General features: G+C 39.9%; 1 protein-coding gene across 2 annotated transcripts; it reads right to left on the reverse strand.

Moving 5' to 3' along the window:
• Nucleotides 1-62,906: 62,906 nt before the first annotated feature.
• Nucleotides 62,907-121,062, reverse strand: LCA5 (lebercilin LCA5). 2 transcript variants are annotated; one of them, XM_069598949.1, is made up of 9 exons: nt 120,744-121,019; nt 117,825-117,902; nt 105,468-105,854; nt 100,231-100,760; nt 70,307-70,444; nt 69,311-69,404; nt 68,370-68,512; nt 66,028-66,160; nt 62,907-65,733 (listed from the first exon to the last, which is right to left on the reverse strand). In XM_069598949.1, the coding sequence occupies exons 3-9, from the start codon at nt 105,664-105,666 to the stop codon at nt 64,883-64,885; spliced, it is 2,088 nt and encodes a 695-aa protein (XP_069455050.1). In that variant the 5' UTR covers nt 105,667-105,854; nt 117,825-117,902; nt 120,744-121,019; the 3' UTR covers nt 62,907-64,882. The 2 variants fall into 2 exon arrangements, with proteins under 2 accessions (XP_069455050.1, XP_069455049.1); XM_069598948.1 differs by lacking the exon at nt 117,825-117,902 and having other exon boundaries at nt 120,744-121,062.
• Between the last annotated feature and the right edge of the window lie 834 nt (nt 121,063-121,896).

Raw genomic sequence — 121,896 nt, forward strand, 5'->3', positions numbered from 1 at the left:
TATGACACTTGTTAGACATGTTTTGCTTTTAGAGCTATTGCCACTCCCAGAACCAGGGAAGAGGAGTTCACTGTCATCGCCCAGTAGAAGGACTTTAGTAGAAGATTTGAGACCCTTAGTTTAGGAAATACTTAGATGAGACAGTGAAGCCCATGCAACACTCTGACAGCTACACTGTAAAATTAGCATAGAATAGGTTTATACTCATTTGTGGATTCCCGTATTGTAGACAGACGCTTTATTGTCTGAGCCACCAGGGAAGTCCTTTGTGGATTCAGTGACAGTATATATGACGATTGTCATGATAACAATCTAATATTTATTAAGTTCTTGTAAGGGGCCAAAGTATTGGTGCACCAGGATCCCAGCATCTGGAAAACTATGTCCTGCAAGCCAAATTCAGCTCACTGCCTGTTGTTACAAATAAAGTTTTATTGGAACACAGCCACACCAAATCATGCACATAATGCCTCTGGCTGCATTCACTCTTCAATGGCATGTTTGGGTAGTTACAAAGAGACTATGTGTCCTGTGAAATCTAACCTCTTTATCAACTGACTCTTCACAGAAGAAGTTTGCCAGCACCTGTATTTATGCATTTAATCCTCAAAGCAAGCTTATAAAGGACATTTTATTATTGACTTCATTTTACTGATGAGAAAGTTAAGGCATGAGCTCTAGAAACATACTAGAGCTCATCAATGAATTTGATAACATTGCAGGCTACAAAACTAATACACGGAAATCTGTTGCATTTTTTATACACTAACAGTGAAAGAGCAGAAGGAGAAAGTTCAAGAAAGAATGCAATTTACAATTGCATCAAAAAGAATAAAATACCGAGAAATAAAGCTACTAAGGAGACAAGAAACCTGTACTCTGAAAACTCTAAGATGCTGATGAAAGAAATCAAAGAAGACACAAACAGATGGAGAGGTTATTTAACTTACCCAAGGTCATAGAGCAAGTAAGTGGCAGAGCAGGGTTTGGAGTCCATTAGTCTGATTCCAAAATCTGTTATGTCTTAACTCGTTATTAGAGATCCTTCTATATAAGAAGAAACATACTCAAGATCATCTTTAAAAAAAAACCCAAACAGACCTTAAGTTGATAAAAAAATGAAAAAACCCTAGTAGGTGACACTAATATATACAGGCAGATTCTTTACCAACTGAGCTGTCCGGGAAGCCCATAATATATGTATCTATCACTGAAAAAGAAGGTGCCATGTCAGAAGACGATCAGCAAGAAACCTAGCACATAGCCACAGAGATGTCTCGGGTAATAGCGTGTCCATGTGGTGCTCGCTCCCTTCAGCCAGTGGACAGATCAGAGAACCTGAGTTGCCTAAACAAAGCCCAGTAGAAACCGCAGCTCTAGCCAAAAGCACTCTTCCTGAACTTAGCTCATAAATTTCAGTTCCACACCTGTGCATTCCCCAAGTTGTTCTTCTCTACATTATTGCCCTCCCAGTACCCACAGTGATGGAGACAGGGAGATCAGACATTATCTGGGAAAACGTTCATAGTGGTACGGAGTGTCAGATTTATGCTGTGGTGGTCATGACAATGGTGTTCTTGTCAACTTAACATTAAGGTTCCCTTAGGGCTAACCGTGAACTCCCTGATGTTCAAGCTGGTTTTAGAAAAGGCAGAGGAACCAGAGATCAAATTGCCAACATCTGCTGGATCATGGAAAAAGCAAGAGAGTTCCAGAAAAACATCTATTTCTGCTTTCTTGACTATGCCAAAGCCTTTGACTGTGTGGATCACAATAAACTGTGGAAAATTCTGAAAGAGATGGGAATACCAGACCACCTGACCTGCCTCTTGAGAAATCTGTATGCAGGCCAGGAAGCAACAGTTAGAACTGGATATGGAACAACAGACTGGTTCCAAATAGGAAAAGGAGTACGTCAAGGGTGTATATTGTCACCCTGCTTATTTAACTTCTATGCAGGGTACATCATGAGAAACGCTGGGCTGGAAGAAGCACAAGCTGGAATCAAGATTGCCAGGAGAAATATCAATCACCTCAGATACGCAGAGGACACCACCCTTATGGCAGAAAGTGAAGAGGAGCTAAAAAGCCTCTTGATGAAAGTGAAAGAGGAGAGTGAAAAAGTTGGCTTAAAGCTCAACATTCAGAAAACGAAGATCATGGCATCCGGTCCCATCACTTCATTGGAAATAGATGGGGAAACAATGGAAACAGTGTCAGACTTTATTTTGGGGGGCTCCAAAATCACTGCAGATGGTGATTGCAGCCATGAAATTAAAAGACGCTTACTCCTTGGAAGAAAAGTTATGACCAACCTGGATAGTATATTCAAAAGCAGAGACATTACTTTGCCGACTAAGGTCCGTCTAGTCAAGGCTATGGTTTTTCCTGTGGTCATGTATGGATGTGAGAGTTGGACTGTGAAGAAGGCTGAGCACCGAAGAATGGATGCTTTTGAACTGTGGTGTTGGAGAAGACTCTTGAGAGTCCCTTGGACTGCAAGGAGATCCAACCAGTCCATTCTGGAGGAGATCAACCCTGGGATTTCTTTGGAAGGAATGATGCTAAAGCTGAAACTCCAGTACCTTGGCCACCTCATACAAAGAGTTGACTCATTGGAAAAGACTCTGATGCTGGGGGGGATTGAGGGCAGGAGGAGAAGGGGACGACCGAGGATGAGATGGCTGGATGGCATCACGGACTCAATGGACGTGAGTCTGAGTGAACTCCGGGAGATGGTGATGGACAGGGAGGCCTGGCATGCCACGATTCATGGGGTCTCAAAGAGTCGGACACGACTGAGCGACTGAACTGAACTGAACTGAGGGCTAAGGTTGGAGAAGGAAATGGCAACCCACTCCAGTGTTCTTGCCTGGAGAAGCCCAGGGACGGGGGAGCCTGGTAGGCTGCCGTCTATGGGGTCGCACAGAGTCAGACACGACTGAAGCAACTTAGCAGCAGCAGCAGGGCTAAGGTGATGAAGACTTTATAAAATTCTTAAATCCTCAATGGCATGTGAATACATGTTAAGTAGAACAAATGATCTTGTAGTCAGGCTTCTATTCATTGAGATGCTCTGTTAATTGGGATTCCTGTGCTTCTAGAATGATCTCAGGAAGTGTTGAGAGTGCTTCTTAATTATTCAAAATCTATGTTCATCATAGTTTCAGTGTTAAAGGTATTTGATTCTGCCTGATTTCTTTTTAAATGTATAATGCATAGGGTATACAGTTTGATTTTTAAAATTATTTGTTTTTGGTTTCTCTGGATCTTCATTGCTGCACTTGGGCGTCTCTCTAGTTGTGGCGAGTTGGGGCTACTCTTCGTTGGGAAGCGTGGGCTTCTCATTTCAGTGGCTTCTCTCGCTGCATAACACAGGCCCTAGGGCACATGGGCTGCAGTAGCTGCAGCACGCAGGCCCCGTAGTTGGGGCTCACATGTTCTAGAATCTGGGCTTAGTGGTTGTGGTGCACACGTTTGTTGCTGTGGGGCATGTGAAATCTTTCCTGACCAGGAGGGATCAAACCCATGTCCCTTGCATTGGCAGGCAGACTCCCATCCACGTGTACCACTAAGGAAGCCCTGTTTGCTTTAAAAGTGGAAACAGTCTCCTTAAAAATTGTTGGTAATTTTCTGTTTCTAATGATGAAAATGTCAGCCTACCTTTGGAACTGGCTTCATTTTGGGGGAGAAAAAATTCCCAGATAGTCCCTTGTGTGATAAAAATGTAAAGGAAATAGCATCCAGGTGCTGAGGGAAGAGATAGCTGGGTGTTTGTGGGCTGGGGCCCCGGGCTCTGGCTCTGTAGGTAGATGGGGGTCTCGTAGCCTGTCGGCATCCAACTGACTCCTCCTCTCTTAGGGTCAGAGTTGTCAAAGTGGCCTGATAGGACTCAAAAGCCCTAGTAGAGGCCAGATGGCCAGCAAGGGCCATGAAGTTCTGAGATACAGTCTGCCATAAGCCTGGAGAGTTTGCAGTTGTGAGCTTGGTTCCATGCCAAGGCTTTAATCAGCTGAGCAGAACACTCATGCTGAATTCAGGGCACAGCCTATCTTAGAACCTCTTTGCACCAGTAACCCCAGCACTGTGGGTGTGTCCTGGGCGGAAATGGGTTGAGGGTGTGATTGGGCAGAGCTGATCCCTAAAGGCCTTGACATCTGGGTTGTGTCTGTGGTGGGACACCTGAGGCTGAATCTATGGAGGAAGAAGCATGGCTCGCTGCTCCCCAGGGAGCTCTGCACAGAAGAGAGATGGTGAGCGTGCCCCAGCGGGCCGCCCAACTTCGTACCGGGGCGGGAGGGGATGTCCAGTGTTCAGGTGTCATCTTACAGCTGGACACAGGTCTTGACAACCTCTGACTTGGAGCAGTGAGAAGATCCACTCACTATTAGTCTCTAAAGGATGTTATTTCCTCACCTCACTGAATTATGAATACTTCTGTGTACGTGAATTCATTGAGCCCATTGAGGACTATTCATGACTGGCCATCTCTGCTGCTCTATTTCTTCCAATAACCAGCTCTTTTAAAATGGTTCAGTCATGAGTCTTTAAAATGTAAAATTTATCTTAGAGTATGATGAAAATCATCCTTTTCCACTGATATGAGGTATATGTATATTTGGTAGACGTAGGGATCTTGCCGAAATAGGAAAGAGAAATCTTAAGCAGATAAAACTCTTCATGTATAAGCTACGAGCACTCTAAAATATTTGTCCCTCCACAAAAAAAATCATATATATATATATATATATAATATGTGTAGTTGAGTACCTAGCAGTGTAACTTAGTATTTTACTGATCATCTGATATCTCATTAGAATGAATATGTAACTACAACTTCATCTGGGTAGTTCTATTAACTGTCTTCGATCCTCTTCAAGGATTGCTGCCTAAGGCTATCATTTAGATAATAATGGCCCTTCTTCAACTCTAAAAAAAAAAAATGTTTTTAAGCACTAGCTATTTCTCTAGGAGTTAAGAAATATGTTTACCTTATAGTAACACACACAATCAGGAGTCTCTCCCCTAGCTTTTTCCCCTTACTTGCAAAAATCTTTATAAAAAGACATCTTGCTTGGAAAAAGAGATTTCACAATGGTCACTGGGAGGTTGGAAAAAAGTTCAAGTGTTCTGAAGCAGCATCCTTGTACAGCGAAGCCCTACCTTATTGATTTTTGAATGTCCCTGGGGACCAGCACAGTGTTTGGCACATAGAAGGTCCTCACATCTGATAAATTGCTCCATTTTTTAAAAATTGACATTCTGTTGATTTGTAATGTTGTGTTAGTTCCAGGTATATACAGCAAAGTGATCCAGTTACACACATATATATGTCTATTCTTTTCCAAATTCTTTTCCCATTTAGGTTATTACAGAATCTTGAGCAGAGTTTCTTGTGCTATAGAGTAGGTCCTTGTTGTTTATCTTTTGTGTGTATAGTAGAGTGTATATGTTCATCCCAAACTCTTAACTTATCCCTCCTCTCCTTCCCCCCTTGTAAGTTTGTTTTCTATATCTGTGGATCTATGTCAGTTTTGTATATAACTTCCTTTGTATCACGTTTTAAAGATTCCACATATAAGCAATAACATACGATGTTTGTCTTTGCTTACTTGGCTTAGTATGATAATCTCTAGGCGCATCTATCTTGCTGCAAAAGGCATTATTTCATTCTTTTCTATGGCTGAGTAATACTCCATCGTATAAGTACACCGCACCTTCTTTATCCGTTCCCCTGCTGATGGACCTTTAGGTTGCTTCTATGTCTCGCCTGCTGTGAATGGTGCTGCTGTGCACATTGGGATGCACATATCTTTTCGAATTATGGTTTTCTCCAGATACATGCCCAGGATGGGATTGCTGGATCTTATGGTAACTCTAATTTTAGTTGTTTAAGGGGTCTCCATACTGTTCTCCATAGTGGCTTCACCAATTTGCATTCCCACCAACAGTATAAGGATTCCCTTTCCTCCACACCCTCTCCAGCATTTGTAATTTGTAGACTTTTTGATGATGGCCATTCTGATTTATGTGAGGTGATAACTCGCTATAAACTGCCCCACTTGAACATGACTGTAACTGGATAGATTTTGTGTTAGAACTCATTCAGGTGCAAGTGACAGAGAAACACATACTGACTTAAGTGACGAATGAATTCTTGGTTCATGTGATTAAAATACCCCAAACCAGATCTTTCTCCGCTTTCTCTTCTTCTTCCCCGACTCTCCATTGCCCCATCTCCCTCTGCCATATCTCAGGTCAAGTTTCCTTTTGGGTGTTATCACCATGTAGTAATTCCAGCAGTTCCTGGTCAAGATAACTTTTTTCTTTTCCCAACTATTCTACAAAAGTCCCCAGATTTATTTCATTGACCCAGTTTGGAGCTTGTGCCCTTCCTGAACCAATCACAATGGCTGAGAAATTTGAATCTCTGATCAGCCAACCTGGATCTTAGGCTTAGCCCTGAAGTTACTACTCTCACTTGGATAAGATTGGAAAAGTGGTGGTTCTCCCCCCAAATATGAGTTATTTTACTAGAAAAAAAAATAAATGTATACCAGGCAAACAAAAACAACTATTTCTAGGTTGGGTTTGGTTTTTCCCTTTACAGCAGATAAACACGTCTGTGTCTTTCCCAAGTTTGGTAATGGTTGAACAGTAATCTTCCTCCATTTCCACAAGAAGGAGGCTGTTCACAGAATGACTGTAGAGAAAAGGGAAACGTAGGAGAGGTGAGAGGCGTAGCCACACTGACTTCCCGTGCACACCCAGCTGTCCTCTTAAAACTGCAAAGTCCTTGAAACACTCAAGGTTTTGATATTCTGGCTCATATTATACATTTCAACACCTTATTGTCTGTGTTTGATGTCTGGGTTAGTAATACTAATGAAAGAAGAACCATCTGGGACAACTTTTTTTCCCTTTCTCATGTGGCTTCTTTATGCAAAAAATGTTAATTATTTAAGCAAAAGTGTTTTTAATATGGAGCCATAATGGTGTTTTGAATAAGGAGTTTTATCACTGTACTATCCACTTCTAGTTCCAGAAAAACAAACAGATTGCTTTGTACTCATGAGGAGGTGTGGAAATCATCGCTAGAAATGCATTTTAGAATTTGCCCAAAATATTAATCTGCAAAATAATAATCCTTGTCATTAAGCTTTGTTACAGAATAAGAAAAAAACTCAGTAAACCTGTTTAAATGATCTCTCATAAAACTAAAATTTCTGAAACTATTCTTAAATTCAGAAACCCACAGACATGATATTCACAGGGAAAGGGGGATTTTTGAAATCAAATTCTTGAAAATAACAGATTGGCATCATTAAATCAGGTGAGTTCTGGTAATTACTGAGATATAAGACACCTGGATTCACAAAAAATGTACGTATTTAAGCACATAGGGATAGCACAGAGAGATGATGTAAAATGCGTAAATTTGAATTCTTATCCTATTGAAAGTCACAAAAATAAGAATCACATGAAATACTCTTGGCTTCCTGGGCAGAAATGAGTACATCAACACTTCAGGCTATGACAAAGCATATTAATCCATTATGGATAAACCACCTAAAAAGGGCTTGATTACCAAATGTAAGACGAAGAAAGGCAGTGCTCTTTAAGTAAACGTGAGTGGTTACTAGTGTACAGGACAGTGGCCCCAAGAGCCCTGCTGTGTGCAGCTTGAAAGGCCCCAGACCCTCACCCTCTGTGTGAACTGCATCCTAGCCCCATCTGCCTGCAGACACCCATCTCCCCTGGTCACTACCCTCTTTCTCTCTCTTCACCAAACAAGAACAAACTTCCTGTCTTTCTTCTTGACTCCAGCCATGTTGCATTCTTCCAGGGTGGAAAAACCTCTCATCCAAACTGTGGGACTGCTTAACATATAAAAAAATAATGGCACAGGAAAAAAAAAATCATCAGTAAGAAATATCTAAGGTCTAGATGCCTCATTTTATGCCGGTGACAGATTTAGGAAATGATTTTTTTTATCAAAGGTTTTATCTATTTTTCATGGAATTAGAATATTCAACTATGAAAAGCATGCCGGGAATTTACAATCAGCTAAGAAATGTGTTCTTTCTGCCTGTTGACGATTCACTGCGAGAATGAGTTTGGTGATTCGTGTTAACCTGTGTCTTGGCCTGTGTCTCAGTTGCATATTTTGCATGATTTTAAGGAAGATAAAATTTTAAGAGATAAAAATGTCCATGCTTACTTGCATAAAATTTTTAAAGATTATAAAAGAAATTTTTTAACAAAAGCATGAATTCCCTCCTCATTGACATTCATCATTCATTCCATTTATTTATGTGCTTCGCCTTGCGCTTCTATAGATAATGCACTTAACAACAACCATTTTATTCACTTTTTGTAAACTCTACAGTTACTAGAGACTAAATACTTTCTCTTTGCAGTTAATTCCCTGAAGAGTAAACTGCCCTCTTGTAAGTAGAGCATCTACTTAGGTATATGACAAAATATTATCAAAATGCAATCTACAATGTAATAACCTGAACTTTAGACAGTCATCTTTATTTAATAAGGATTGGTTCCTTCCACTCAGATGTTGATATTTTAATACTGTCGAGTGTGTAATCATAAACTTAGTAATTTTCACCCAGGAAATGAAATTCCTAAACAGTCCATATGTAATCATTCTCAACTGTCTGTCTTTAGAGCCATCTGTCATGCCTTTTTAAGGTCCTTCGAGTCAGCCTAGAATATTGAAATTGGCATAAAATAGGTCTTTGTTTGTGGGCAAAGAAAAAAATCATTTCAGTCTCCAGTTTCATAAGATTTGATTTTACCAGGTTTGGTTCAAATCCAGCTCCACAAATGAGACGCCCCTAAAGAGAGTGTAACAGGTGTAACTAACCGTCCATTGGTTAAAGTCTTGCTGCTGCTGCTAAGTCGCTTCAGTCGTGTCCGACTCTGTGCGACCCCATAGAAGGCAGCCCACTAGGCTCCTCTGTCCCTGGGATTCTCCAGGCAAGAATACTGGAGTAGGTTGCCATTGCCTTCTCCAGTTAAAGTCTTGATAGAGTATCAAAGTATATTTACTAAAAACTGAGACACTGAAGGCTGTTAGTTTGGCAGAATACTGGATGATGGCCTCAACATCCCATCTAGTTTAACATTTGTCCTGGATATTTTAATATTTAACTCAATATTATTACCAAGAGTTGAATGAAAGTCACCTGGAATGGGTTTGGTAGACCTCCACTTTGCATGTTCAACTTCTGACAGGTGTGTGCAGAGGAGAGCTGTTGCTTTGACATGGGTTAGATCTGAAGGGTGGCCAGCAACAGCCTATTCCCTCTGTTATTAACCTTTTCACATGGACATAACTAACACTCACCCATCAGAGACAGCACGCAGAGCTTTCCTGAGAAACCTGGTGGCAAATGTGGTATCTTAGTCCGCTTAGGCTGCCACAGTAAAACCACAGACTTCGGTTTAAACAACAGAAATTTATTTCTTGAAGTTCTAAAGGCTGGGATATCCAAGATCAAGGTGCCAGCTGGTTTGCTTCCTGGTGAGACCTCTCTTTCAGGCCACCTCCTCCCAACACCCTCACATAGCTTTTCTTCTGTGCTCACGTGGTGTCTCTTCTTAAAAGGATACTAATTATTTGGATAAGGGCCCACCCACATGACCTCATTAAACTTTAATTACCTCCTTAGAGGTCCTAGCTGCAAATATGGTCACACCAAGGGGTTAAGACTTCAACACATGAATTGAGGGAGTGGATGCAAACATCAGTCTGTAACACATGGGAAATAATAATCAAGTGCCTGTCAAATAAATGCAAAAAATAGAAACTGAGCGGTCTTGCGTAACAAATCTTCCCGATACTAATCGACTTAAAATAACTAATGGACTTTCCAGGTGGTGCCATGGTAAAGAATCCACCGGCCAGTGCAGGAAACACAGGAGATGCAGTTTCCATCCCTGGATTGGGAAGATGCCCTGGAGAAGGAAAGGGCAACCTACTCCAGTATTCTTCCTTAGAAAATTCCATGCACAGTGGAGCCCGGTGGCCAAGCTACAGTCCATGTGTCTGCAAAGAGTCAGACATGATTGAACACACACACACACACAACTATTTAATCCTCACAATTCTAGGTTCAGGAATTCAGATAGTACTCAGAAGGGAGAGTTCATTTCTGCATCATGTGGTGTTGGTTGCAGAATCTGTGATAGCCTTCCTCACATGTTTGGTGTTTTAACTGGTTGCTTGAAATGACTGGGGTCTGGCTAGGTCTCACTCTCTGGCTGTCTCTCTCTCTCTCTCATTTACTTCCTCCTTCCTCATAGACTCTTCTACTCCAAAGCCTCTGTTTCTCCACGTGGCCTCTCTTTACAAGGATTCTTTAAATGTCCTCTGGTTTCCCCTGTAATTGAAAACAGAAGCTATACAAAGTTTGAAGGCCTGGGCTCAGAAATCCCAAACTATCATTTCTGCTGCATTCAGCTTGTCACAGTGAATCACAAGTCCAGTGCAGAGCCAAGGTATGTGGAGACAGACCTGCCTTCTTGGTCAGAGAAGTGGTACAGGCATACAGGGGTGAGACGAGTTATCATTGGCTCCAGTTGCAGACAAACCCACCACAGTGTGCCCTCAGGGCACTAACATTTACATCACTTCCACATGTAAACCTTAGTCAGCTCCTGCAAAGACTCTCCAAGCCTTGTCCAATTTGATACTAGGTTCTGTTCCCAGAATTTCTTGATCTATGTTGATATGCATTATTATTTATTAATCTTCAGAAAATTTTTATTTTAAAAAATGTGTTTTGAGTTGAATGATTTTATAGGTCAATAAATATAAGAAAAATAATTTTTCATGTTATAAATGAATTTTTCTAGAAACTAAATGTCCCAGTATATATTTTTAGTTTTATAATCACCATTTCACAATTGTCTAGTATATTACTTTCTGCAATGATAGAAGCACTATCTGATGCTGTAGCAATCAGCCATATTTAAATATTGAGCACTTGAAATATGGTTTATATAACTGAGGAATTAAATTTTCAATGCTAATTTTAATTAATTTAAATTTCACCAGATGTGACTAGTGACGACTATACTGGACAGTTCAGATCTGACAAGTTCTTTTGCTGGTTAGTTCAGTTCAGTTCGGTCGCTCAGTCATGTCCGACTCTTTGCGACCCCATGAATCACAGCACGCCAGGCCCTCCCTGTCCATCACCAACTCCCGGAGTTCACTCAGACTCATGTCCATCGAGTCAGTGATGCCATCCAGCCACCTCATCCTCTGTCGTCCCCTTCTCCTCCTGCCCCCAATCCCTCCCAGCATCAGGGTCTTTTCCAATGAGTCAACTCTTCGCATGAGGTGGCCAAAGTACTGGAGTTTCAGCTTTAGCATCATTCCTTCCAAAGAAATCCCAGGGCTGATCTCCTTCAGAATGGACTGGTTGGATCTCCCTGCAGTCCAAGGGACTCTCAAGAGTCTTCTCCAACACCACAGTTCAAAACCATCAATTCTTCGGCGCTCAGCCTTCTTCACAGTCCAACTCGCAAATCCATACATGACCACTGGAAAAACCATAGCCTTGACTAGACGGACCTTTAGTCAGCAAAGTAATGTTTCTGCTTTTGAATATGCTATCTAGGTTGGTCATAACTTTTCTTCCAAGGAGTAAGCGTCTTTTAATTTCATGGCTGCAGTCACCATCTGCAGTGATTTTGGAGCCCAAAAAATAAAGTCTGACACTGTTTCCACTGGTTAAGTGGTATATCATTCTTTTCTTTCAAAAAAACGTAAAGAAGAACATAACCGTGTTGTCTGCTAATACTTTGGATGGGGCATCGCAACCACCCATGGTTACATGGCAAGGAATATATGGCGTATGGACATTAGGAGAATAATTCCAGGAAGATTTACTAAATGGGCTATTGATAAGTATGAGTAGGATATAGAGAAATGCCTTCAAATAGTACAATACCGTAGGGATAGTAACAGGAAAGTTGTTACTGTCTTTGGGCCCAAAGGAATAAGAGGATGGAGAGTTGCCCAGAACTCACAAGGAAATAATCACAAGTGTCACCTTGAAAGGAGAGAGAACTTAGCAGGGCAGGAGCCAGGAGAATAGATGTCCTTCTCTTCGCATCATCTCCTGCCAAAAGATCTTCACTGGCCAAACCCAGCTGGAAGCAAGAAGGAAAGAAAGCACGCTGATGTAGTCTGGACAGGTCAGCCTCCAGACACAAGGTGGAGTTGAAGAGGATGACTTGGTTTTAGAAAGATAAGTAGAAGATACACAGTATGTAAAACCATTAAAACAATACTGTGTTATAAATTACTATGTAGGTGCTTCCCTGTCAGTCCAGTGGTTAAGATTCTGTACTTCCAGTGCAGGAGAATGGGTCCAATCCCTTGCTGGGAAACTAGGATCCTGCGTGCCATGCAACATGGCCAAAAAATAAACAATAAAGATATATTGAAATAAATTACTCTGTTTTTGGCATGCAACTCCAAAGGAATTCAAGAAATTGAGTGACAGTGCTGTAACAGATTCTTTCTTTCTTACTTATGTGAACAAGATTTTTTCAATCTGAATTCTGTCTCATTTGAGCAGTAAGTAATTCATCCAAAGGTATACAAAAGTGAATGGAAGGAAAAGCCCCATTCAACTCACATTTTACAAAAATATTAGACTTAGCAAATGTTTAATGTATTTAGGTATTTGAATCAATGATGAGTTTTCTTACAATTAGCTTCAGGTGAGTGGTAGATGGAAGCGTCAGCAGTTTGTGATAAGAGGCAGCCATTGTGCTCTCAGCTTCTGGGCTGGGTCGCTTGGGTTCTAATCTGCCACCACTTGTTTGCTCGGGAGCATCGGGTAAGTTCATTAACTTCTGTGCCTCAGCTTCCTAACTGCAAATAGTGATGATACTAGTGCTTACCTCATAGGGTTCTTGTGAGGATTAAATACCTAATGAACACATGGCACTTTACAGTACTGTTTAAATATGTGTTGTATCAGTCAGCCATTGCTGCAATAACACTGTGTAACAACCAACCATAAAATTCCAATAGCATAAAGCAACAAGCGTTCATTTCTCACTCCACACCTGTGGATTGCTTAGAGTTGCCTCACACTACAGGTTGGGCTCAGGTCAGCTCCAAGAGCCTGTCATTGTCCCTAGACCAACAGCTAAACAAAGCGTGTTCTTCTCATGGCAAAAAAGCAGGAACATGAGATATTAGTCTTCTTTGAAATAAAGCTTTTTGCTGAAGTTTTCAATTTTCTTTTGCTTTATATGTCATTCTGAAATCTTGTATTTTTATTGGAAGTTCAATAGAGAATACATTATTATCTTAAAAATACCTTGATTGTAAGCCAACTTTATGCTTCAGTCAAAAGGCCAGTATATTCTGTTCTTTGCAAGAGTCTGCCTCTTGTCTGCACAAAACAAACTACATGAATCCTGAACAACGTGAAAGAAAATGGAGAGATACCATTTTACTTAGATTCTAAATTCATTTTGAAAATAATTTTTTTTTCCTCTCCTTCTTTTGATAAACCTGTCTTTTGGACTATCTGAGCAATTCCGTAGCATCTACTGAACATAAATAACTTGGGGAGTCCATCATATGTGCTAGCTAAGAGATTTATCTTGCACCTGAGCAGATGAGGCAGGGTTCAAGGGGAATTTATGGATCCTCCCATCGTTTGGCCTGTATGTTTTATTATCACAAGCCAACAAAGTTTTAATTTCACCTTCTTCTGTTTTCTGATGAGTAAACAAAGTAGAATTGTTTTGATAAAGAGACCTAACGGGGGAAGTTGATGTATTACACCTTTGCAGATAACTCAGATTTATGAGCTTAGGGGAACAATTTACCGATTCCTTCCTCCCAAATCGTCTGTTTAACTTGTGAGATTCTGATAATAAAGTTAATAAACACTTTTTTTCATCTAGTATTGCTGTAAATTGTCTGAGAGAGAATCTCATGCTCTTGGACAGGCTGAAAGCATCTATTGAGATCAAGTCTTTACTCCTAATGTGGAAGATGGTAGCGTCTACTGGCTAAAGAGCCAAAGAATTCCTTTCTTCAGAAGTGGTGTTCAAACGCTGGTGGATTATACTTGTTTCTAGAAAGAAAATTCTAATTGGCAATGACTGAGTGTGAATAATATCCTTGGTTTTTTAGCAGCTGTTCTTGTTCATTCCAGCTTAAATGTTTCATGGGGTGGTTGCTTCCTTAGAGTGAGATGCCAGAAGCCTCACCATAGAGATGGGAGGTGTCATGTCACAGGAAGTCCCGGCTACTCCTCTTTCCTCTCAAATTCAGACAGAAATATTTCTGCCCCACTTGACATGTTTGACTTCTCCATTTTCAGAAATGTGTGTATAAGGTCTACAGCCATTCACTATGATACTTCCTTAAAATCTTTAGTGACAGGAGAAAGTTCTCTTGGGAGGATCAGACAATTTCTACACAAAGAAGACTAGGATATAAAACTTTTAAAATAGTACAATTCTCATTGAGACAGAAATAAAGTTATCTGGAAGTAAATGTATTTAAATGTTAATAGTGGGCTCTGGGGCTACTATCATTCCTTCTCTTGCACTTTCCTGTATTTATGAATTATTTCCAGGGAGCGGGTGTTACTATAATAGCTCAAAAGTTCCTAAAAATCATGAGACACAGCTTTCTCCCTCCTCATTCTTAAACTATTCTGGAAGGATAACATTGTACACATTAAAAACTAGTTATTAAAGGGACATTTCTCTGTACTCAACATCTTGTAATGGAAAAGAAGCTGAAAAAACATAGATATGTATATGTGCAACTGAATCACTCTGCTGTACACTTGAAACTGGCATTGTAAATTGTAAATTGTAAATTTACTATTGTAAATTGACTATACTTCAATTAAGAAAGCTTTTTAAAAGGGGGAGGGAGAGACTTTTCTAAACTTTCCAAAATGTCTATCTTCACACTCTTCTTGGTGATCTCAGTCAATGTCACAACTTCAGACATGGATTCTGACACGTAAACACCTGTGGCCTGCGTCGGCAGCCCTGGCCTTGCTCTTTAGTTTCATTCCCGCAATGCTGTCCAGCTTCCGAACAGCTCCGTATGGATGTCTTGTCAGCACATTCAAGAAACCCCAAAACAAGCTCATGAATTTGAGTCCTCCAAGTTGGCTTATCCCACTTCTGGCTTTGTTCCTTTTAATGACACCACTTTCTCTAAGTCATTAAGAAGGGATTCCTCACTGTTATCTTGAGGCTACCGTATCTTTCACAGTCCTCATCATATTCCATCTTAACAATGTTGTTCACATTTAACTGCTCCCTTCCAGTCCCTCTAACAATATCCTAATTATATCTCTCACTTTGCTGATAGCAGTATACTTACTAAGTGCTTTGCATTCCTCAAATTTAATCCTCACAGCAGCCCTAGAAGGTAGGTCCTCTTCTTATCATCCCATTTTGCAGTAGCTTCCCTGAGGTCACAGAGTTTATATGCAGAGCTGGATTTACCCAGAGAACAAAGTCCAAGTTGTCTGGGTGGCTGCTTAGGGCTCCTCAGTTAACACCCACCCCCTTCAGCTTGACCTGCCACTTGTCACTCTGGCTGGATGGGTCTCCCACCTCACCCACCCCCAGCTGTGCTCCCAGGTCCTACCTCCACTCGTTTGAGTTCAAACTTCTATTTTCACATCTCGCTACTCATCCCAACTGCCATGCGTATATTCTCCCTTGCAAAGGAGTGTTTGGGTTTTTCACTGAACCAGAGCCATAGATCAGACATATTCTAGAGACAATCAAGACTTCTCTGTCGTGATACAGACCCTGGAGAGAGAAGCATTGTATTCAGTTTTCCAAAATCTAGACTTGCCAGAGCTATACTGTTACTTTCTCTTCTTCAGTGGTGTCCCACAGTACATGTTATGAGTTCAACAAAATATTCAGTTCAGTTCAGTCGCTCAGTCGTGTCCGACTCTTTGCGACCCCATGAACTGCAGCACGCCAGGCCTCCCTGTCCATCACCAACTCCCAGAATCCACCCAAACCCATGTCCATTAAGTTGGTGATGCCATCCAACCATCTCATCCTCTGTCGTCCCCTTCTCCTCCTGCCCTCAATCTTTCCCAGCATCAGGGTCTTTTCAAATGAGTCAGCTCTTTGCATCAGGTGGCCAAAGTATTGGAGTTTCAGCTTCAACATCAGTCCTTCCAATGAATATTCAGGACTGATCTCCTTTAGAATGGACTGGTTGGATCTCCTTGCAGTCCAAGGGACTCTCAAGAGTCTTCTCCAACACTACAGTTCAAAAGCATCAATCCTTTGGCACTCAGCTTTCTTTATAGTCCAACTCTCACACCCATGCATGACCACTGGGTAAACCATAGCCTTGACTAGACGGACCTTTGTTGACAAAGTAATGTCTCTGCAACAAAATATGTAGAAAGTAATAAAGTAAAAAAAAAAAAAAAAGGATTATTAGTGAGCAGAGAGCTGACTTATTTGAAAAAACCCTGATGCTGAGAAAGATTGAAAGTGGGAAGAGAAGGGGACAACAGAGGATGAGACGATTGGATGGCATCACTGACTCAATGGACATGAGTATGGGTAAACTCCAGGAGTTGGTGATGGACAGGAGGCCTGGTGTGCTGCAGTCCATGGGGTCGCAAAGAGTCAGACACGACTGAGCAACTGAACTGAAGTGAGCATAGTCGAAGCAAGAGGTGGACTGAATATCCTTTAGCTATTAACCCTGGGAATAAGGACTTGGACAGCCTCAGCCTGAGATTTCTTTTGCCCAGATGGCTTTCATATTGGTCTTCTCCTGGAGGCTGGAGCAGTGGTTATAACCTCTTCCCTTTCCTCCCCATTCCTCCCCTTCCTTCTTCTCCTCTTTCTTCCCTCCTTCTTATCCTTCTTCCTCATCGTCATCTTCCAGATGCTACTTCTTGCAAATGCTTTTGTCAAAGAAATTCTTACCAAAAGGCTCTGTGTGAATAGATTAAAAACAGGGCTGTTTTGCTGGAGGTGGAGTGGAGAGAACACCCCCCCTCCAACTTGTCCTCTTCCCTGCGTCGGAGGGATTCTGCACTGACCTGCTTTCAAGGGCTGTGCAGGGAGCACATATGTGTGCAGGCCTGTCTAGAGGTGTGTATGTGCATGCTAAGTCACCTCAGTTGTGACCAACTCTGTGACTCTATGGACTGTAGCCCACCAGGCTCCTCCGTCCATGGCATTTTCCAGGTGAGAATACTGGAGTGGGTTGCCATGCCCTTCTCTAGGGATCTTCCCAACCCAGGGATCAAACCTGTGACTCCTATGTCTCCTGCATTGGCAGGCAGGTTCTTTACCACTGGCACCACCTGGGAAGCCCTGTCTAGAGTCCAGTAGAGACGAAAGTGATTCTCTTGTTCATAAGAATGTAACACGCTCAACAGTAGCCCCTTCTTTTCTAAATTACTTGTGTTTTTATTCGGGGCTCCCTAGAACTTGGATTGACTGGTAATCAAGCACATATATGTTTAGTTTTTGCTGAGCTGTTCTCCTGATGTGAGGCTTCGGAGAAATATGTGGAGCAGTCCTGCCTCTGGAATGTATATAATCTCATTGGGAAGTCAAGATAGTCACCTTCCTAAGCACGGTTCGAAATGTTTGGGTTTTCTTTTCTGATCTCTTGCCTGAACTCCAGGTATAATACTTTGCCTGTCTCTCTGCCTCCCAGTCTGTCTGTCTTTTTTGGTTGCTCCACTCTCACCGGAACTCAAAATTTCTAAACGTGAAGCTATATTGTTTCTCAGAAAACCCAGAAGGTTTACAACATCAACATCAGAGCTGTCTGGTAAAAGAACAAAGACACTGGGGAGTAGGGAGAGGCAGGGAGGATCATCAAAGTGACAGAAGCAACACAAATAACTGGGGAGGCTTACCTTTAAGTATGTGAAGCTGGGGACTTCTCTGGCACCCCAGCTTCCACTGCAGAGGGTGTGGGTCCAATCCCTGGTCAGGGAAATAGGACCCCTCATGCCGGGTGGCATGGCCAAAAAGTTAAAAAAATTAAAGAAAGAAAAATTAAATATGTGTGTTTATGTGTTTGTATGTATGGAGCTTCCCTGGTGACTCAGATGGTAAAGAATCTGCCTGCAATGCAGGAGACTCTAGGTTGAATCCCCCTTGGGTCAGGAAGATCCCCTGGAGAAGAGAATGGCTACCCACTCCAGTATTCTTGCCTGGAGAATTCCATGGACAGAGGAGGCTGGCAGGCCACAGTCCATGGGGTCCCAAGGAGTCGGACGCAACTGAGCGACTAGCACTTCCATTTCCATCATATATGACGGAATAGATGTGTCCTGGAGGAAATGTATACTAGAATCATTTTGACTGGTCTCAGGTGTCTTGTCAGTCTCTCTTATCAATGTGATGGTAATTGTTTTTTTTAAGTGTTTTATATATATGACCTTTAATTGCAAGTCAACAACTGCAGCCTCTGTTCAGCCAAAAAAATTGAAATCTGTCCCCAGAATGGAGGGAAGACGGGCCATGATGGATTTTCTCAATGATGGTACTATGTACACTATCATTCAGAAATGATTTACTATCATTTATTTCTGAGTGATGACTGAGATTTTCAAGGGTCACACTGAACTCATCTGCTTACTTTAAAATAAAAACCCTGCCTGAAGTGTGACTTTGTTGAATTTGATTTTGCTGTAGGGGACAGACCGAGGCAGAAGGTAGCAGCCATTGCTCAGGGTAAGGGAACACTCCTAACGGGACAGCCAACCAGAGGCACACCAGCCGGCTGTGATTTCCTCCCAGTTCAGACACAGAGTGAGTTCTGCGTTCAGAGGGAGGCTGAATTGAAAAGCCTCCCAAGTCCCTTCCAACTAAACACTTTATGAGTGTGTGAGTATTTGAGTTCCTTTGGAGGTCAGAGAGGTGAGAAATTGATACTGGAAGGAGTCTTTGCAGAGAGGCCTTCCTGATGGAGGAGGCTACTGCGGCGCTAGGCTGGGGAGATGAGGCAAAGAGAAAACATTATCTGGGTGTCAAAGGTGTGAAAGAGGCTAGGCAGGTGCAGGGGGATGAAGAGGGCAACTGATGTCGACGGAGGAGGAAAGAAAGATGCTAGAAAGACTCCCCTTGAGAGAGAGGAGCAGCTGAACTGTGTTTGAGGCAGTGGTGAGCTTAGCAAAAAGCTGACAGCTATTCACACATTATCTGAGAAACCTGACAGTTGCCTAAGGACATGTGAACTTTGGAGCAGCTCCGAAATGAAAAGAGGTGGGAAACCTGTAAAGCCTCCTCCCCAAAGCAGAAGAACTGGGGTTTTCCTAAACACAAGGGCAGGGCTACCACCAGAACTCTCAGTGGGTCCAAGGCCAAGTAACCCGCTCTTTTCAGATGTCTCGCCCCCTCGTCTATATTGAGATAAATGGGCAGCAGGAAAAATCTGTAAACATCCCACTAAAGTCAGGACATGACATTTTAAGAACGTTATTTCCCCAGAGAGGTGAAAGAGGTTTTTTTTTTTTTTTTTTTAATGTCATAGAGATTCTTTGTTTGTGAACAAACAAGTGCAGAAATGGAACAAGGTCATTTACTACAGAATTGAAAGCAAGCCTGACATGGAATGTTTCAAAAGGACCTTTTTGAGTGATTATCCATTTTGTTACTCTACTATTATATTTATAACATAAATCACATAATAAAACCATTATAGATAACTTGTAGTAAGGTGTAGATTTAAGCGAGATGTATGTATCTTCTGTTCTTTAAATGACCAATCTCTGATGCCACCAGCCCCACCTGAGCCCTAGGGAAATGGCTGTGCATATTATACAGGTAACCAAAGAAATATCATAGCGGTCTTTTCAGCAACTCAAAAGCTGTGATGGTTCTAGGTCATTTGTGTCTCTATGTTTTGGTGCTGTTGGGTTAAAACTGTGTATGTTAGTTGCTGAGTTGTGTCCAACTCTGCGACCCCATACACTGTAGCCCGCCAGGCTCCTCTGTCCAGGGGGTTCTCCAGGCAAGAATACTGGAGAGGGTAGGCATTCCCCTTTCCAGGGGATCTTCCTGACCCAGGGATCAAACCCAGGTCTCCCGCATTGCAGGCAGATTCTTTACTGTCCGAGTCACCAGCAATGCAGTGTAACTGTATTTTTACTTTATTCCTTATATCTGCACAAAGAAAAAGAATACATTCAGAAAATTGGGAGTGGGACCAATAATGTTTCAATCAAACCCACAGAGAACCCTCAAATCAGAAATATCATCAACCTGGAACAGGTTGAATGTTCAAGTCCCAAACATTCCGCTGCTGCCTGGGTGTGAGGAAGACACTGGTGAGCACACAGCACTAATCGTGGCATTTTTCGCTGGGATAGCGAGGCTCCTTAGTAGACTAAAGTATCGGCACGTTACAGTCCCTCTGAGAAACAGATGAAGAATTTTGTGGCTCGGATTCTGGTGATACCCAGTATTGTTTCTATTTTCTTACCTTCCACTGTAGAATATCATCCCTCCTTGGGTTCTACTAGTTTATAATTGACCTTGATTTCAAGCAAGCTTTCCAAGACATCGTAGCTGTTCTCCCTCTCTTTTTGAATGTTCATCCGGGTAGGATTTGAATGAGGGGAAAAGGACAGTCAAGGAAGGGAAGCAGCCTGAGAAAAGATAGTATGTTCACCCAAATGGGTAACCAACAAGAACCTACTGTATAGCACAGGGAACTCTGCTCGTTATGTGACAGCCTGGCTGGGTGGGGATTTAGCGGGTAATGGATCCATGTATGTGTGTGGCTGAGTCCCTTTGCTGTCCACCTGAAGCTGTCACAACCTTGTTAATTAGCTATTCAGTTCAGTTCAGTCGCTCAGTTGTGTCCAACTCTTTGTGACCCCATGGACTGCAGCATGCCAGGCCTCCCTGTCCATCACCAACTCTCGGAGCTTACCCAATCTCATGTCCATTGAGTCAGCAATGCCATCCAACCATCTCATCCTCTATATGCCAATACAAAATAAAAAGATTTTTAAAATTACCCTGCCCCCCAAATTATACCAAGACAGTATATCCATGTGGGAGGGAAACTGGAGGGGGAACAGCCAGACTGGGACAGCTGGTTCCTCCTGGAGGGGGCGTAATGGAAGGTTGAGAAATATTTTGGTGGGCGATCTTATGTAGCAGTGGACGTGCTGGGGTATAGACTGGGAGGATGGGGGCCAAAGAGGGGATGACAGGTCACAGGTGGGGAGCTGTAGGGTTGCCAAGTGCAGAGCTAGGGAGCTGACCAAAAGACCACCCTCATACTGACCCCCAAGTGCAAGTTTGGGGGGACCCAAGGCCAGCTTCAGTTTCAATAATTTGCCAGAAAGTTTCACAGAACTTACTGAAAGCTATTGTCCGTGTTAAACCAGAGTGATAATGTATCACAGTGAAACGATACAGATGAAAGTGAGCCAAGGGAGGAGATGCATGGGGCAGAGTCCAGAAGAGGTCTGAACCCGGAGTTAACTGGGGTATGCAACGTGTTAACTTTCCCTGGAACGATGTGAAACAATGAGCACAAAGTATTGTTGTTCAGTTTCTCGGTCGTGTCCGACTCTTTGGGACCCCGTGGACCGCAGCACGCCAACCAGCAAAGCTCACCGAAAGCTTCGTGTCCAGAGTTTTTATTAGAGCTCAGTTATATAGACCTGAATGGCCCCCCACATTGCTGACTTCAGTATCTAGCCCCTCCGGAGGTCTCACTTGTACCACATGACCCAAAGCCTCCACCCTGAGAGCCACATTGTTGGACAGTGGCCATCAGACACTCTGAACATACACAACATTTCAAGGGTTCAGAGGTCCCCTCCCAAGGGGAAAAGCCAGACCTCCCTTTGGGTATGGTTAATTCTTTACCACACACTGAAGTCACACTCTCTTGCCCATTTTTTCCCTTCTACCTCATATTTCTGCCCCTTCCTTTCTCCTTTCCCCAAATCTTTTAAGGTTCAAAACAGTCTGGGTCCCGAACCCCCTCTTCATAGCTGCTGTCAGATCAGGCTACAGTCAGTAGTGACTGGACTGCAAGAAATGAGAACAGGGTCAGTGACATGTCTTTATCCTTGGCTTGATGAGCTCCATGGAGGGCACTGGGAAGATCTCACGGTGCCAGGTCCCTGGAGAATGGTATCTGCAAGTTCTACTAACTTGGGAAATTACAACAAAATTTACCTTGGGGGCCAAGGACTAAAAGTCTGATTTCCTTGGTAACATAGGGACCACCCCTCTCTCCAGGGATGGAGTGTTGAAGACTTATTCTGGGGCCATATATTCTCAATGAGATATCTTAAAAAAAAAAAAGTTACCGCAAAAAAAGTGACTGTGATTCAGGTCAGGCTGCCTCAAAGCCTTGAGACAGTTCCCTTTAAAATCCTCCCAGGGGTCTTTTTGTTTTACTTCTGATTCCTTTCTTGGTCATCCGTCAGTGAATGCTTGGCCCTGAGAAAGCCTTCTCCAGTAATGGGGAGCTGTTTCCTTCCTAGATCAGCCACCACTTTGAATCATAGCTCATCTTCAGGCTTGCCTAAACATCTCTAGAGATTTCCATGAGGGTTGCCTGCCTTAAATATTTCTTTTTAGTTCTTAGAAAAAAATAGATTTGGCTCAGCTTTGGGTTTAGGCCTACCTTATAAATGCTAAAGGGTTTTATTTGCAAATAAAATGTTTCCATAAGCACTTATCTAACAAAATCAAACAGCACAAAAATAAGAGGGCTTGAATTGAGAGAAATGATCATTATTTGCCAAAGGACGCCCTTTCAAATGTGCTCGTACCTACCCACATCTGCTTTTTGATCTTGGGGCAAAAAACCCTCTTGATTTAAGTGTGTTGCTTCCAGTGCTCTTATATCAGAATTGTGAAATGAAATAAATAGGGAATGTAAACAGCAGTATTTAAATATAATGCAATTTGTATCTAAGGCGGTCATGTGTGGTACTTTATCTTATTACTTGAAACTGTAATTTGAAATACTTCTTATCCTGTATTTTAAAAACTAACCTAGGGTTTTCTCTGATGTTCTCAAAAATCACTATTGTATTTTCATATTGTCATTAACATTGATTTTGCTACCATTCTGGTGTTCTGCTTTATATATTTTAATTAAATGTTTTGTAGTTTGTACTCGAACCCTGAGGCAATTTTAACATGAAGCGGACAATTTTATAAATGGAAAAATGTAAAATCATACAAAATGATTGGTGTGTTCCCTGCTGCACAGAACACTTAAGAGCCAGGATTCCTACCTCAAAATGTTCCCAGGCTAAGGAAAATTAGATGCTTTTAAAATGTCAAGCTGATGTGCTCAGTTGTGGCCGACTCTGTGACCCCATGGACAGTAGCCGCCACGTTCCTCTGTCCATGGAATTTTCCAGGAAAGAATACTGGAGTGGTTTCCATTTCCTTCTCCAGGGACAAGAGTAAGCTCTTTTATTTGGCTTGAATCTTGGTTTGTTTGATATAGTCATGAGACCTCTTCTCCTTAAAGATGAGTTCCTTCTCACTGAAGAGAACATAGAAAGAGTCATTACATGATTATTTATAATCATTTAAAAATTGGATACAATGTAAGCATTCCAGAATAGGGGGCTGATTGCATAGTTGTATAGCATCCACATCATGTAATAATGCAGAAAAATATTTAGTATAGGTTCAGAGAAAAAATCAGATTATAATCAGCATACACAGAACAGGTCTTATTTTATAAAGATAAAATACATAAAATATGAATAAATAATACATACAGGACTTCCCTGGTGGTCCAATGGTTAAGAATCTGCCTACCAACACAGGGGCGTGGGATTGATCCCTGGTCCAGGAAGATCCCGCACACCTTGAGGGCAGCTCAGCCCATACACCACAACTAGTGAGCCCACGCTCTCCAACAAGAGAAGCCACCGCAATGAGGAGCCGACACACGGCAACTGGAGAGCAGCCGGTGCACAGCAGTGAAGACCCAGTGCAGCTGAAAAGAAATAAATGAAAATTAAAAACAAAATACAGATAAACACGCCTTGAAAACCCTGAAAGGCTATTTACACCAGATTAGTAGTGATCTCTCTGCATGAACTAGACAAGATTTGAAAGATGATAAATCCTTAAATTTTAGAGTTGAAGGGACTTTGAGGTCATTGAGTTCAGTGACTCATTAAGTTACCGGATAACTCATTCTGTTTACAGACTGATCCAAATATTTGGGAATTCTCTCTTAACTGAAACTCCTACCTGCCTCCCTATAGGTTCCACTAGCTGGGGCCCCCTCTGCCCTCGGGAGACAGGTAGAGTAGATCCAATTCCTTACACATCACTGCTTTTTAGTTATTTAAAGACTCCTCCTTCTCCCTAAATCTTCTTTCCTTCAGTGTAACATCCCCAGTTTATTTGATCTTTTTTTTTTTTTTAGAGTTTCCTGACCTTTCCATGGCCCTGACACACTTATCTGGAGGTTGTTGAATTGTTGGCATGCCTCTTAAAACAGGTCATCCAGAGCAGACACGGCGTCCAAGCGCCCTCGTTGTTGTTGTTTGGCCATTCAGTCGTGTCCAACTTTTTGAGACCCCGTGGACTGTAGCCCGCCAGGCTCCCCTGTCCGTGGAATTTTCCAGGCAACAATACTGGCATGGGTAGCCATTTCCTCCTCCATGTCATGATTCATTCCGAATGGCTGCTGCAACCTTCCTGTACCATTTTACGGGTTCTGTGCCTCAAAATCTAACAGCTCTTCCGCAAATAAAGAAATCTAACAGCACTTCCCCTTGTCATTTCCTGCAACACGGATCTCCCCAGATCTTCACTTACTTCTTTCTCTTGTCTCTCCTCATCCTTTCTCTGGGCCTCCAATTGCATCAGGTCTTCATTCATAAGCTCCTCATGTTCACAGCAAGGACTTCAGTGATGTTGTCTTCTGGCAGATCTAGCTCCAGCTTCTCGCTGAGGGTCATGAAGTTGCTGAAGACCTCTTTGAACTCCTCCTCCACCTCCTCAATTCCATGAAAATTGTGAACAAACTCAGGCAAAAGTTCTTTGATGATAGCCATGACCTCACACCAAACAAAGTCAATGTCTTTTATGGCCTTGCAGATGTTTTAGTGCTTCCAAAATTGTCACAAGGTTGTTCCTGATTCATTACTCGCCTTTACTGCCTGACAAAAAGTGTGACGTAAATAATAATTTTTGAAAGTCGCTGTAATTCCCTGCTCCATAGCTTGGATAAGTGACGTGGTATTTAGTGTCAGATGCACTATTTTGACATTGGGATGAAAGTCATCTGTGGATGGAGGTGGCCCAGAGCACTGTCAAACAGCAAAAGAATGTTGAATGGGATGTCCTTCTCTAAGTAATATTTCTCTATCTCCAGGATAAAGTGGTAGAAAACCAGTCCTGGAAAATGGCCTGTGTAATCCAGGCTTGAGGCTTCCCTCGTGGCTCAGCAGTAAAGAATCCACCCGCCAATGCAGGAGACATGGGTTCCCTGGGTCAGGAAGATCCCCTGAGAAGGAAATGACAACCCACGCCAGTATTCTTGCCTGGGAAATCCCATGGACAGAAGAGCCTGGCGGGCTGCACTCCATGGGGTCACAAACAGGCACGATTTAGTGACTAAACAACAACTCAGGCTGTGGGGTTATGCTTCACACAACAGGAAGAGAGCACTTGGCTATGTTTCGAAGGGCTCTTGGGTTCTCTGAATGATAAACTAAGAGAGGCTTCAGCTTCCTATCACCAGAAGCATTGCCACCAAACAACAGAGTTAGCCTATCCTTTGCTGTTTTATAGCCTGGTATCAACTTTTCTTCCTTACTGATGTAACTTCAGTCTGACATCCTCTTCCAGTGCAGTCCTGTCTCATCTGTACTAAAACCTGCTCAGGTAAATAAATACATGCCTTCGTCAATAATTTCTTAAAGCAGTTCAGGAAATTCCCGGCATCTACCATATCAGCACTCATTACCTTGCCACTTACTTTTACATTGTGAAGGTTGACTCTAGCATTGAACCCATAAAACCTGCCACGATTGGCATTCAAGGATAAACCCTCTGATTCTTCTCCATGCCTCATCTTCAGATCTTCAGAGGCTTTTAGTTTTCTCTTGAATCAGCATTAATCTGAGCAAGACTCAACTCTGATGTTGATCCTGCCTCCACACATTGAGAAGTTTCTTCATCTCCTTGATTTTCCACGTTTCTTTGATATTATTGTCAACATTATCGGCACAGTGGACTTCACGTGTTCGATGATCTTGTCCTTGTTCCTTAGAATTGTGCTGCTGATGGTTGAATGATTCATGTTATAAGAATGAGAAATGTCTACCATCTTTTTGCCTTGCTCCATTCTCTCAATTTTTTTTTTTTTTACTTTTGTTTCCACTGTTACCACTTGGCGCTTCTTAGCAGTATAAGTTATATTGCCTTGCTTTTACGCTTGCTTCCAGACATCCTGGGCTTGATACTGTACTCTATACAGTTCTGTACAGTAAAGTACCCAGAAGTACAGCTACCTGTAGACGATGCGCCCCTGTGACATTGTACGCCAGACATGTGAACTAATTTACAGGATTGGATATGCCAACACATGTTTCTGTCTTTGAAAGTTCAAAACTTGAAGGTTAATGTGTAGGGAACTTACTGTAGTGAGTCTTTACCACATGTTGGACACTTAGTTTGATACAGATCCTGAAATGAACTCTGAAAAATTTGGAGTTTAGAAAAGTGATGAAATGACCACCTAAACCACTTAAATACAAAAAATTGATGAAAATTTCACATGGAAATGATACCCGACTAGCCAAGGAAATTCACAGGATGGGTAGACCACTTCTGAAGGGAGCTCGTTTGAACTGTTGTTCTTGTTCAGTCGCTTAAGTCACATCTGACTCTTTGCGACCCAATGGACTGTAGCCCAGCAGGCTCCTCTGTCCGTGAATTTCCCAGGCAAGAAAACTGGAGTGGGTTGCTGTTTCCTTCTCCAGAGGATCTTCCCGACCCAGCAATCGAACCCAGGGATTGAACTGCTTGCATTGCAAGCAGATTTCTTTACCACTGAGTCAGTTAGGCAACCTTTTGTTCAGTTGGGGGTATTCGAAGTGGCACTGGAAGGACTGGACTTCTGTTGGGTCTGGGGTGGCAGTTGAAAGACAGAATACATTTCTAGTGAAAGACTCTGGGTAAATAAAGGCAGCAATATGGAAAAGCATGCATGTCCAGGTAATAGTAGGTGGTGCATTTTGCTGGGAATTTAGGTTACTGGTAGGGAAAGCTGAGGCCGGGAAGACAGACTAGAGCCATCCTGGGAAGAGTCTTAAAGGCTGGTCTGATGAACTTACATTTAAATTTTGAAGATCTACCACTTTTTCTCTTATTTTTATTACATACATGAATGACATTTTTATTTATTTATTTTTTGCAAAACACTTGTGGAATTACTACCCATTACTATCCCAGAATATTGGTAAAGTAGTGAAAAATTACTATACAAGGCCCATGTGTTGAAACAGTATCTTAGGCTATGAAAGGTAAGTGAACTCTGGTAGACGGTGCCATGAATGTATTTTATAGTCTGAAAAATTGTGTTTCTGAGCTTTGAACTATTTTCAATTTCCTATTATTTTGAAATTATAGACTGCAATGAACTAGCTTACAAATTTCTATTTCTGTTCACTTTAAAGAATGAAAAAAGAAAAGGAAAATTTTCCCTGTGGCCTTTATCAAAAGTCTGTGAAGAGGCTATGAAACACAAGAAATTTGAAGAACAAATCTGAGTAAACTTATCTCCAGTCTTTAATAAATATCTGAATAAAAATACCATAAATATGGTTTCTTCCAAAAATGTTAATAACAATCCATTTCTAGAATGAAACATTAGTTTCCAAAATGGTGCTAATTTGTCTTCCTAAACAAAAGACTGAATTGATTGCTTCCCATCACCAGATAAAAGGAAATTTCCATTTAAAGGATTTTCAAAAGCAAATAGACCGGTTGATGTTTCCAAATATAGAACTATATGTGTTATATTGATGACTTCTCCTAACAACCAGTTTTCTGGTTTAGCTTCTGAAATGTTCTGTATATGGACAATCTTTTGAAAGTATATATTTGGTAATGAGTATCGTACTACTATTCTCTGCATGAGTAGATATGAAACCCAATATGATTTCAGAATTGGCCAACTTTACCAAGGAAATGTGAAGGTTTCCATGGTTCCAGAGAATCAATAGTGCCCTCTAAAGGAAATCCATGTGAGGTACATTCCATATCCAGGTTTAATTCAGCAGCCATTCTGCTAAAATGTTAGTCAATTGTAAATCCAAAACTGAATTCAAAATTATAAAAAAAAAATGCAGGCCAGCCCTTGTCATAAGTGTCTTAGGGAGCTGCCCACCCCAATTTGGGACTGTTGGAGCAGACAGACCATTCTTCTGCCCACCGTGATCTGTTGTCACCATCCTGGTGGAAGGTTCCCGGAAAGGGAAAAAGTGACAGTTTCTGCAGGGAATCCAGGTATGTGTCTTGGGTGGGAAGGTGTGCTACCTAAAAGGAAAAAGTATATAAGACTGAGTTCCAAGGAAGCCTCATCAGCTTTTTGCCCTGGGCCAACTCGTAGAACCTGTATATTGGAAAGGCAGCCGAATCAGCTGAATTCAAAGGGGACAGGCAGTCTTGTCTGGTTAAAACACACATAAATTAAAAGAAAATAGTGATACGAAACATTTATGGATTTGTATCTGTCCATCTAATTTTGTGATTTAATTTTTCATCTTTCCTCTATCTTGCATGATACACAGGGAATTAGTCACAAATGACTTGATAATGTTACAAGAAATATTGGGCACAATTTTGTATTGTTACTATTGATTAGGAGTGGGATAAGCTTTGGAGATTAATGTCTGCCCTAGAGACATTAAAAGTTGATAAGTACAGGAGATGTGAATCCCAGATATAAATTGCTGAAGCAGGTTATTGTCACTCTGAGATGGCTGAAGATAAAGTTCAAAACATTTCATTTCGTCTGTGGCCAAAACTACACATAGAGAGCGTTATGTGTGTTTTGAAAACTTTGCTTCAGTCTCTTTTTTAAATTTATTTTTTATTGAAGGATAATAGCTTTATAGAATTTTGTTGTTTTCTGTCAAACCTTAACTTGAATCAGCCATAGGTGTACCTATATCCCCTCCCTTTTGAGCTTCCCCCCATCTCCCTCCCTATCCCACCCCTCTAGATTGATACAGAGCCCGTTTGAGTTTCTTAGCCATACAGCAAATTCCCGTTGGCTGTCTGTTTTGCATATGGTGATGTAAGTTTCCATGTTACTCTTTCCATATGCTTCAACCTCTCCTCCCCTCTCCCCGTATCCACAAGTCTATTCGCTATGTCTTGTTTCTCCACTGTTGCCCTGAGAGTAAATCTTCAGTATCATTTTTCTAGATTCCATATAAATGCGTTAGAATACAATATTTATTTTTCTCTTTGTGACTCACTTCACTCTGTATAATAGGTTCTAGGTTCATCCACCTATTAGAACTGACTCAAAGGCGTTCCCTTTTATGGCTGAGTAATATTTCTTTGTGTATATGTACCAAAATTTCTTTATCCATTCATCTGTCTATGGATGTCTAGGTTGCTTCCATGTTCTAGCTATTGTAAATAGTGCTGCAGTGAACAATGGGATGCATGTGTCTCTTTCAATTTTGGTTTCCTCAGGGTGTATGCCTACAAGTGGGATTGCTGGGTCATATGATGGTTTTATTCCTAGTTTTTAAAGGAATCTCCATACCGTCTTCCATAGAGGCTGTATCAATTTACATTCCCACCAAGAGTGCAAGAGCATTCCCTTTTCTCCACACTCTCTCCAGCATTTATTGTTTGTAGACTTTTTGATGATGGCCATTCTGACCAGTGTGAGGTGATATCTCATTGTAGTTTTGATTTGCATTTCTCTAATAATGAGCGATATTGAGCATCTTTTCATGTGTTTGTTAGCCATCTGTATGTCTTCTTTGGAGAAATGTCTGTTTAGGTGTTTTTCCCACTATTTAGTTGGGTTGTTTGTTTTTCTGGTATTGAGTTGTATAAACTGCTTGTATATCTTGGAAATTAATCCTTTGTCCATTGTTTCATTTGCTATTATTTTCTCCCATTCTGACGGTTGTCATTTCACCTTGTTTATAGTTTCCTTTGCTGTGCAAAAGCTTTTAAGTTTAATCAGGTCCCGCTTGTATACTTTTATTTTTATTTCCGTTATTCTAGGAGGTGGGTCATAGAGGATCTTGCTTTGATTTATGTCATTAAGTATTCTGCCTATGCTTTCCTCTAAGAGTTTTATAGTTTCTGGTCTTACATTTAGGTCTTTAATACATTTTGAGTTTATCTTTGTGTACAAAGTGTTCTAATTTCATTCTTTTACATATAGCTGTCCAGTTTTCCGAGCACCATTTATTGAAGAGGCTGTCTCTGCCCCATTGTATATTCTTGCCTCCTATGTCAAAAATAAGGTACCCATAGGTGCATGGGTTTATTTCTGGACTTTCTATCTTGTTCCATTGGTCTATGTTTCTGTTTTTGTGCCAGTACCATACTGTCTTGACGACTGTAGCTTTGTAGTATAATCTGTAGTATAATCCCTCCAGCTCCATTCTTCTTGCTCAAGACTGCTTTGGTTCTTGGTGGTCTTTTGTGTTTCCATATGAATTGTGAAATTCTTTGTCCTAGTTCTGTGAAAAATGCCATTGGTAATTTGATAGGGATCGGGTGGAATCTGTAGATTGTGTTTGGTGGTATAGTCATTTTCACAATACTGATTCTTCCTACCCAGGAACATGGAATCTCTCTCCATCTGTTTATGTAGTCTTCGATTTCTTTCACTAGTGCCTTATAATTTTCTGTGTGTAGTTCTGTTGCCTCCTTAGGTAAGTTTATTCCTAGATATTTAATTCTTGTTGTTGCAGTGGTGAATGGGATTGATTCCTTAATTTCACTTTCTGAATTTTCATTGTTAGTATAGAGAAATGCAAGTGATTTCTGTGTATTGATTTTGTATCCTGCAACTTTGCTAAATTTGCTGATTAGCTCTAATTTTCTGATACTATCTTTAGGGTTTTCTATGTACAATAGTATCATGTCATCTGCAAATAGTGAGAGCTTTACTCCTTCTTTTCCAGTCTGGATTCCTTTGTTTCTTTTTCTTCTCTGATTGCTGTAGATAGGACTTCCAGAACTATATTGAATAATAGTGGGGAAAGTAGGCACCCCTGTCTTGTTCCTGATCTTAGGGGGAATGCTTTCAGGTTTTCACCATTGAGAAAATGTTTGCTGTAGGCTTATATATGGCCTTTACTATGTTGAGGTAGGTTCCTTCCATGCCCATTTTTTCAAGAGTTTTAATCATAAGTGGGTGCTGAATTTTATCAAAGGCTTTTTCTGCATCTATTGAGTGTATCATATGTTTTTTATCTTTCATGATTGATTGCTGTTTATTGAAGAATCCTTGCATCCCTGGAATAAACCCAACTTGATCATGGTGTACGAGCTTTTTGGTGTGTTGCTGAATTCTGTTTTTCTGAAATTTTGTTGAGGATTTTTGCATCTATGTTCATCAGGGATGTTGGTCTGTAGTTTTCTTTTTTTGTGTGTCTTTGTCTAGTTTTGGTATCAGGGTGATGGTGGCCTTGTAGAATGAGTTTGGAAGTGTTCCTTCCTCTGCAATTTTTGAAAGAGTTTTAGAAGGATAGGCATTAGCTCTTCTCCGAATGTTTGATAGAATTCTCCTGTGAAGCCGTCTGGTCCTGGGCTTTCGTTTTTGGGGAGATTTTTGATCATGGTTTCAATTTCAGTGCTTGTAATTGGGTTGTTCATAATTTCTATTTCTTCCTGGTTCAGTCTTAGAAGATTGAACTTTTCTAAGAACCTGTCCATTTCTTCTAGGTTATCCATTTCATTGCCATATAGTTGTTCATAATAATCTCTTATAATCCTTTTTATTTCTGCATTATCTTTTGTAACCTCTCCTTTTCCATTTCTAATTTTGTTGATTTCTTTTCTCTTTTTTTCTTGAGTCTGGCCAAAGGCTTGTCAATTTTGCTTATCATCTCAAAGAACCAGCTTTTAGTTTTATTAATCTTTACTATTGTTTCTTTCATTTCTTTTTCTTTTATTTCTGCTCAGATCTTTGTGATTTCTTTCCTTCTACTAATGTTGGGGTTTTTTTGTTGTTGTTGTTCTTTTTCCAATTGTTTTAGGTGTAAAGTGAAGTTGTCTATTCGATGTTTTTCTTGTTTCTTGAGGTAGGATTGTATTGATATAAACTTCCCTCTTAGAACTGCTTTTGCTGCATCCCGTAGGTTTTGAGTTGTCATGTTTTCATTGTCATTTCTTTCTAGACTTTTTTTAAAATTTCTCTTTTGATTTCTTCAGTAACCTGTTGGTTATTTAGAAATGTATTATTTAATCTCCATGTGTTTGTGTTTCTTACAGGTTTTTTCTTGCATTGTAGTCAGAGAAGATACTTGATATGATTTCAACTTTTTAAAATTTACTGAGGTTTGATTTGTGACCCAAGATGTGGTCTATCCTGGAGAATGTTCCATGTGCACTTGAGAAGAACATGTATTCTTTTGCATTTGGATGGAATGTCCTGAATATATCAATGAGATCCATCTCATCTAATGTATCATTTAAGACTTGTGTTTCCTTATTAATTTTCTGTTTTGATGATCTGTCCATTGGTGTGAGTGGATGTTAAAGTCTCCTATCTTTATTGTGTTACTGTCAATTTCTCCTTTTATGTCTCTTGGTGTTTGTCTTATGTATTGAGGAACTCCAGTGTTGGGTGCATAGATATTTACAATTGTTATGTCTTCCTCTTGGATTGATCCTTTGATCATTATGTAGTGTCCTTCCTTATCTCGTATAATCTTCTTCATTTTAAGTCTATTTTGTCTGATATGAGGATTGCTACTCCAGCTTTCTTTTGCTTCCCATTTGTATGGAATATATTTTTCCATCCTCTCACTTTCAGTCTATATGTGTCTTTAGATTTAAAGTGGATTTCTTGTAGACATATATTTTTTGTATCCATTCAGCCAGCCTGTGTCTTTTGGTTGGAGCATTGAATCTATTTACATTTAAAGTATTTATTGATATATATGTTCCTATTGCCATTTTCTTAATTGTTTGGGGTTGATTTTGTAGATCTTTTTCCTTCTCTTGTATTTCTTGACTATATAAGTCCTTTTAACATTAGTTGTAAAGCCGGTTTGGTGGTACTGAATTCTCTTAACTTTTGCTTGTCTGAAAAGCTTTTTATTTCTTCATCAGTTTTGAATGAGATCCTTGCCAGGTACAGTAATCTTGGTTGTAGATTTTTCCCTTTCAGTACTTTAAATATATCCTGCCATTCCCTTCTGGCTTGCAGAGCTTCTGTTGAAATATCGACTGTTAAGCATATGGGATTTCCCTTGTATGTTGTTGCTTTTCCCTTGCTGCTTTTAATATTCTTTCTTTGTGTTTAGTTTTTGTTAGTTTGATTAGTATGTGTCTTGGCATGTTTCTCTTGGCATGTTTCTCCTTGCGTTTATCCTGTATGGCACTCTTTGCACCTCTTGGACTTGAGTGACTATTTCCTTTTCCATGTTGGGGAAATTTTCAACTCTAATCTCTTCAAAAATTTTCTCCTACCTTTTCTTTTTCACTCTTCTTCTGGGACTCCTATAATTCAAATGTTGGTGCATTTGATATTGTCCCAGAGGTCTCTGAGCCTATCCTCAGTTCTTTTCATTCTTTTTCCTTTATTCTGCTCTTCAGAAGTTATTTCCACCATTTTATCTTCCAGCTCACTAATTCGTTCTTCTGCTTCAGATATTCTGTCCTTCCAGAGTATTTTTAATTTCAGTAATTGTGTTGTTTTTCTCTATGTGTCTATTCTTTAATTCTTCTAGATCTTTGTTAATTGATTCTTGCATTTTCTCCATTCTGTTTTCAAGGCTTTTGACCATCTTTACTATCATGATTCTGAATTCTTTTTCAGGTACTTTGCCTATTTGCTCTTCAGTCATTTGGATTTCTGTGTTTCTAATTTTTTCCTTCATTTATACAGTATTTCTCTGCCTTTTCATTATATATATATATATATATATATATATATTTTTTTTTTTTTAACTTGTTGTATTTGAGGTCTCCTTTTCCCAGGCTTCAAGGTTGAATTCTTTCTTCCTTTTGGTTTCTGCCCTCCTAAGGCTGGTCCAGTCATTTGTGTAAGCTTCATATAGGGTGAGATTTGTGCCGACTTTTTATTTTTGTTTGCTTGTTTGTTTTTCCTCTGATGGGCAAGGCTGAATGAGGTGGTAATCCTGTCTACTGATGATTGGGTTTGTATTTTTGTTTTGTTTGTTGTTTAGGTGAGGTGCCCTGTACAGGGTGCTGCTGGTGGTTAGGTGATGCCAGGTCTTGTATTCAGGTGGTTTCCTTAGTGTGAATTCTCATATTTGGTACTCCCTGGGGTCAGTTCTCTGGTAGTGTAGGGTCTTGGAGTCAGTGCTTCCACTCCAAAGGCTCAGGGCTTGATCTCTTCATTGTCTTCTTGTCATCATAGTGGGCAAGCAGACTGCACTCCTGTCCCCAGGCCACACCTCCCTCGTGCACCCACGAGTGGGTAGTGGGTCCTTGCTCTCTCGCTCACAAATGCACTCCACAACTTGCTGCTTCAGTCTTCATGTTCAGTTTTGTCAGCCAATAAAGATTGCGGTGAGGTTGGCACTCAGCACATCCAAGTATAAGACTGCATTGAGCCTCCCACTGACCTTGTGATGTGAGCAGGTCAACTATTACAATAACAGAGCCTATTATATGAAAGAAACCACATAAGCGTTTAATCTCTTATGATCCTTTTTGCTACTTATTGATTAGAATATTAAAACACCTGAAGATATGTGAGGTTAAAGATGAAAGGAAATTTAAAATCTGCTAAGATGATCCATCAGCCACAGCAGGGCTGTCCCCCACCTTTTGGGGCGGTTCAGGTGAGATGGCTGTGGTTAGTAGTAAGTGTGTATGCTTAGTCGCCCAGTCGTGTCTGACTCTTTGCAGCCCCGTGTATCGCAGCCCACCAGGCTCCTCTCTCCATCAGAATTCTCCAAACAAGAGTACTGGAGTGGGTTGCCATGCCCTCCTCCAGGGGATGTTCCCAACCCAGGGATCGAACCCAGGTTTCTCACATTGCAGGCAGATTCTTTACCAACCGAGCCACCTGGAAGCCCATGGTTAGTAGAGCAAGTACCATCTTAATTAGATGTGACTCATTTGACTGGAGAATTACAGCAATTAGAGTCATTCTTAGCAGGTTCCCCAAACTACAACTGAAGCTAAAAGGTATATCATCAAAGCAGCAGGTGTGTGGAAGCTACCAGGAGCCAGTGGCTCACTTACAGCACTGCATTGACTCATGGGCCTCCTAGAATGCATTTGAACTTCACAGGCTAGAGTTAAAAGGGGCTTTAAATGTTCATTTCTGTTTCCCTTCCAAATAGCTCTTGGAAAAGGCAGATTCTGGAAACTATAGATTTCTTTAAATCTCCAGGGCCGGAGGTTACACAAAAACCCCTCCTCCTATGACTTATCCTTTTCAACTTGGAGGCTATTTTAATGTAGGTGCTGAAGATGTACTTCTAAGGGTATATCACCACCACCACCCAACACAGTAGCTGGCAGGACTCAGATCACAGAGCTCCCTGATTCTGACTGCCCATCTCAGTGTGGGGTGGGATGTGGGCAGCCTTCTCCCAGCATTTTCAGAATTCTTTTCTGGAACCAAGCCTCCACTTAGGGGAAAACAAAATGATTCTTGATGGAGTTTCTGCTCATGGGGGTTTCTGGACGAGTGAGCAAGAATGCTTCTAACCAAAAAACAGTCTAAGTACAACTGAGGGTCGGAAGCTGTCTGCCTTCAGTGCCTTGGCTGGTGAACAGAAGCAGTCCTTTTCTTTTAATATTTATTTGTTTGGCTCTGCTGGGTCTTAGTTGCAGCATGAAGGCTCTTTTAGTTGTGGCATGTGGAATCAGTTTTTAGTTGCAACAAGTGGGAACTAGTTTTCTGACCAGATATTGAACCAGGCCCTGTGCATTGGGAGCATGGAGTCTTAGCCACTGGACCGCCAGGGAAGTACACAGTAATTTCTGTTTTATGCACTAAACTCTGTCTGAGCTCAGAGCCTGCAGCCCTGAGCAGGGAGGGTGAGAGAGGGGGCTGGTTAGTTACTATGTGTGTTACTTGCTCAGTTGTGTCTGACTGTGTGACCCCATGCACTTAGCCCATCAGGCTCCTCTGTCCCTGGAATTCTCCAGCTGAGAGTGCTGAAGTGGCTTGCTGTTCCATTCTCCAGGGGATCTTCCTGGCTCAGAGATAGAACCTGGGTCTCCTGAATTGCAGGTAAGCTCTCTACCGTCTGAGCAACCAGGGAATCCCCATGCTACTGACTCCATAACCACTGTGGGTGGTTCTTCTCACTGTCACAAACCAGCTCTGCCTTGTCTTGTGAATGATTATTATTATACTGCTTGGTATGGTTGTCCTGCTTGAACATGGCATGGACTGCAACTCCACAAAGTAGAAGAGCAAAGATTATTATCCTCACCGCGCTGCTAGGAAACCAAGGCAGAAATGAAATAATTGGGTCTGAGGACACTGGCTGGCTGACAACCCTTGGCTCCACTGTGTGAGCAGTGCTCTTTGCTTTCTGTTGTATACCCATCCACTTTCTTTCCTGCCCTTGATTTCCACAACGCAATCTGAAAAAGGAACTAACGCTAATGAGAAGAGATCAAAAGTAACTCCCCCTTGGTCTCCCCTCTCTAAGATCTTTCTGGAGACAGTATCTTGAAGTGTTCACTGTCTTGGTAAGAATTTGGGGCTGAAAAGGATAGCATTTTCTTGTGGCTTTTAGGGGTAGGTGATGAAAGCAGTGAGTAAATGTGCACCTTTTCAGATCTCCCGTAGGATGTTCAGGAATACATCACAGGTCTTTTAGCTGTTCAGGAAAACTGGCCCTGATTCTGCTAGGATTCTTCTCTGTGTTGGGCTGGGAGTACAGAGTGATGGGATATGGGTACTACATCAGCTAGATAAAGGATTGTGTCCTGTATATATGGGAACCTTCTGCCGGAACACCATAGTCATTCAATTATAGAGTCATCCATGATGTTTCTTGTGGATAATGGGGCAATTATTCTCACACACTTTACTTCTGTTTTGCTGGATTTATGCATTGCTTTGGTGATCAGAAGAGTAGGAACAGTTTGGGATAGATTGGAAGTGCAGTGAGATAGGATGGATATCCTTCCCAGGATAGCTCATTGTAAAGAATCCTGCCAATGCAGGAGACACAGGAGATGTGGGTTCAATCCCTGGGTCGGGAAGATCCCCTGGAGGAGGAAATGGCAACTTGTTCCATTCTTGCCTGGAGAATCCCATGGACAGAAGAGCCTGGCAGGATGCAGTCCATAGGGTCGCACAGAGTTGGACACAACTGAGCAACTGAGCACACGCATGCAAGACAGGATGAGGGAGGAAGAGCTGGTAGGGGTCAGTGGGCCCATTACCTAAATGAGCTTTGGTTCAGAATATGCACTGCAAACAGAATTGCTTTCTGAGCCTGCTGATAAAGAGAATGAAAATAAATCCTGAGGACATTTTCTGCAGTTGTACAGGTTACAGGGTCAATCCCTGGAGGCATTTGGCCTCCATTAGACTGGCTCACCCCAGTTGTCTAAGATTCCACAGGTCAGGACCCAGCAGTTTACTGAATTCCAAAGACTAGAAAGCTAAACATGACATTCCCTGACTTGCATGCACCTAGGGTTCTGGATGCAGTGAAGTGAAAGCTACCTTCTCTCAGTTTGGGGCACTTTGTTTTTTTCTGCTGGCAGCCAAGACTGTGGAAACCCTATGTGCGGCTTCTGGTTACTGCTGAGGCAGCAGGAACTGAACTCTGGGCTCCAGGGTCCAGCAATCAAGGTGACGGTATCCCAACACCAGCTTTTAATTCCCTGACTGCAGCAGCAATAACCCATTCCTTTCTTGTTGTTTTTTCTTTCTTTCTTTCTTTTTTTTTTTAAAATGTGGGCCGTCTTTAAAGTCTTTATGAATTTGTTACAGTACTGCTTCTGTTGTTTATGTTCTGATTTTTTGACTGTGAGGCCTGTGGGATCTTAGCTCCCAACCAGGGATCGAACCACACTTCCTGTATTGGAAGGCAGAGTCTTAACCCCTGGACCACCAGGGAAGTCCCTGATGATGCACTCTTGAAGTCAGAGGGAGCCCCTGACTGTGTGCAGTGATGAGTCAGGCAGTGTTTCCGGAGTGAGTTGTAGGCGTCCAGTCTCGACCTCACTCTTCCAGTTCTGTTTTCGCAAGCACTTCATATGCGCTGTGCTTTGTCACTCAGTCATGTCCGACTTCATGCCCCATGGACTGTATCCCTCCAGGCCCCTCTGTCTGTGGGATTCTGCAGGCAAGAATATTGGAGGGGGTTGCTACGTCCTCCTCCAGGGGATCTTCCCAACCCAGGAATCAAACCCAGCTCTCTTGCATTGCAGGAGATGAGACAGAGATTCTTTACAATCTGAGCCACCAGGGAAGCCCAAGCACTTCCTTCCCAGTATTAAATCCTTTCTGTTCAAAGTCTCTAGAGTGGTTTCTGTCTTATGCTAAACTCTGTCTGATACAGAGTACCAGGAAAAATAGGAGACACCGTCAGTTAACATGGCCTGTTGACATTTTTATTTCAGTAATAAAGAAAGAAAATCTAGGCAAAAAAAAGAAGTTACCAAGGGGAGGAGATTTGAATTACAATAATAGTTCTTCTCTCTAATACTAAACAGCAAGAAAATTGGAGTGGTATTCAGTTTTGGAAATGATGTGTGTTCCATGTAAAGATTCATAATATATAATTGCACAGTACAGACTCTGAGCAGCTTACAATAAAGAAGCATGCTTAATTTTGTTGACCCTGGTATTTCCCAAACTCATTCAGAATGACAGTCATTATTTGGGAAATGCTAGTGCACTTCAATTTGATGTAAAAAATAAAGTCCTAGTAACTATTCTTAAAACAACTTAGTATTTATAGTAACTTAGTAGGGAAATATTTGAGGCACCAAAAAAATCCGAATTTAAAAAGCAGAGACAGGATTTAGAAGAAAAGTCAGCAAACAATAAAACCAATAAAATAGTCTAAATAATTGTCAATATGGCTACTAAACTTAAAATGCATGTTAAGCAAAAGTCTTGAAAGATAAAGTAAGATAATAATAACAGTAGAAATTTAAAATCCTATAATACTTCAACAAAAAACTAAAAAGTGGGAAAGGAGGAATGAAGTTCAGTTCAGTCGCTCAGTTGTGTCCAACTCTAAGCGACCCCATGGACTGCAGCACGCCAGGCTTCCCTGTCTATCACTAACTCCCGATCCTTGCTCAAACTCATGTCCGTCCATCCATATCATCCTCTCTTGTCCTCTTCATACTTTGGCCACCTGATGGGAAGAACTGACTCATTGGAAAGACCCTGATGCTGGGAAAGATTGAAGGCAGGAAGTGAAGAGGAGGAATGAAGAAAGTATGCTAATTCTTATATTCTGCACTGATTAGATTCATTCTTGATGCTAAAACGAAAATTTACAAAATAAATATATTCATAGACATAAAAACATACATACATATTTAATGCTAAAGTAACAGCAAAGTATTAGGATGAATAGCTTTCAAATAAAGAGAGAAAGAAAGCATAATGGAGAAAAAGCACCAAGAAATTCTAGCATTACTTAACAGATGTAAAATAAAAGTGGATAATGACAATTGTAAGTGTAAAAACCGAAAACACACTGACTTTTAAAGAAATCCAGCTATATGCTTTTTATAAGCAATCTATCAAAAACAAAATCATACAGAATGCATAAACCAATTCAAGGGATAAACAAAGATCATGAGAAATACAAGCCATAAAGAAGCTGGAGATCTTGATATCAACACCCCATATTTTACTCAAAGTAAAAATAATTATCTGGAGAAAAGGGGAGATGTTAATGTTATTGAAAATTGCACAGTGATGACCAGAAGGAGAGATGCCATGTCTCCCTCCCTATAATAGAAGCAACCCGCCTCCCAGAAGGACTTTCTCCTTTGCTTTCTGATGTCCCTTCCAAGGGATGGCTTCTGTGATCTGTGAAATCAGACAAGGATCAGTGTATACTCATGAACTCCTCTCTGGGCACAATTTCTTAGAGCCACCTACCTAAAACTGTAATGGGTTCCACTTGGAAATCTCTCTGGACCATAGAATGATTCCATTAGTGAGTGGCTTTGGGGAAACCTTGCCATGTCCCCACTGAAGCCACTAGAATGAACAGTGAAACAGCATGCTTGCTCTGCAGACCCAGATTTGAGGTCTGCTCCCTGCCATGCTCTGCCAACTGCACTATACAAAATCACCCCAACAATATAGAAATCCTGGGGCTACTGCCTTTCACGTACTGGCTCCTCCATTCAGTTCAGTTCAGTTCAGTTGCTCAGTTATGTCTGACTCTTTGTGACCCTATGGACTGCAGCACGCCAGGCCTACCTGTCCATCACCAACTCCTGGAGTTCACTCAGACTCATCTCCATTGAGACGGTGATGTCATCCAACTATCTCATCCTCTGTTGTCCCCTTCTCCTCCTGCCTTCAATCTTTCCCGACATCTGGGTCTTTTCCAATGAGTCAGTTCTTTGCATCAGGTGGCCAAACTATTGGAGTTTCAGCTTCAACATCAGTCCTTCCAATGAACACTCAGGACTGATGTCTTTTAGGATGGACTGGTTGGATCTCCTTGCAGTCCAAGGGACTCTCAAGAGTCTTCTCCAACACCACAATTCAAAAGCATCAATTCTTCAGTGCTCAGCTTTCTTTTTAGTCCAACTCTCACGTCCATACATGACTACTGGAAAAACCATAGCCTTGACGAGATAGATCTTTGTTGGCAAAGTAATGTCTTTGCTTTTGAATATGCTGTCTAGGTTGGTCATAGCTTTTCTTCCAAGGAGTAAGCATCTTTTAATTTCATGGCTGCAATCACCATCTGCAGTGATTTTGGAGCCCCCCAAATATAAAGTCTGACACTGTTTCCATTGTTTCCCCATCTATTTCCCAAGAAGTGATGGGACCAGATGCCATGATCTTCGTTTTCTGAATGTTGAGCTTTAAGCCAACTTTTTCACTCTCCTCTTTCACTTTCATCAAGAGGCTTTTTAGCTCCTCTTCACTTTCTGCCATAAGGGTGGTGTCATCTGCATATCTGAGGTTATTGATATTTCTCCTGGCAATCTTGATTCCAGCTTTTGCTTCTTCCAGCCCAGGGTTTCTCATGATGTGCTCTGCATATAAGTTAAATAAGCAGGGTGACAATATACAGCCTTGACGCACTCCTTTTCCTATTTGGAACCAGTCTGTTGTATCATGTCCAGTTCTAACTGTTAATTCCTGACCTGCATACAGATTTCTCAAGAGGCAGGTCAGGTGGTCTGGTATTCCCATCTCTCTCAGAATTTTCCACAGTTTCTTGTGATCCACACAGTCAAAGGCTTTGGCATAGTCAAGAAAGCAGAAATAGATGTTTTTCTGGAACTCTCTTGCTTTTCTGATGATCCAGCGGATGTTGGCAATTTGATCTCTGGTTCCTCTGCCTTTTCTAAAACCAGCTTGAACATCAGGAAGTTCACGGTTCACGTATTGCTGAAGCCTGGCTTGGAGAATTTTGAGCATTACTTTACTAGCGTGTGAGATGAGTGCAATTGTGCAGTAGTTTGAGCATTCTTTGGCATTGCCTTTCTTTGGGATTGGAATGAAAACTGACCTTTTCCAGTCCTGTGGTCACTGCTGAGTTAATGACTAAATGAAGTCAGTAGTGGAAATAATTTGGCTAGAAGTGAAAGTGTTAGTTGCTCAGTCCTGTCCAACTGTTGTCAACCCCATGGACTTGTACCCTGCCAGGCTCCTCTGTCCATGGAATTCTCCAGGCAAGAATAGCAGAGTGCGTTGCCACTCCCTTCTCCAGGGGATCTTCCTGACCCAGGGATTGAACCCTTTGTCTTCTGCATTGCACGTGGATTCTTTACCATCTGAGCCACCAGGGAAGCCCAGTTTGGCAGAAATCCAAGCTAAATCTTCCAGTTCAGTTTAGTACACAACAAAGTTAATATTTCATTTCAATTTGATTTCTGAGTATCTTTCCCAATTAGTTTACAAACTAGAAAAGAGAGAGCTATGGGTAATTATACCCTTCAAACCTCCAAAATGGGGGCCATTAACTTTAATGAAAATGCATTAAAGCAATGTATAATCAGAAATTGAAAAAACCGCATTCTAGAAGGAGTACTTAAACATTGTTTCAATCCTTAATGCAAGGACAAAAAGTAGAACAGGAGATAGAGAATTTGAAGAAATAATAAGAATAGAAATGAAAAAGTATGTTGAAATTTGTGCTCTGAGAACAGAGAGGATACTCATTCTTTTTATGTATTCTTAGGAAAATTTACAAAATTTGTTCATATGCTAAGGCCCAAATAGAAACTCAATAAAATTCAACAAGTGACAATTCTACCTGCTATATCCTATGACTGTAAAAAATAAAACTGAAAATTACCATACAAATAATAGTAAACTAAACTTTTAAATAAATTTAAAATATTATGTAATCCTAGTTTCTGAGGGTGAAAGAGGAGAGTGAAAAAGTTGGCTTGAAACTCAACATTAAAAAACTAAGATCATGGCATCCAGTCCCATCACTTCATGGAAAATAGGAAGGGGAAAAGTGGAAACGGTGACATATTTTATTTTCTTGGGCTCCAAAATCACTGTGGAGATGACCGCAGCCATGAAATTAAAAGACACTTCCTCCTTGAAAGAAAAGCTGTGACAAACTTAGACAGCATATTAAAAAGCAGTGACGTCATTTTGCCAGCAAAGGTCTGTATAGTCAGTGCTATGGTTTTTCCAGTAGTCATGGATAGATGTGAGAGTTGGACCATAAAGAAGGCGGCTGCTGCTGCTAAGTCACTTCAGTCGTGTCCGACTCTGTGTGACCCCATAGACGGCAGTCCACCAGGCTCCCCCGTCCCTGGGATTCTCCAGGCAAGAACACTGGAGTGGGTTGCCATTTCCTTCTCCAATGCAGGAAAGTGGAAAGTGAAAGGGAAGTCGCTCAGTCGTGTCCAACTCTTTGCGACCCCATGGACTGCAGCCCACCAGGCTCCTCCATCCATGGGGTTTTCCAGCCAAGAGTACTGGAGTGGGGGCACCGAAGAATTAATGCTTTCAAATTGTGTCACTGGAGATTTCTCATGCAAATCCCTTGGACTGCAAGGAGATCAAACTATTCAACCCTAAAGGAAGTCAACCCTGAATATTTATTGGAAGGACTGGTGCTGAAGCTGAAGCTCCAGTACATTGGGTCACCTGATGTGAAGAGCTGACTGAGAGCTAAGACTCTGATGCTGGGAAAGATGGATGGCAAAAGTGAAGAGGGCAGCAGAGAATGAGGTAGTTAGATAGCATCACCAACTCAATGGACATGAATTTGAGCAAGCTCCATGAGACAGAGGAGAACAGAGGAGCCTGGCATGCTGCAGTGCACGGGGTTGCAAAGAGTCAGACGCAACTTAGCAATTGAACCACAGCAATAAAACCTGCTAGTGGAAGAGACAATTCAAGTCACAGTTTCAGAAAGTTAAGATGAATTACATCAGATGCTGCCTGTGCACCTTGCATCCCTCTTGGTTTCACCTCGAATTCCATCTGTATCTGAGCAAGTATTTTCCCACAGGCTTCAGCTTGTTTTGTGTGGACAGCCATGCCCCTCAAGGGTGGGTATACTCAGCGCTCATGGATTCTCAACCAGGACATGTGAGTAAGTTAAGACCTCAACCAATGGGGATGGCAGTCAGTGGAGAAGAAATTCTTACTCCTGTCCTTTGGGGAGACAATTCTATGACACATTCAATGCAGTCCTCAGAATATCTTTCTAAATCAAGGGCCATTTTCACATCAGTTCAGTTCAGTTCAGTCGCTCAATCGTGTCCGACTCTTTGTGACCCCATGAACTACAGCACGCCAGGCCTCCCTGTCCATCACCAACTCCCGGAGTCCACCCAAACCCATGTCCATCGAGTCGGTGTTGCCATCCAACCATCTCATCCTTTGTCGTCCCCTTCTCCTCCTGCCCTCAATCTTTCCCAGTGTCAGGGTCTTTTCAAATGAGTCAGCTCTTTGCATCAAGTGGCCAAAGTTTTGGAGTTTCAGCTTCAACATCAGTCCTACCAGTGAACACCCAGGACTGATCTCCTTTAGGATGGACTGGTTGAATCTCCTTGCAGTCCAAGGGACTTTTAAGAGTCTTCTCCAACACCATAGTTCAAAAGCATCAATTCTTCGGTGCTCAGCTTTCTTTTCACATAATGATCATCAATTCAGTAATGCACACGTGTGTTGAATGTCCCTTCTTTCCCTGGACTCTCACTCCTGCTCCTGGTGTGTGCATGCGTGCGTGCCTGCTCAGTCACTTCAGTCATGTCTGACTCTTTGCGACCCTTTGGACTGTAGCCCGTCAGGCTCCTCTGTCCATGGAATTCTCTAGGCAAGAATACTGGAGTAGATTGCCATGCTCTCTTGTAGGGGATCTTGCCAACCCAGTATTGAACCCACATCTCCTGCCTCTCCTGCACTCCTGGTGGATTATTTACTGTCTCACCAACCGGGGAAGTCCACTTGCTTCTGGTGTCACTTCCCAAAAAACTACTTGTACACAAACTCTTGTCTCAGGCTCACTTGTTCCTTTCCCAGGAATACAAGTTAGATCAAGCAAGGTTCTAGAAAGTTTACCCTCAGGATGGTATCTGAAACCCAATTCACCAGTCAGGTGGCGATAAGAACCCTACTGTGGAGGGATGAGCTTCAGATTGTTGAGATAGGACTGAAAATATTGCCAGGAAAGGATGGCTGCCTACGAGTGCTGAGTATATTTAACTTTAGAATTAAGACTAAAGCAAATGCAGGGTGTCAGAACAGAGTGTAAATGTTTTATGTCCTGGTATTAGGGAAATGATGAAACTAATAAAACTTGGAGAAAGAAGGGAGAATGAAATAGCTATTGTAAGAACATTAATTTCTTCATCTGTAATAGTTTAGAATTAAAAGATATCATTTAAGGCCAATGACCCAAGAAGCAGAAATATAATAACATTTAACAATATAACAAGAAGATAATATCAGCTAAAATTTGTTGGAGGAAAGAAGAGGGATGGGGGAAGAAACATGCTAATTTTTTTTTAACACTGCAGGGTAGGAAATTAGTAGATATTGTCCAAAGTAGTGGAAGATTAAGTAAGGGTACTAGGTAGCAGGGGGAAGAAAACCCACAAACCTCTCTTAATATCAGACAAAATACACACACAGAGGCATATTTACAAAGAAAGAAAGCCACATAATGTGCAAAGGAAACAAGCCACATAATGCAAGACATTTTAAAAACTGCTAAAATAGAATACATAAAATAATACAATGGAACAAATATTAAGCTCATCTGAATATCAATAAATGTAAATTTACTTTATGTATTGAAAGAAAGATTTTCAGATTAGATCACAAAATAATACCCAGCTGTATGTTTTATGCAAAAGACAGGTCTGAAACAAAATGATCTAGGACTTCCCTGTTGTCCAGTGGTTAAGAGCCCGCCTGCCAGTGCAGGGGACGTGGGTTCAATCCTTGGTCCAGGAAGAGTCCACAGGCTGCAGAGCAACCAAGCCTCGTGTGCCCTAGAGCCAGTGCTCTGCAACGAGCAGCCAGCACGCTGAGAGACGCACACGCTGCAACTATAAAGTAGCCCTCTGCTGCTGCTGCTGCTGCTGCTAAGTTGCTTCAGGCATGTCTGACTCTGTGCAACCCCATGGACGGCAGCCACCAGGCTTCCTCGTCCCCGGGATTCTCCAGGCATGAACACTAGAGTGGGTCATCATTTCCTTCTCCAGTGCATGAAAGTGAAAAGTGAAAGTGAAGTCGCTCAGTCATGTCTGACTCTTAGCAACCCCATGGACTGCAGCCTACCAGGCTCCTCTGTCCATAGGATTTTCCAGGCAGGAGTACTGGAGTGGAGTGCCATTGTAAAGTAGCCCTCACTTTCCGAAGTTAGAGAAAACTCACCCATAACAATGAAGACCCAGTGCAGCCAAAATAAATAAGTATAATGTTTGGAGTGTAAAAAAATTAAACAATCTGGAACATTTCAAAATAAATACGAAGGAAAGACTTCCCAAAAGAAAAATAGGGTCAGGATCTTAATATCAAAAAAGGTAGAATTCATACCAAAAAGCAGTGAACAATACACACAAAAAAAGACTTTCTTAACCCTAAATGGGCATAATTCTCAGTAAGCATGTAATTAAGAAACTTTCATGCACCAAAAAATGCTGCTGCAATTTTATAAACAAAAATTACAGAACCTATGAGGAGAAATAGAAACACAGTCTACTAATACTAATATAATTTACTGCATTACTAGACCTTAAGAGACAATCGTATAATCCTATCTATAGTCACCAAAAAAGCATTTGGGAAATAGCTGAACAATCATTCTTGATTACAAATACTCAAGAGAAATGGGAAAGGATGATTATTTGCTTAACATGACGAAATCTTTTTCAGCCCAGAAGTCAGCGTCATGCTTAAAGGGAAACCAATAGAAGTATTTCTATCAAAAATCGTATGCAAAACAAGTATGACTGCTATCACAACTATTATAGAAAACTGTGCTGGATAAAGGGGCCAGTGCAGTCACTAACAAAAAAGATGTGGAATGAAACCAAAGAGCTAAAACTACTGTTATCAAAGTAATCACAAACCAGGAAAACTCAAAAGAGCAGCTTTTACATACACAAATAATAATCAGATAAAATATATGATGAAAGTAAAGTTACTATTTACAGTAGCAGCAAAAATATTTAAAACCTAGGAATGCACTTAACAAGAAATGTGCAAGCCCATACGGAAACAGGACTCCCCTGGTGGCTCAGACAGTAAAGAATCCACCTGCAATGCAGGAGGCCTGGGTTCAGTCCCTGGGTGGGGAAGATCCCCTGGAGGAGGACACGGCAATCCACTCCAGTATTCTTGCCTGGAGAATCCCACGGACAGAGAAGCCTGGTGGGCTGCAGTCCATGGGGTCACAAAGAGTTGGACACGACTGAACGATTAAGCACATACAAAAACAATAACAAAACTGTAAAACGTTCTGAAAGATACGGAAAAATTGAACAAATGGAAACACATACTATATTCTTAGATAAGTCAGCTAAATATTATAAAAGCATTGATTTAATATAATTTTCATAAAAATACCAAAAAGTTTTTGAAGAACTAGACAAAATGATTCTGAATGTTAAAAGGCGGAAAGCAATGTATAGCAAGGAAAGCTCTGAAAACCATAAAATGAGTAATGCGGTGGAGGGTCTAGTACCACTAGATTTTAAAATATATTTTATGGTTTCAAAAGTTAAAGCAAAAAAAAAAAAGTTACAGCAATGTAATATTGGCAAGTGCATAGACAGAAAATCAGAGGAACAAAATAGAAATACCAGGAATACATCCAAATAGATAAAACAATTATTTAGTATATAATAAAGATGGAATTTCAAATCAAGGTCCAAAGATGAACTCTTAACAAATAGTGTCATGACAATTGGATAGTCATTTGGGAAAAGAATTAAGTTGAAGCCATATCTCACAGTATATACAAGCATTGTTATTGTTGTTGTTGCTAAGTCATGTCTGACTCTTTGCAACCCCATGGACTGTAACCTGCCAGGCTCCTCTGCCCATGGGATTTCCCAGTCAAGAATACTGGAATGGGTTGTCATTTCCTTCACCAGGGATCTTTCAGACCCTGGGATTGAACCTGTCTCTCTTGTGTTGGCAGACATATTGTTTACCACTGAGCCATCAGGGAAGCATATATGAGTATAAATTCTATAGAAAATGAGACTAAGAAATTGTTAGATGAACATAAGGAAGAATTCCATTATAACCCTATGTGCGTGTTACTTGCTTAGTCATGTCCAACTCTTTGCGACCCCATAGACTGTAGCCCTCCAGGCTCCTCTGTCCATGGAATTCTCCAGGCAAGAATACTGGAGTGGGTTGCCATTTCCTTCTCCAATTATAACCCTATAGTGATTCAAAATAAATGACCAGTGCATAGAAATGAATTATGTGAAAAGAGAAAACACATAAGCAAGTCAAAAGCAAAGGGATAATGTGGGGGAAAAGTTTCTAAGTCATATCACAGGTGAGGAGCTAATCTATCTAATATGTAAATAAATACTAGAAATAAAGATTAATAACCTACCATAAAATGGAAACAAATATGAAATGAGCATTTCAGAAATGTAAATGATTCTTAAACACAATCCCACACTTGGTAAGAGAAATGCAAATAAAAGCCATATTAGAGATCTTCAAAAAGGCAAAACAGGCACTTATATTGCTGACAAGAGTGCGAATTGGTTAAAACCGTGGACGGTAATACTGTAGTATCTGTCATAGTAGCAAATGATGTGTCTTCTGGCAAGAAGCTATTTTTTTAAAAATAAGGATGCTTTTTATGTAACGATGTAAAAAGATCATTGTGTTAGTTTCCCAGAGCTGCGGTAACAAATCAGCACACACTGAGTGTCTTTAAACAACAGAAATTCATTCCTTTACTGGAGATGAGAAGTCTGAGGTCAAGATGCTTTTAGGGGCACATTCCTTCTCAGGGCTTCCCAGGCAGCTCAGTGGTAAAGGGTCCACCTGTGCTTGCAGGAGATGCAGGTTCTATCCCTGGGCTGAGAAGACCACCTGTAAGAGGGAATGGCAACCCACGCCAGTATTCTTGCCTGGAGAACCCCAGGGACAGAGGAGCCTGGTGGGCTACAGTCTGTGGGGTCACACAGAGTCAGACAGGACTGAGCAACTGAGCATGTACACATCCCCTCTGAAGATCCTGGACAGTTCGCTCCATGCCTCTCTCCTAGATACTACTGGTTGCAGGCAACCCTTGGTGTTTCTTCACCTTGTAGACATTACTTTAATACCTGCCTGCCTCCTCAAGGGGTGTTCTCCTCTAGAGTAGTGTTTGATTGAATAACTAGGTACCACAGGTAGCCAAGTTGACACATAAAATGAGCTATCACAATTGCCAAGAATCTATTACGAATCTATTAATCTATTGCCAAGAATCTGTGGGAGAGGAAGAAGGTGGGATGATGTGGGAGAATGGCATTGAAACATGTATAATATCATATATGAAACGAATCGCCAGTCCAGGTTCAATGCAGGATACAGGATGCTTGGGGCTGGTGCACTGGGATGACCCAGAGTGATGGTATGGGGAGGGAGGAGGGAGGGGGTTCAGGATGGGGAACACATGTACACCCATGGCGGATTCATGTTGATCTATGGCAAAACCAATACAGTATTGTAAAGTAAAATAATAAAATTAAAAAAAATAAATATTAAAAAAAGAATAAGTCAAGGTTCACAACAGTGTAAAAAATATGTTCTGTTTTATTTACAAGAGTAAGAATAAGAATTCTTATTGTTTGTATTTGCATAAATTCTGGAAGAATTCTCATATATGTGCCTGTGTGTAACTGTTTAGAGACAAGGAAAGGAAACTTTTTCATATTTTAATTGTTGAACCATGGAATGTATTACCTAGGCAAAAATGTTTAATTTAAAAAAAAAAGATGCAACAGTAAGATCTGTGGTACTAGTGTAAGAAAAGGCAGTTCATTAGAACAAGTCACAAAGTCCAATAATAGACACACACACACACACCATTTTTTTCCCTGTCTGTACTGTCTATTTCCTCAATGAATTTGTTTCTTCTGAAGCACTAGAAAAATAATTAAATGTCCTTAATCACTCTTGGAAAGTTTAGCAGAGGCAAATGATTATGGATCAAAGCCTTCTGAGAATCAGAGAATTCATCTTCATAACAATGTTAAAAAACTGAGAGCCTCTCCAATTTTTTTTTGTTAAAGATACATTTCTTCCCTTGTAGGATTTGAAAGGCAAAAGAAAGGAGCAAAGTCCAGCAACTTCATTAATTGTACAACACAGGTATTCATGAAACTCAATTAAAAGTGAGAAATGATCTTTAGGGAAACTGACAGGATCATGTCTGCTATGACTGATGTTTCTATTTTCACCTTTTATATATATAGGAGGGCTTCCCTGGCGGCTCAGATGGTAGTGAATCCGCCCACATGGTGGGAGACCTGGGTTCAATCCCTGGGTCGGAAAACCCCCTGGAGACGGGAATGGCTACCCACTCCAGTATTCTGGCCTGGAGAATTCCATGGAGAGAGGAGCCTAGCAGGCTATGGTCCACGTGGTTGCAGAGAGTCAGACACGACTGAGCGACTTTCACTTTTTCACTTATATTTCGGAGACTTGTGCACACCCATGGCTACAAATTCCTTACATGTGTGATTGAATCCCAAATTAGTATCTCTGGTGTAGATCTTCCTTCAGTTTGCTGGATGTGTCCATGTGGACAACCCACAACAAGCTCAACACGCCCCTCCCACCTCCTGCCTCTCATGCTTGCTCTTTGGAGACCCCATGTCAGTCTCCTCACTTACGCGGCGCCTCTCCTCTCTCCCCGCTCCCACATCCAGTGGATTACCCAGTGCTGCCAGTTCTCTCAAAAATGACTCAGTTCATCTCTAGGGTATTTCCACTGATTCTGTCTCTCATTATTTCTGTTTTTTCAGTTTTCAGTTCAGTTCAGTCGCTCAGTTGTGTCCGACTCTTTGCAACCCCATGAATCGCAGCACGCCAGGCCTCCCTGTCCATCACCATCTCCCGGAGTTCACTCAGACTCACGTCCATCAAGTCAGTGATGCCATCCAGCCATCTCATCCTCGGTCGTCCCCTTCTCCTCCTGCCCCTAATCCCTCCCAGCATCAGAGTCTTTTCCAATGAGTCAACTCATGAGGTGGCCAAAGTACTGGAGTTTCAGCCTCAGCATCAGTCCTTCCAAAGAAATACCAGGGTTGATCTCCTTCCAAATGGACTGGTTGGATCTCCTTGCAGTCCAAGGGACTCTCAAGAGTCTTCTCCAACACCACAGTTCAAAAGCATCAATTCTTCAGCACTCAGCCTTCTTCACAGTCCAACTCTCACATCCATACATGACCACAGGAAAAACCATAGCCTTGACTAGATGGACCTTAGTCGGCAAAGTAATGTCTCTGCTTTTGAATATACTATCTAGGTTGGTCATAACTTTCTTCCAAGGAGTAAGCGTCTTTTAATTTCATGGCTTATTGAGATATAATTGACATATATCACTGTAAAAGTTTAAGGTATACAGCATAATGGTTTGACTTACATATATTATGAAATGATCACCACAATAGGTTTTGTTAACACCCATCATCTGACTATAGTGTAAGAAAATAAAAATTTAAAAAAATCCTTGTGATGAAAACTAAGGATTTACTCTTTTAACAACAGTTATGTATAACATATGTGTATGTGTTAATTGCTTAGTCGTGTCTGACTCTCACAATCGCATGGACTGTAGCCTGTCAGGCTCCTCTGTCCATGGGATTCTCCAGGCAAGTATACTGGAATGGGTTACCATGACCTTCTCCATGTGTATAAGATACAACAGAGTTAACTATAGTCATCATATTAAACCCCACATCCCTTATACTTAGGGTTCTTATAACTAGCAGTTTGTAGTTTTGACTACTTTCCTCTAATTCCTCTGCCCCTGCTTTACCCTGCCTTCTTTGTTAACCACATATCTTTTTCTATGAGCTTTTTTGTCCATTTTTAGGTTCCACATATAAATGAGATTGTATAGTATATGTCTTTCTCTGAGTTATTTCGCTTAATTTCGCCAAGGCTAATACCCTTGAGGTCCAGCCATGCTGTTGCAAACGGCAGAATTTCCTTGGCTTTTACGGCTGTTTTGATATATCTATATAGACACAGACGTGTGCGCGTGTGCGCCTGTGTTCAGTCATGTCCATCTCTTGCAACCCCATCGACTGTAGCCTGCCAGGCTCCTCTGTCCATGGAGTTCTCCAGGGAAGAATACTGGAGTGGGTCGCCTTGCCCTCCTCCAGGGGATCCTCCTGATCCAGGGATCGAACCCGCATCTCTTGGCTCTCTCGCATTGCCAGGCGGGTTCTTTACCACCTGAGCCACCAGGGAAGATGCAGACATAGATATAGATACAGATACAGCTTACAATGTCCGTATCTATTCGTCCATCAGTGGGCACTTAGTGCTTCCATGCCTTGGTGATTGTAAATAGAACTACTGTTGCATGGGGTGCAGATATTATTTTTGAGCCTATTCTCATCTCCTTGCCTCTGAAGCAGAATTGCCAAATCTTATGGTAGTTCTGTCTTCAATTTTTTGAAGATCTTCAATACTTTTTTCTATACTGGCTGTACCATTTACCAACCCCTCCAACAGTGTGCAAGGATTCCCTTTTCTCCACATCCTCACCAGCACTTGTCATCTCTCATCTTTTCGATGGTGCCATTTTAAAAGGTGTGAGGTAATCTCTCATTGTGGTTTTGATTTGTATTTCCCTAATGACTAGCGATGTTGAGCATTTTCATGTACCTGATGGCCTGACAAATATCGTCTTTGGAAGAATGCCTTTTGCCCATTTTTAAATGGGGTTATTTGAATTTTGCTATTGGGTTATATGAGTTCTTTAAATATTTTAGATGTTAACCTCTCATCAGATATACGGTTTGCAAATATTTTGTCCCATTCCGTAAGGTGTCTGTTTACACTGTTGATCTGTTGAGAAATCTACCCATAGTCTTACAGGGTTTCCCTTCTATGTAACTTCTCTCTCCCTTCCTTTTTCTGTTGCTTTTTATCAAAGTCTGACTTTTGACAATTTAATCACAATGTATCTCAGTCTAGCCTTCTTAGGGTTCAGCATATCTGGAGACTTTGGGGTCTCTAGATGAAGTCTGTTTCTTGCCATAAATTTGGAAAGTTTTCAACCATTACTGCTTGAAATACTTTGTGCCCCTTTTTCATTCTCTTCTCCTTCTGGAATTCATATAGCTCAAATATTGTTTCTTTTCGCTTTGTCCCGTTAAGTCCCACAGGCTTTCTTCACTCCTTTTCCTTCGTTTTTCTTTGGGTTCCTCTGACCGGATAATTTCAAGCATCCTACTTTCAGAGTGCTGATTCCTTCTTAACCACATGGTCAACTCTATTTTTGAAGCTCTCTGCTGAATTCTTCAGTTATTTTAGTGTTCAACTCTTGAATTTCTGTTTGCTTTTTTATTGTTTCTGGTATGAACTTCTTGTTTTGTTCATACATTGATTATTTTGAATCCTTTTGACTGAAAGTTCATAGATCTCCATTTCCTTAGGGTCAGTTATCAGAGCTTTAACAGTTTCCTTCAGTGGTGTCACATTTAGCTAATTTTTTTTTTTTTTGGATCCTTGATTCTGGGCATCGGTTATCTCTGTGTCTGAGTGGTGTGCTCTTCTGAACTTTCCAGGTTTGCTTGGGCAGAGATGTTTCTTCACCAGTTAGCTCAGTTTGGGTTTCTGGAAGTGTCTGTTGGTCACATCCTTGGATGGGTGGGGGGCCCTGATTTTAAGGTCTGTTTTTGGCTGAGACAACTACTTGAGCTCTGAGGTTAGGAGGGGTGGGTGTGTCTCTGGCTGAGCACAGCTGGGTGGACGGCTGGCTTGGTTCCCTGCATAGGTGAGGCTGCAGGATGGCCTCGCTTTTGCTTGGCTTCACTGGATGTCTCACCAGACAGTCCAGACCAGGTGCTATCCTCAGCAGGGGGCCAGGCTATGACTTAGCGTCCCTGCCCTCGTGGGGTTATGAGATTGGACCCAGGGCCTGGGAGGCTGCTAAATATCCTGGTCAGGTGAGGCCAGCAGCTTTGCCCTGCAGACAGGGAAAGACATGGGCTATATACTCTCTGTTTAGGTGCCACGTGAGCTGTAATGTCAGCAGGACTATGGGTCAGCTCCACAGCCCGCGGTGTGCTCTGCTGAGGCTGCCTGGTCAGGCAGGCTGAACACTGTCTTCAGCAACAAGTGAAGCTGTGAGTTCGTTTCCCGACCCGAGCTCATCAGCTAAGTATCTCCAAGGCCACTGGTGCTCTTTGTGGTCTTGACTCGAGTCAGCCTGCACCCCAAGTTCACTGGCTGAACAGGTGCTACTGACTTTGCTCTGGGGGCTAGCCATTCTGCCCACTCACCTGCCCATCAGCTCAAGAATTGCTGCGTTGTGCAGCTTCCGGGTGTTCTTTTTTTTTTTTCTTTCCGGGTGTTCTTGTCAGCCCTTCCCGTCAGATGGGGGCAGGCAGGGACCACACTCCATGGTGGGCAGGGCTGTGACCTGACTTCTGCCTGGGTGGAGCTGGGAGAGCCCACTTCAGGCAGCTCCCCAGTTTTCCTGAACAGTTTCTCTGGTAGGAGGGGCTGGGCGCAGTGATCCACGTGGTGGGGCAGGGGAGCTAAAACTCAGCTCCTCTGCTGGATGTGGGCAGACCAGGCTGCAGGGCTGGGAGACCTCCTCATTTGAAGGCCCGAATTAGGCAGACTTGCGCCCCACCCAAGTTCCCTGGCCAGACTGTGCCAGCCAGTTGGGCCGCAGCAGAGCAAGCTGCTGGCTGGGCTTCCTGTGTGTGCTCTGCAGGCAGGAGCTCTGTCCTCCAGGACCCCCGTGCTGCTGGCGCGAAGCCCCTCCTCCCGTTGTCTGTCACAGTCAGATTCCCAGTGCTTGAGCCCACAGATGCTCTGTGATTCCCATGGGGCGAAACCAGAGCAGGACTTCCCAGAGGTGACCCAGTGCTGGGGGTGCTGGATGTCACCCCTGTGCGCGCCTCTGCCCCTGGAGCAGCTGTAGGCAGGGTGCTACACTGGGGAGAGGGCCCTGCGGTCAGCGCCTGGCTGTTCCTCTCGCCCTTCCTTGCAGTGTGTCTCCTGTGTGGTGCAGGACGTGCTTCAGCCTCATTTCTGTGTTCTGAGATTCGCTCAGTGATGTCTTGTTCTTGCAGAGTTGTTGGTTGTTCTTTTTGGGAGGGGAGTCAAGTCAGGAATGGTCTGTGCCGCCATCTTGGTGGCGTCGCTCTTTTCTTCTGATCTGCAGTTCCTAAACAGGTGAACCCATTTTCCACACGGGTACAGAAGTTATTCTTCCACAATGAAACCCTTATGTCATCAAAAGTCCTCTTTGCCTTCTAGGAAGTTTCATTTTGTATAACAGAAGCTCCATAAACTCTTGGTAAAAAAACGAATAAGCGAACACCCGGATGATGAGCAGTGAGTAGATTTAGGCACGGTTATTTTCAGACTTATTAGCTATAAATCAATTGTTAGAATAAATACCAACCAATTAAAATGATTTGGTAGAATTTAACCTCTGAAACAGCTGTCCAATCACATCAAACCATTACAGATGAAATTGTTTTTCTTTGTAAGTTTCTTGATTTTATTTCATTTAATCAACCAGAGACGATGATGGCAATTTTAAGAAATTTTGTTGTTGAAAAGACTAGTAAATAATAATAATCACAAGAGGATTTTAGCAGTACTATAGACACAGTAGAGATGTCTTTCTTAAAGGTAATTTAAAATTCAGAATTCTTTTCAGTGCTAAATCCATATATGTTGTGCAACACAAAGGAATATTCTCCCTAAAAAAATAAAAGTGACTAATTTTCATCTACTAAATTATTAAGAATGTGTTATTAAAAACACAACCTTTGTAAATGTACCTACACACATTTCTATAAAATTAAAAGCATCCTGAGATATATAACACTCATCTTGCTATAAATTTAAATGTAATCCTGACCTGTATTTTTATGAATCAATAAAAATGCTACTTTGGGTAATCTGGGTTGTACAGTTAGTCAAGTGAATTGTACCTTTAAGAGAGTATCCCAGCAACCCCTCAGGAGCTAAGGAAAGACCCAGATGACAATATACACCAGTTTAATTACGCTGCTGGTCTCTAGCAAATTATGCAGTTAATCAAAAAGATACTTAAAAACCGAAACAGAAATTAAGCCCATAGCTGAAAATTAGAACTGTTGGTAAAAGGGCATAAGGGAAGAATTTCTTGACTATCAAGAGAAATTTTTACTCTGGAACATGTTTATCAAAAAGAGTAGCAATGAAATTGGTCAAGTTATGATAACTGTAGGGGTGTCAGAACCAATATATTAATTACTCTAAGAGCTTGCTAGTCCCAGGGTCAAAAATTACATGGCAATAACCATAGCTTGATAGATAAACTTGAAACCCCACTACATTTTCAAGGCACTTCCTACATGTATGTTTTCTAGTGGTGATGCACTGATGTATTTTAAGGAGACTAAGCCCTGGAGAAACACATTTCTCCAGCATCTGGAAATAGAGCTAATTCATCATCACTACCTCCTTCAACCACCAGTCCCCACACCCACTAATCACCCCCATTATTTTACATGGCTTGATGTTTGGCCCCATCTGGATCTGTTTATATCTATATCTGTTTATAACAGATTATATAGAAACAGTGCTGTTCTAGATGAGGTAGGGATTTTTTTTTTTTTTTTAAGAAGACAGATGGAGACTCTGTATAGCAAACAAAATCCACACTTGTGAAAACATGACCTACTTTATCTATAAATAAAAACTTCCTCCGGACATCTATAGGCATTCTTGTTTATTTACATCTGCCTTCACCAGCACTAAGGAATGGATTCAAGAAATCTGAATACTTAGGTCTCATTTTTATTTTATTTAACATAGTCCCTGTATACAGGCTAATTTCTTTTAGATAATTTTAATATTTCTTAAACCTCAGGTACAGAAGCTACTTGCCTAGGTCATTAAGTACACACACACACACACACACACACACACACCCCTTAAACTTTGAGAAAGATGAACTTTTAAATTTAAGAAACTTGCTACTAATTCCAGACTCCTAATTCATCCAATAAACTTGCCCTGCTGCTGCTGCTGCTAAGTCGCTTCAGTCGTGTCTGACTCTGTGCAACACCATAGACAACAGCCCACCAGGCTCTGCCATCCGTGGGATTCTCCAGGCAAGAACACTGGAGTGGGTTGCCATTTCCTTCTCCAGTGCATTAAAGTGAAAAGTGAAAGTGAAGTCGCTCAGTCGTGTCTGACTCTTAGCGACCCCATGGACTGCAGCCTATCAGGCTCCTCCGTCCATGGGATTTTCCAAGCAAGAGTACTGGAGTGGGGTGCCATTGCCTTCTCCGAAATTTGCCCTAGAAGTTTCTAAATGTTTACCCTTGATTGCAGTACTTATATCAGTAGCAAGGACAGGCCCGCAGATCATATTTTGAGTAGCCTGCTCCAAGATAGTTGGTCTTTTTCCTATTTTCTGAGGGTCTGAATAGGCAACCAGTCTCCTATTCTTTACATTTTCTCCATGACACCTATTTATTTACTGTTTGAAATTGACCATTTAATTTATTTACTGTAGAAATTGACTGGGTCTTGGAAGGGGAAAATAGGAGTTTGGGATTAACATATACATATTACTATATATAAAATAATAAGGACCTACTGTATAGCAGGGAGCTATATTCAAAACTCTTCAATAGCCTATATGGGAAAAGAATCTGAAAGAGTGTATGTGTAACTGAGTCACTTTGCATAACACAACATTGTAAATCAACTATGAAGTAAAAAAAGTGAAAGTGTTAGTTGCTCAGTCATGCTCTTTGCGACCCCATAGACTGCAGCACACCAGGCTCCTCTGTGTGCATGGAATTTTCCAGGCAAGAATAATGGAGTGGGTAGCTATTCCCTTCTCTAGGGGATTTTCCTGACCCAGGGGTGGAATCCAGGTCTCCTGCATTGAAGGCAGATTCATTACCGTCTGAGCCACCAGGGAAGCTCTTAGGAAACTGCTTTTAAATGTTAAAGGGTCCAGGCCAAGAATACTAGGGTGAGTTGTTATTTCCTACTCCAGGGGATCTTCCTGACCAGAGAACAAATTCGTGTCTCCTGCATTGGCAGACAGATTCACCATTGCACCACCTGGATCAACTATACTTGAATATAAAATAAAAATTAAATTTAAAAAATGTGTTTCTATGACAAAATGCATGTTTACAAAGAATTCAAATGTAAACCCCATTGATTAGTTTTCCTTCAGGGAGTGTGAGAGGATGTTTAAAAGGTTTTTCTGGAAGCTTGGGGTATTATAGGCTGTGACTGAGGAGTGACCCAATCTTTTTGGCGCTGGTTGTTTAAAGGCATTTTGCTTTCCTAGTTCAAATCTTCTGATAGAAGACTAGTTTGAACTAGAAGACTAGATCAAATCTTCTGATACATTATCCACAGAGAGCTGACAGACCATATCTGGTTATAGCCATAAAAAAATGGATTATTTCTAGTCTAGGTGGCAGGCAGTGTGATGGACAAAGGTGAGTCCATATCCTGAACCTGCACACTGTGACCCCAAGTCCTAAGTGCTGGATTCAAAGCTGCCAAATCCTGCATGCAGGCAGCCATGTCTGTCTGTATAGCAACATTCCCCCACCCGCACCGCCTCATGTTACCTTAGAGCAACGGTTCTCAAACTTGAGCTGTGTTGAAATTCCCTAGAGGGACTCTTCATATACAGACTGTCTCATCCCTCGGCATTTCTGGTTCCAGAGGTCTGGAGAGGAGCCCAAGAACTGGCATTTCTAACAAGTTCTCAGGGGACACTGCGGCAGCTCTGTGGGGTGTGTGGGGGGGGTGAGACTTTGAGAACTACCGCCTCAAGTATAAGGCAAATGTCTATTTAAATGATCCTGAGTTTGTTCTTCAAGAGGAAAACTGTGGTTATTGTCCAGGGAAATGCCATACTTTTTCCTGCTTGGGACCAAGGAGTATTTGTTATACAGTTTGACTTCAGAGTTACAGGCAGCATTGATTCTGATCCCTGGTGATAATGTTTGAGGTGATAACATGAACAGGTTTTCTTGTCTACTGAAAATATTTTAGGTAAAGAACAGATTTATGCTGATTACTTCAAGGAGCTCCTCTGTAAGTGCTTAGGGAGAATAAATGTTACAGATATCATTGAAACTAGAAGCAAATATTGAAGCTAAATTTAAGATTTAGAGGGGGAAGTTCTTAGAGAAGAAAAAGACTCCAATACCCCTTTGCTCCCAGATATACCCAGAAGTTTTCAGTATCCATGATTGCCTAGGTAGGTAACTCTTGGGTTCATCAGGATTAAAAAAAAAAAAATCTGAAATCTGTGATGTCCTGTTTTATATAGATCGGGTGAAAAGTATACCTAGCCAGGATCAATATCACATAACACATGGGACAGGAATTCTGAAATCTGATACTCAGGTCAGTTAGAGAGAGGCAAGGCGGCTGCATTTGGCCAGGCTATTCAGGGCGACCCTCGCTCCATGGCAAGGAGGCTTCACGCTGCATTTCAATGCCGTCTTCAGACCACAGTGTGGGCTCCTGATTCCCATCTATTCCTCCTCCATGGAAACGGTTGGTGAAGCAAAACTATGTGTGTAAAACCGCTCCTCCCAAGGGCTGCTGATTCCCAGAAGCAGCAAAGTGCCTCCTGCCAAAGACCATAACCTCCATGTGGGTCTGTAAAGACAAGAGCCACTTCCAAGATGGCAGATCACAGGGTAAAACAGCACGTTTTACTTTCTTTGGTTCCACATGAACAAGCGTCTCTTGTTAAAGAGAAGTTTGGGGTGTTGAGATAGAAGTAAAACACTGATGAGGTGGTGCTGTCCCTCAGCTGACATGCTACAGTTTTATTTTCTTGAGAATACATCATCTCATTCATCCTCACAATACCCTTGTAAGCTATGTTCTGTCCTATTTTGCATCTGAGGAACCTTAAGAAAAATTGTTTGACCAAAGTTGTAAGTAGTTTAAGTTACAAACTCCCAACCCCAAAACCTATGTTCTTTCTCCGCTACCCTGACCACTTATTTTTATTATTTTTGTTCTATTCTGGATTAAGATGGAATATCTTTGTTTTCTATCGATGTAGATTTCACAGATGTAGTATTTGTATGAGAAAATATGTATCTGGATGTCTAAACCTTTTCTATAAACTCTAAAGCACAGTTTAAATGTCTTGTGACTCATCTATTGCTGAAACTGCTCACCTTTAACAACAAAATGAACTTCATAGCAAGATCTTATCCGCAAAATGGCTTGTTCCTAGGAATAAGGCTTGTTGAGTAAATAACTAGTACTAGCCCACTAAGAACCTTCCAATATTTTTTTCTGTGAAAGTGTTAGTTACTTAGTTGTGTCCAACTCTTTGCAACCCCGTGGACTGTAGCCTACCAGGCTCCTCTGTCCAGGGAATTCTCTTGATATTCCCTTCTTCAGGGGATCTTCCCAACCCACCGATCAAACCTGAGTCTCCTGCATTGCAGGCAGATTCTTTACCATGTGAGCCACCAGGCAATAGCCATTAATTTTTAACAAACTGGGCAATGCAGGAAATATGGTTCTTTTTATGTGTCCAAAGTGTCATCAGAGAAAATGCCTTCCCCATTCCACAGCAATACTGATCATTCCATGAAGAGATGTAGTAGGGTGTCTACCTCCCCTCTGCCACCAGCCCTACAGGCCAGCACGTCACATCAACTAGCCAAGCAGACCTTTGCCAAAACTACAGGAAAGATTTTCTCTTTTTGAGGTATGTGCGAGCTGAAGAGATGCTGTGGCTTGATGCTGCTAATTCCAATACTATTAGCAAACGTAGAATTAAAACTGGAAATGATACCCAGCAAGGCTGAGAGGTGGACAGAGTAAGCACTCTTATTTTAACCTCCAGAGCAAACTACATTTTCTTGAGCCTTCCAGATTCAAGCCAAAATAATCTCCTGGTTCAGAAATTTAGGTATCTTTTACCATTTAAAAAGTACTAATGCAAAACTCTTCCTAAAATATTCTATTTCTCTGGATGTAAACTGAGACTAGTGAATGCAGTCTATTACCTGTGTATGATAGATTTAGCCCATATTGCAACCTGTTAGTCTCAACAATAAAAGGAGAGCAATAAGAACCTTCTTTAGAAAAAAACTGTGAGGATTCAATGAAATAGGGCATGTACATTAAAAATGCCAACCGCCACATATAGAATTCAACAATACCACATCATTCCCCCTTTCCTCCATTACCTTTCCAAAATATCAACAACTTGAGCATCAGAGAGTTCTAAGTGTTTTTCATGCATCAACTCATTTAATGTATGCAAGTACCATGAGCTAGAGACTATAATTAGCCCATCTTATAGAGGGAAAGGGCAGTATCCAGGGACACACACATTGAGGGAGCTCTGGGACACAAATTGTCACATTAAGTGATTGAAGTCCTGGGTTTTTTGGATTTCATTGTTGTTTTATGAAGCTAACTCTCACTCCTCCCTATGTCACTAAACCTGTCTTCAGAAAACCTTTCCAAAATGTAGCTATTCTACTCATTTGTAGATTAGGAAAGCAGCTCTTCAATCACGTTGCATGGTCAGTGCTGAATACAGTAAGGGATGTGCGAAGTGCAGGCCTAAGAGGCACGATCTATTTGGTGCAGATGTCTTCTCTTAATTCAGAGGTTTAGAAGCTCTTTTTGCTTAGATTGTACTCAAAGTATAGTGTCAGTCTATCACGTACACATCTGTGCTCTATTTCTTTCCAATTATTCCCTCAAGGAAACTCTCTAAACAGCTGTGGCGACAGTTGATGTTCACTGTTTGTCAGGTACCAGGCACCCTGCCAAACCTTAACCTAAGTATTTACTCCTCATAGCACGTCTGACTCTTTGTGGCCCCGTGGATTGTAGCCCACCAGGCTCCTCTGTCCATAGGATTCTCCAGGAAAGAATACTGGAGATGCCCTTTCTACTCAAGGGCATCTTCCCAACCCAAGGATTGAATCCGTATCTCTTGCATTAGCAGGCAGATTCTTTACCACTAGCACCACCTGGGAAGCCCAAGCAGGATTATAAAAGACCAGTGAGTGCTAAGGGACCCAAGGACACCTAGGGAGTGGACAAAGGGCAGGGGTGGCCTCGCTCCACGTCCACACTGAGGGTGGGGCAGGGCCTGACTCTTCCTGGCACCTAACGCTGAGCAGGGCACCCTCAGGAAGCAAACAGTTAATGAATGAAAACATGCCATGCTCTTCACAAAAGTAAAAAAGCACTTTCAAGTGATAGAAAAGGGGACTTCAATGTGAAAGGGGCACTTATTGTGCAGAAAGGAAAAACGCTGTAAGAGCAGATCCTTTCTTGACAAGTTATGGTAATTTCTTTAATCCGAGAAAGTCCACACTGCCACAGTAGTATGAATTTCCCAACCCTTTCTCACTAGGCAGGCTTGCGGGCTCTACCCAAGTAACACCCAGCCCAGGACAGCAGAAGTGAGGCATGTCTGAGAATGAGGTGGAGAGGAGGGTCAGATCAACAGCGAGTCAGCCATGAAATGGGTTTATGACTCAGTTTAGTCCTCCTTACCTTTGAATATTATAAGCAATATATGCCATTATGATAGCTGTTAAGGGTGGAATGAATAATTAAAACTAATTATCTGATAAGACTAAGCATACTGTCTAACCTGATTTAAGGCAAATTCATCTACTTCTACTAAAAATACTGAACAGGAAAATTAAAAAGGTGAATAAGGAAATAAAAACCCTTCAGGTCTTATTTCCACTATATATTTCCTAAGTGACCTAAGGAAAGTATCATTCAAACAGAGTCACAGTGTATTTTAAATTTTTATTAGTAAGAGTTTGGAGTACAAATAAAATTAGAATACTTTTGGCTGAAAAATTAGCAGCTATGAAAAAAATTAACATTATATAATATTGTATCAAGACCTGCATCACAAAAATATTGCAGTTTACATATATTAGAATGATTTACAACATAGTAAATGCTTATTTATATCAATCCAAAAATCTCTTTATAAAAAAATTTGATATAGTTTAGCACTTTTGAGAGATTCAGTTCCTAATAAGTAACAGGAACACAATTTAGAAGATGTAGGTAGTACATCTTGTAATTGGAGACCTAACCAGTAAGTCTTGTCAGATAATTATGAAATTATATTCAATAATCATTTATAAGAACTCAAGATAGAAACTGATTCCCTGATCAGTATGTATGCTTGGCATCAGAAATCCTACTATGAACAAATATGTAGCAAATTCTTGAAAACTACAGTTCACCTTAGAATAAGTGCCAGTCACCACCTGTTCTTTCCCTGACACACAGTTTCTACCACTCTTCATTCGCACTGCCTCTTCTCCTAGGCTGGTGGTATATTTCTGCTGCTTAAAGACCAATCATGCCCAGCATAATCCAAGGTCATCGACTCCTTTGCAGCTGAAGTGGGCTATGAAACAGCAAAAAAAGCCCAAACACTTTTCAACAGGAAAATCATCCACCCAACTCAGCAAGGGAGGAGCTCCATCTGTAAAACACTTTTCACCAAGGCTGCTTTAAAACTAGTCCTCTTAAGTCCAGTGGTATCACATGATCATTGTCTCTTTGGTTTGACAGTAAGTTCAAATCTTGAAGTACATGTTAAAATTTCCAAGTTATGTTACTCTGAGTTGAAAATCTTGCTCTAGTGGGATGAGATTTCTTCCATTCTGTGCATTTGGTATGACATCTCACAATCAATCACTGAGATACAAAGAGCGTTAGGAGTTCAAGGAGAGGAATTACTGATTACACTTCACCGGAGCCTCTAGAAGCCAAGACAGGGAGGGCGTCATTCCTGCGAACAGAAAGACGTCTTCTGAATTCAACCTGATGAGTTAGCACAGCTGTAGGTAAGTGATGTACTGGGACTCTGTCACTGCGAAATGAGTAGCATTTCCAACTGTGGTTACTTCCAGAAGAATGGGAAATTCCCACGTTGTCACCGTTTCCACTTAAGAGTAGCTCAGCCTTGGCATGTTAGAAAGGGACCCCCTTCACTCCTAGTCGCAGTGGAGAGGTTCCTAGTGGCACCAGCTCCCCACTTCTGGTAACTGCACTTCCCTACAGCACCTCTCGCTCTTCATTTCCACGCAACCATCAGCGGGAAAACTGTATTTAGCTCAGTGAGGACAGGACCAAAAATAATAGGGATAGAACAGAAAATGAATGTGTATGCCAATGGAGTAAAACTCCTCATAGAGCTGATTCAAGAGGTAAAACCTATTTGCAAAAAGGAAGCGAGATACATCTCTATTTGCACAAAGAAAGTAAGATACATCTCTATTTTCGGTTTCATTCAAAAGAGCCTCCTTCCGTATTGGCAAACTAGCTACGTGGTGTGGTGTGAGCTACTTTTCACTGTATTTATATACTAAAAATTATTCCTTAATAAGGACTTTTTAATACATTAATAAAAATATATTAATAAAATATAATACAAGAAAATATACATTAATAAAATATATTAATAAAAATATAATACATTAGTAAAAATATATTTAAAAGTCCTTGTTAAGGAATAATTTTTAGTCTATAAATACAGTGAAAAGTAGCTCATACCACACAGTATAGCTAGTTTGCCGATATGGAAGGAGGCTGTTTTGAATGAAACCGAAAATAGAGATGTATCTTACTTTCTTTGTGCAAATAGAGATGTATCTCACTTCCTTTTTGCAAATAGGTTTTACCTCTTGAATCAGCTAAATACGGTATTAAAATATCTTAATGATTACAATTGGAAAAAGACATTCTAGTCAGTCATCTCAGCACTACTTCTTCAATTTCATCTTCTACAGAATCAACTGCTTTTACCGCTGGTTTACTGTTTGCATGTCTCAGTCGGTGTCTGCTTGGATTGAAACTTCTTCCTTTGCTGAGGAAAGAGTCATCATCATCTCTATGCTCCCTATCCCAGCTGCTTTTATCCCCAGGGAGAAAGTTTAGAGAGTCACAGTCTTCTTTAGTGGCAGCCAGAGAACCTGGGTCACTGCTTTTGGAGGAAAGGCTGCTGCCGCCACTGGCACCAAACAGCAGTTCCATCAGGCTGGCTTTTCTTTCTCGTCGGGTAACTGAATCTATGCCGTCTTTACTAAATTTCTCTGTATTATTTCCTGAGAAACCCAAAAGGTCACTTTTTTGGCTAACTGGATTTGACCTCACTGGTGTTTTTGCAAATGAAGGCACATAGCTGCCAAACACAAGCTCAGCTGGAGAGGCTGGGCTTCGAGTACGGCCTGGATCCTGACCATCTTCTTTGGTCATTGAAAGACTGAGGTCTTGCAGATGATGCCCGTTAAGTAATCTCTCTGAGGATCCAGAGGACATGTGTGTTCTGGGGTTTCTCTCTGGGGAACGCAGTTTTGGTTTCAAGTCAGGAAGCGATGGCAGCAAAGGATATTTTACATTCTGAGAGTCTTGTTCTCTGTTGATTTCATTCAGTTTAGCAAGTAGCATTTCTCTCTTTAGCCTCCCTTCTTCCAGTTTATCAATTTTCTGAACTTGGTACATTTCCGCTTGGTACTGTCCAGTTTCCAACATTGGCTTTCCTTCTCTTTCCAACAAAGATGTCTTTTGCTTTGGCATTTTAGCAAGTTTTTCTCTTTCCCATCCTGTAAGAAATCAAATTTTTAAAATGGGATTTAATAGTAGTATTTTCAAATAAGAAAACAACTCTCATCTTAATTTACAAACCAGTTTCAGCTAATTTGTGTATGCTCAGTACACTGTAAATTTCATTTTTACACTTGATATTCTGGGTTTAAAAAACATACTTAAAGACTTAAAGTCTTCATTCTTTTTCTTTCCTTCAAAACTTCACTCAGATGTTTGCGACTCTTGATAAAGGGGATAGTAACCCTTTCTTTCCCAAGGGATGTTTACTTATCATTTGCTTAAACTCTTACCATTCTCCAGCTTCTCAACATCCTGTTTCACAACACGGAGTCCTTGATCTTTAGCAAATTTGTCTTCTCTTTCCACAGTTGGGTTTAGAATCCGAACTTCTCCAAGATTATCTCTCTCTTGAGATTCCATATCCTATTATGTGTTTAAAAAAAAAAATGCAAAGTTCACATGCCGGAAAAGGGGGAAAAGTAAGTATCATAAATTTATCTCCCATTAAGCATATCTCCCATTAAGCAACTAAGTTAGAAATTAAAGCAAATTTTCCATTTCCAAAGCAGCAAGCCACAAGTTACCATCTTTGAAAGATTTTCACAAGCACGCAAAATTCTTACTTTAGTTAAAATTTTTACAGAGGCATTTGGAAGACATATCAGAACCAATATCCTACATAAAATTCTAAAGTACCCTTACTTCATACATTTCACAACAAAATCTGATGAATTCAGTTAACAAGAAAAGGCCATTCATCAACTATTAAAGGCCCAAGTGACGCACTCAATCTTTCAAGTTCATACTATGCCCAAGGCCTCCAATTAGTAAATCTCATAACATTTAAAATCAATTAAAAATATAAACTTAAAATGTATTGTTTCTTATAGTCCCTTTCATATGTGTGTGTGATTTTTCTTAATAAAAGTAGAATATATAATTAGTGGACATGCAGAAGAAAGAACTGTCTCCTAGTACCCATTCCTTCCTTCTTCCTTTTAGTTACAGAATCCCTTGAGTTTCAGCAGAACATAGGGCTCCCTAACTGGAGGTCTTATTTGCTAGCCTTCTCCTGAAGCTAGACAGGACCAGTGGAAAGTGAGTGGAAGTACATATGCAACTTCTGACCACATTTATTTAAACAAAAACTGCTTGCCCTGCACTTCCTCATTCCTCCTTCTCCCAGGTGTGGTAAGCCAATTCCAACCACACAGATGAGGGTACATTCTTTATGACTGAAAAACAGGCCAAGAATGGCTACCATGGAACAAAGGTGTCCACCCATCCTGGACTATCCCCTGACCTTCAGTTTATTACAAGAGAAAGTGTCTTGAATCTTGCTTGCGCCACTGTATTCTGGGTCTCTTTCCAATAGTAACAGCTCCCATCTGCTGGGACCCCTTAAAGTTACAGGATAAGCTTCCTGATTAGTTACTACCACAGACCTGAAGGGTAACCCGCCCTTGTTTCATAGATTAGGAAACTGACGTTCCAAGAAGTCATACAAGTCACTAAAATGTTAGAAGCATAATTTAATTAAAAAGCAGTGCTAACTCCAAGGCCACATCCTCTCTTTCACCACACCAGACTGCTGCTGCTTGTGCTGACTCTTAAAAAAGAGCATTTTTTTTTTTTACCTTTCTAAGATTAAGAATTACTTTGGTATTCTACGCTTTACCTTTAAAAATAAATCAACATGATCTAGTCTTGATGGGCTTTCCGGGTGGCACTAGTTGTAAAGAACCAACTGCCAATGCAGAAGACATGAGAGACGGGAGTTTGGTCCCTGGGTTGGGGGGATCCCCCGGAGGAGCGCCTGGCAACCCACTCCTGTATTCCTGCCTGGAGAATCCCATGGACAGAGGAGCCTGGTGGGCTACAGTCCATGGGGTCGCTAAGTGGGACACGCTGACTTAGCACACACACACAGTTTCAATGATATTCAAACGTAGAAAGAAAAGAGATACCATCACTTATATTGTAAAACGAAATAAAGGAAAAAACTAGAGTACACACAGGAACCAATTTAGTCCATCCTTTTTATTTTATACCACAGGAGGAGATCTCAACTGTAAACACCGAAGATAAAACCCTATTAGAGAAAAGGACCTTTCGGTACTCAATGAATCCTTTTTAATGAAGATCCAACACAGAGCTCCTGAATGCCACTCTAATTTGAATGACATAAAGTCAGATTCTACTGCAATTACTTGGTTCAACATTCATCTAACCTATAAAAGTCTCTTATGCAGGAGGCCAAAAAAATAGTCAAATTCTAACAGATCATTTGAAAGCTACTGTAGTGTGCTATTAAACACAAAAGCAAGAAGGATTTTTGAGAGACTATCTGGTAAGAGACATAAAAGGTAAGACACTTAAAAACTTTTCTTCTTTCTCCAGCCCAGAAAGTACAACCTTTCTGAAGCACCTGAAAGATAGTGTTAACTGACAGTCAATCCAAAGGAGTTTAATAAAATGCACAGATGTTACCTTTTTCCTTATAAAAGGCTAGCTGCATATTTATACAGCTACAGCACTCACTCCATTGTTGAAATCTGTAAATGTTTGATATTGTGTATTTAGGAATACTTTACACCTAGACTTTAGTACCTAATCATATTTCTAAACTCACCAAAGAAAGACGTTCAGGTTCTTCCCTTTTGTTTTCATAACACATAACTGTCTGTGGTGTTATAGGATAGTCCTCCAGCTTGAAGTCGTCACTGGTTTGTATTCCTTTTGTACACTGGTTTGTAAAATCACTCTGGCATGCAGCTACCATGAAAATTATAAAAGAATTTTTCTAGTCGTACAGTGCTAAGATATATGGAATTCAGCTGGTATATGTTCATGCTCTACATGAGATAATGCATGTTTCTCAGCTCCATGACTACTCACTATTACTATTTTTTCTTTTATTTCTAGGATTTGCTGGCAATTTTGTGACTTAATCCCATGGATGGACGAGCCTGGTAGGCTGCAGTCCATGGGGTCGTGGAGAGTGGGACACGACTGAGCGACTTCACTTTCACTTTGTGACTTGAAGACAGTTCTGAGGAATAAATCCTATTAAACTTTTAGGAAGTTTATGTTTTTAACTCTTTGGAATTCAGAGAAAAAGGAAATTTACACTTTTGTTTTTTAAAAAAAGCATGGATATGCATAAAAACACCAAAGTATTTACGAGTGAAATGAACAACAGCTGGGATTTCCTCTAAGGTAGAAAAAAAGTAGACAAACTAGATGAAATAAAATTAGTAAAATGTATAACTGTTAAAAGGCAGGTAAGCCATAAAGGTTCATTATACTATAATCTCCCATTTAGGGTATGCTTATATTTTTTCATAAAAGATAAAAAAATAACATATTAAAATTTTTTTAAATTATGTAAAATAATTTTAATGACCTCAAGGGAAAAAGCTGAGAAAGTGAAAGATTTCTGAAAAGTACCTATAAGGGAATTTAAATTTATTTCAATAAAGTTTTTTCCCCTCAGCTTCCTTCTACTTAAAAATTAATTTATTTTATTAATAAGAAAAACTGCAATATGTCTTTCAACAATAACTACTATACCATTTTTTCTTGATGCAAATTCTTTTTCTTTCTTTGAAGTCTTTGGCAGACGATGAGAATATCTGTTTTTTATGTCCAGTTCTCTCTCCTTTTCCTAAAAACAAACCCAATATAATTAAGAATGTATAGAGTTTCAGTTTAAAATAAAAGTCCTCATCTTGTCCACTGGTATTTTCCTCATCAAATTGGAATACAGCTAGGTGCAGCTTCCCTTTGCAAATACCAACTATAGAAAGGAATGCTTTTAGGGCATTTAGGTTAGGGTAGACCAGTGATTCTCCATTAAAAATCCAATACACACTAGCAGTCAAGAAAATCAGAATAAGGCAAAAGTCTTTTTCTACCCACTCCTATTGTCTTCAACTGACTTCCAGGCCTAGCCTCAGAGATAAAGAATTTAATTAGCATCTCTCAAATTTGGGTTTCAAATTAATGATGAGTTAAAAATTAGACCATTTTTTAAAACACAAGTGTTCTTCACCATTTTGCAGCTAAGACTTTCTCTGAAAATTTGATGAACAAAATGACAATTCTATGAAAGATAACGCATAAATGCTTTAAGCTGCACAATGTGTCAACCCATCAGTGAACTTTGGGTAGAATTAAGAACATCTACTTCAACAAAATTAAATAATTCGAATGTTTCCTCTAAATACTATGAAAAGAAAGGGCATTATTTGAAACAACTTTAAAAATAATCAATCATGGGGTTATATGAGGAAGAACATTGGATTATTCAATCATGCAACACAGAAAGACTCTAGACCCATAATTTTTCTTCCAGGATTCTATAACATTTTTCAGTTGTAGCATTCCTATCTACATTAGTGAATCTAATGTCTCATTTTTAGTTACAGTGATTATATTAATAAATATTTTCTTTACAAGTGTCAAAATCAAAGTTCCAAATATAAATGATAACAGTGTTAAAATATTGAGTTTTCATCTAAGACATATCATGGGGAGAAATCATGCAATTTAAAATAAAATGTTTACCTTTAATTTGTCATATAGTCCTTGTAGCTCCTTTTGAAGAAGTTTATTTTCATCATGAGCCTCACATGCCCTTTTCCTTTCAGCAAGCAACTGTCGCTGCAAACTGTTAGTACTTAGCTCAAGGTTTCTTGATAGTTCCTATGATATGTATATAAACACATAGAAAAAAGTACTTAAAAAATAATTCAACAGTAAAATGCTGCACACAGTGTCAAAATGACATTTTCTGTGGTACCAAACAAGACACACAAATTAGACTGGGCTTCGTGTTCATAAATATACAATGAAATGGAACACAAATTTATCAACAATTTAGTAAGATATTTAGCCTATTATTTCACTTACTGTATTTCACAATGATTTATACATAAATGCTGCATGAACAATACATGGATAGTCATTTAAATTGGGAGAAAAAGACAGCTAAAAGATGTGATGAGAAACACGGGCTTTGGGAACCATTGTTTAGCAAACAGAAACTGAGACAGCTGTGTAAAATTACACAGCACTATTCAAGGTGCAGAGAGCATCATCCCAGTTTTTACTTATTTCAGCTCAAAAGACATACGAGATCAAAGTGAAAGGATGGAGTATGGTATTTTAAGCAAACAGAAATCAGAATAAAGTGGCACAGTTTTACTTATATCAGATAAAATAAACCTCAAGCCAAAAAAGGTAACAAAAAACAAAGGTCAATGATAAAGTAGTCAATACATTAAGAACATATCATAACATATACACTATCAACACCCAAACAATGAAACATATTAAGCAAATACTGATAGATATTAAGGGAGAAATCAACAACAATACTATAACAGTAGGAAACTTCAATACCACACTACCAGCAATGGAAAGACTGTCCAAACAGAAAATCAACAAGGAAATAAATGTTGGAACCACACTTTATATCCAACAGTAGCAGAATACTTATTCTTCTCGAGTACCATGCAACATTCTCCGAGATTGATCATGCTGATCACAAAACAAATCTTAGCAAATTTAAGAATGAAATCATACCAACTATCTTTTCTGATGACTTATGCTTGTGTGCTTGTGCTAAGTCACTTCACTCATTTCTGAATCTTTGCGACCCTATGGACTGTAGCCCACCAGGTTCCTCTGTCCATGGGATTCTCCAGGCAAGAATACTGGAGTGGGTTGCCAGGCCCTCCTCAGGGGATCTTCCCGACCCAGGGACTGAACTCTTGTCTCTGCACTGACAGGCAGGTTCTTTACCACTAGTGCTATCAATCACAAGAACAAAGTTAAAAGATTTAAAAACGTGGAAATAAAAGAACACAGTTCAGTTCAGTTCAGTCGCTCAGTCATGTCTGACTCTTTGCGACCCCATGAATTGCAACACGCCAGGCCTCCCTGTCCATCACCATCTCCCGGAGTTCACTCAGACTCACGTCCATTGAGTCAGTGATGCCATCCAGCCATCTCATCGTCTGTCGTCCCCTTCTCCTCCTGCCCCCAACCCCTCCCAGCATCAGAGTTTTTCCAGTGAGTCAACTCTTCGCATGAGGAGGCCAAAGTACTGGAGTTTCAGCTTTAGCATCATTCCGTGTTGGAGAAGACTCTTGAGAGTCCTCCAACAAGTCCATTCTGAGGTAGATCAGCCCTGGGATTTCTTTGGAAGGAATTATGCTAAAGCTAAAAGAACGCACTTCTACACAACCACTAGGTCAAAAAAGAAACCAAAAGGGAAATTTTAAAAATTATCTTAAAACCAACATACATGGAAATATTTAATACACACACCAAATCTTGTGTATTGCAGTGAAAACTCAAAGTTTAGAGCATTAATGCATATATTTAGAAATTAGAAAGATCTCAAATAAGCAACCTAACTCAGATGACCATTATATCTACTACTGTGGGCAGGAATCCCTTAGAAGAAATGGAGTAGCCATCATGGTCCACAAAAGAGTCCAAAATGCAGTACTTGGATGCAATCTCAAAAACAACAGAATGATCTCTGTTCGTTTCCAAGGCAAACCATTCAATATCACGGTGATTCAAGCCTATGCCCCAACCAGTAACGCTGAAGAAGCTGAAGTTGAATGGTTCTATGAAGATCTACAAGACCTTTTAGAACACCCAAAAAAGATGTCCTTTTCATTATAGGGGACTGGAATGCAAAAGTAGGAAGTCAAGAAACACCTGGAGTAACAGGAAAATTTGGCCTTGAAATATGGAATGAAGCAGAGCAAAGGCTAATAGAGTTTTGCCAAGAGAACGCTGGTCATAGCAAACACCCTCTTCCAACAACACAAGAGAAGACTCTACACATGGATATCACCAGATGGTCAACACCGAAATCAGATGGATATATATTCTTTGCAGCCGAAGATGGAGAACCTCTATACAGTCAGCAAAAACAAGGCGGGGTGCTGACTGTGGCTCCGATCATGACCTTCTTATTGCTAAATTCAGACTTAAATTGAAGAAAGTCGGGAAAACCACTAGACCATTCAGGTATGACCTAAATCAAATCCCTTATGATTATGCAGTGGAAGTGAGAAATAGGTTTAAGGGACTAGATCTGATAGAATACCTGATGAACTATGGACGGAGGTTCGTGACACTGTACAGGAGACAGGGATCAAGACCATCCCCATGGAAAAGAAATGCAAAAAGGCAAAATGGCTGTCTGGGGAGGCCTTACAAATAGCTGTGAACAGAAGAGAAGCAAAAATCAAAGGAGAAAAGGAAAGATATAAGCATCTGAATGCAGAGTTCCAGAGAATAGCAAGAAGAGATTAAAAAAAAGCCTTCCTCAGCAATCAATGCAAAGAAATAGAGGGAAATAACAGAATGGGAAAGACTAGAGATCTCTTCAAGAAAATTAGAGATACCAAGGGAACATTTCATGCAAAGATGGGCTCAATAAAGGACAGAAATGGTATGGGCCTAACAGAAGCAGAAGATATTAAGAAGAGGTGGCAAGAATATACAGAACTGTACAAAACAGATCTCCACGACCCAGATAATCACGATGGTGTGATCACTCACCTAGAGCCAGACATCCTGGAATGTGAAGTCAAGTGGGCCTTAGAAGGCATCACTACAAACAAAGCTAGTGGAGGTGATGGAATTCCAGTTGAGCTCTTTCAAATCCTGGAAGATGATGCTGTGAAAGTGCTGCACTGAATATGCCAGCAAATTTGGAAAACTCAGCAGTGGCCACAGGACTGGAAAAGTCAGTTTTCATTCGAATCCCAAAGAAAGGCAATGCCAAAGAATGTTCAAAAGTGAAAGTGAAGTCACTCAATCATGTCAGACTCTGCAACCCCACGGACTGTAGCCTACCACACTTCTCTGTCCATGGGATTTTCCCAGCAAGGGTGCTACAGTGAGTTGCCGTTTCCTTCTCCAGGGGATCTTCCCAGCCCAGGAATTGAACCCGGGTCTCCCACATTGTGGGCAGATGCTTTACCTGCTGAGCCACCAGGGAAGCCCCAAGAATGTTCAAACTACCGCACAATTGCACTCATCTCACACGCTAGTAAAGTAATGCTCAAAATTCTCTAAGCCAGGCTTCAGCAATATGTGAACTGTGAACTTCCTGATGTTCAAGCTGGTTTTAGAAAAGGCAGAGGAACCAGAGATCAAATTGCCAACATCTGCTGGATCATGGAAAAAGCAAGAGAGTTCCAGAAAAACATCTCTTTCTGCTTTATTGACTATGCCAAAGCCTTTGACTGTGTGGATCACAATAAACTGTGGAAAATTCTTCAAGAGATGGGAATACCAGACCACCTGACCTGCCGCTTGAGAAATCTGTATGCAGGTCAGGAAGCAACAGTTAGAACTGGACATGGAAAAACAGACTGGTTCCAAATAGGAAAAGGAGTGTGTCAAGGCTGTATATTGTCACCCTGCTTATTTAACTTCTATGCAGAGTACATCATGAGAAACGCTGGACTGGAAGAAATACAAGCTGGAATCAACATTGCTGGGAGAAATATCAATCACCTCAGATATGCAGATGACACCACCCTTATGGCAGAAAGTGAAAGGAACTAAAAAGCCTCTTGATGAAAGTGAAAGAGGAGAGTGAAAAAGTTGGCTTAAAGCTCAACATTCAGAAAACGAAGATCATGGCATCCGGTCCCATCACTTCATGGGAAATAGATGGGGAAACTGGAAACAGTGTCAGACTTTATATTTTGGGGCTTCAAAATCACTGCAGACGGTGACCGCAGCCATGAAATTAAAAGACACCTACTCCTTGGAAGGAAAGTTATGACCAACCTAGACAGCATATTAAAAAGCAGAGACGTTACTTTGCAAACAACGGTCCATCTAGTCAAGGCTATGGTTTTTCCAGTGGTCATGAATGGATGTGAAAGTTGGACTGGGAAGAAAGCTGAGCGCCAAGGAATTGATGCATTTGAACTGTGGTGTTGGAGAAGACACTTAAGAGTGCCTTGGACTGCAAGGAGATCCAACGAGTCCATTCTAAAGGAGATCAGTCCTGGGTGTTCTTTGGAAGGACTGATGCTAAAGCTGAAACTCCAATACTTTGGCCACCTCATGCGAAGAGTTGACTCATTGGAAAAGGCTCTGATGCTGGGAGAGATTGGGGGCAGGAGGGGAAGGGGACAACAGAAGATGAGATGGCTGGATGGCATCACCGACTCGATGACAAGAGTTTCGGTGAACTCTGGGAGTTGGTGATGGACAAGGAGGCCTGACGTGCCTGCGGTTCATGGGATCATAAAGAGTCGGACATGACTGAGTGACTGAACTGAAATGAACTGTACTTTACTTTGAGGAGCTCAAAGAAGAAGACCGAATTTAGCAAAAGGAAGGAAATAATAAAGATCAAAGTGAAAGTAAGTGAAATAGAGACCAGGAAAACAACAGAAAGGATCAATGAAACTAAGAGCTGGTTCTCTGAAAAGGTAAACAAAACTGACAAATCTTTACCTGGGACTAAGGAAAAAAGAACTGGAAATGAGAGGGGAGAGATTACAGCCAATACTACAGAAATGCTCTGTACCCTAAGTGACTAGTATGAACAATTATGTGCCAAAAATTTACATAACCTAGAAAAAATGAAATACACAACCTACCAAGAATGAATCAGGAAGAAACATAAAATGTGAATAGGCTAATAATGAGTAAAGAGACTGAATCCGCAATCAAATTCCCAACATGGAAGAAAGGAGATCAAGATGGTGGAGTTAAGGGGACATGGAGTTCACCTGCCCCAATGAACACATCAAAAATATGCCTACAGATTGAATAATTCTCATGGAAAACTAACTAGAAACTGAAAAAAGGGCTGTATAACCACAGCTGTAAGGAAGATAAACAGGTAAACAGGAATGAAAGAAAAGTGACTGGGTAAGGACTTGTGCTTCTGGGCAAGAACTCAGGAAATGAGAAATTGCATGGGGAGTAAGTATGTTTAGCCACAGACTGGGGTCCCAGTCCTGGGGTCTTAGCGGAGGAGAGAAGCACCCTGGATTGCTTGGACAGACGGAAAGGCTGGGGAACCCTGGACTCCACTGAAGAGGAGCACATGAACACTGGCCTGCCTCTGAGGCTGGCTGGAGGAAGGTCCACTCTAGCAGCTACCAGGTTTCCCACAACCATGTCACTCCATGACCCAGCTGAAGCCAAGCGAACAGTCAAGCCCCGCTCACTCCATGCCACCATGCAGCAATGAATCTGGGGTAGCCAGCATCAGGGGAAAGACTCAGCTTTGGGACACAGAGGCAGCAGAGTCCTGGGGCAGGGCCTGGTGCGTCTGCAGCAGCCATTTTCGGCACTTTTTAAAGCAGTGCCCAGAAGCAGGACATGTTTCTGGGAGCAGCCACTGTACCACACCTCAATATCCCCTGCCACACAAATGCAGAGAAACCACACAGGCTCCTCCTCCCCTGTGGAGCAAAGTGGGGACTGGGGACAGTGATCTGCTGTGAGGGGTCTTGCCAGGCCTCTGAGGAGAGGTCTGGCTGGTTTCTGAGTTTCCTGAAACTCCTTCACTGTGTGCCCCGGCCAAAGCCAAGCAGATGCTCTATCCCTACTCAGTCGCCGCCACAGCGTGGCTCTGGATGTGGGATGGCCACGGCCAGGGAAAAGGCTCTACCGTGGGCTGCATCTACAGGAGCCAGACACCTGCCCGAGCAGTGCGCTGAGCCTGTCTGTGCACAGCCCCACCTGCTTCAGCAACGCTGCTCGGGGGCGCAGGTCCTGGTGCTGAGAGAGAGAAACATACACACTTAAAGGGGACAGAGGCAGCTTGAGCCTGACAAGAAGAGCTGCTGTTTTGGCAATTTGGGATCAGACCCTGCCCCTGACAAAGAGGTGACAGCCACTGAACAGAGAGAAGTCCCATCTCATACCATGAAATTATGGCTGAACACTTCCCAAACCTGAAGAAGAAAACAGATATTCAGATAAAGCACAGAGGGTTCCAAACAAGATGAACCCAAATAGACCTACACCAAGACACACAACAAAACGGTAAAAGTTAAAGAGAGAATTCTAAAGGCAGCAAGAGAAAAAAGTCATATGCAAAGGATAAAGGTGTCCCCATAAGGCTATCAGCTGATTTCTCTGCAGAAACTCTGCAGGCCAGAAGTGAGTGACATGATATAGTCAAAGCCCTGAAAGGGAAAAACCTGTAACTTACAATATTCTGCTCTGAAAGATATTTATCATTTAGAATAGAAGTGATAAACGACTTGTCAGACAACCAAAAGTAAAAAAAAAATCAACATATGAAAACTACCCTAAGGAAATGTTGAAGGGTCTTGTGTAAATTGAAATGAAGTAAGAAAATCCCTGTAGGAAAGGCAGTATGTAGATTAAAAGATGAAAAAAGTAGAAAAGCAACTGTAACTAAAACAGTTAAAGAATAATCAGGAAGATGTAAAATGTGATATCAAATACACAAAATGTGGGTTATGCAGCTTAAAAATGTAGATCTTTCAGAATGTATTTGAACATTTAAGTTCAAACGTTTAAGATTACCCAGTTTAAACCAAGTAGATATGAGTCAACATATGTGAACCCCATGGTAGCCACAAGCAGAAAACAAGTAATAAAATGGCAGTAAGTACATACCTGTTAATACTGACTTTAAATGTCAACAGACTAAATGTTCTGGTCAAACAATGTAGGTGACTGACTGGATTTAAAAACAAAAACCAAGACCCTTAAATATGCTGTCTGTGTGAGACTCACTTCAGGGCTGAAGACACACACAGTGTGTAAGAGAATGGAAAAAGATGTTTCATGAAAATAAAAATGAAAAAGTGTGGGTAGCAATACTCACACAAAGTCTTATCAGCCTTTAAAATAAAAACTATAATGAAGGCAAGGAAGGCCTTGTATAATGATAAAAGGATCAATATAATAAGAGGGTATTACACTTGGAAGGAATGATGCTAAAGCTGAAGCTCCAGTACTTTGGCCACCTCATGAGAAGAGTTGACTCATTGGAAAAGACTCTGATGCTGGGAGGGATTGGGGACAGGAGGAGAAGGGGACGACAGAGGATGAGATGGCTGGATGGCATCACTGACTCGATGAATGCGAGTCTGAGTGAACTCGGAGAGTTGGTGATGGACAGGGAGGCCTGGCGTGCTGTGATTCATGGGGTCTCAAAGAGTCGGACACGACTGAGCGACTGCACTGAACTGAACTGAACTGAACACTTGTTAACGTATACACACCCAATACAGGAGCACCTAAACATAGAAAGCAAATACTAACAAACATAAAGAGAGAAACTGATAATAATACAACAACAGTATGAGATGTTAACATCCCACCGACGTCAATGGACAGAGAATCGAGACTGAAAACCAAAAAGGCACAGGGGCCTTAAATGACATAACAGGCCAGTTAATCTTGATACCTACATGAAGCTACATGCAAGAAAAAAGCAGAATACACATACATATCATATGCACGTGGAATGTCCTCCAGTATAGATCACATACCAAAATAACAAACAAGCCTCAACAAAGTTAAGACAGAAATTATTTCAAGCATCTTTTCCAGCCACAACAGTATGAAACTAGAAATCAACTACAGAAAGAAAAGTAGCTTAAGAACATATAGAGATTAAATAACATATTAATGCTAATTTAAAAAATGGCTCAATGATAAAATCAAAGAGGAAATCAGAAATACCTAGAGACTAATGAAAATGAAAACACAACTCTCCAAAATACATCAAAATGAAGCCTTAGAGGAAAGTTCATAGTGATAGGGGCCTTCCTCGAGAGAAAGAAGAAATCTCAAACAGCCTAACTTACCACCTTAATAAGAAAGAGAGTAAAGAATGAGAAAAAGAACAAAGGCCAAAGTCAGCAAAAGGAAGGAAATAATAAAAATCAGAGAGGAAATAAAGATTTAAAAGAAACAGAAGAAAAGATCAAATGAAAACAAGGGCTGTTTTGGTTTTTTTTTTGAAAGATAAAACTGATAAACCTATAACCGGGCTCACCAAGAAGAAAAGAAAGAGGACTCAAGTAAATAAGCAATGAAAAATGATAAATAGCAACCAATACAACAGAGATCCAATAAAATCGTAAGAAAATACTATGAATAGTCATATGTCAACAAACTGGACAATCTAGAAGAAATGGACAAATTTCTAGAAGCACACAGTCTGCCAAGTCTGAGTCAAGAAGAACAATAGACCAATCACTAGAAGTAACATAGAATCTTTAATTAAAAATTCATAATTAACAAAAAAAAACACCCAGAAAACAAAAGTCCAGGCCCAGATGGCTTCATGGGGGAAATCTACCAAACATGTAAAGCACTTATACCTATCTTTCTCAAACTATTCCAAAAACTGAAGAGGAGAGAACACTGCCAAATTTATTCTACAATAAATTACCATAATTTATGTAACCATATTCTGCTTCTCAACATCCAAGCGTTTTCAGTTTCTCCTATGGTGGACATCCTATTATATACACATTTCAACTTAGTTTTATATTATTTCCTCAGGGTAAATGTAAAGAAATGAAGTGTCTGGATTGATAGATATTTATATGATTTTAAAGCTTTTTGAAAAGCATTACCAAAATGCCCTCTGGGAAGACTGTAAACAATTACATTATCTTCAAAAGTCTAGTAGCCTTTATTTTACTATATTCTTGGAATGATTGGATACTGACATTTTAAAATCCGTGGACTAGCAAAAAACAGAATATTACTGTTTTAATTTCTATTTCCTAGATTAATAATCCTGAAGTTAATTTTTATGTTTATTGGCCATCCATATCCTTTATAAACAGTTTTATACAGTGTAATAGGAATTTAGAAGACAATGACAAAATGGGGAAAAACAATATTAAAAACAAAACAAAAAGGCTACAAAATTTCTAGAACTGAAGCTATAGAGAGAGAGATTAGAGCTGGAAAACCATCATGATAAAGACTGAATTACAAAAGAATCATCAGTGGATGTTAAATTTTAATAGGGAAAAAGATATATATACATCCCAAGTGGCTCACCACAGATTGCTTATTGGTTTCACTGAAGAAGGAAAATAGTAATTTTATCAAGCAATACATTGGCAAGGTGATCAAAATTAACATCAACAGTAAAGGAGAGGTGAGCGTCATGTACCTCCAGCTGTGATAGCTTAACAAGGAAATAACACATCACTTATTCAGTATTCTGGAGAAGAATACAAAAACCTCAGTCTAATAAGAAAACATCAAAGAAATACAAATTAACAATATTCTATTAAATGAAAAGGGATGGGGTACCATATTCTTCAAAAACATGAATGTTGAGACTTCCCTGGTGATCCAGTGGTTAAGACTGCCTTCCAATCAGGGGACATTAGTTCAATCCCTGGTCAGGGAACTAAAATTTTTTAAATGTGAATGGCATAAAAGAGACAACAAAAGTATGAGGCAATGTTCCAGATTAAAGGAGGCTAAAGATATCTGGACAACCAACACAATACTTGACTCTGGATTGAATCTCGTACTACAGCAGTAAAGTGGTATAAGAGACACTATTACACCAACTGAAAAAAACCAATATAGTGTGGAGGGATTCTAGCAAATTATTTTATAAATGTAAATTTATATCATAATAGTACTATGTTTATACAAGGACATATCCTTACTCTTAGGAAATAAAAGCAATACATTTAGAGGTGAAAACCATATGTATAGAACTTTCAGGAGCTTGCCAGGTGGTACAGTGGTAAAGAATCTGCCTGCCAATGCTGGAGACATAAGAGACACGGGTTTGATCCCTGGGGTTGGGAAGATCCCCTAAAGTAGGATGCAATCCACTTCAGTATTCTTGCCTGGAGAATGCCATGGACAGTGGAGCCCGGAAGTTTACAGTTCACAGGATTACCAAGGGTCGGACACAACTAATCAACTGAGGAAACACATAGAACTTTCTCTCAAATAGTTGAGAAAAAAGTTACATGTGTATGTATGCGCACATGTATGTTTGTGTTCACACAAGACAGAGAAAGAATATGTGTACATAAGACACATGGAGCAAATGTTAACAAAAGGTGAAGCTGGGTAAAGAGAATGAGAGTGTTGTTAGAACTACGTATTTATTTGCAACTCTCTATAACCTTAAAATTATCCCCATATAAAAACTTAATTTAAATAAGTGTACCTTTAGACACTAAGAGGCAAAACAAGAAACCGCTGAATTCAAACAAAATGTTTAAAAAGCTGCAGGAAGTTAAAAGAGAAAATCAAATTCTAAATGATAGTAACTGTCAACCTGCAATCCAAGACTCAGTAAAATTATCATTCATGAATGAAGATAAATTAAATAGAAAGACTAGAAAACTAACCACTCAAAAGCCCTCATTGAAAGGATGACCAAAAGGATCAGAAGGAAAGTGAACCCTGAAGGAAAGGTAAACACTAATGAAAAATAGTGACATGCAAGTAATAACAGTGTGCCAAGAAACTAATTGTAAACCTCAAAAAATGATTGAAGAATTGAGGAGTTTTAAAATAAGGTAAATTAAAAGACAACAATAATATGAGACTAGAGAAAATGCTTCACTGTCCTGATGGAATCTGAAAAAACACAAGTACTAAGATTTTCAGTTCAGTTGCTCAGTCGTGTCCGACTCCTTGCGACCCCATGAATCGCAGCACGCCAGGCCTCCCTGTCCATCACCATCTCCTGGAGTTCACTCAAACTCATGTCCATCAAGTCTGTGATGCCATCCAGCCACCTCATCCTCTGTTGTCCCCTTCTCTTCTGCCCCCAATCCCTCCCAGCATCAGAGTCTTTTCCAGTGATTCAACTCTTCGCATGAGGTGGCCAAAGTACTGGAGTTTCAGCCTCAGCATCAGTCCTTCCAAAGAACACCCAGGACTGATCTCCTTCAGAATGGACTGGTTGGATCTCCTTGCAGTCCAAGGGACTCTCAAGAGTCTTCTCCAACACCACAGTTCAAAAGTATCAATTCTTTGGCGCTCAGCCTTCTTCACAGTCCAACTCTCACAGCCATACATGACCACAGGAAAAACCATAGCCTTGACTAGACGGACCTTAGTCAGCAAAGTAATGTCTCTGCTTTTGAATATACTATCCAGGTTGGTCATAACTTTTCTTCCAAGGAGTAAGCATCTTTTAATTTCATGGCTGCAATCACCATCTGCAGTGATTTTGGAGCCCAAAAAAATAAAGTCTGACACTATTTCCACTGTTTCCCCATCTATCTCCCATGAAGTGATGGGACCGGATGCCATGATCTTCGTTTTCTGAATGTTGAGCTTCAAGCCAACTTTTTCACTCTCCTCTTTCACTTTCATCAAGAGGCTTTTTAGTTCCTCTTCACTTTCTGCCATAAGGGTGGTGTCATCTGCATATCTGAGGTTATTGGTATTTCTCCCGGCAATCTTGATTCCAGCTTGTGTTTCTTCCAGTCGAGGGTTTCTCATGATGTACTCTGCATATAAGTTAAATAAGCAGGGTGACAATATACAGCCCTGACATACTCCTTTTCCTATCTGGAACCAGTCTGTTGTTCCATGTCCAGTTCTAACTGTTGCTTCCTAACCTGCATATAGGTTTCTCAAGAGGCAGGTCAGGTGGTCTGGTATTCCCATCTCTTGAAGAATTTTCCACAGTTTATTGTGATCCACACAGTCAAAGGCTAAGACTTTAGACTCCCTAATTCAAATACAGATTATCTTAAAAATTCGAGGCTAAACTCTAAAAGAAGAGTTGTAGAATCTGTCATTCTGAAATCAATGCAAAGGCAGGGTAAAGAGTAAGAGGCAGGATGAAAAAAAAAAGAAGCAGAGAAAAGGTGACAATAACTTTGTTTTAAAAAAATAACCCACGTAGATCTACCTCAGTAATGCCAACAAATGTAGTAAATAAATATGGAACAAGATATTCTTATGCTGAATTTGTTTTAAAAATTAATTTAGTCAAATAATGTACAAGCACAGAGATAAAACATTAACACAAACAAGATGAAAGTAAAGGAAAAAATATATTAGGCAAAAGAAAAAAAGAAAAGTAGTGTCGATTAAATAGGCTTTAAGACAAAAGTATTAGAGAGGATTTTTCATTTAATGTAAAAGAAAACAAAACAATCACCAGAAAGGTAAAACAAACCTGAACCAGTTTTTACTTTTAATTCTGAATTTAAAATAATACAGCTTTCATACATGCTACATTTTTTGGCAAGCTTTATCAAGAAGAGGAGGAACATATTAACTGTATTAGGAATTAAAATGGGGCATATAACTATAGAAGTAATAGAAATTTTAAAATCATTTCTTGTTATTCAGTTGCTAAGTCATATCTGACTCTGTGGCCCCATGGACTGAGGCATACCAACTCTTCTGTCCTCTAGTATCTCCTGGAGTTTGCTCAAATTCATGTCCATTGACTCAGTGATGCTATCTCACCACCTCATCTTCTGCCATGCCCTTTTCTCCTTTTGCCTTCACTCTTTCCCAGCATCAGGGTCTTTTCTAATGAGTCAGCTCTTTGCATCAGGTGGCCAAAGTATTGGAATGTCAGCTTCCACAAAAAATCTTCTAATGAATTCAGGGTTGGCTTCCTTTAGGACTGACTAGCTTGATCTCCTTATAGTCCATGGGATCCTCAGGAGTCTTTTCCAGAACCATAATTCAAAAGCATTGTTCTTCGGTGCTCCACTTCCTTTACAGTCTATCTCTCACATCTGCACATGACTACTGGAAAAACCATAGCTTTGACTATAAAGACCTTTGTTGGCAAAGTGATGTCTCTGCCTTTTAATGCATTGCCTAGGTTTGTCATAGCTTTCCTTCCAAGAAGCAAACATCTTTTAATTTCATGACTGTGATCAGTGATTTTGGAGCCCCCCAAAATAAAATCTGCCACTGCTTCCACTTTTCCCCCTGCTATTTGCCACAAAGTGACGGGACCAGATGCCATGATCTCAGTTATTTTTTAATGCTGAATTTCCAGCCAGCTTTTTCACTGTCCTCTTTCACCCTCATCAAGAGGCTCTTTTTTAGTTCCTCTTCACTTTCTGCCATTAGAGTGGTATTATCTGCATATCTGAGGTCATTGATATTTCTCCCGGCAATCTTGACTCCAGCTTGTGATTCATCCAGCCCTGAATTTCACGTGATGTACTCTGCATATAAGTTAAATAAGCAGGATGACAACATACAGCCTTGTCATATTCCTTTACCAATTTTGAACCAATCTGTTCTTCCATATCTAACTACTGCTTCTTGACCTGCATACAGGTTTCTGAGAAGACCAGTAAGGTGGTCTGGTATTCTCAACTCTCTGAGAATTTTCCACTGTTTGTTGTGGTCCACACAGTCAAAGAAAAGTAGATGTTTTTCTGAAATTCCCTTGATTTCTCTGTGATCCAATGAATGCTGACAATTTGATCTCTGGTTCCTCTGCTTATTCTAAATCAAGAACATCTGAAAGTTCTTGGTTCACACACTACTGAAGCCTAGCTTGAAGGATTGTGAGCATTACCTCGCTAGCATGTGAAATGAGTGCAACTGTGCAGTAGTTTGAGCATTCTTTTGCATTGCCTTTCTTGGGACTGGAATAAAAACTGACCTTTTCCAGTCCTGTGGCCACTGCTGAGTTTTCCAAATTTGCTGGCATATTGAGTGCAGCACTTTCACAGCATCATCTTTCAAGACTTGAAATAGGTCAACTGGAATAGTTCACCTCCACTAGCTTTGTTTGTAGTGATGCTTTCTAAGGTCCACTTGACTTCACATTCCAGGATGTCTGGCTCTTGGTGAGTGATTACACCATCATGATTATCTGGGTCGGGAAGATATTATTTGTACAGTTCCTCTGTGTATTCTTCCACCTCTTAATATCTTCTGCTTCTGTTAGGTCCATACCATTTCTGTCCTTTATTGAGCCCATCTTTTCATGAAATGTTCCCTTGGTATCTCTAATTTTCTTGAAGAGATCTCTAGTCTTTTCCATTCTGTTTTTTTCCCCCTCTATTTCTTTGCATTGATTGCTGAGGAAGGCTTTCTTATCTCTCCTTGCTATTCTTTGGAACTCTGTATTCAGATGCTTATATCTTTCCTTTTCTCCTTTGTTTTTTGCTTCTCTTCTGTTCACAGCTATTTGTAAGGCCTCCTCAGACAGCCATTTTGCTTTTTTGCATTTCTTTTCCTTGGGGATGGTCTTGATCCCTGTCTCCTGTACAATGTCGTGGACCTCCATCCATAGATCATCAGGCATGCTATCTATCAGATCTAGTCCCTTAAATCTATTTCTCACTTCCACTGTACAATCATAAGGGATTTGATTTAGGTCATACCTGAATGGTCTAGTGGTTTTCCCTACTTTCTTAAGTCTGAATTTGGCAGTAAGGAGTTCATGATCTGAGCCACAGTCAGTTCCTGGTCTTGTTTTTGTTGACTGTATAGAGCTTCTCCATCTTTGGCTGCAAAGAATATAATCAATCTGATTTCGGTGTTGACCACCTGGTGATGTCCATGTGTAGAGTCTTCTCTTGTGTTGTTGGAAGAGGGTGTTTGCTATGACCAGTGTGGTCTCTTGGCAAAACTCTATTAGTCTTTTCCCTGCTTCATTCTGTACTCCAAGGCCACATGTGCCCGTTACTCCAGGTGTCTCTTGACCTCCTACTTTTGCATTCCAGTCCCCTGTAATGAAAAGGACATCTTTTTTGGGTGTTAGTTCTAAAAGGTCTTGTAGGTCTTCATAGAACCATTCAACTTCAGCTTCTTTAGCGTTACCGGTTGGGGCACAGGCTTGGATCACCGTGATATTGAACGGTTTGCCTTGTAAATGAACAGAGATCATTCTGTTGTTTTTGAGATTGCATCCAAGTACTGCATTTTGGACTCTTTTGTGGACCATGATGTCTACTCCATTTCTTCTAAGGGATTCCTGCCCACAGTAGTAGATATAATGGTCATCTGAGTTAAATTCACCCAACCCAGTCCATTTTAATTAGCTAATTCCTAGAATGTCAATGTTCACTCTTGCCAAGAGTGAACCCAAGTTCACAATGTAAGAGAAACACAAGCGGGACTGTAGGTGTTGTGAGAGGGAATCAGAGGGCAGACACACTGAAACCATAATCACAGAAAAGTAGCCAATCTTATCACATGGACCACAGCCTTGTCAAACTCAATGAAACGAAGCCATGCCGTGTGGGGCCACCAAAGATGGACGGGTCATGGTGGAGAGGTCTGACAGAATGTGGTCCACTGGAGAAGGGAATGGCAAGCCACTTCAGTATTCTTGCCTTGAGAACCCCATGAACAGTATGAAAAGGCAAAATGATAGGATTACTAAAAGAGGAACTCCCCAGGTTGGTAGGTGCCCAATATGCTACAGGAGATCAGTGGAGAAATAACTCCAGAAAGAATGAAGGGATGGAGCCAAAGCAAAAAACAATACCCAGCTGTGGATGTGACTGGTGATGGAAGCAAGGTCCGATGCTGTAAAGAGCAATATTGCATAGGAACCTGGAATGTTAGGTCCATGAATCAAGGCAAACTGGAAGTGGTCAAACAGATGGCAAGAGTGAATGTCGACATTCTAGGAATCAGTGAACTAAAATGGACTGGAATGGGTGAATTTAAAAACATGACCTAAGCAAAATTAGCAAAATATCAAATAGGTAGATGAATGTTTTAAATATTGTTGTCTTCTCTATATTCAATGTATTTCATAAGGAAAAATTTTAAATATTTTAAGAAACTGAAGATGTGGGATAGAAAAAGAAAAAAAATCTTTCATTGGAAGGATCATGGGTGTTTTTTCCCCTATTTCACTTTGAAAGTCAAAGTGAAGTCGCTCAGTCCTGTCCAACTCTTTGCGACCCTGTGGACTGTAGCCCACCAGGCTCCTCCATCCATGGGATTCTCCAGGCAAGAATAATGGAGTGGGTTGCCATTTCCTTCTCCAGAGGATCTTGCCAATCCAGGAATCAAACCCAGGTCTCCTGCATTGCAAGCAGACGCTTTAACCTCTGAGCCACCAGGGAAGCCCTTGTTTAAAACTGTAACAAACACTTTCATTACAGAAAAAAAAAAGTACATATCTGAAGAAATAAGATAGAATTCTAACTGTTTAGAGAGAGAAATAAAGCTTTACAGAATTGAATTTTTGCAAGTAAACCCAAGGAATAACGGAACTTCTTTTCAATTATTTTTCTATTAGTTAATAAAGCAATATATACTTTAATAACTGCATTTGTTAAAACAGGCCTATAAATGTCAGTTGTTTTGTGTATAGCTCAGTGTTACCGTAACTTAATTAGAAAGGCCTTAGACCCTTGTATAACCAAGGACCTTTGTGTACCCTATAGAAACAGTTTTTACATTCCTAGTTAGGTGGTCATTCAATCTCTGTACAAATTGGGAAAGGAATACATCAAGGCTGTATATCATCACCCTGTTTATGTAACTTATATGCAGAGTACATTGTGAGAAATGCCAGACCAGATGAAGCACAAGCTGGAATCAAGATTGCTGGGAGAAATATCAAAAACCTCAGATATGCAGATGACATCACCCTTACAGCAGAAAGTGAAGAAGAACTAAAGAGCCTCTTGATGAAAGTGAAAGAGGAGAGTGACAGTTGGCTTAAAGCTCAACATTCAGAAAGCTAAGATCACAGCACCTGGTCCCATCACTTCATGGCAAATAGATGGAGAAACAATGGAAACAGTGACAGACTTTATTTTCTCAGGCTCCAAAATCACTGCAGATGGTGACTGCAGCCATGAAATTAAAAGACACTTGCTCCTTGGAAGAAAAGCTATGACCAACCTAGACAGCATATTAAAAAGCAGAGATATTACTTTGCGAACAAAGGTCCATCTAGTCAAGGCTATGGTTTTTCCAGTGGTCATGTATGGATGCGAGAGCTGGACTATACAGAAAGCTGAGCACCGAAGAATTGATGCTTTTGAACTGCAGCGTTGGAGAAGACTCTTGGAGAGTCCCTTGGACTGCAAGGAGATCCAACCAGTCCATTCTAAAGGAAATCAGTCCTGAATATTCATTGGAAGGACGGATGCTGAAGCTGAAACTCCATACTTTGGCCACCTGATGCAAAGAACTGACTCATTTGAAAAGACCCTGATGCTGGGAGGGATTGGGGGCAGGAGGAGAAGGGGATGACAGAGGAGGAGATACATACAGTGGAGTAATACAGAGCCTTTAAAAAGAATGAGAAGGCAAGAATGGCATAACCAAGATGATGACACAGTTGTTCCTGACTTGGCTCCACTTTAAAAGAAAAACAAGTAACTCTGCAAGAGAAGACATCACTGAGCGAATCTCAGAACACAGAAATGAGGCTGAAGCACGTCCTGCACCACACAGGCCGAGACACACTGCAAGGAAGGGCGAGAGGAACAGCCAGGCGCTGACCGCAGGGCCCTCTCCCCAGTGTAGCACCCTGCCTACAGCTGCTCCAGGGGCAGAGGCGCGCACAGGGGTGACATCCAGCACCCCCAGCACTGGGTCACCTCTGGGAAGTCCTGCTCTGGTTTCGCCCCATGGGAATCACAGAGCATCTGTGGGCTCAAGCACTGGGAATCTGACTGTGACAGACAACGGGAGGAGGGGCTTCCCGCCAGCAGCACGGGGGTCCTGGAGGACAGAGCTCCTGCCTGCAGAGCACACACAGGAAGCCCAGCCAGCAGCTTGCTCTGCTGCGGCCCAACTGGCTGGCACAGTCTGGCCAGGGAACTTGGGTGGGGCGCAAGTCTGCCTAATTCGGGCCTTCAAATGAGGAGGTCTCCCAGCCCTGCAGCCTGGTCTGCCCACATCCAGCAGAGGAGCTGAGTTTTAGCTCCCCTGCCCCACCACGTGGATCACTGCGCCCAGCCCCTCCTACCAGAGAAATTGTTCAGGAAAACTGGGGAGCTGCCTGAAGTGGACTCTCCCAGCTCCACCCAGGCAGAAGTCAGGTCACAGCCCTGCCCACCATGGAGTGTGGTCCTTGCCTGCCCCCATCTGACGGGAAGGGCTGACAAGAACACCCGGAAGCTGCACAACGCAGCAATTCTTGAGCTGATGGGCAGGTGAGTGGGCAGAACGGGTGGCCCCCAGAGCAAAGTCAGTAGCACCTATTCAGCCAGTGAACCTGGGGCGCAGGCTGACTCGAGTCAAGATCACAAAGAGCACCAGTGGCCTTGGAGAAACTTAGCTGATGAGCTCAGGTCGGGAAACGAACTCACAACCTCACTTGCTGAAGACAGTGTTCAGCCTGCCTGACCAGGCAGCCTCAGCAGAGCACACCGCGGGCTGTGGAGCCGACCCAACAGCCCTGCTGACAGTGGCACTTGAATGGAGAACAAGGCCTGTGTCTCTCCCTGTCTGCAGATTCACATGTATAGAGAACAAAGTAGCGGTTACCAGTGGGGAGAGGGAAGGCGGAAGAACAATACAGGGGTAGGGGTTCCAACTACTAGGTATAAAATAAGCTACAACGATATATTATTGTTCAACAAGGGAAATACAGTCAATGTTTTACAATAACTATAAAGGGAGTATAACCTTTAACATTTTTGAATCACTATATTGTACACCTGTCACTTACATAATACTGTTCAGCCAACTATACTTCAACTACAAACATATATATATAAATATCAAGACTGGTTCAAGAAGAAACAAAGCCTGAATAGACCAATTGCTAGTAAGAACACTGAATCAGCAACCAAATGCAGTGAAGTAAAGCACAGGACCCAGATGGCTTCACCAGTAACTTTGCTGAACAACAAAAACAAAATCAAAGTAGAGGAAATGCTTCCAAATTCATTTTACAAGGCCAGCATCACCCTAACACTAAAGATAGAAAATATCAGTACCAGGAAATAGAAAACTACCAATCAATATCTCTGGTGAATAGAGATGCAAAAATTCTCAATAAAATACTGGCAGATCAAAGTCAGTAGCACAGTAAAAGGACGATCATGATTAGGCAGGACTTATAGCTGGGATGCAAGGATGGCTCAATACATGTAAGTCAATTAATGCAGTACATCACATTAACAGAACGAAAAGAAAAAAACTCATATCTCAATAAATGGAGGAAAAGTATGTGACAAATTCAACATTTGTTCTTGATAAAAATTCTTAACAAATTATAAGAATTATATCTCAGCATAATAAAGGCCATATATGACAAGCCCCACTACTAATATGATACTCAACTGTGATAGGTTGGAACCTTTCCTCTAAGATCAAGAATAAGACAGGTGCTCACTCTCACCACTCCTGTTCAATATAGCACGGAAAGTCCTTGCCAGAGCAATTAGGCAAGAAAAGAAAAGGCATCCAAATTAGAAAGGAAGAAGTAAAAACTGTCTATTTGCAGATGACATGATTTTATATACAGAAAATCCCAAAGACTTCAACCAAAAAACTGTTAGCTATCACTGAATTGGGTAGAGTTAGAGAACCTAACATTAACATACAAAAATTAGTAGCATTTCTATACACTAAAAAATTATCTGAGAAAGAAAGAAAACAATCATTTACAATAGCATCAAAACAATAATACACTTAGCAATAGAGTTAACCAAAGAAATTAAAAAACTTCTACTCTGAAAGATACAAGATACTAATAAAGAAATCAAAGAAGACATAAGTAAATGGAAGGTATACAGTGTTCATGGATTGGAAGAATATTGCTAAAATGTCCACATTTATCCAAAGCCATCTACAGATTCAATGCAATCACTATTAAGATTCCAATGGTATTTTTAAAATTATCTTTTTTATTTGAAGTATATTTGAGTTACAATGTTATATTCATTTTTGCTGTACCTAATGGCATTTTTTTCAAACAAAAGCAGAAAGAAACAATCTTAAATTTTATATTGAATGGCAAAAAAAAACCCTATTACCCAAAGCAATCCTCAAGAAGAACAACAAACAGCAGGAGGCATCACACATTCCTGACTTCAGGCTAATACTATACAGTAACTAAAGGGGCTTCTCAGGTGGCTCAGTGGTAAAGAATCTTCCAGACAATGCAGGAGCCACAAGAGACTTAGGTTCAATTCCTGGGTCAGGAAGATCCCCTAGAGAAGAACTGGCAACCCACTCCAACATTCTTGCCTGGGAAATCCCATGGACAGAGCAGGCTGGTGGGTTACAGTCCTAGTGGGTCATGAAGAGTCAGACATCACTGAGGATGCACATATTCACATAGTAATTAACACAGTATGGTCGTGGCATAGAAACAAAGAATCAGTGGGACAGTTTTGAGCCAGAAATAAATCCACGCATATAAAGTCAAAACTAATATTTGACAAGGGAGTCAAAAACATTCCATGGGAAAACACAGCCTCTTCAACAAATGGTCCTGAGATAACTAATCACATATAAAAGAATGAGACTAGACCCCTATCCTCACAAAAATCAATTTGAAATGGATTTAAAAATGTAAGATGTGAAACCATGAAACCCTTAAAAGAAAACACTGAAAGTGAGCTCCTCAATATAGGTCTTGGCAATGATTTTTTTGGATATGACACCTAAGCACAAGCAACAAAATAACAGATAAAATAAGGGACAGGACATCAAACTGCAAAGCTTCTGCACCGCAAAGGAAACAATCATCAAGTGGAAAGAACACCTACAGAATGGGAAAAAAAATTATTTGCACTAAGAGGTTAATATCCAAAATATATAGAGAACTCGTTCAACTTGTTAACAAAAGACACAAATAACCAAAGTAAAAAATGGGCAAAAGACCTGAATAGACATGTTTCCAAAGAAAATAAATGAAAGGCCAAAAGTACATGTTCAACATGACTAGTCACTAGAGAAATGCAAATCAAAACCTCAATGAGCTAACACCTCATACCCATTAGAATGATGGGTACTAGGACTGTAAACTGGTATAGCCACCATGGGATAAAGGATGGAGGATCACCAAAAAATTAAAAGTAGAACTATTATATGATACAGCAATTCCATTTCTGGGAATATATCTCAAGGAAATTAAAATACTAACTCAAAAAGATATCTGCATTCTCATGTTTATAGCAGCATGTATTTATAATATCCAAGACATGACAATAACCTCAGTGTCCAATGATGTCCATTATTCATCAATGGATAAAGAAGTTGTGAGGGGTGTGTATGTGTGTGTATGTAATAATCCTCAAAAAAAGAAACCCATAGAGAAAAGAGGTCAGATTTGTGGTTACTGGTGGTGGAGGTGGAGTTGGCGGGGGGTGGGGGTGGTGAGGAGAACTGGATTAAAGTAGTCAAAAGGTACAAACTTCTAGTTAAAAAGTACTAGGCATCTGATGTATATATAGGATGAGGACTAAAGGCAACACTGCTGTAGAATATATATGAAAGTTGTTTAACAGAGCAACCAAAGAGTTCTCATTACCAAAAAAAAAAATTCTTTTTCTGCTTTTTCTTTTCACTGTATCTCTATGAGGTGATGGAGATTTAAACTTGTTGCAGGAATATCTTCGCCATATTTATGTCAAATCTTTATGCTGCATACATTAAACTTATACATATGTTAAACTGTACCCCAATAAAACCAGAAAACCAGAAAAGAAAAATGAGGCAGATTTAATATATGTGTATGTGAGTGTACACACATATATATATTACGCATATATCCACAAGGATATGTAAAGAGCACCAAAATACATTTTCAGTGAAAAAAACATGAAGCGATGTGTATGGTACACCTTCACTTGTAGTTAGTAAAAAAATATACACATATATAACCATGTGCATGTAGAGATGATTTCTTAACAGAGATTACTTCTTGGGAAAAGGGTTACAAAAGATAGCATAGAAGGGATACTGGTGTTTCATTACATACCTCTCTGTATTATTTGAACTTTCAGGCCTTTTTTAGTGCTTCTATTATTTTTTCAGTAGAAAGTTATGATTTTAAATATTAACTTGAAATTCCTATAATAATTGTTCTATCTAAATGGGCAGTTTTTAAGAACACTACAAAATTTACTCTCTGCAATGGTTTAAACTTTGCCCTTCAATCACAGATCTTATAATTTCATTGTAAATCTTTGTCTACCAAAAATGATAAAAAAAAAGAAACTTGTAAATAACAAAATCTAGCCAATTTCTTAAATTATTTTGCAATAAAAAATTAACAGGATCTCAATAAATATTTATTTTACAATCAGTTCCTTTTTTCAACATTAGAAATCTTTCATTTCTGCAACATTCAGTAACAGACATAAGGATAATGTTTTAAATAAATATGGTTTACCATACTAAAACCTTTTGATACACAAAAAGTTTAAAAATATGATTTAGACTCATCAGCTTTCAGACCCGAGAGTGGCCTCAGAATCATTTCATTTAATTCCACAAATGAAGCAACCGAAGTCTGAGCATTAAGAGGACTCAGAGCAACAGAGCAGGGGAAGAATCGAGCTGAACTCCTGGTCTGACTTCTATTACTTTGTCTTAGTTAACTTCATTCTTTTATTAAGACACAAAGCAGGTAGGTGAGGCAAACATGCCTTCTGGATTTGAGTTTCGGGGGGGGGGCGGGGTGGGGAATGGGGAAATAAAAGAGCAGAAAAACATTTAGAGCAGAGACCTAGCCTCTAGAATAAGGTATGGCAGGAAAAGATTCAGAAAAAGGAATCTACCTGGCCAACACTGCACAGCTCAGTTCTCATTCTGAATAAACTAGGAAGGGTAGAGAAGACAAGGCTGAATCAATTCTTTCTTCTGAAACTGATTTCCAGTGGAGGACGATATTATTATTTTATCAACAAGAAACAAATACCTACTTGAAGGCAGCTTTCAGGTGAAAGGAATCTGAATGCCAGTTTCTCATAAGAAAAAATAACAAAAGAGAAAGAAGTCTATTCAAACTTTCTTTGAGAGCGCTATAATATTCAGGCTACTCAAATCATTTCCCCAAATCTTTAGAAATTTTTTAAAAGGGAGAGAAAGCAAACTTAATAGTTTCATTATGTTTTTCTGACAAGGTTATTCACTCTGCGCCAATTTAATGTTAAAACAGAGCTGGATTTAATGTATTAAAAATGTGTGCCCTACAATTTACTGGAGTACTTGTAATAATTATGTACATGCTATTACACTTATGATCTTTTCTTAAAGCTTAGTAGATAATTTCCCATTTAGTGATTCAGGATACTTACAATAGCTAGCAACACTTCGGTATCTGCTTTACGACAGAGTTGATTGTGGCTCTGACTCATCTCTACCACATACTTAGATCATGAAAGCAACCTCCACTGTAAGTCTTTCTTACAAGGGATGGGAGAGAACTGGTGTCTTCGGCCCCTCCTGGAGGCCAGTTCCAGGCCCAGTGAACAATGGTGCAGTTAGTTGGGCAGTCATTAATAGAAACTGCAAACTGGGGAAACTGCTAATGAAGCTGATAACAATGAACCACTGATATTCAGTCAGTGATTCTCAAAGAGTGGTTCAGGGACCCTAAAGATCTGAGACACTTTCAGGAGTCTGCAAGGTCAGAACTCCTTTATGATACAATATTGCTTGCTGTTTTCACTCACCACCATGAATGTATGGTGGAGTTTTCAAAAGGCTATGTAACAGGTAAAATTACGTAACGAATGAGACGTCAACACTTTTTGCTTAATGCAACAAATGAACACTTTCCAAATGAGTAATGTACGGCAATACAAAATCATTCACGGATAAAACATTCATTCAAAGGAGAAGATCAAGGGATTTTAATGTGATAGAGTATGAAAAGTTCTCTGATATGATTTTAGATTCCACATTGCAACAAACCTTTGAGAACAGCACTTACCAAGTTTTAATATAGTATCAAAGAATATCCAGTTAATCTGAAAAGCTTTTAAATATTCTTCTATTTCCTAACTCCTATAGACATCTGTGTGAGGCTGAATTTTCTTGTACTTATCGACCACAACAGCATATCGAAGCAGACTGAATGTGGAAGCGGCTATGAGGACCCAGCTGTCCTCTATTCAGCCTAACACTGAAGAAATTTGTCAACATATAAAATGATGCCACTCTTGACCCAATTTATTTTGGTTTAGAGAACAGATGTTTTTCATTCAAAGATTTTATGATACCATGTAGTAGGTTATTAATTTTTAATAAATTAAGAAATATTTTTAAATGTTCTCAATTTTAATTTCTAATATGGTAAATATCAATAGATATACCCACATAAACAAAACTCCTGTGGTACTGGGGGGTGTGCAATAATTTTTAAGAGTATAAAAGGGTCTTAAAAACAAAAACTTTGAGAATTGCTACATTATATAACTATTAATATTTTATAAATGTTAGCACCTTAACAGGTTTTTTTTGCAGCTTTTTACAGTTTGTTGCAGTTTTATTTAAATATTAATTATATGTATATAACTATTAATATGAAAATAAATATATTTAAATGGGGCTGATACTTTGACAGGACTCTATTCAACAATCTTTCTGAAGTAAAAGCCAAAATGAAGGTATAAAGCCAACTGTAAATAAAGAAAGAAACATGCAGCCTGATTTAGCTGTCTGCCCTTTTGGACAGAGTTCAAATTTAACCAGTTTTAAATTTAACAAATTTAACCCTGTCAAGCAGCTCTTTATCCCAAGCATACATATGGCCTAGGACCCAGCAGACCACATCACACAAGGTTGGCAAGAAGCAACTGCCATGGGTGACTGTCCCGACGCATACATTTTTTGGTTCTGTCTAACCATCTATCTACTTCTAAGCCACTGTACTCTTAAGTTACCTAAGACTATGCGTTCTATACTTACACTATGCATTCTGTCACTTTCATCAACTAACAAAATAAACCTGTAAACAACCTATAGAGGGTGCAGAGGTAAGTTTTTCACAGCTGATCTATTTAGAGGTAACCTTGAAGAATGCTTTCTTTTTCCTCCCCTAAAAAGAAAATATAACACAAGGGGAATAAGAATTGTGGCTTAAAATCCCTTCCGGGATGAGGCAGTCTACAAACAAACAAATCTGCCTGTCACAAATTCCAGTTTAAGGACTCTTAAAATGCTGTGTGTTAGTAGCTCAGTTATTTCTGATTCTTTGAGACTCCATGGACTGTGTAGCCTGCCAGGCTCCTCTGTCCTTGGAACTCTCCAGGCAAGAATACTGGAGTGGGTTGTCATTTCCTGCCAGAGGATCTTCCCGACGCAGGGATTGAACCCAGATTTCCTGCACTGCAGGTAATCTGCTTTACCATCTGAGCTACTAGGCTACACCAAACAAAAACAAAAAACACCAGTCATCCTTAGTAGAGAATAGCACAAAACTTAAAAGTCAGCACTACAAGGATTTTACTGCAATTTCAAGGGACACTCAGGACTTCGATTTTGGTTCATTTGCAAAATGAAACACCACAATAGTTCTTAGACTCCTCCCTTACCCTTACAGTCCAGTGGTACTGAGGTGGGAAGAAAAAAGATTAAATGAAATTTGAAAAACTGAATGAGGCATGAAACAAAAAAAACGAACAACTACCTGGTAGAGAATCTGCCTGCAGTGTAGGAGACCCCAGTTCAATTCCTGGGTTGGGAAGATCCCCTGGAGAAGGGAAAGGCTACCCACTCCAGTATTCTGGCCTAGAGAATTCCAACTGTATAGACCACGAGATCGCAAAGAGTTGGACACGACTGAGCAACTTTCACTTTAAAAACAAAGCATAAGATGAGCGGAATCACTCTACCATTATCACATATATAAGGTTTACGTCGTAGTCTATAATGAAAAGAATGTAGTGTCAGCAGAGGAAAAGACATATACATCAGAAGAAGAGACCAAAGAATCCAGAAATAGATCCACAAAAATATGCCCAACTGATTTTGGACAAAAGTGCCAAATTCAGTGAAGGAAGAATAGCCTTTTCAACAAATGGTACTAGAACAACTGGGCACTACATTGGCAGGGAAAAAAAAAATAGAAATGCATTTCAACCTAAACCTCACAACTTAAATAAAAACCAACTCAACATGAATCATGAACTTTAAAGTAAAACATAAAACTGTAAAGCTTTTGGATAAAATATAGTAGAAAATCTTTAGGTCTACAGGCAAAGGGTGACAGGGATAGGCAAAGAATTCTTAGACCTGACACCAAAAAGCACAATCCATAAAAGAAAAATCTGACAAATTTGACCACATCAAATTTTAAAAACTCTCTGGAAGACTCTGTAAGAGGATGAAAAGACAAGCTACACAGTGAGAAAATATCTGCAAACCATGTATCTGACAAAGAACCTGCATCTATTATATATAAAGAACTATCAAAAATCAACAGTAAAAGAACAAACAATTTGAAATATAGGCAAAAAACAAACAAATGAACAGGATCTATTAATGGCAATAAGCATTTAAAAAGATGTTCAACATCATAAGCCATTAGGAATAATATTAAGTTAACACTAAGAGATATTGCTACATACCTATAGGAATGGCTAGAATTTTAAAAAGCGGTTAACACCAAATGCTGACAAGGATGTGGAGAAAGTGAATCGCTTATACATTGCTGGTAAAAATGTAAAATGGTACTACTACTTTACAAAAGAAAATGGCAGTTTCTTACAAAACCAAATGTGCTTATCAAACAATTCATCAAGTGAACTTTCATTCATATAACCCAGAGAAATGAAAACTAATGTTCACACAAAAACCTGTTCATGAATGGCCATAGACCCAAGGACTGTAGCCTGCAAGGCTCCCCTGTCCATGGACTTCTCCAGACAAGAATACTGGATTGGGTTGCCATTCCCATCTCAAGGAGATGTCTTGAGACATGTCAGGTCTCCTGAATTGCACAGATTCTTTCCTGTCTGAGCCACTAGAGAAGCCAGTAGCTTCATTAGTTAATAACTAAAACTGGAAACAACCCAAATGTCCTTCAACAGGATATACCATAACACTCTTGATATCCATGTCATGGAATACTACTCGGGAATAAAAAACGAACAAACTATTGATACATGCAACAACTCTGATGGAGCTCAAGGGAAAAAAATGAAATCTGCCAACCTTGAAAGGTTAAATACTAGAAGATTCTGTTTATATTACATTCTTAAAATAACAAAATTATAGAAATGGTGAACAGATCAGTGGATGCCACAGGTCAGAGTGCTAGGGAAAGCAGGAAGGTAACTATTCCTATAAAAGTTGGAAACACACAGGAGCCTGTGATGGAACTGTTCTAGATCTTGACCACAGTGATGGGCATGTGAATTACGCACGTGATGAAACTGCACAGAACTAAATACACACACACATACACACTCAAACACAAATGAGTCCATGTAACACTGGTTAAGTCTGAGTAAGATGGATGAGCTGTATCACTGTATCACTGTATCACTCCCAACTTCCTGATTATAATATTATATTTGTCTATGTGCTTCCCTGGTGGTTCAACAGTAAAGAATCCACCTGCAATGCAGGAGACCCAGGTTCAGTCCCCAGACTAGGAAGATTCCTTGGAGAAGGAAATGACAATCGATTCCAACATTCTTGTCTGGGATAATCTCACGGACAGAGAAGCCTGGTGCACTACGGTCCACGGAGCTGCAAAAGTGACTAGACAACAACATACTGTAGTCCGCTTATGCTCTATGTTACTCCTGGGGAAAATGGATGGAGGGTATATGGGATCTATTTTTTTTTAACTGCATGTAAATCTACAATTAACACCATTTTTTAAAAAAATTTCTTATTCCAGTAAGAAAAACCTAAATATTGAGAACACTATACAGTAAGTATTTCAAAGACCTGAAGCTTCCCTGAGGGCTCAGCAGGTAAAGAATTTGCCTGCAAGGCAGGAGACACAGGAGATGCAGGTTCAATCCCTTGGTCAGGAAGATCCTCTGGAGGAGGAAATGGCAACCCACTCCAGTATTCCTGCCTGGAGAATCCCATGGACGGAAGACCTTGGAGGGCTACAGAGCACGGGGTCACAAAGAGTCGGACATGACTGAGTGACTAATACTTTCACTTTCACAGACTTATCACAGATGACTGATTTCCATGCGCTCAAGTGGGTAGCCACACAATTCAACTCCATCTACAACACAGAATCCACAGATTTGTTCACGTTTTCCTTTCTTCCTTCTCTTTCTTTCCTCCTCTATCATTCCTGCAACCCCCTTCATAACAGGCTATGAGAGAGAACTGCAGTATACGTGTGTGGGGTGTGTGTGTACATGTGTGTGCACTACAATTCCATGTTCTCTCTAGTTTTACAGAAATACACACAGAGGTGTGGGTTGTTTTTAACCATACTTAATAATCAACCTTCTGTGCTCTTGGTTCCTAATTTTAAAACCCATATGGTCACATTTTGTACTTCCCTTTAAAAGTAAACGTCAGCTATTCATGACAACAGATGCTTCTATCCCCTACCCTCACCCCACTACATAGGTAGGTAAATGGTCCTACAAAAAAAGTTTTCATATGTTTGCTCTGCAGTTTGACTTGATCACTGGTAGAACCTATGCAATAAGATATCTTCTGTATACTGAAGCAAAAGTTAATGATTGCTAATTTTGGAGAATAAGCTAAGTTCTTTTTCTGGCCACTGATATATACTCTATTTAATAAGCCACTCTCTTTGGGCAGGGCATTGGTATATAGAGTCTGATATATTATATAGACTAAAAAGTACTATTTATATACCAGGTACTAAAAACATCTAATTAATACATTGCAGAAAAGCTATTTTATAGTTCTGACTTTCCCTTGTTCAAAGAATTTTTACAGTAAACATTATTCTCATACTTTTCCCCAACCTTTGCTTTCTAAACAGATTATATATATATATATACACACACACACATATATGGTAGCATCTAATATATGTTCTCCATATAACAGTCATGGGCTAGTACTCTTTTTCTTTAATTTCAAGAAAAAAAATTTTTTTGTAAGATCTGCTGTATTCTCAGACTATTAACTCAGCATCATTCCACCCACTTTTCACATCAAGTCTTATTTGAGGGAGTAGAAGCACACCCTGCCCCAAAATATATCTTTCACAAATGTTCAAAGAAATAAAAACAGAAATTATTCATGTGGCATTTCTTACACAATGGCCTCAAATGTCAGTTTTATATACTATAGCTCTTATAGTATCATTTTCAATTTTAAAGAAACAATCACATAATCAAACAGTGTATCTCCCCCAAATAGCTAAGATTTTGGGAATTAAACATCTATTATCATGTGGCCCATTAATGTATACAGTCTTTCACATCTTGCTCTTAAAGATAAAATCTTAAATTTTTCCTAATCTCTTACTCAGAAAGATACTTAAAAAAAAAATCAGATTTCATTTCCAAGCAAATGCTGAACTGCAATAAGCAATCTTAAAAGCACACATCAAATGCCCAATGAAAAATAACACAAAACAGCACAATTAGAAACTGTGGGAATTTTACCTTAATTCTTCTCTCTGTGTCATCTAATTTTAACTCTGCAGAAGCGAGTTTCTTTGCTAAATCAACTCGTTCAGGTAGGTGTTTAGCTTCAGAGATCTTTTTCAGTTTCTGTAAGGAAATTTTTGTCCTAAGAAGTTCGCCTTCTGTCTCTTTCACCCTTTTTTCAGATACTCGTTCTTTCTCTTGAGATTTTCTTAAGCGGTCTTTGAGTGCTGTAATCTCATTGTTATGACGAGCAATAAGTTGTGAGATTTCGTTTTCTGTGTCTTCATACTTATTTAGGGCTTTCTCCTGCCTGTACTGAAGCCTTTTCAAAGCCTTATTTTCTTTCAGCAGCTCGGCCAACTTGACCTGGAGCTCAGTTACTTCGTTCTGCAGTTCATTGATTTTTAGCTGTCTTGCACAAAGAACCTGTTTTGTAACGCGATCAGGATCTTTTTGAAGTGGCTGCCTATTGAGGCTCTGGGAGCGAAATCCTGCTCGGACTCCCTTTCTGTTTGGTGGACCCTTAGGGCTTGGTTTCCTAGGGGCTGAAAAAGAAACAGTCATAACATAAAGTGAAAGCTGTATCAGATGTAGAATTATTGACTCATCCTAACACAAATGACTCCATAACATTCTTTAGTCATTTTGTTTCCTTTAAGGAAACATTTTTTAAAAAATGATTTTACAATATTTAAATATTTGGTTTTACCTAGAGCTTTTAATATATTGTTTTTATTAAGAAAGATCTGAAATCTTTTAAGACAGTTCAAGAAACATATTCTGATCCAGCAAAACAATATCCCATGGTTTACAAGGAATTATTTTACACTGTTTGAAAAGATGGCAACATCAGGCTCCAACATTTTTACCTTTGCAGATAAGATGGTCACTGTCAGCATTAGCACGGTGCCTAATAAATACAAAATGTCATGATAATCAAGTCATCTGTGCCAAGATATTTAGGATCATAATTTGAAATGTGGAAATGTATGGTTTTTTAAAATTAACTAGAAACCTTTATTTCAGGAAAGATGATGACAACATGACAGAGATTTGGGACTTGGAGTTACTACTTCACTGGTCCTTGGGCAATTTAACTTAAACCCTTTCCAGGTCTATTTTCCCTTTTGTTGTGAGGATTAACTGAACTATGCGTATAAGACAGAAAATTCTCCAAAAATATTCTCTGTCAGTGTTAAGAACTTAATCCCACGTATCAGTGAATGAAAATGGAAAACACTTTAGCAGTACAGATGTGATTCTAAACGCTTTCTCAGAGGCTTTCTTTTGTGTGATGTTCAAATCAAAAACATCTGGCATAATTTAAGAACAAGATAAACAACTCCAGCCTAAAAAAATAAAAGCACACAAAATCTTTAAAGTATACATATCACAACACAACATTTCACAAAAATTTTGAATATTATTTACTCAAAGTTCATTAAACCTTGGCCTCAGTATACAGAGCACCTGCCCTTTAAAAGAGGCATCTGGAAGTTTGCCATAGTTGAAAACAGCGAACTTTAATCTCCAAGGTTACTGCATTTTTTCTAGAAGGAAATGCATTCCAGAGGGGAAAAAATGAAGAAAAACTAGAAAATCCAATCTTTCCCTACCTACTTCAAGAGCCATGGATTTTATTATGTAAACAGGTAAAGAAAAACATGTTTACAATTTAACATTATAAAGTTTCATTTAAAGAGACAGAAATTTTGTAGAGGGTATATTAAATGTGTACTGGTTTGGGATTCCAGCTCTATACATGCCTAAATATTTGAAAAGAAGTAGTAATAAAAAGAAATGAAGGAAAGCCTATTAGTAACTTTGAAACTATGCTATCCAATATAGTAGTCACCAGCCACATGTGGCGGAGAAGGCAATGGCACCCCACTCCAGTACTCTTGCCTGGAAAATCCCATGGGTGGAAGAGCCTAGTGGGATCCTCAGTGGGGTCGCTAAGAGTCGGACACAACTCAACGACTTCACTTTCACTTTTCACTTTCATGCACTAGAGAAGGAAATAGCAACCCACTCCAGCGTTCTTGCCTGGAGAATCCCAGGGACGGGGGAGCCTCAAGGGCTGCCGTCTATGGGGTCGCACAGAGTCGGACACAACTGAAGTGACTTAGCAGCAGCAGCAGCCACATGTGGCTACTGAAAACTGAAACGTGGGTGATCCAAATTGAGTCCATAACTGAAATACACATGAGGTTTCAAACACCTAATTCAAAGAAAAAAAAAGGAATGCAGAATATTCCACACACTATGATTTATACTAACTATATTTAGAAATAATATTTTGGATATTCTGGGTTAAATAAAAATTATTAAAATTAATTCCACCTTTCTACCTGTTTTTCTTTTTAAATGTGGCAATAAAAAATTGTATTTGTGGCTTGCATTTGTGATTTGCATAATACTTCCATTGGAGAAACTGCTCCAATTTTAAATTGGAGCATCTATCATTTCAATTTTCTTTCTTTCCCAACATACTGAGTGAACAGAGTTTTAGTGTCTATATGCTATTATAGAGTATGCATTCAGCTCTTGGAATGACAGAAACTTTATACATAAAAATGGTTGCACATAAGAATAAATGTTAATCATCCCAAATCTCTGATTTTTATGTATAAAATTATATTGCTCAGCAAATAAGATTTCATGCACATGGAAACTTAATTTGAGAAGTGAAAGCCTAGATATTATACGAATCAGGTTACAAATTCTCCACTAATATTTTATTCTATGATATAGCCAGACAAAAAGGGCTTCTGCCACCAACATTTGACATCCTAAAAATCTGAACATTGTTTTCTACTATATTCTATTAACCAGAACTCAAAAAAATATCTCTCACCTTTCATCTATCTCTTTCATTTTCAAAACAATCAAGATGAAATACAGGGCTAGTAACACTCAGAAGAAAGATGACTGACTGTTGTATATATCATTCTTCATCTCCCCCTTGTTAAGTTACCACCAAAAAGAGGGCTGACAAATACTGTTTGCCTTCCATCAGGTGTTAAAATTACAGTATGACTCATTAAAAAAACATGTAACAAAGATAAACTATGCATCTACCAAAAACTTAGTATGTTTATATTACTGATAAAATGAGAAATGGAATATGTACATAATATGTAATATATAAATATGTATAACCTAAGTTATTAGTAAATTGTATTATACATGTAACTTCTGATAGAGCACAAATTTTATTTCTGAAATAATAAGCTGAAAATGTAAAAGGAAGAACGAAGACTATGTTACCAAGTGTGAAATTCTGCAAATTCAAGTGTTCAAGATGCTTTTTTAAATCACATTTGGTTTTTCTTTAGGTTAGTCTGAAGTGAAGTCGCTCAGTCGTGTCCGACTCTTTGCGACCTCATGAACTGTAGCCGAGGCTCCTCTGTCCATGGAATTTTCCAGGCAAGAATACTGTAGTAGGTTGCCATGCCCTTCTCCAGGGGATCTTCCAGACCCAGGGATCGAACCTGGGTTTCCCGCCTTGTAAGCAGATGCTTTTACCATCTGAACCACCAGGAAAGCTCAGTTTAGTCTACAACACTGATAATTGCCAACTTAAGCCAAAAGAAATCAGTGTTTAAGGACGTTATCAGTTTGGCCCTGTTGGCTTGCACTAAAGTGCACAGACTTTAATTCAAAAGACAATGCAAAGCAGAAAACAGTACAAGTCAGGCTGAAATTTTTCTGGGCGATACTCAAACTGTTTCTCACAGCTTGTTTTCAATTATCTTCTTAAATAAAACTGCTTCTAGGTAAGGAGTGAAAAATTAAAGTATTTCTACCAATAATTCCCAAGGTATGTGAATGATTTCTTGGGAATAAAGTCATTTTCTAAGATTCAACCCTAAGGTCTGTTTATTCTTAATTATGCAGCAAAGTTTAGTATCAGATCATGCTCTCAACCACAAAATCAAAACAAGAAAATGACACTGGGATGGATTTGGAGGAAGAGACTATGAAACCTGCAGCACTGTACTTGTAGCAAAAACAAACAACATACCAGCAAAAACCATATAGAAAAAAAAAAAAACTTGTTAAAGTATTTTAAAGTTGTTAAAAGTGTCAACGTCCCTGGGAAGCCTGATCGAGGAATCACGAAAAGGTTGCTTTCAAAAGGAACACACATTCTTTGTAGATTGTAAAAAGCCAAAAGTTACTTTTCAAAGTAAAAATTTATAAAGGCAAATGTAATCAAACCCCTGCTTCCAACTCTTCAATAGCTAACTATTCCCCACAGAAACAGCCACTATCTTAACACAAGACTCTAGGCATTTCATTACCTCACCCTATTCTCCTTTTCAGCTCACATACTACTTCCTGCCTTGCAATCTTACCACTCGAAGCTACTAACGTGATGGCTGTATTGTATCTATTAACCGATACCATAAAACCTCATTTTACTGATGCTGGGAAAGACTGAAGGCAAAAGGAGAAGGGGGTGGCAGAGGATGAGATGATTACACAGCATCACCAACGCAATGGACATGAATCTAAGCAAACACTGGGAGATAGTGAAGAACAGAGAAGCCTGGCGTGCTGTAGTCTATGGGTTTGCAAAGAGTCGGACATGACTCATCGAGTGAATAACAACAAATAAAACCTCATTTCCCTTAGCTTACCCATGATGTACTAGCGGTCCTTACATATCTTGTTACTAAGTATATACAGATTTTCTTGACTAGGGATTTATTAAGATGAAGAAGAAATTTCCAGAACATTATGCAGTCAAATATGTATTAATACCTAGCTCCAAACTAATAACATTCTAACAAGAAAAATTATTTTTAAAGATTTATGCTGTTCCATTATAACACCATTTAATAGAAAACAGACTGGTGGTCCCAAATTTCCTTTCTAAGCTGAGTTTGAACTTTTTCAGTAAGTAAAAGTAATTTTACCCAATCTATAAAAATGCCCCTTAACCACTTTACATCCATGCTTTTCACAACTTTCTGAAAATAAAGAAACGTACAAATGTTTTGTGATTTTTTTTTTTCCTTTACAAACCCCAAGACAACCATTCGTTCAGGAACAGGCGAAAACAAAAATGAGAAACCTCAGTTAGAGTTCATTGTTCTGGATATAGTATGGCTGTGAATGTAACAAAGGATAGTACACTGTAAACAACATTTATAAAAATATATCCTATTCTCATTCACACAGGTTTCCTTAAGCACTCAGAATGAATATTCTAGGTCTACTGGAGTCTTTTAAAGGATGCTTACCGTGATGATGCACTTGGCTATCTGAAGTTTGTTTTTTAGGATATTTTCCCTTAATACTTGCAGGCGGGGAGGGATGCACCAGCGATGACCGGCCAGAAGACTGTGGAGTAGTTCCAGAATCAGATGAAGAGTAAGACGAACAGTTTCTGCTTGTCTTACCTTCTCGATCAGTGGCTGGACTTCTTTCTCTTTCCCCCATGGCTTTACAAAATAAGTCTCTATTCACATAATTTCACAGATTCTTCTCAGAAAAATCCACAACAAGCCTGAAGAGCGATTTTTGAGTCTTCAGATCCTGGGGATGATATTCGGGTCTGGGCAATCTGTTTTCTCTCTGTATCTTTAGTTCACAATTCACAAAGCAACCAGAAGATAGGCTTTTTCCCTCTACAATTAAGGAAGAGGGAGGGAAACTCATCATATTTCATGAAATATATCTCAAGAGTTAATTACAATGAAAGATACCAAAAGCAAAACAACATATTGCTTAGAATTTTAAAAAGAGGCCATAATTTAATTCATCTGTATTTTCATACATAGTACTCTACAGTATCTGGAGAAAAGATAGACTGTGAGAGACGAGAGAGGGAACATCTAAAGTACTGACATACACTTGCTTCTGAATAAATGTTAACTGAATCTGACTCCCTTGAATCTTAAGATTTATAACAAACACAAATGCTAGGTGAATAATAAAGTCACCAGTTTTGGGTTTTGGTGGTGGGGGTGGGGGGAAAGGTGGTAAGGAACAAGACTGCTAACAAAAATAAGAAAAATACCTAAGACTGACTGCATAAAAATGTAAAACTGAACCATGAGAAAAATTAATCAAATTAAGGCACTTGAAGAAACATATTTACAACATGACAGAAAAATCATGACCATCCTTAACAATCAATAAATACCTCATATCACGCCACAAGAAAGATAGGAGGTCAAAAGATAAATGGGCAAATACATGTTAAGACCCACAGCAGGCAACAAAAATAGGCACAAAAAACATTCAACTTCACACATCATTTTTAAATCTAACAAACTTCCAAAGATTCCTCAAAATAACAATGCTCCCAAAATGACTATCAAGACAAGACTGGGGAAAAAAAGCTGGCAAAATAGGTTAAAACTTTAATTATGCTTTCAACCTCTGATCCAATAATTCTACTCCTGGATACCAAGAAAATTACCCTAAAAACAGGAGGAAAGTTATGCACAAATGTTGACTGTGGCACAATTAAAAACAAAAAAAAAGTAACCTAAATGTCTAACCATTGCAAAATAAGAAATTAAGAAAAGTATTGAAAAAATCAATACAGCATAATATTATGCAGATGTCAAAAATGTTTACAAAAAGTTTAACAAGGAAGATGCTTACACTATTACAGTAGAGGAAAAATTCAAAGTGTTGTATACAATATGATTTCCCCTATAGAGTCATTGAAAAATGCAGAGTACTCTTTTTAACCGAACTCAGGAACTGGAACACACACACACACACGAAAAATTCAAAGTGTTGTATACAATATGATCTCCCCTATAGAGTCACTGAAAAATGCAGAGTACTCTTTTTAACCGGGAACTGGAACACACACACACACACACACACACACACACACACACACACACACACACACCCAGATAAGTTTATCTGTCTGTTTAACAGAGTTTAATTTTCTAGTAAAATGAAACCAGATTACTTTTATAATCAGAACAACTCTTCTTAATATTTAGAAGAAACAAAGTCCATTGAGGAAATTAGTGTTAAAAGAATACTGGACCCGGTAATAAATGAAAGAGACGTACTCAAGGGAGCATTACTGCCGTTCACTACGGCACTGTGCGGTGAGAAAGGACCACATCCGTCCAAATGACCATCGACAGGGAACTGGCTACCCACACTGGACACCTCCACACAGCGAAGTACTGTGCCACCAAGCTCTTAAGGCAATGAGGACTACTTCTGCATAATCTCTGCAGTCTGCAGTGATCGCCAAGAGACACTAAGAAAAGGAAGAGGGAGAAAGGCATGCGTAGTATGCTACCACTTATTGAAGGAGGGTTATAAATTCATATCTATAACTTGCACATTTTTAAAAAGTAGAGGAATAAACTATACACTTCATGAAAACACAATGGGTTCTCCAGGGCAGGAGGATCCAACGGAACTGTGAGCAAGAGTGGAAACGTTCTTAGAGAAGAGACTGGTGGTTGCCAAGGGGGAAAGAGCTGGGAGAAGAATGGAGTGGGAGGTTGGGGTTAGCAGATGTAAGCGTTTATATATAGAATGGATACTGCACAGCACAAAGAACTACATTCAGTATCCTATGATAAACCGTAATGGAAAAGAAGGTATGTATTTAAAAAAAAAAAGAAACCAAGGTACGTGTATGTATAATGGAGTCACTTTGCTGTACAGCAGTAATTAGCACAGCACTGTAAATCAACCATACTTCAATTTTAGAATACAGAAATGTTTTAAATTCAGTTCAGTTTGATAGCTAGCCGCATGCAGCTACTGAACACTGAAATGTGGTAGGTGTGAATGAGGAACGAATTTTTAATTATGTTGAACTTTAATTAACTGTTAAAAGCCAAATGCACTGGTGGTTAGCTGACTGGACCATACAGCTGCAGAGGAAGGTAAGAAGCTGAGCTGAGGGACAGGGATAGGAGTTAGACTTCTTTACCTCAACATCTGTAGACTCAATGCTGGAAATCATACTTTTTGGAAATTAGGTTTTTAAAAAGCATTTCCTATGAATCAAAAGAAAATCTAACTGTAGGTGGCTCAGACAGTAAAGAATCCAACCGCAATACAGGAGACTCGTGTTCAATCCCTCGGTGGGTAAGATGCCCTGGAGAAGGAAATGGCAACCCACTCCAGGATTTTTGACTGGAGGATCCCATGGACACAGGAGCCTGGCGGGCTACAGCCCATGGGGTCGCAAAGAGTCAGACCCAACAAAGCAACTTTCAACGAGCAACTAACACTTTCACTTTCATATATACGGTTGGTGGCAAAGCCACACAGATTAACCAGTACTAACAACTTTAAAGAACACAATCCCTAGGGAGATGATCCTACTGACAAACGAGGTTCAGAATTTTTCGAAAAACAATTTTCAATAATCGAATTGCTGGTATTATCCTACGATCTAGAAATGTGGTCACAGTAGAGAGCAAGAAAGCTCTGAAACACTCGTGATGGAGTGTCACAAGGGTTCAGGACAGTGCTCCAGGAAGCTCTGACCAGTCAACGATGGGACAATAGCATCTGCAACAAGAACTGTACCAGCAAAGGATTAAAACACATAGAACGTGTTTAAATTCATAACGTCATATACTATTTTAAAAACTAATGATTACCTCTGAAAGATACTAAGGAACCAACTCATTCATCTGAAAATTGATACATGAAGAGGAAAAAATCCAACATGTATCCTGTCTACACTGTTACAAGCTCTATCTTAGAACAACAAAATAGTAGATTAGAGGAAGTATTTCTTTACAGAATTATTCTAGCTAACAAATTAAAAAGGGGAATATTCGAATGACAGAATTAGAACATTGTCATTTTGTAGTTACTAACGCAATAATGAAACTAGATCATGCTCACTAATGGCTAACACCACAGAAAATAATCAGACACAGTGTGCCTCCAGAGGAGATGCAACTATTCCCCTGAGGTAACAGATTCCTTCTACAAGAAAAATAAAATCTGATTTTGATCAAACTTCTAAACTGAAATGACAATTTATAGAAAATTCAGGGGACAGAGGTACAAGGAAGCAATTAGCAAAATCTACTCTGTGGCCAATTCTGTAGGACCAACTGGTTTCTTTAACATAAACTGCAAGCAGAAAAGGAAGAGATAGGGAAGGGTATCTATATATTTTAAAGGCCTCAGGAAAACAAACAACTGCCATCTATGAGCCTTGTTTCAATCCTAATTCAAACAAATTATGCCAAAGAAAATTATAAAACTGAGGAAATTAAAACACTGACTAGATATTTAATGACATTAAGGAACTGCTATTGCTTTAGGTAAGATCACGATATTATGGTTATTTTTTTAAAAAGAGTCCTTATATTTCAAGGTAGATGTTGAGATATTTATAGATAAAATTAAATAATGCCTGGAGTTTACTTCAAAATAATCCACGGGGAAGGAGGTAAAAGTATATAGTAAATAAGACTGGCCATGAGTTAGTAAAACAATGTAAAAACTGTGGACACCTGCAGCTTCATTACTCTAATATCACTGCTTTTGTATTTGTTTGAAATTTCCCTTAGTAAAAAAAAGAATTTTTTAATAAATAAATAAATGGTTCATGAAGGAAAGGTGAACTTATGAAAATCAATTGTATTTCCATGTACTAGTGACCTACAGTGGAAAATAAAGAGAGGAAAACAATGCTGTTTAAAAAAAAAAGATTTTTAAAAAATCAAGCAAACTAACTTAGATTTTATTGCCTAGCAATCTCACTCTCTGTTACAATTAGCTATTTGAGCTGAAATCAGCAAAGGCAAGGACTAATATTACAAATATATAAATCAGTCTGAATCTTTCACTTTGCAAATCATGAAAGAAAATATTTACACATGTAAAAAATTGTCCGAGGAAAAAGGATAATGAATTAAGGCAATTAAGTGGATCCATCACTTATCAGCTGTGCAAATCTCAGTCTACATCTAAATCTCAATTTTCTCATCTGTAAAATGGAAATAATAATGGTATCTTCCTTAGAAAACTGCTGTGACAACTAAATGTAATAATTAACTATCCCACAGTAAGCACTTGCTAAATATCAATAATTATATTTATAATACAAACATACAAGATGCTCGGTAAATTCTGATTAACGTTCCCTGTCAAAGACTTTCAGTTTTAATTTTAATAGCATAATTAAAAGTTAACTATATGATACAGCTGAGGATTATTTCTGTTTATAGCATATAGCAGAAGTAGTTCCCTATGACCTATCCCCCCTAAGTCAGGAATCCACCTAACTCTTCTTGCAAAGGGTAAGAATCCACAAAAACACTACCTGTCATTCATCTCCTATGCACCAACACTAGCTCTCTCCCTACCCACCCCCTGCCCCCAATATATGCATCTTTAAAAAAAAAAAAAAGGAAATATCCATTGCCCCACTATCCAAGTCTTGTTCCCTGGGACAACCATTTTAATGGACTATACTTTTTTGCTTTTACTATTTCTTTTTATTACTGACGTATAGTTGATTTAAAATATTGTGTTAGTTTCAGTGTGTGTACATGCATGCTAAGTCGCTTCAGCCGTGTCCAACTCTTTGCGACCCTATGGACTGCAGCCCGCCAGGCTCCTCTGTCCATGGATTCTCCAGGCAAGAACACTGGAGTGGGGTGCCATGCCCCCTCTAGGGGTTCTTTCCGACCCAGGGAACGAATCTGAGTCTCTTAAGTCTCCTGCATTGGCAAGAGTTCTTTACCACTAGCTCTACCTGGGAAGTTTCAGGTGTACAATAATTATATATACACACATATATATACACACATACATATTCAATTTCAGATTCTTTTCCCTTACAGGTCTTTACAAAATATTGAGTATAGTTTCCTGTGCTTTATAGCAGTTCCTTGTTGGTTAACTGTTTTATATATAGTAGTATGCTTATACTATTTCTTCAATTAGTAATTTTAGGCTATGAAAGATAAGGATTTAACTCACATCTCATTTTTAAATGGCTGCAACATGCAACTACAAGTTGGTTATGCAGTTTTTTCTTTGGAATTTCTGTCCTTTTTTCTTGAGAGGAAAAAAACATCCTTCTTACCATGTCACTGATATCTATCAGTCTCTTAGTCATTCTATCTGTAGCCTGAAATCTGTTATTCTTCTTAAAGACATTTTTTTCTTGAAGTAATTTCCTATTCTAATTTAAACTAATTACTTTCTACTTGCTGTACTGCTGCCATTCTGGAATTATTTTTATTGTACTTCTGTGTTAATCTACCTTTTCTAGTAGTCCATGTTATTTTTACTCGTTTTCATTGTGTTTCACTGCTCCATATTCTCACGCAACTTCTTCTGGAAGGGTTATCTGAAGTGAAAGCTCTGAGTCTTTGTATGCCTGAGAATTTTGCCGCATACTTGATTATTTTTCTAGGTTCCAAATTCTAAGTCATTCTCTCTCAGAACTTTGGAGACACCGCTGCACTGTCTTTAAAACCTCAGAGCCGCTTATGGGATGTGACAGTCATTCTTTTATTCACCATATGTTTCTTGTGCTCTCATTATGCAATAGTAATGAAAAAACAACAACAACAACAAAAAAATCTCTGCCTTTCGGAGCTTACACTCTAGTTATGTCCACTTGATTCTCATTCTTTATAGGTAATCTTTAAAGAAAACAAAACAAAACTTAGTTGCCTTTAGGACCTTTCCTCTTGCTATACTGAAATGTCACAAAGATATACACATAGGTGTGAGGTTTTTGTGTTTTTTTTCATTCATTGTGTTGCCCTTTGCTTCCCTCTTCCTTATTGTGCTTAGGTTACATTTTTGATAACTGACTTTCCCTTTACTCTTTTTTAAACTTCTACTGGTTAAATAACAGACTTTCTCTTTTTGTCTTTTTGTTCTATTTTCAAAGACATTTACTCCATTTATCTTCAAAACCATCCAGGATTTTTGACTTTGTGCAAAAACCTTATTTTCTAAGAACTCTCTGTTTTGATTTTTTCAAACAATTATTCTATTCTTGCTTTAATGAGGCAATACTTTTTTCCTCCCCTGAGAACACTCTAAATAGACATTTTGTTTAAGATCTCTTCTGATGCAGAAATTACGTTTCACACAGCTACAGCTTTTCACTTTGTTTAGCCTAGGCTTTTTAAATACTGCTGATTTTATTTCTGTGAATGTTTGGTCACCCATAGGAAAGAAGGATGAACAAAACTGCACGTGAGCATGGCCTCCTGACAAGCACGTGTTGCTTCAGGATGAACAGCAGAGAATCAGCACTGTATGGGGGACTTACTGAAAGTTAGCAAAGAGGAGGGGTTATCTCCAAACACAAATGTCCGCCACAGCAACTCTACTTTTTAAATGTTATCATTTCCAGAAGAAATGACGTCCCTATTTTTTAATGGGAAAGAGAGGAAGGGGTGAAGGGCAGAGAGAATCATACTGTTGATGTGCACAGGCTTGAGACACAACTATTCCAGTCATAGTTTTTCAATTACTCTTTCTTCCCATTTTTAATTTTTCCTTTCTTTTTAAATCCTAAGATTCTCTGAGAATCTGCAGGATACATCAGAATACTTCTTTCCCTCTTGAGTATCTTGCGACATAGTTCTCTCTGTTCTAATCTGTTCCATGCATCATTTCCCTTTCCTGTTTCAGAAATGTGTTGTATTAATAATCTCTCATCCACTGAGGGTACTCTATCATCTTTTCAATGTTAAAGGTTTATTCTCTTTTATCCTTAATATGATTTTAATGTTGTCTCCAACTAGAAGAAAAATACATATGGTCAGATCTACATCTTTAACAGCAAATATAACTCTTTGCTTTAAGTAAATGGCTATTTCTTTCTTTTAAATTTATTTTTAATTAGAGGATAATTGCTTTACAATGTTGTGTTGGTGTCTGCCATACATCAACATGAGTCAGCCACAGATGAGTCATCTTTAGGCTAATTATTCCTAATAATAATTCTCAAACTTTTAAGAGAATTTGATACAAGCAATCACTCCTCCAAAGTTTATGAAACTACTATTCAATTCATACATCTATTCAACTCAGTCAACACAAATTACTAAATTACTAATGGCTACAGATGCCATTTAAAGACAATGAGGAAATTAAGATGAGCAAAACACACTAGGAGTTCCTTTAAGGTAGGGTCTGGCTCTTCCATCAAAGATGGCCAATTAAGAAAAAAATCACAATAAATTATTCTATGTATCCTTTATATATTCCCTAAAAATATTACATGTTAACTACATGAAGTGATAAAGTCAGCCTCAGGTTATATATCCAGAGAAAACTATGATTTGAAAAGATACATGCACCCCAATGTTCACTGTAGCACTATCTACAACAGCCCAGCTGTGGAAGCAAGCTAAACGTCCACTGACGGAACAGCAGATAAAGAAGATAAGGTACACATAGAATGGAGTGTTACTCAGCCGTTAAAAGAGTGAAGCAATGCCACCTGCAGCGGATGCCAGGGATGGACCCAGAGATCTATCATATTAAGTGAAGTAAGCCAGACAGAGAAAAACAAGTACCATATGGTGTCACTCACAAGTGGGATCTAAAAGAAAAATGATACAAATGAACTTATTTAGGAAACACAAACAGACTTACAGACTTCAAAAACAAATTAACGTTTACCAAAGGGGAAACACTGGGTAAGGGATAAATTAGGAGTTTGGGATTAACATATACACATTACTATATAAAAAATAGATAATCAACAAGGACCTAGTGTACAGTACAGGGAACTCTATAGTCTGAAAAAGAATAGATATATGCATATGTATAACTCAATCTCTTTACTGTACACCTGAAACTAACACAACATTGTAAATTAACTATACTCCAATATAAAATTTAAAAAAAAAAAGTCCCTGGAACACTAGACAATATTTTTCTTGCCTTGGCCAAACTTCTGATTACTTAGCATCTATGCCAAAAAAAGGTAGGCTATTTTTAAAATATGTATCCCATATTGTGTTACAATTCTTCATGACAACAAACAAGCCCTCCTTAGAATGTACTGCAATCCAAAGATCTAAGCATTCCTAGAGAATAGAAATTTAGACACTCGTGAAAATTTTCTTTTATAAAGTTAGGTCTTAGTCCTTGTAAAAACACAGTTGCCTGGCTAACACTACTGCCAGAAAAAAACAGTTCAAACAAGCAAACAGGAAAACAAAACAAGTTAAAGAACATACACGAAGTATTAGACCAAAAAGATGAAAGGCAAGAAATGGGTACAGACATGATAACGCAACTATTAGAATAACAACTAATAACTTTGCTACAAAGTACAAGCAAATAAAAACCCGTGAATTACTACTAAACAAGACTGCGTAACAATTTGGCACTAGAAGGAACCCTGAGAAATCGGTCCTTTCTTTGCATAGATTAAGGAAACTAAGACCCAGAAAAACAAAGTGATTTACCCAAGATGGCATTTTACCTAAGGTCACAGAGTTAAATTAGTAAAATCTGAAATGGACTCTAAGTTCTCTCTTAGTTGAGGGACCTATTCACTATTTCAACAGCATCAATCAGGTGAGAACTATCTTATCTTTAAAGCCCCCTCCATCTGCAACTACATGGTTCTGTGGCACTCTCCTGCTAAAACTGAAGAAGCACTGCTGCTCCTTTTAAGAGCTAAACTCACCTGCCTTCTTTCCCACTCCTCCTCTCCATCTCAAGGACTGTACCTGCAATTCAGCCCTCTTTACTGGATCATTCCTACTAACAAAGAGGCTCTAATAAAGCTATTGCTTGGCTCCAGGTCCCTATTGCATCTACAACCCAATTTCTCCATGCCAATCTTCCAATAAAAGAAGACTATTCTATCTATACTAAAATAGTCTTCTCAACCCAGGGATCGAAGCCACGTCTCCAGCATTGCAGGCGGATTCTTCACCAACTGAGCCACCACGGAAGCCCAATCTATACTAGAATATTATACTATATTATATGATAATCTAGAACCTCTACTTCCTTCCCAACGTTTTTCTAAATTTGCACTAGTCAGGTTTTCATCTTGACCATTCCCCTGAAATAGCTTTCATCAAAACAAACAATGACGTTCACCCTGGCGAAATCCAAAAATCGATTTTCTGTCCTATTTGTCCTTGACCTCACAGAGCATTTGAAAAGACTAACCATTCCCTCCTTCCTACAACACCCTCTTTATAACTTCCTTAGCCTCCTCTTTCCTGGTTTTCTCACTGCCTCACTGGCCATCTCTTCGTCTTCTCTGGTGAATCTGTCTCCTCTTTCTGATCTCTAAAGGCTAGAATACACAAGGCACCATGTTTTAGGCCCTCTTTTATCTACGCTCTCCTCTTAGGTGATCTCATCTAGACCTCACTTGCCCTGCCTTCCAGATTCATATATTCACCTTCCTGTTTGACAACTCCAGCTGGGTATCTAAACATGCCAATACAAAATCATGATCTGTTCGCTTTCTACGCTCACCAACTTTTTCCTATTTTTCTGACCTCATTAAATGGCATTTCCATCTACTAAATTATCCGTGTCACAAATCGAAGGATCATCCTGGATTTCTTCTTAATCTTACATCCCACAACCAAACCATCTGTAAAACCAGGCTGGTTTATCTCCAAAATATATTCCAAATTGGATGATTCCTTATCATCCCCACTGCTACTGCCCTGGTCCAAACCATCATCTTCTTTCTGCAATAGCCTCCTAACTGATATCCTGCTTTCATTCTTGCTGCCCCAGTTACAGAAAGCTACCTGACACAGAGATCAGACAGCATCAAGCAGACCTTCTACTTAATACCTTTCAGTGGCTTTCAATAGTCATCAGATTCCTTAGCCAGACCTGCAAACTCCTGTAAGATCTGGCCCTCCTGCCTACTTCTCCATCCTTACCTCATGCATTATCTCTTCCCCTCATCTTCTGCAGCCACAGTGGCATTCTTTTGTGCCTCTAACGTGCTAAACATGACACCAACTCAGAGAGCTGCTGCACCTTTTACCTAGGACCTTCCCTTAGATCTTCACAAGGGTGAGATTACTCTGCTTTATTTTCTTCACAGACTTTGTTACTATTGGGAATAATCTCACATTTGTCTCTTCCTGTTAAATATAAGACCCATAGGAACAGAAATCCTCTCTGTCTAGTTCACCAGAATGATCACAATACCATGTATTAATGTTTTTGTGAAATGAATGATTAATCTATAATGCTATTTTGAATATATCAGTACTTTCATTCAATAAAATGTACCTTTCTATTTTAAAGAAAATAATTAAATTGTCCCACATTCAACTAATTGTATAAGACTTACATAAATCTCTAAAATGTCTAAGAAGGGAGAAAATGAACAAGTCAAAAGTTTTGCTCTGAGCCATTCCCATCATAAAGTTGGAATATTCTTACTGGGTTAATTTTAAATGATGGAAATAACCTATAGGGTTTCAGACAAAATAAATTTCACCTGCAGTTACAAACATTTCTATTAGACTAATATAAACTAGTCACATTAAGTGAATAAAATTTTTTTAAAAAAATTATCAATAGAGAACACTGAAGATTTATACTTCACGTAAAGCTCTCCAGCTAATTTAAACTAATTTTTTTGTGACAAAGAATGAGTCAGTTAACAGTTGTTCATCTGTTTCTCTTAATTGTACAAGGGTAACCAGATGAAAATAAAAACTATAAATCTTGTCCAATTTCAATTTCTAAGAATTGTTTATCTTCCAAAAGTGGCCAGGAGTGCTACTGTGGCAATGCCAGAAAGCCATCAAGTTTAGCACTTATCATTTTCCAACTCATCTTTAAAAAGTCCCAAGTAGTACACATCACAAGTCAGAAAAAAGATTAGTACAAGCTTCTGCAGTAACAGAAATGCCTCCTATAAATGATATACAAATCCAGTTTCAAATGAATCAGAAAGTAAACCAAAACTGTAGAGTCCACTGTATACTGAATATTATAATAAGCATCTCATCCACGTGACTTTAAGAAAAATTCATTTTAAGGGAAAAAAAAACTACGTAAAATCAAAGAACTGTTAATTTCCTGTTATTTCCCTGTGTTCAACTTCTTTGCATAAAACATTGCTACCTGGCTACCTCTGCTGCCAATATGAATTCACGGAATAGCCAACTAGATGAGTGAAATAAAAATAAACCAGGAGAGAAAGAGATGAGCAATATCTACCCTCTCTCCCACCAAACCCACAAATAACTGAAGATGAGATTAAAGTAAAAACAATATTGCTGCATTAAAGCTATAACTCTTTCTCTCCTATAAGGGAGAAATGATTAGAAACAAGTCAAGTGTTTCCATTCCTCTACTTCTTGACATTCTAGGATGTTGCTAAATGGTTCCTTATTCTACATATATTTACACAACACTGACTTCTGCTTAAAAATCAAACTATGTTTAGATTTTAAGTATAATTTCCTAGACTCTAGGTCAGATCACAGTCAAGGTTAGACTTAAGATTTAAGGTATAATCAACTTCCTTTAAATAGCACACGGAAACATGGGTCAAACTAAAGCATCTTAACTACAGTATGTATTCCCAAACTTCAGTCAGTCAAATGAAAGCAGAATATTCATTCATTCGGCATTTACTGAATACCTACCATCAGGCACTGGACTATGGATAAAGTCGGAGACACAAAAATGAGTCAACTGATCCCTACTATTAAGAAACTCCCAGCCTGAAAAGAAAGGTAAGTAGTATTAAATACTAATGATAAAGGGAAATAACGGAAGCCGAGGAAACTCAAAACGACGATTAGAGGACAAAAGGGAGTTTGGGAAGACTGCCAGAGGAGAAAATGCCTAAAATTGAGTTATTTGGTATTAGCAGAGGTCACGTACAAGTATGATTTGGGTTGTGTATTTGTGTTCCGTGGGGGCAAGATGACAGCTAAGGTTAGCAAAAGAAGACAGTTGATGAAGGAAGATCCTATTTCGGTAAGAGGAAACAACATGTGCAGAAGTAAAAGGCATGAGATAAACTGCAAATAGTTCAAAACAGACTGAGAACCTGAAATACAGCTAGTTAGAACAGAAAGAAGCTGTTAAGTAAAAAATATACATGGGATTTTGAAAACAGTACATGAAAAGAACATAAAATACCTCTTTAATAATCTTAATATTCAATATGTATTGAAACAGCATTTTGGATATCTTGGGTTAAATAAAACATTATTAAAATTAATTTCACCTGTATGTAATTTCTTGTGCGGATCCTGAAAATTACATATACAGTTCACATTATATTTCTATTGGACAATGCTGGTTTAAAATGACTGTATTGACTGGAGGTAGTGATAAAGTATTGACAATAATAAGTGAGACAGAGTTAAGTGTAAGAGACCATTACAAGAAGGATTTTTATGCTATACTAAGTTCACTGAAACCAAAGGATCTTCAATACGATTAAAATAACCACATCGACAAAGATCTGACAATGATTCAAAAATACAATGATCCATCCTCAACCCAACAACTTGAGAGCAATAAAGCTTAAGGAATAATAACAACTGGCCTTGAGATCAGGTGACAAATGATAGAAGTCTGAACTAAGGTTCGGTAACTTAGAAATACAGAATGCAGAATTGATTTAGCCATGTTTATCAAGTAAAATAAACTGGACATTGTGGCCAATTATATATGGAGTAGGAGAATGAACCTAAATAAACCCTTGAAAAATTGGGTGAATATGGTACCATTCAACAGTACAGATTTGGCGAGGAAACCTGATGAGTTGGCTATCAGACACAGTGAGTTGAGGATGTCTATGGGAAAATCTATGTGGAAATACCAAAAAATCAATTATATAAATTTGTAGCTACCTCAAGTGTTCCAGGAAAGAGATTTTTTTAAAAATGCATTATATATTGACAAAAATATGGAAGGTGGAAGCGAAGACTATCAAAAGCCTGAGAATGAACTAAGCCAAGAAAAGAACACAGAGTGAACAGAAGGCAGAAGACTGAATTATGAGGAAACACAATAATTAAGTGGTGGATAAAGGAGGATTCCATACAGGAGATGAGGAATGACAGGCAGGAGAAAGTCAGCATGTTTATCCTAACAGTCCTCTACTGTGTCATACAGAATCATGGTTCCATGATCGTTTAACAGAAGAGATGCGACTGACAAAAGAAAAATCACTTTTCGGAAGTCACAGTTTTTGACATCTAAAATGACACTGTCAACCTAAGAGAATCAAAACAAATTATTTCCTCTTCTGTTTTGAATAAACATGCAAGTCAACATTCAGCAAAATCCTAAAGTGAAATATTTAGAACAGTAGTATAAAATTCAAATGTAAAACTACAACTGAAAAAGATTAAAATAATAACCACACTAAAGTGAGAAAAAAAGTAAAGAAATCTCCAGAACTGTATCCTTTTCTGTTTAACTGTTTTCCAAATTGCATGAAGGCCCTTCAACAACAACAAAAATCATTTAAATGATGACTTTGATCCCAAAGAGATACCTAATCCAAACTCTTAACCTCAAATAAAGGACCATCATAAACATGTAGGTGCCCAAGTGTACTTTTGTAGACAGAAGCCAAAACTTTCTTCAGACTTTCAGGGGGGTGCTCCACGACTGAAAATCACCACTCAGGGCAGACTATTTAATATCCAATTCTTTTTCCACGTATGTAGGTATAGATGTGAACAGTCTTAATAAATTTAATCTTCACGATATCTATACCATTCCCATTCTGAAATGGGAAAATACGATGCTAGTCATTTGTTCCCAGCTAGGAATCTGTTACTAATTGATGTTTGTAGATTATCCAAGGCAGCAAAGTGCATGAGAGGGATTTACGTTCAGGTGAGATGAGAGGGGGGTTAAGCCCAGGTGAGTCAAAGAGAGGAGATGAAGCTCAGGTGAACTGGACCCGTGCTCTTCACCACTGTTAAACACTATCCCGTGGTCCTGCCAACTTAAAACACCAAGTGCCTGAGCACCCACTCCAACTCATCTACGCCAGAAAGGCATTTTGGGGGGCCAACTCGTTCCTGCTCTCATCCCATCTCTGAAGGATTCATAAAAATTTCACAGCCTGCACCAAAGATCCTCTCCACGCTAACCAGTCTTCATTTTCCATCATTTATCATCCCAGAGCTACCCAAAGCCTCACAGCCTCTTTCCCCTTCTTGACTCTGGTCCTCCTTTCCCATCTTCAGTCGAGAGGCCTCTGGGGTTTTCTAATAACTCTGAACCCCTTTCTCTAAGTATTCCTGCAATGCGTTCCCTTCCTTCTCTTCCCGATCACCAAATCAACCTTTCCCCCCAACTCGCTCCCCTCAAATTCCCCTCTTCCCGGGACCCTCCTAGTGCCGGGCTCGAGATTTACTTTCCTAGGGACTTTCTCCTCCCCGCGTCCCCAAGTCCTCCTCCATCCCTAATCCTTTGAAAAGTCCACTCGCACGCCCCTGTCCACGAGAGCCACCACGCCAGCGCCCCCAAAGCCCGGCCTCGCCCCGCACCCCCTCCTCCCCCCTTGTCTCCACGCCCACCCCAAAGCCCACCTCCAACCCGCTGCGGCCCCTCCTCAGCGCCGACTCGGCGCCCGCCGCCTTGCCTTCTCTCCGCGGGGCCTCAGCGTCTGCGGGCTAAAGAGGGGGTGGGGGTGCTTGATTCGGCTGCGGGGCGGGGTGGGGGGCAAGGGAAGCTGCGGGGCGGGCGCGGAGGGGGCCGGGGTGCGGGAGGTTTGAACACAGCGCCAGAGCAGGGGCGGGACAGTCGGCCGTGGACGGCCGTCGGCGGCCGCGGCGCGGCGACCTCGGCTCCAGGGAAACGGAGGCGGAGGCCCAGACTGCACCGCGGGGCGCGCGCAGCCAATGATATGCCCGCCCCCGACCTCCCATTGGCTTCTGTTGCTACAGGATTCTCTTTCTTGCGTACACGGGGAGGCGGCCATTGGCTGACCGCTCTAGCTGTGGCGGCTGAGGAGAGGGGCGAAGCTGTGCGAGCCGCAGCCCAGAGAAGCGCGCCCGGCCCTTTTTAGGCTGCGCGGAGCCAGCCGTGGCCGCAGAGAGGGTCTAGGGGCTTCGTGGGTGGCTGGGAGGTGAAGGCCCCTGGTGAAGTGAATTGTAAAAATGAGCCACTGGCTAATTAAAACCATTGAAAATTGTCTCGGATCGCTTTTGGAAATCACTTGGTTTGAAATTAGAAACAGCCAGTCGCTTCTCTGTTTTCAGCACTGAAATTGCTGATTTTCAAGAGGATGTAGAGTAACCATAATGATTCTTCTGCCTCGAAGTCCTGGCTTTCGTGAAGGACGAAAGCGCCCCGTGTTTTAGAAGGGGTTTGAGATGGAATGACATATGAAACATTTGAGCTTTTTTTTTTTTTTTTTTAAGGAAACGTCTGTGGCGCGTGCCAGTAACTGTTAAGAGCTGCTGTATGGCCTATTTTCCCTTTAACAATAATGGACTGTATTAAACGGCATTAATTGCGGGAGGCGAGGAAGGTTAAAAAAAAAATTACTCTTTGTGATGAAGGTTCTTTTAAGCCCTTCTAAGCCTTCTGATTATCAAGATGGTTTAACACCACACTCCGCTGTCTCGCCATTGTTAAAATCTGCAGACAACCTAATTCTTGAAGGCAAAGGTGTTCTAATCAATCTTCTGACCGTGGATTATGATAATTCCGTTTCTTGCTTGGCCTTGTTTTAGACTT

The sequence above is a fragment of the Ovis canadensis genome, chromosome 8 (genome assembly GCF_042477335.2).
Source record: "Ovis canadensis isolate MfBH-ARS-UI-01 breed Bighorn chromosome 8, ARS-UI_OviCan_v2, whole genome shotgun sequence".
Taxonomy (NCBI): domain Eukaryota; kingdom Metazoa; phylum Chordata; class Mammalia; order Artiodactyla; family Bovidae; genus Ovis; species Ovis canadensis.

What these genes read in the sequence shown, in the direction of transcription:
- LCA5 (XM_069598948.1), bottom strand. Translation starts at nt 105,666, where the DNA reads ATGGGGGAAAGAGAAAGAAGTCCAGCCACTGATCGAGAAGGTAAGACA. An exon ending in TAGCCAAGTGCATCATCACG is followed by an intron (nt 100,761 to 105,467) that starts GTAAGCATCCTT and finishes TTTCTTTTTCAG; the next exon opens with CCCCTAGGAAACCAAGCCCT. An exon ending in GACTATATGACAAATTAAAG is followed by an intron (nt 69,405 to 70,306) that starts GTAAACATTTTA and finishes GTTTGTTTTTAG; the next exon opens with GAAAAGGAGAGAGAACTGGA.